This window comes from Symphalangus syndactylus, chromosome 16 (assembly GCF_028878055.3).
Source record: "Symphalangus syndactylus isolate Jambi chromosome 16, NHGRI_mSymSyn1-v2.1_pri, whole genome shotgun sequence".
Lineage (NCBI taxonomy): Eukaryota > Metazoa > Chordata > Mammalia > Primates > Hylobatidae > Symphalangus > Symphalangus syndactylus.
The window spans coordinates 9,401,100-9,532,324 of record NC_072438.2 but is presented as its reverse complement, the minus strand read 5'-3'; the positions used below and the strand labels follow the sequence as shown (position 1 = coordinate 9,532,324).

Sequence of the window (131,225 nt, the reverse complement as noted above, 5' to 3'; positions counted from 1 at the left end):
GTGATGACAAGCTCATTGTGGAAGGAAATTAGATAAACTTCTGAGATGATCTGGTGTTAGGTAGTAAATAAGGGTAACAGCAGAGAAGCATCACCCAGAACAATGGAAATTTTAGGGGTGAGGTAAGCCAGAGTGCATGTTCCAGTCCAATTTGCAGAGGCAGAGATGAGCCTGCATTTTCCATAGGAAGTAAAGTTCTGCACTCAATATACAAGAATGAATGCAGAAAGAGGTGAGGACAGCCCCAAACATTGACGAGCATCCATTTTGGCTGCCCAGTATCTGATATTCTGCCACTAAAGTTGCTGCTGCCTATAGAGTTAGACATGGGTGATTAGTCTGAATAAGAGAATGAGTCCTATTTTTCTGCAAAATTATGTGTCTAGTAGTATCTGGGAGAAGGGTTTTCTGAAAGGAATAAAAGACTTGAAACCTACTGCATAATCCATACTGGCTTGGTTGATACAATGGGTTGGATTGACTGCAAGAAGAGTGACTAAGGTAGAATTCAGTGGCATTATTTTGGATACATGGTCCAGGAGTTAAAATATTGGGGGTGATAAGTAGAGAATCTCATTTGGTATTGGGAATATTTAGTGAAAGTTAAAAAAAGCTTGTGGGGGTATTAATAGTGGTGCTGGATGTGCTGCATTGTGCTGGGTCAAGAGCACCCACTCACAAGAGTTCTGGAATTGATGGTAGCATAGATGCACAGGGATGCCTGGCCAATGAGGGTTACAGGGGAGAAGAAGGGGCTTAAAACAATGGGGTTGGGCTTAAGAAAATCTTCAAAGGCCTCTTTAGCTTGGGTTAGAAATAGTATGTTAGCAGGGGGAAGGTTTTGTATGAAGAGGTCCCAATGGTAAGTGAAACTAAGTTGGGCTTGAGTAGTTGCCCATTCTTGTATTGTGGCCAAGTAGGCCATTTTTACCCTGAATGGAATTCATGCACAGCTGAGTTGAGACATAGGAGGAATTGGCAGACATTAGTAGTTGTGGAGCTGCCTGCAGAGTTCTAAAACGTTGTTGGCAGTTAGAGCTTATAAGGGTGATTTTAGCCAGAAGTGTGAGTAATGATCATAGAGCATTAGGCTGCATAGTTCCAAGGCAAGTAGATTAGGGCCAAATTGATATGCTTGTTGATTAAGAAGACTGTTAATCCAAACAGCATTAGAGATAGAGACCATTATTCAGATTATGGCTTTGAGGTTTAAATTGAGGAGGGTCATAGTTAACTCTTCCCTGGAGGGGGTGTTGGTTTACAGTGACAAAGCCATATTAGTAAATCTGCAGAGTATTATGACTTGTAATACAAACATCAAAATACTACTAACATTGCTGATGCACTAAAGCAATCAAAAGTAAAATAAATCATTAGGCTAAAAAATGCATATTAAACAAGCTCTTATTGGAACTCCTGGTGCTGCACAAGATAGGGTGAAAGTAAGAATAAATAGTGCCCCTGCAAATAAGATTGCCAATATTGGGATTACCCTACTTTAAGGTAAAAAGAGGGACAGCATTACTTATCTTCTCATTCAAAGAGAAATTTTAAGTCCTCCAGTGGCTCACAAGAGTAGCTGAGTTCTGGTTTCACCTTTAGTTCCTTAAAGTCTTTCCAGGGTTTTATTCAGAAGTGATTTATCCAACTAGAGATGCCAGAAACTTTGATAGCGATTGGAGTAGAAAGTGTGACAGCAAAGGGGTTCTTTTGTAAAGAGGTTAGTTGAGATCCAAAAGACCCATCTCTCCGGATTTTAATGAGGACTACTGATTCTGTGGGGTAAAAGGGTTGTTGGTTGTTGCAAGTGTCACTTAGGCAGGCAAACTCCCGAAGGCCTCTTGAAATTGAGTCAGGGATTTTCTGTACTGGGTTAATTTGGTAACCCGTTGGTGTAATGTTAAGTTTGCATGTAGAAAGGATCTCTCATATAGGATTTCAATAAAACTAAGGCACAGATGTAATTTAGGGGCTGTTCTGATCTGCAAATTGCCACGGGCAGAAGTTCTAGCCATGGTAAAAAGCTTTTCCTGGCATCATTTGCTCAGGGTGCTTTTAATAGCTCGATTAGTTCTTTCTACATCCCCAGAAGATCGTGGTCTTCAGGAGGACTGTAAAAAGTATTTTATCCCTAGGGCTTTTGCCACTAATTGGGTAGTGTGTAAAATAAAATATGAACCTTTGTTACTTTGTGAAGACCGTGGAAGCCCAAATCAAGAGATAATTTGAGAAGGGCCTTGGTAACTACTTTAATTTTTTCTATTCTACTATGAGATGTTTCAACCCAACCAGTAAAGGTGTCCCCAAAGACCAGAAGTAGTTATAGCCTTGACAGGCTGACAAGTGAAGTCTATCTGCCAGTCTTCCTGCTAGGTAGGCTTCTTGTTGCTGTTACTTTCTGTTGGAAGGCCTGGGGAAGATAGAGAACCGCTCCCAATTTGTACAATCTTTCATGTTCTAGGGTACATTCACATTTGATAACCCATTTCTTTTTCTTGTGAGCATATTGCAGGATGGGGAGGTTGTTAGACAAAGTTGGAATAAGGGCCACAAAATATTCCCAGAGAGGGTGGTTGAAGGTTGGTCAGGGTGGTGAAAAAAGTTATAGGGAAAGACGCAAACCTTCTTGGAAGGCCGGAGGTCTTGCAAAGCTTCAGGGAAGAATGAGCTGAAGGCAGCTGTCCTTACTCTAAGGCAAAGGGTGAGAAGTAGGTACAAAGGAACGCAGAGGAGTTTATCTAAATAGCTTGTTTATTCATGTTGTCCTAAAACTGAACTTTGATCATTCACGTGCAGGACTGCTCTCTACTCTGCGGCCAACGATGTTTATTACCCACAAATTATGTCTGCTCCAAGCCTTTGTCATTAAATCTGTAGTACACAAATGTGAGCATCACTGGCTTATCACAGCTGCATTCTCGTTGAGGGTGCTAAGTGGTGCAGTCCCCTAGATGCACTGTTAGGTAAAATACCTGTGTCTGCATACTTCTTTCATCCATTGCTCAGCCAAATCCTGTGGGATGGACTCTGCAGGTGGTGGCCCCAGCTGCTTGGTCAGCCCTCCTGTTTCTCTGGGTAATTTTATCTTGGTCCTTCTGGTAGCCCCACCAACCAATAAACTACAGCTACTTTTGTGGTAGGTGGACAGCCTGGGATAGGGTGAAAACCTGTATTTAAGAGAAGTATCCTTTGCTGTCAAAAATTCCTTTTTCTTTTCAGATGGCTGCATAAGTGTGGAAAACTAAAAGGGCACATTTGAACTCTGTATAAATAGTAACTGTTGGTTTCTTTCCTAGTTTTAGGGCTCTTGTCAGGACTATGAGCTCTGACTGCTGAGCTGAGGTTCCCAAAGATTAAAACTTTAAAGTTTTATAAACAAATAGAAAACTATTTTGGTGGAAATAATTATAAGTAGTAGTATTTCAGCAAAGCTGAGAAATGGGCACAATGGAAACTAAACTTGAGTGAAATAGCTCAATAAATAAATTTGTATTAACAAAGGTAATCATAGTATACTGCTTGTGTTTGTAGTAAATAATATTTAATTACATTACAGCATTTGCTGACTACAGGTTTAGTTTATTTTTTTATTTTTTTAATTTATATTTTTTTGAGACGGAGTCTCGCTCTGTCGCCCAGGCTGGAGTGCAGTGGCGCAATCTCGGCTCACTGCAAGCTCCGCCTCCCGGGTTCACGCCATTCTCCTGCCTCAGCCTCTCCGAGTAGCTGGGACTACAGGCGCCCGCCACCACGCCCGGCTAATTTTTTTTGTATTTTTTGTAGAGACGGGGTTTCACCGTGGTCTCGATCTCCTGACCTCGTGATCCGCCCGCCTCGGCCTCCCAAAGTGCTGGGATTACAAGCGTGAGCCACCGCGCCCGGCCTAGGTTTAGTTTAAAATTATGCTATAAGTACTGAGTTGCTGGAGGGGTGGGGAAGGGCAGTTGAAAAAAAAAAGATGTTCCCAAGTACATGTCAGTACCAAAGGGCAATTTCTAGAGTTAATATGGTATAAATACAGGAAGTATTTCTCCTTTATGTATCATATTTATTTATTTATTTTTATTTTATTTATTTTTTTAAGACGGAGTCTCACTCTATCATCAGGTTGCAGTGCAGTGGCACAATCTTGGCTCACTGCAATATACGCCTCCCAGGTGCAAGAGATTCTCCTGCCTCAGCCTCCTGAGTAGCTGGGACTACAGGTGCACCCCACCACGGCCATCTAATTTTTGTATTTTTAGTAGAGACAGAGTTTCACCATGTTGGCCAGGATGGTCTCAATCTCTTGACCTTGTGATCCACCCATCTCGGCCTCCCAACATGCTGGGATTACAGGCGAGAGTCACCACACCTGGCATGTATCATGTTTTATACATTTACACACACGTATAACAAAAAAATATATCAGTTGTTTCCATTTTTGTTAAATTTTTACTAAGAATGATTGTTAATCATTTATTTTGTTTGAAGGTGTTTAATAGATAAGAGTTATTTCTGAAGTCAAAGTTGCTTGTGTTTTAATACTGGTTTTGCAATATGAGCAAGTCATTTTTCTCTGTGGCTCTGTATCTTTCTCTGTAAAATAAGCACCTATGTTATTGAGTTACTGTGAGAATTAAATTTATTAACACAGAGTTTTGATTAGTGTTTGGTACAAATTAGCTATGATTAATAAAATTTTACATGCTGAATTACATTAATACATGCTTTAACACAAATGTATTTTCATTACATGAGTTTTTCAACCAATAGATGACTATATATTTAAATTTTTAAAAATGTGTGGCCGGGCGCTGTGGCTCACACCTGTAATCCCAGCACTTTGGGAGGCCGAGGCAGGTGGATCACCTGAGGTTGGAAGATCGAGACCAGCCTGGCCAACACGGAGAAACCCCATCTCTACTAAAAAATACAAAATTAGCTGGGCGTGGTAGTGCATGTCTGTAATCCCAGCTACTCAGGAGGCTGAGGCAGGAGTATTACTTGAACCCAGGAGGTGGAGGTTGTGGTGAGCCAAGATTGTGCCATTGTACTCCAGCTTGGGCAACAAGAGCAAAACTCTATCTCAAAAAAAAAAAAAAAAAAAAAAAGTGTTACACACAGTGAAATACTCCTTGGCAATAAAAGAGAAAAAATCTTGTCATTTGAAACAATATGGATAAATTTAGAGGACATTATGCTAAGTGAAATAAGCCAGACAGCAAAATGCTGGTTACTGGATGCTCGTTTATTTAGAAAAAAAGAGGCATTTGGAGAGATCTGTGTAAAATAATACATAATTACAGTTGACTAAGTTCAGAAAATTTATTGTACAGCATGGTGACTAGTCACCATGTACAGTATGTGCTTTACAATAAATATATAGACTATTCTGCATGAAAAAATAAGTTTTGCTATAAGTATGTCATAGAAAATTAATGTAAAATATCTCAAGAGGTGGAGCCAAGATGGCCGAATAGTAACAGCTCCAGTCTACAGCTCCCAGCATGAGCAATGCAGAAGACAGGTGATTTCTGCATTTCCAACTTAGGTACCGGGTTCATCTCACTGGGGAGTGTTGGAAAGTGGGTGCAAGACAGTGGGTGCAGCGCACTAAGCGTGAGCCAAAGCAGGGCGAGGCATTGCCTCACCCAGGAAATGCAAGGGGTCAGGGAATTCCCTTTCCTAGTCAAAGAAAGGGATGACAGATGGCACCTGGAAAATCGGGTCACTCCCACCCTAATACTGCGCTTTTCCAATGGTCTTAGCAAATGGCACACCAGGCGATTATATCCCATGCCTGGCTCAGAGGGTCCTACACCCACAAAGCCTCACTCATTGCTAGCACAGCAGTCTGAGATCAAACTGCAAGGCGGCAGTGAGGCTGGGGGAGGGGAGCCCTCCATTGCCCAGGCTTGAGTAGGTAAACAAAGTGGCCTGGAAACTCGAACTGGGTGGAGCCCACTGCAGCTCAAGGAGTCCTGCCTGCCTCTGTAGACTCCACCTCTGGGGGCGGGGCACAGCCAAAGAAAAGGCAGCAGAATCCTCTGCAGACTTAAACGTCCCTGTCTGACAGCCTTGAAGAGAGCAGTGGTTCTCCCAGCATGCACCTGGACATCTGCGAACAGAGTGCCTCCTCAAGTGGGTCCCTGACCCCCGAGTAGCCTAACTGGGAGGCACCCCCCAGTAGGGGCAGACTGACACTTCACACGGCCAGGTACTCCTCTGAGACAAAAATTCCAGAGGAACGATCAGGCAGCAACATCTGCTGTTCACCAATATCCTCCGTTCTGCAGCCTCTGCTGCTGATACCCAGGCAAACAGCGTCTGGAGTGGACCTCCAGCAAACTCCAACAGACCTGCAGCTGAGGGTCCTGACTGTTAGAAGGAAAACTAACAAACAGAAAGGACATCCACACCAAAACCCCATCTGTACATCACCATCATCAAAGACCAAAGGTACATAAAACCACAAAGATGGGGAATAAACAGAGCAGAAAAACTGGAAACTCTAAAATTCAGAGTGCCTCTTCTCCTCCAAAGGAACGCAGCTCCTCACCAGCAATAGAACAAAGCTGGACGGAGAATGACTTTGATGAGTTGAGAGAAGAAGGCTTCAGACGATCAAACTACTCCAAACTAACGGAGGAAGTTCAAATCCATGGCAAAGAAGTTAAAAACTGTGAAAAAAATTAGATGAATGGCTAACTAGAATAACCAATGCAGAGAAGTCCTTAAAGGACCTGATGGAGCTGAAAACCAAGGCACGAGAACTACGTGATGAATGCACAAACCTCAGTAGCCGATTCCATCAACTGGAAGAAAGAGTATCAGTGATGGAAGATGAAATGAATGAAATGAAGTAAGAAGAGAAGTTTAGAGAAAAAAGAATAAAAAGAAATGAACAAAGCCTCCAAGAAATATGGGACTATCTGAAAAGACCAAATCTATGTCCGATTGGTGTACCTGAAAGTGACAGGGAGAATGGAACCAAGTTGGAAAACACTCTGCAGGATATTATCCAGGAGAACCTCCCCAATATAGCAAGGCAGGCCAACATTCAAATTCAGGAAATACAGAGAATGCCACAAAGATACTCCTCAAGAAGAGCAACTCCAAGACACATAATTGTCAGATTCACCAAAGTTGAAATGAATGAAAAAATGTTAAGGGCAGCCAGAGAGAAAGGTCGGGTTACCCACAAAGGGAAGCCCATCAGACTAACAGCAGATTTCTCGGCAGAAACTCTACAAGCCAGAAGAGAGTGGGGGCCAATATTCAACATTCTTAAAGAAAAGAATTTTCAAACCAGAATTTCATATCCAGCCAAACTAAGCTTCATAAGTGAAGGAGAAATAAAATCCTTTACACACAAGCAAATGCTGAGAGATTCTGTCACCACCAGGCCTGCCCTAAAAGAGCTCCTGAAGGAAGCACTAAAAATGGAAAGGAACAACCGGTACCAGCCACAGCAAAAACATGCCAAATTGTAAAGACCACCGAGGCTAGGAAGAAACTGCACCAACTAACAAGCAAAATAACCAGCTAACATCATAATGGCAGGATGAAATTCACACATAACAATATTAACTTTAAATGTAAATGGGCTAAATTCTCCAATTAAAAGACACAGACTGGCAAATTGGATAAAGAGTCAAGACCCATCAATACCCATGCTGTATTCAGGAAACCCATCTCACATGCAGAGACACACACAGACTCAAAATAAAGGGATGGAGGAAGATCTACCAAGCAAATGGAAAACAAAAAAAGGCAGGGGTTGCAATCTTAGTCTCTGATAAAACAGACTTTAAACTGACAAAGATCAAAAGAGACAAAGAAGGCCATTGCATAATGGTAAAGGGATCAATTCAACAAGAAGAGCTAACTGTCCTAAATATATATGTACCCAATACAGGAGCACCCAGCTTCATAAAGCAAGTCCTTAGAGACCTACAAAGAGACTTAGACTTCCACACAATAATAATGGGAGACTTTAACACCCCACTGTCAACATTAGACAGATCAACAAGACAGAAAGTTAACAAGGATATCCAGGAATTGAACTCAGCCCTGCACCAAGCGGACCTAATAGACATCTACAAAACTCTACACCCCAAATCAACAGAATATACATTCTTCTCAGCACCACACCGCATTTATTCCAAAATCGAGCACTTACTTGGAAGTAAAGCACTCCTAAGCAAATGTAAAAGAACAGAAATTATAACAAACTGTCTCTCAGACCACAGTGCAATCAAACTAGAACTCAGGGTTAAGAAACTCACTCAAAACCGCTCAACTACATGGAAACTGAACAACCTGCTCCCGAATGACTACTGGGTACATAATGAAATGAAGGCAGAAATAAAGATGTTCTTTGAACCAACAAGAACAAAGACACAACATACCAGAATCTCTGGGACACATTCAAAGCAGTGTGTAGAGGGAAATTTATAGCATTAAATGCCCACAAGAGAAAGCAGGAAAGATCTAAAATTACACCCTAACATCACAATGAAAAGAACTAGAGAAGCAAGAGCAAACACATTCAAAAGCTAGCAGAAAGCAAGAAATAACTAAGATCAGAGCAGAACTGAAGGAGATAGAGACACAAAAAACCTTTCAAAAAAATCAATGAATCCAGGAGCTGGTTTTTTTGAAAAGATCCACAAAACTGATAGACCGCTAACAAGATTAATAAAGAAGAAAAGAGAGAAGAATCAAATAGACGCAATAAAAAATGATAAAGGGGATATCACCACTGATCCCACAGAAATACAAACTACCATCAGAGAATACTATAAACACCTCTATGCAAATAAACTAGAAAATCTAGAAGAAATGGATAAATTCCTCAACACATACATGCTCCCAAGACTAAACCAGGAAGAAGTTGAATCTCTGAATAGACCAATAACAGGCTCTGAAATTGAGGCAATAATTAATAGCTTACCAACCAAAAAAAGTCCAGGACCAGATGGGTTCACAGCCGAATTCTACCAGAGGTACAAGGAGGATCTGGTACCATTCCTTCTGAAACTATTCCAATCAACAGAAAAAGAGGGAATCCTCCCTAACTAATTTTATGAGGCCAGCAAAATCCTGATACCAGAGCCTGGCAGACACACAACAAAAAAAGAGAATTTTAGACCAATATGCCTGATGAACATCGATGTGAAAATCCTCAATAAAATACTGGCAAACCAAATCCAGCAGCAGATCAAAAAGCTTATCCAGCATGACCAAGTGGGCTTCATCCCTGGGATGCAAGGCAGATTCAACATATGCAAATCAATAAACGTAATCCAGCATATAAACAGAACCAATGACAAAAACCATACGATTCTCTCAATAGATGCAGAAAAGGCCTTTGACAAAATTCAACAACACTTCATGCTAAAAACTCTTAATAAATTAGGTATTGATGGAACGTATCTCAAAATAATAGCTATTTATGACAAACCCACAGCCAATATCATACTGAATGGGCAAAAACGGAAAGCATTCCCTTTGAAAACTGGCACAAGACAGGGATGCCCTCTCTCACCACTCCTATTCAACATAGTATTGGAAGTTCTGGCCAGGGCAATCAGGCAGGAGAAGGAAATAAAGGGTATTCAATTAGGAAAAGAAAAAGTCAAATTGTCCCTGTTTGCAGATGACATGATTGTATATCTAGAAAACCCCATCATCTCATGCCCAAAATCTCCTTAAGCTGATAGGCAACTTCAGCAAAGTCTCATAATACAAAATCAATGTGAAAAATCACAAGCATTCCTATACACCAATCACAGACAGAGTCAAATCATGAGTGAATTCCCATTCACAATTGCTTCAAAGAGAATAAAATATCTAGGAATCCAACTTACAAGGGATGTGAAGGACATCTTCAAGGAGAACTACAAACCACTGCTCAATGAAATAAAAGAGGATACAAACAAATTGAAGAACATTCCATGCTCATGGGTAGGAAGAATCAATATTGTGAAAATGGCCATACTGCCCAAGGTAATTTATAGATCCAATGCTATCCCCATAAAGCTACCAATGACTTTTTTCAAAGAATTGGAAAAAACTACTTTAAAGTTCATATGGAAACAAAAAAGAGCACACGTTGTGAAGTCAATCCTAAGCCAAAAGAACAAAGCTGGAGGCATCACGCTACCTGATTTCAAACTATACTACAAGGCTACAGTAACCAAAACAGCATGGTACTGATACCAAAACAGAGATATAGACCAATGGAACAGAACAGAGCCCTCAGAAATAATGCCGCATATCTACAACCATCTGATCTTTCACAAACCTGACAAAAACAAGCAATGGGGAAAGGATTCCCTATTTAATAAATGGTGCTGGGAAACCTGGCTAGACATCTGTAGAAAGCTGAAACTGGATCCCTTCCTTACACCTTATAGAAAAATTAATTCAAGATGGAGTAAAGACTTAAATGTTAGACCTAAAACCATAAAAACTCTAGAAGAAAACCTAGGCAATACCATTCAGGACGCAGGCATGGGCAAGGACTTCATGTCTAAAACACCAAAAGCAATGGCAACAAAAGCCAAAATTGACAAATGGGATCTAATTTAACTAAAGAGGTTCTGCACAGAAAAAGAAACTACCATCAGAGCGAACAGGCAACCTACAGAATTGGAGAAAATTTTTGCAATCTACTCATCTGACAAAGGGCTAATATCCAGAATCTACAATGAACTCAAACAAATTTACAAGAAAAAAACAAATAGCCCCATCAAAAAGTGGGCAAAGGATATGAGCAGACACTTCTCAAAAGAAGACATTTATGCAGCCAAAAGACACAAGAAAAAATGCTCATCATCACTGGCCATCAGAGAAATGCAAATCAAAACCACAATGAGATACCATCTCACACCAGTTAGAATGGCAATCATTAAAAAGTCAGGAAACAACAGGTGCTGGAGAAGATGTGGAGAAATAGGAACACTTTTACACTGTTGTTGGGACTGTAAACTAGTTCAACCATTGTGGAAGTCAGTGTGGTGATTCCTCAGGGATCTTGAACTAGAAATGCCATTTGACCCAGCCATCCCATTACTGGGTATATACCCAAAGGATTATAAATCATGCTGCTATAAAGACACATGCACATGTATGTTTATTATGGCACTATTCACAATAGCAAAGACTTGGAACCAACCCAAATGTCCAACAATGATAGACTGGATTAAGAAAATGTGGCACATATACACCATGGAATACTATGCAGCCATAAAAAATGATGAGTTCATGTCCTTTGTAGGGACATGGATGAAGTTGGAAACCATCATTCTCAGCAAACTATTGCAAGGACAAAAAACCAAACACCGCGTGTTCTTACTCATAGGTGGGAATTGAACAGTGGAACTCATGGACACAGGAAGGGGAACATCACACACTGGGGCCTGCTGTGGGGTTGAGGGAGTGGGTAGGGATAGGATTAGGAGATATACCTAATGTTAAATGACGAGTTAATGGGTGCAGCACACCAACACGGCACATGTGCACATGTATACATATGTAACTAACCTGCACATTGTATACATGTACCCTAAAACTTAAAGTATAATAAAAAAAGAATGTAAAATATCTCACCTATCACTAAGTCTCCAAGAAATTTCCTTCTTTTGACACTGAGTCTCGCTCTGTCACCCAGGCTGGAGTGCAATGGCATCATCTCAGCTCACTGCAACCTCCACCTTCCGGGTTCAAGCAATTCTCCAGCCTCAGCCTCCCAAGTAGCTTGGATTACAGGCACCCGCCATTGCAACTGGCTAATTTTTGTATTTTTAGTAGAAACGGGGTTTTGCCATGTTGGCTAGGCTGGTCTCGAACTCCTGACCACAGGTGATCCACCCACCTCAGCTTCCCAAAGTGCTGGGATTACAGGTGTGAGCCACTGTACCTGGCCTAGAAATTTATTTCTAACACATTTTCTTCTAAGAGATTTCAAAATTTGGATGCATTTCTTCATATGATGCTTACAACATGCAACCCACCCATATTAACGCTTTACCCATTCTAGCTTATGTTTCATTTAACACACTTTGTTTAGAATTAAATAAAATTTTCCTTTTACAGAGAAAAACAATGCTGACTGACTTAATCCTTTTACATGTGAACAGTAAATGACAAGTAATCTAAATGTTGCATTGATAAACTATAAATACCCACAAACACCCCACTTAAAAACAATAATTTACCACATTAAAAAAAATCCAAACTTTTCATGAGAACCTAGAAAATCCATTTGAAATTACATGGCAAGAAGAGAACAGTGAAAAAACTGTAGCCATAACACAAATCAGGAGAAGGGCTGTGAGGTACACACAGCTGAGAATGAACACATAAAGACATTAAAAAACTGAGGATAATTAGAATATAAACACCAAAATCTTCTTTAAATTCAGAATGAGCCACTTTTACAGCCTGGTAACAGATGTCCTCTTAACATACAGAATTAATACCATTTCTTCACCACAGATATTTTCAATCTCTTACTTGGATCTACAAATAAACTCCAGAAAAATATTTATACCTAATTATGGAGCATCTATTACAACCCATCACTTTCTTATGTCTGTTCACTTCATTTACATATCAAAACATCCTCATAAGTTATAAAGTGTTCCCAGTATTTACTTGAATTGGCCCAATAAATAAACTCAATTATGTTGATTATAAAAAGTGAAAGGAACAATACCTAAACAGCTTATATATGGTTCCCTAATTGAACAAAATGTTCTAACTAAATATTACTTAATACACACATTGTGAACATCTTAAATTTATTTTGTGTGCTCTACTAAATTTTATAAAAACCATTCTTATAATTTCTGACCAGCTCACACAACAAATATGTAATAATGTTAAAACAAAAAACTATGAGAAACAAGTGAATTATATCACTAGCATGAGTATCAGACAAAACAGATAATTTGCACAAGATTCTCAACAATGACTCATTGGATTTTACAGTAATTAATTAAATGCAAAGAATATAGTATAGATTTGATTCCAGAATATTTTAGGTTTTTATATTTCTAGTAAGTTACATATATTATTAAAAGAATATTTTTTGTCCCAATGTTGCTATTTTCTTTGGAAAATAGGTACAAATTTCCAAACACAATTGCTTGCTCTATAATTTTTTACACCTAAGGTTTATCTTAGAGCAGCCAGGCGTGGTGGCTCACACCTGTAATCCCAGCAGTTTGGGAGGCTGAGGCAGGCGGATCACAAGGCCAGGAGATCAAGACCATCCTGGCCAACACGGTGAAACCCCGTCTCTACTAAAAATACAAAAAATCAGCTAGGTGTGGTGGTGGGCACCTGTAGTCCCAGCTACTCGGGAGGCTGAGGCAGGGGAATGGTGTGAACCCAGGGGGGCGGAGCTTGCAGTGAGCCGAGATTGTGTCACTGCACTCCAGCCTGGGAGATAGAGCAAGCCTCCGCCTCAAAAAAAAAAAAAGGTTTATCTTACAGCAACACGTTTATATATTTATCTCTACATAAATCAAAACTAAGAGTCTGTATGTGTTTGCCAGAAGAGATGCCAAATGTCCAAAGAAAAATATGGAACATTTAAAAACATATTTATTCAGGATACAGAAATGTCTAAAGTATAATTATATTCTGATATAATACTAAATACAATCATAAAATTACCTGTAATAAAAAATAATATAATTGTACATTTAAAACTAAAGTGTATAAATGGATTGTTTGTAATACAAAGGATAAATGCTTGAGGTGATGAATAGCTTTTACTCTGATGTGATTACATGTTGCATGCCTGTGTCAAAGTAACCCATATATGCCATGAATATATACACATACCATGTACCCACATAAATTTTTAAAAATAAACTTAAATAGGAAAAATAATAAAAATGTAACATGAGAACAATATTCTTCAATTTATTTGCTGTTTAAAGCCACTGGAAAAGGAAATTACTAGAAATGTCATTAAACTACGTTACTAAAAGTACACTGTTACCATTTTTTACCTACACTCTTGAGTAAGGTGGGATAGGTGAAAGTTGTGGAATAATAACACTTCATTCCAGACACAGTAATTTCAACACATTAACAATTTTGTTGAATTAAAAAATCAAGTTCACACACAATCTTAAAAGAGAATTTTAAAATTTACTGTATTTTATTACATAAATGTACAACTGGTAAAAACAATTTATTACTAAAATTCAGATTTTTCTCTCACTATAATGCAGAAGATTATTACTCTGAACATGTACCCCATGCATCATGCAATGATATAAGTCAACCACAAAGATGCATGCATCATCTCTTGCATCTTTCAATGTCCTTACCCATTCATGTAAAAGTTCATGAATGATGCCCACCTAAAAAGAATCACTCATACCTCTGATGCAACAACAATTCATCACATGCTTTCATATAAATAATAAGCTGAATCAGTATGAAGTAATTTTAGAGTTGAATTTGCTTTTCAAAAAATCTGTAACTTTTTCAAGTAAAAAAACTATAATTTCAATGGAATAACTTCAAAAAGCTACTCCTTTTCAACTTATATACAAAGAAATTATCTGTTTCAGCTTTGGAATTTTTTTATACTTAACACTGATTTACTGTAATGTTTCAAGTGCTAATGCCTTTTTCTTTCTACTGTAAATATTCTGACATTTAGTCTTAATTTTAGACTGAATATCTTTTCATATTTACTGCATCTACAAAATATCTTCTAGTATAAACTCTGTTTTTTTTAAGCTATAGTTTTTGAACAAATGCTTTCCCAAATTTATTACATTTGTAAAATTTCTTTCCAACATAAATTCTCTAATGTTGAAGAAAGTTTGGGCAACTGCTTCAGGGTTTTCTTCTAATATGAAATATGCACAATAAGACCCATGATGCAAGTACAGGTACTACAACCCTCTATTTGTATTGTCTATCTTCAGAATACTCTTCTTCACTTTTAAGACCTGTATTTTCTAATAGGTCTTTCAACAACTATTACATTTATAATGCTTTTATGAAGTACAAACTCTCTGATATTTAGTAACATGTGAGTAGGCATTAATGGCTTCTCTACATTTTCTATATTTGCACAATTTTTCTCAAGTATAAATGCTATCATTGCAAAGAGATATGAGCATTGGTTAAAGGTTTTACCACACTTTTAATATTCCTAGGGGTTTTCTTCAGTAAGAATTATGTACAGTAAGATGTGACAAGCATTTGAAGGCTTTTCCATATTTTTCATATTTTTATGGCTTCTCACCAATACCATTTCTCTTATGTTTAGAACAGATTGAGTTGGGATTAAAAGCTTTGTCAATTTTTTCACATGTGTAGAATTTCTCTCCAGTATGAATTATGATTAGAAAAGATTGAGGAAGACATAAAGGCTCCCATTCTTCACATTCCTAAAATTTTCCTCCAGTATGAGTTCTCTTATGTTGAGGAAGGTTGGAGTACTGCTTAAAAGCTTTCCTGCATTCTTTACATTTGTAGGGTTTATATACAGTGTGAATTTTCTTATGTTTATTCAGGTGTGAGGACTGTTTAAAGGCTTTGCCACATTGTTTACATATGTAGGGTTTCTCTCCAGTATGAATTTTCGTGTGATTATGCAGGTTTGCAAACACTTTAAAGGCTTTGCCACAATCTTCACATTTGTAGGGATTTTTTCCAGAGTGAATTCTCTTGTGTACATTAAGGGTTGAGGACCAATTAAAGGCTTTACCACATTCTTCACATGTGTAGGGTTTCTCTCCAGTATGGATTCTCTTATGTGTCGTAAGAGTTGTGGACCTATTAAAGGATTTGCCACATTCTTCACATCTGTAGGGTTTCTCTCCTGTATGAATTCTCTTATGTTTAGCAAAGTCTGAGGATGTGGTAAAGACACTGCCACATTCTTCGCATGAGAAGGGTTTCTCTCCAGCATGAATTCTCTTATGTTCATTAAGGGATGAGGACCACTTAAAGGCTTTACCACATTCTTCACATTTGTAGTATTTTTGTCCAGAATGAATTCTCTTATGTAAATTAAGGGTTGAGGATTGGTTAAAAGCTTTACCACATTCTTCACATATGTAGGGTTTCTCTCCAGTATGAATTCTCTTATGTTTAGTAAGGTGTGAGGACCGAGTAAAGCCTTTACCACATTCTTCACACTTGTAGAATTTCTCTCTGGCATGAATTCTCTTATGTTTAGTAAGAACTGAGGACTGATTAAATGCTTTGCCACATTCTTCACATGTGTAGGGGTTCTCTCCAGTATGAATTCTTTTGTGTTGAGTTAGGCATGAGAGCACGTGAAATGATTTGCCACATTCTTTACATTTAAAGGTTTTATCTCCAGTATATCTTATCTTACGTTTGATTGAATTTGAAAATTTATGAAAAACTTTGACACATATATTAGATTGAATTATTTTGCTCTGGGTAGTTAATAAGCATTGGTTAATTCCATTATAACCACCTTTCTGCACCTTACACTCATTCACACTTTTACAAGTTTTTCTTAAATTCTCATGTCCACGTTTCTCATGTCCTTTTGGTATAAGTTCTTGGAATGAATCTTCTATGCCCTGCACTGTCCAAAGGTTTTGGGTGAAATGTGAACACACAGCTGAAAGAAATAAAAATAACAAATTATCCCACTTACTAGATTCATATAAATATACTTTACAGGCCAGGCACTATGGCTCAAGCCTGTAATTCCAGCAGTTTCTGAGGCCAGGGTGGGCAAATAATGAGGTCAGGAGTTTGTGACCAGTCTGGCCAACATGGTGAAACCCTGTCTGTACTAAAAATACAAAAAAAAAAATGTGCTGGGAATGATGGTGCATGCCTATAATCCCAGCTACTTGGGAGGGTGAGGCAGGAGAATCCTTGAACCTGGGATGTAGAGGTTTCCATCAGCCAAGATCACACCACTGCACTCCAGACAGGGTGACAGTGTGAGATCCCGTCTCAATAAATAAATAAACAAATAAGTAAGTAAATATACTCTACAAATCTAATATATAAAATTATACAAAGTACCTCAGTAAGATGCTCAGTAAATACCACAGGCCATAATTTCTTTACAGACATATATGACAAAAATATACTGACCAAAATGCCTTTGTGTGAAATCTACAAATGAGTTGTGTGCAATGCCTCAGGTAAGCACAATTCCAAGAGCCACATAAAACACGAAGAAAAGTGTGTTACATTTACCCACTACAGCTCTTCCTCCCCACAAATATAGCATTGTGCTTTAGGAGTAAACTGCCAACACCTGGCTTCTTAGAGGAAAAATAGTGACACATAGGCCGGGCGCGGTGGCTCAAGCCTGTAATCCCAGCACTTTGGGAGGCCGAGGCAGGCGGATCACGAGGTCAGGAGATTGAGACCATCCTGGCTAACATGGTGAAACCCCGTCTCTACTAAAAATACAAAAAATTAGCCAGGCGTGTTGGTGGGCGCCTGTAATCCCAGCTACTCGGGAGGCTGAGGCAGGAGAATGGCGTGAACCCGGGAGGCAGAGCTTGCGGTGAGCCGAGATCGCGCCACTGCACTCCAGCCTGGGGGACAGAGAAAGACTCCATCTCAAAAAAAAAAAAAGAAAGAAAAACAGTGACACATGTATTCCTACTTCTGGCTTTGGAAATTATTACAAAAACTGGTTTCTCTCTCCAATAACACAGGGTGCTGAAAGAAATGGTGGTGAGTCTGCTGAGACCAAAGGTAAATGTTTCATGAGCAGACATCAGTGCTAAATACAGGGAACACGTAGAGCAAGTGATTAGAGACCATAAGAAGAAACATGAACAAACTCTTTTAACTGAAGAATAAACACAAAATTCTACACAAGACACATCCTTACAACATGTATGAGAGGCTCCCATAATCTCTACCAAAGACAATTGGTTTCAGACTATGTCAGGACAAGGCAACATTGTAAAGATTGTGACAAACAGCTTTTAGTTAATGTTCAAATAACAGTATTACAATGTAGGCAAAATATTAGGGCAACATGGCCCGATTAAAAAATTTGAAAATTTTCAGAAAATAACTATAAATAATGAAGATATTCAAATTTTAAAAATTTAACCTGAATAATCCTCAATGAGTGAAATAGAAACACATACGATTTATAAAATCAGAAAAATAAGAATATCAATGAAAACATTAAAAATATAAAAAACAAGTCATGAAGGTGAAAAATACAACAATAATGACTGAGACATTTTCAAAAATAAAAAAAGGATGTAAAAACTGAAGATGCTCCACAAGCTTCAACTAGGATACACACATAGAGATTTATAACAAGACACATACAAGCAAAGTTTCAAAAGTCAAAGACAAGAAGAGAATCTTAGGAGTTACAAGGTAAAAGTGATGTGTCATTTATAAATAGGTGTGGTCTTATAAGATAACCAGTGAATCTGTCAAAAAAAAAAATTTCAGATGTCAGGAAATTGTAATATAAAGTGGTGAAAGAAAAATAGCTTCGGCCAGGCACGGTGGCTCATACCTGTAATTCCAGCACTTTGGGAGGCCGAGGCAGGCAGATCATGAGGTCAGGAGTTTGAGACCATCCTTGCCAACATGGTGAAACCCTGTCTCTGCTAAAAAGTACAAAAAAATTAGCCGGGTGTGGTGGCATGTGCCTGTAGTCCCAGCTACTCAGGAAGCTGAGGAAGAAGAATCACTTGAACCCAGGAGGTAGAGGCTGCAGTGAGCCGAGATCACGCCACTGCACTCTAGCCTGGGCGACAAAACAAGACTCCATTTCAAAAAAAAAAAGGAAAAGAAAAAAAGAAAAATAGCTTCTAAGTGGGAATAATATAATCAGCAAAACTGTCCTAAAAATGAAGACAAAGTAAAGACCTTGCAAGATAACCAAATGCTGAAAAAGTATATTAGCACTACATCTGCCTTGCAAAAAAAAAAAAAAAAAGCTAAAGAAAGTATCTTTCACTGAAAATAACATAATGCAAGAAAACAAAACATAATCATATGAAAACATAATTTTGTAGGAAAGATATGCACATACAAAAATATAAAGTTCTATACCTTTATCATGATAGCATAGAAAACATTTTAATTATTCTCCAAAATGTGAAAGATAAAAGCAAAACAAAAAACCTTAATCATAAACTGTTAATATGCAAAATAAAAATATGATTAGTGACATCAATAATAAAGTTGAGGGCAGATGTAATGAGGAAAATTTCAACATGCAACTAAAGTTAAGTTTTTACCAGTTTAAAATATATTACATTTAAGAAATGTTAGATAATTCCCAAGATATCAAATAAAAAAGGATCTGTAGAGATACTCAAAAAACAAGAAGGGCCTATCAATACAAAAATCAAAAAGACACAAACGAAGACAGAAAATAAAGGACAAAGATAAAATTATCAAGTAAAACAATAAAATAACATTAGTAAGCCTTTCTATCAGCAAATTATTTAAATATTTATGAAGTAAACTTTCCATTCAAAATACATGCACCGAATAAAAAAATGTTAACAGTTAAAAAAAGAAGATCCAACCTGCTTTTCTACAAGTCACTTAAAATCTAATGATTAAAGGAGACAAGGCAAGATGAAAAAAGACGTTTCATGCAAATAACCAAATAAGAGGTCAAAATTATATTACACAAAGTGCATCTTAAGTGAAAAACTGTTCTATTTTATAAAATATGCCTTAACTAAAAGCTTGTAAGAGACAAAGGACATTAAACAATAATGAAAATGTTCATTTACTGGAAACCCATGACAAATGTGTGTATATATATATATTAATGTGTGTGTGTGTATCTCACATTAGAGTTTCAAATATATAAAGCAAATACTGACAGAAGTAAAGCAAGATATACAAAGCAATATAATTATACTAGGATATTTTGATACCCCAATTTCTGTAATGAATAAAACAAAAAGACAATATTCATAAGGCAACAGAAGACTTGAAAGCATAATAAAAAATTATGCCTAATGGAATTGTAGAAAACACTGCTCAACAACAGCAGAATACACACCCTTCTCAATAGCTCATACAAAAGTCTTCTTGATAAACCACCAGTTAGGCCACAAAAAGACCCTTAACAAATTTTTTTAAATTAAAATTTTACAGATTACTTTTTATGACCAAACTGGAATGAGAGTAGAATAAAAAAACTGAAAATCTTACATAATTACAGAAAGCAAACAGTATACTCTTTAGCATGCTCTTGTTCAACGTTTGAAATATTTAATATATGAAGTTGTCTGGACTGTTGAATGTAATATTCAGATTAAATGCAATCCTTGTCAAATTTCTAATTGAGTTTTTCCAGAAATAGAAACAGCAACCTTAAAATTAGGTAAAATTTCAAGAGACGATGTAGCATCAAGCAATCTTCAATAAAAAAAACAACAAGGCCAGGTGCAGTGGCTCACACCTGTAATACCAGCACTTTGAGAGGCAGAGGCGGGTGGATCACCTGAGGTTGGGAGTTAAAGACCAGCCTGACCAACATGGAGAAATCCCATCTTTACTAAAAAAAAATACAAAATTAGCTAGGCGTGGTGGCACATGCCTGTAATCCCAGCTACTCAGGAGGCTGAAGCAGGAGGATCACTTGAACCTGGGAGGCAGAGGTTGCAGTGAGCTGAGATTGCACCATTGCACTCCAGCATGGGCAACAAGCGTGGAACTGTCTCAAAGAAAAAAAGACAGAAAAAGAAAAAAAGAAAAACAACAATGTTGGAGGCATCACATCTCCTGATTTCAAAACACATACAAAGCTAAACATTGAAACAATTTAGTATGAGTATAAGCTGAACAGCTAGATGGATAAGATTAAATTCAGCACAAATATAAACTCTCATATACATGGTCACATGAAGAGTAATTTGTACACTCATAATTATTGCAGCATTGTTACTGAAGAAAACAAATGAAAATAAGGCAAATGTCTCTCATCAGATGGATAAATATAATTTGAAATATTAATATTAGGTTTTTTTTTTTTTTTTTTTTGAGATGGAGTCTCGCTCTGTCACCCAGGCTGGAGTGCAGTGGCGCAATCTCGGCTCACTGCAAGCTCCGCCTCCCGGGTTCACGCCATTCTCCTGCCTCAGCCTCTCCGAGTAGCTGGGACTACAGGCGCCCGCCACCACGCCCGGCTAATTTTTTTTGTATTTTTAGTAGAGACGGGGTTTCACCGTGGTCTCGATCTCCTGACCTCGTGATCCGCCCGCCTCGGCCTCCCAAAGTGCTGGGATTACAAGCGTGAGCCACCACGCCCGGCCCAATATTAGGTTTTTTAGAAGCAAAAAATAATCTAATGAAATAAAAATAAATGTTAATGAAATTGTGCAACATGAAATAAGTCAGCCACAGAGACAGAAACTGTATGAATCAACTTACATAAGCTATCTAAAACAGTCTGATTCTGAAATAGAAAGCAATTGTTTTTGTAAAGCACCAGAAAACAGAAATACATAGTTGTTTAATGTGTAGAGTTTTAGCTTTGCAAGACACATTCTAGAGATACAGTGCATAACAATGTCAATATAATATGACTGAGTATTAAAAATATTTAAGATTATAGTTTGTTTTTTGACAATTAAAAATAGTAATATCTAAAAGAGATACAGAGGTATGATAGCTTTTGAAATTATCTTCCAATCACAAAAGTGCTTCTCCCACACATAAAAATACAGATTCACAAAAAGAGGGTAAAATTAGAAGTATTTCAATGACAACTCACCTAGACAGGGTAAAACGACCATTGTATACACACAAACAGAACAAGTATACAACTTATAAACAATGCAGGAACAATACAAATACAGATAAACACAGAGACTTATATTGGAAATAGACATATCACTGATGCACATTTGACTTGCGCTCCACACTGTCTGTTATTAGTCCATTTTCATACTGCTGATAAACATACCCAAAGACTGGGTAATTTATAAGAAAGAAAGGTTTAATGGACTCACAGTTACATGTGGCTGGGGTGGGCTCAAAATCATTGTGGGAGGTAGAAAGTGAAAGGCACATCTTACATGGTGGTAGACAAAAGAGAATAAGAACCAAACAAATGGGGAAACCCCTTATAAAAACCATCAGGTCTCATGAGAGTCATTCACTACTGTAAAAATGGTATGGGAAAAACCACCAACATGATTCAATTATCTCCCACTGAGTCCCTCCCACAACACATGGGAATTACGGGAGCTACAATTCAAAATGAGATTTGGGTGAAGACACAGCCAAACCCTATCATTCCACCCCGGCTGTTCCCAAATCTCAAGTCCTCACATTTCAAAACAAATTATGCCTTCCCAACAGTCCCCCAAAGTCTTAACTCATTTCAGGTTAAACTCACAAGTCCACAGTCCAGTCTCATTTGAGAGAAAGGAAGTCCCTTCCACCTATGAACTTGTAAAATCAGAAGCAAGTTAGTTATTTCCTAGACACAATGGGGGTGCAGGCATTGGTTAAATACACCTGTACCAAATAAGAGAAACTGGCCAAAACAAGGAAGCTAGAGGCCCCATGCAAGGCCAAAATTCAGCATGGCAGTCAAATCTTAAAGCTCCAAAATGATCTCCTTTGACTCCATGTCTCACATCCAGGTCACAATGATGCAAGAAATAGGTTCCCATGATCTTGAGCAGCTCCACCCCTGTGGCTTTGCAGGGTATGGTCAGCCTCCTGCCTGCTTTCATGGGCTGGTGTTGAGTGTCTGTGGATTTTACAGGTACACAGTGCAAGCTGTCAGTGGATCTACCATTCTGGGGTCTGGAGGACAGTGGCCCACTTCTCACAGCTCCACTAGGAAGTGCCCCAGTGGGGACTCTGTGTGGGGGCTCCAACGCCACATTTCCCTTCTGCACTGCCCTAGCAGAGGTTTTCCATGAGGGCCCCACCCCTGCAGCAAACTTCTGCCTGGACAGTCAGGCATTTCCATACACATTCTGAAAGGTAGGCAGAGGTTTCCAAACCTCGATTTTTGACTTCTGTGTACCTGCAGGCTCAAGACCTCATGGAACCTGCCAAGGCTTGGGGCTTGGACCCTCTGAAACCAAGGCCTAAGCTGTACCTTGACCCTTTTTAGCTATGGGTAGAGTAGTTGGGACACAGGGAACCAATGCCCTAGGAAGAGGGGGCCTAGGCCCACCCCATAAAATTATTTCCCTCTTATGCCTCTGGGCCGGTGATGGGAAAAGCTATCACAAAGTTTTCTGAAATGCCCTAGAGATATTTTTCCCAGTGTCTTAGTGATTAACATTTGGCTCCTCATTACTTATGTGAATTTCTGCAGTGAGCTTGAATTTCCCTTCAGAAAATAGGTTTTTCTTGTCTATCACATCATCAGGATGTAAAATTTCTGAACTTTTATGCTCTGTTTCCCTTTTAAAACTGAATGCTTTTAACAGCACCCAAGTCACCTTGTGAATGCTTTATGGGTTAGGAATTTCTTCTACCAGATACCCTAAGTCATCTCCCTCAAGTTCACAGTTACACAGATCTCTAGTGCAGGGGCAAAATTCCACCAGTCTTTCTGCTAACACATAGCAAGAGACACCTTTACTGCATTTCCCAAATTCCTCATCTCCACCTGAGAGCACCTTGGACTGGATTTCATTGTCCATATCATTATTAGCACTTTGGTCAAAACCATACAACACATCTCCAGGAAGTTCCAAACTTTCCCACATTTTCCTGTCTCCTTCTCAGCCCTCCAAACTGTTCCAACATCTGCCTGTTACCCAGTTCCAGAGTCACTTCCACATTTTCAGGTGCAGTTCCTAACTCTACTGGTACCAATTTACTGCAGAAGTCCATTTTCACACTGCTGATAAAGACATACCTGAGATTGGGTAATCTATAAAGAAAAAGAGGTTTAATGGACTCACAGTTCCATGTGGCTGGGGAGGCCTCAAAATCATGGCAGAAGGCAAAAGTCATGTTATATATGGCAGGAGGCAAGACAGAATGAGAGCCAAACAAAAGGGGAAACCTTATAAAATTATCAGATCTCCTGAGACTTATTCACCACCATGAGAACAGTATGGGGGAAAATGCCCCCATGACTTATCTCCCACAACACATGGGAATTATGAAAACTATAATTCAAGATGAGATTTGGGTGGGGACACAATCAAACCATATCACTGTCTTACAGTGTACACAGTTGAATATTGTCATACACAATTATAATATCAAATAACATCCTTGTCTTGTCCCAAATTTCAAATAACACATTTTCTGCTTTTTTTGTTCTGTTCAGTATATAGATTTGTCAGTATATAGATTTCTGTTCAGTATAGATTTGTTCAGCTATAGATTTGTCAAATGTGGCCTTTATTTTGTTGAGCTACATATCATCTATACCTAATGTGTTGAGTTTCTTAAATCACAAATGCATGTTGAATTTTGCCAGATGCTGCTTCTGCATCCTCAATAAAAAAGAGATGTCTGGCAGCAAATTTCATAAAAAAGCTGAACATTACACTGAAAATTATAAATCATTGATAAAAATCTGAAAAAGACATGAAAAACTGAAAGATTTTTATGCTCATGAATTGAAAAATTATTATGAAAGTCACTATACTACCCAAGGTGATCTACAAATTCAATGCAATCTCTATCAAAATACCAATGACTTTTTTCACAGAAATGGAAAAAACAAGCTTAAACTTTATAGGGAACCACCAAAGTCCCCCAAATAGCCAAAGAAATCCTGAGCAAAAAGAATAAAGCTGGAGACATCACACTAACTGACTCCACAATATAATATAAAGCTACAATAAGCAAAGGAGCATGATTCTGGCATAAAAATAGACAGATGACAGTATCCAGTGAGCCCAGTAATAAATCCATGAACCTAGAGCCAAGGGATTTTAAACAAAGATGTCCAGAACACACATTGGAGAAAGAGAGTCTTTTCAATAACAGTGCAAGGAAAACTGAGTATCTATACGATAATCAAAGTAAAAAACCTAGGCCCCTATCTCATTTTTTTTTTTTTTTTTTGGAGACGGAGTCTCGCTCTTTCACCCAGGCTGGAGTGCAGTGGCGCGATCTCAGCTCACTGCAGGCTCCGCCCCCCGGGGTTCACGCCATTCTTCTGCCTCAGCCTCCCGGGTAGCTGGGACTACAGGCGCCTGCCACCTCGCCCGGCTAATTTTTTGTATTTTTAGTAGAGACGGGGTTTCACCGTGTTAGCCAGGATGGTCTCGATCTCCTGACCTTGTGATCCACCCGCGTCGGCCTCCCAAAGTGCTGGGATTACAGGCGTGAGCCACCGTGCCCGGCCTAGGCCCCTATCTCTTATGATATAAAAAACTCAATCACATATAAAGCTATTTGAGGTAAACACAGAGAAATGTTTTACAACATATTACAGAGAAAAAAATTTTTAAGACCTCAAAGTACATGTAAAAATATGCAAATGTGATTACAAAAAACTAAAACGTTTTGCATAGCAAAAAAATCCCAACAGAGTGAAGAGATAATCTACAGAATGAAAGAAAATATTTGCAAAGTATATTTATGACAAAAGATAAACTTACAGAATATATAACAAACTTAAAACAAAAATAACAATTTAAAAACAAGCAAGAGACCTTAACAGACATTTTTCAAAAGAAGAAATACAAATGGCCAAAAAGTACATGCAAATGTGCTCAATATCACTAATTATCAGAGAAGTGAAACTCAAAACCACAATAAAATACCACATCACAGCCAGGCATGGTGGCTTATGCCTGTAATCCCAGCACTTTGGGAGGTTGAGGTGGGTGGATTACCTGAGGTTAGGAGTTCAAGACCAGCCTGGCCAACACGGTGAAACCTCATCTCTACTAAAAAGGCAAAATGAGCACGGCGTGGTGGTGGGCGCCTGTTGTCCCAGCTACTTGGGAGGCTGAAGCAGGAGAATCACTTGAACCTGGGAGGCGGACGTTGCCGTGAGCCAAGATCATGCCACTGAACTCCAGCCTGGGCAATTAGAGCAAAACTCTGTCTCAAAAAAAAAAAAAAAAAAAAAAAAAAAAGAAAAGAAAAAAAAAAACCAAAAACATTAGTCCAGTAAGAATGACTGTTATTGAAAAGACTGTAATTGAAAAGACTGGCTGGGCGTGGTGGCTCACGCCTGTAATCCTAGCACTTTGGGAGGCGAAACTGGGCAGACTGCCTGAGCTCAGGAGTTCCAGACCAGCCTGGGCAACACGGTGAAACCCCGTCTCTACTAAAATACAAAACAAAATTAGCCAGGCATGGCAGTATGCACCTGTAGTCCCAGCTACTTGGGAGGCTGAGGCAGGAGAACTGCCTGAACCTGGGAGGCAGGGGTTGCAGGAAGCCGAGATCACACCACTGCACTCCAGCCTGGGCGAGAGAGTAAGACTCCATCTCAAAAATAAATAAATAAATTAATTAAAAAAAAAGACTAACAATTGTTAGTGAGAATGTATAGAAAAGGAAACAAATACAGTTGCAAAACTGTAAGTTAGTAGAGCCATTACAGGAAAAAAAGTATCACAGGATAACATATATAAACAAGCAATATATGGTAATTTAGACTGTTTCTTTGACTCATCACCTAGACAATAAAACGTTGATGACTACACACACACACACAGACACACATACACACATACACACACGACACAAAATTCAAATTGTTGGGTCATATGTTAGTTCTATTTTTTATTTTTTAATTAAACAGGACTGCTGAAGCATGTTAGTTCTATTTTTAATTTTTAAATTAAACACGATTGCTGGAGCATATAAACGTTCTATTTTCTTTGTAGCTAAAAAAACAAAATCAGTATGTCAAAGAGACATCTACACTCTTATGTTTATTACAGTACTATTTACAATAGACAAGATATGGAATCAATCCAATTATTGAAAACCAGATGATAAAGAAAATCTAGTATAGATACATAACAAAATACTATTCAGCTATAAAAGCAATAAAAATCTGATATCTGCAAGGACACGGATGAACCTGGAGGCCATTACATTAAGTGAAATAAACCAGATCCACCAAGACAAGTACCACATGATCTTCCACATATATGAAATCTAACAATATGTGATAAAGGCTTCACGCACTGGTCTTGGCAATCATTTTTGGATATAACACCTAAGGTTCAGGAAACAAAAACACGAAAATACACATGGTACTACATCATCGTATCCAAAATATCCCAAGAATATTCAAAGCAGGACTTTAAGTAGATATTTAAACATGCATGTTTATTTATTATTATTACAATTCCTGGAAACAATACAAATGTCCCTTTACAGATCAGTATCGGATTTTTAAAACGTGACATATATAAGGCCGGGCGCGGTGGCTCACGCTTGCAATCCCAGCATTTTGGGAGGCCGAGGCGGGTGGATCACGAGGTCAGGAGATTGAGACCACGGTGAAACCCCGTCTCTACTAAAAATACAAAAAATTAGCCGGGCGTGGTGGCGGGCACATGTAGTCCCAGCTACTCGGAGAGGCTGAGGCGGGAGAATGGCGTGAACCCGGGAGGCGGAGCTTGCAGTGAGCCGACATTGTGCCACTGCACTCCAGCCTGGGCGACAGAGCCAGACTCCGACTCAAAAAAAAAAAAAGTGACATATATATACAATATTATTTCATTTTAAAACAGATATTCTGACATATCTTACAAAAACAAAGCCTGAGAATATTGCATTAAGTAAAATAAGATAGTCAAACAGAAACATTCATTAAATAATGACACTAATAAGAATATAAAAATTAGTCAAAATTATAAAAACAGTAAGTCAAATGGTGTTCTTCAGGAGCTGAAGAAAAAAGGGGGGGCAGTTTATTTTTTATGGGGTATTATATTTTACAAGATAAAATAAATCTAGACACCCATTGCAATATAATATAAATATACTTAACATCACTTGACAGTACGCTTGAAAATGTTTAAGAAGTCAATTTTATTTTTTTCATAACTATTTTTTACACCTACTTAAAAAGGTTACATTTCTCAGAAATTACCTGCAAATTGCAAAAGTGTTTCTCTCACATAATAATATGTAATAAGACAATAAATAGATGGTAACTTTACACTGTTTTTTGACTACTCACCTACACAAGAAAACACTGATGATCATCAAAGAAAATAAATAATTTATAATCAAAGCAGGGGCAGTATTTATACAGGCAAATACCACCTAACTTTTATAGGCAATAAAAATGTCTGATTTATAAATGTATTTTAATTTGCCTCAAGTGAAACCCAATTATTTTTATTTCAATTAAACACCACTTGATCATAAAAGGTATAGAGTTGAAAATTACCAAATATGAAGAAGTGAAAAAAATTAAATAATCGAGGAGTATCTACATGAAAAAAGATTCCCTAGTAAAATGGAGTTGAATATAATAAAAATTCTAACTCACAAAATATTAAATATATACAGCTGTATCATAAAAACAATCCTTTAAATAACTATAGTTTTTAACTGTGACTATATACTTATTGAAGGGCCAGGATTTTGAATCTTTGGCATGAAATGTAAAGCAGTAAAAGAAAATGCATCTCAATAATTAATAAAATGCTCTAATGAAAATGAGCCATGTCAATACATGTACTTATTACACAATGTGTAAACTTGAGCATTTTATTTCAGAAATTTTGAATTTGAAATCAGATAATTTTGGCACAGAACATATGAAAGTGTGAATAAAGCATTTGGGACCCATGCTATATAATACACCATAAAAAGGTACATATTTTAGGAGGTTCAAAAGAGAGAAAACTTTTTTTACTTGTTTAAAGATATAATGTGTTAAAATTTTCCCAATCTTGGAAGAAATACAGTTTTATGAGGCTCAAAATATCAGTAGCAAGAAGAACCTAATAAAAAACTTGCCCAGGACACATTATAATTAAACTGCCAAAAATTCAAAGACAATGGGAGATTCTTAAAAGAAGCAAGAAAAAGATTCTTCTCATACAAGGGAACATCTATAAGGTTATCAGTAAATTGCTCAGCAGAAACCATGCAAGCCACATAGAAGTGAGACCATATATTTAAAGTGCAAATGAACAGAGAAAAAGAAAAAACTTTGAGATATAAGGAGACTATACCTGACATAGCTGTCCTTTACAAAAAAAGTATCAATCAAGATATTCTCAGATTAAAAGATTAGTTGAGGGAATTTATAATCACTAGACCTGTCTTACAAAAAAAGTTAATGAGAATTTTTCAGTTATAAGGATGGAATCCTAACTTACAGCAAAAAAACATACAAAAGTATAAATCTTACTGGAAAACATATATACACAGAAGGCTGAATCACTAATTATGGTGCATAAATCACTTTTAACTCTGATATAAAAGTTACAAAAAAAGCATTAAAACACATATAGCTTCAGTGTATTTGTTAACAAGTACACAATATAAAAAAAAGTAAAGGGTGACATAAATAGTGTGTTAAAGGAAGTAAAATTGTTTAATTTTTCTATACATAGAAGGTAACTTTTGCTTGAGGCCTGGAGTTCAAAACCAGCCTGGTCAGTATAGCAGGACTCTGTCTCCAAAATAAATACACGAATAAAATAAAGATCTCACAAAGCTGTTTAGTTTTTTTTTTTAAAAAAAGAAGCACTGGGCATGATGTCTCATGCATGTAATCCTAGCACTTTGAGAGGCCAAGGCAGGTGGAGTGCTTGAGCCCAGGAGTTTAAGACCAGCCTGAGCAACACGGCAAAACCCTGTCTCTATATAAAGTACCCAAAAAAGTAGCCGGACTTGTGCTTGTAGTCCCACCTACTCAGGAGGGTAAGATGGGAAGATTGCTTGAGCCTGGGGAGGTCGAGGCTGCACTGAGCTATGAATGTACTGCACTGCAGCCTGAGTAACAAAGGAAGACCCTATCTGTACAAAAAAATAAGTTACATTGTTATCTCAAGCTAGACTTTTATAACTATGAGATGTTTTATCTAAGTCTCTTGGAAATTAAAATAAAAACGGTAGTAGATACACACACAAGGAAAAGAATCAAAGCATATAATAAAAACAAACAAAAATTCAAGAAAATGCAAGGGAAGAAAGCATGAAAGAATTAAAACACAGAAACTACTAAATGGTCAGAAAACAATGAACAAAATGGCAGTAATAAATTCTTATCAATAATTCCTTTAAATAGAAAAACATTTACTTATCCAATAAAAACACATTGCTATTGTTTGAGTGTCCCTCCAAAATTTATGTTAGTATTTAACTGCCACTGTGAGAAAATGAAATGAGCCCCTTAAGAAGCTATTAGGTTATGAGAGCTCTACTCTCATGAAAGGATTAGTGTCATTATTCCCACATTGGGAATTAGTGGTTCAAAGATGAAAAAGAATATTCCATGCCAATAACTAAAAAAGTGTAGGAGTGGCTATATCAAACAAAAGAGACATATACAAAAATAAAATCTGTCATAAAAAAACTTTGCATATGATGTGGTCTTATATTTGAAAAAACCTACTTCACTAAAACACCATTAGAACTCATACATTTAGTCAAGATACAGGATTAAAAAATTAGTGTTTCTACATGCCAACAGTGAACAATGTGAAAATCAAACCAAGAGAGTAATCCCATTTACAATAGCCACAAATTAAAATTAAATACCAGGAATGAACTTAACCAAAGAAGTGAAAGATCTCTACGATGAATACTATAAAATATCGATGCAAGAAATTAAGCAAGAGAAGAAAAAGGAAAGATATTTTATGTTCATGAATAGGAAGGATCAGTATTATTAAAATTTTCATACTACCCAAAACGATCTACAGATTTAATGCAATTCCTATCAAAGCATCAATGACATTCTTCACAGAAACAGGAAAAACAATCTTATAATGTAGACAGAACCATAAAAGACTCAAAATAGCCAAAGCCATTGTATGAAAAAAGAAACTGGAGGAATCATAGTATTTGAATTTAAATGATACAACAGAGCTACCGTAATTAAAATGGCATAAAACTGATCAGTAAAACAGTAGAGAGAATGCAGAGATAAATCCATACTACAGCAAACTTCTTTTTGACAAAGCTGTCGGGAATATATTGTTACCGATAGAAAGTGTCCAGGTTCTTGGCATCTTGAACAAAGAATTGGACAAAATGTACAAAGCAAGGAAGGAATAAAAGGATTTACTAAAAATGAAAGCACACTCCACAGTGCGGGCCCGAGCATAGGGGCTCAAAGGCCCCGTTACAGAATTTTTGGGAGCTTAAATATCACCTAGAGGATTCCATTGGTTACCTTGGGTATGCCCAATGTAAACGGAGAGGGTGAAGTAAAGTTAGTTATTTACAGCGCACACCCTGTGGAGAGGATATTTCCTGTTATAGCTAAAGTGTGAATTGGCCTTATGTATGGTCCCTGCCTCCAGACCGTTTTCCTGCCTTATCTCCCCCGAGAGATGTGATCCCCCTACATTCTTATAGAAAACAGGGGGATCGACGGTCTTTTTCTTTCTGTAACTGCTTTATGCTGGCTTGGGGCATAGTCCCTGTCTATTGGGGATCACAGTACTCTTGCCCTGTTCCGTCTAGTGGAGGCAGGGTAGTTTCTTGATGGCCAGGGGTGTGTTTTCACCTGGAACTGGCTGGAGATTACATTGCATGATCATCTGAAACTTGATGGTCTCTAGGCAAGAGCAAATGTGTTTGGTTAAAAGATATAATGGGGGTGGATACCTATGCTGTTAGGAATGTTTGTTACAGAGATTTTAAGGAGAAAAAAAAACCTGATTTGTTCTACAATTTATGTGTTTCCTTAAAGTCTTGGCACAAGCAACTCCATTTTGTTTTGGTCTGTTGGTGCCTAGTGTATGAGCTTAGTCCAAAACGATGGCATCCCAGAATTTTGTTTAAAAACTTCCCCCTTGGCCATGCACGGTGGCTCATGCCTGTAATCCCAGCACTTTGGGAGGCTGAGGCAGGTGGATCACGAGGTCAGGAGTTCAAGATCAGCCTGGGTAAAATGGTGAAACTCAGTCTCTAGTAAAAACAGAAAAATTAGCCAGGCGTCGTGGCAGGCGCTACTCCCAGCTACTTGGGAGGCTAAGGCAAAGAACTGCTTGAACCTGGAAGGCAGAGGTTACAGTCAGCCAAGATCACACCACTGCACTCCAGTCTGGGTGATAGAGTGAGACTCTGTCTCAAACAGAACAAAACAAAATTCCCCCTTTTTGGTTAGGTTCTCACTTAGATTACAGTGTGTCCAAAATTTAGGGCCTTAGAGCCACTCTCAGTTACCATCATTTTGGATTTCTGGTCTCAGCACATTATTTATAGGTTACGGTGTTCTCATGGTTGCACATTTCTTTTGGCTCCTGTTATTCTAGTTGAAGAGAGACCATATGACATCCTAGAGATGGCTGCATGCAAGTATTAAAACCTTTGAGAGAACACAGCACACAAGGGAGACTATTATGACTATTGGGAGGAAAATACCAAGAGTTCACAGTATGCTCCTTACTCAAGATTTCCATAAACCAAACCTTGTAAAATTAAATGGATCAAAGAATGAGCCAGATAGAGTTTACTTACTTAACTAAGCAATTTGTTAATCCCCTACCACTGAATTTCTATAATCTTCATTTGATGTACTTCTCCATAGCCACAAGTGCCAGCAGATGCACAGGTACTTCTTTGTTTAGTCAATTCTATTATAACTTTCACAAAAGAATTTAAAGTCTATTGTGTAACTGTAGCTTTTACAGTAGAATTTGCTATAGAGCCTATCATGAGGGATGCCTTTTTAATCACTGCTTCTTTTACTTTAAACCATGGAAAAGGACCTAACAAATGATGCCCCTCTAGAAGAGTGAAGGCCTCCTGGCAATATTCTCTTTAACCCATGGTGTGGATTAACAGGAGTGAACCAATGTTTTGTTTTTGGACTGATTATGAGGCAATGTATGTAGCATTAAAGTTTCTTACTTACACTGACCGGGCTTTCATCTTTTATTTATCAAAGTATAAGCTTATCCACGTATAAGGCTGGCTGCAAACTCCTTCACAAATAGAAGTATACTCCATAAACGCACTTAACAGACCCCTTTTCTACTTTTAATGTTTATAGAGGCATAAGAAAAAAAATTCAAAGGTAAGAGTTTTATGATAGAAGTTTTAATTGTGAACTTGGGAAAAGCTGTTTACATCTAGGATGCCATCTTCTTAGGAGAAATCTCCCTGGTTAGCTTCACCTCAAGGGTTCCAATGGCTGCACAGTTCCAAAAATGTGTAGGGGCCCTTCTCAAAACTCATTAACCTAAAGCCCAAAGTCCTGACATTTTGTTGTAGTGTGAGTGGCAAGGACAGTTTTTCTCCAATGTTCTCAGAAGATTTAAACCATAAAAAGTTTTTTTACCTGGTGGAAATATACTGTAGCATAATAATCTCAGCCTCCTTGCATATAAAAGCTTTTATACAACCAGAAAACATGCATTGAAAATAACAACTGAATGAAATCCCTTTATAAAATGTTTAAATGGCCCACTAGGTGACCAAACATACATGAAGCTTTAATTGTATTGTCTTTTTTTGGCATTTAATATTTGTTTTACTTGGGTTAGTAGGTTAGTAGCTTTATACAAGGAAATTTGATTATTTCTGCAGTTTATAATAACATAATAACCATAATTATAATTGACAGCATATACTATTTTAGAAATCTCATACAATTTTGGAACATATATTAGTATTATTCACAAAAATATAACCTAAAGAAGATTGAACATCATTTTAGCAATCACATGTACCCAAACATGTCAAATAATCCCATTTACCTCCTTTCTGAATGTTTTCAGCGGCCCTCTGATCTACCCAAAAAGCCAGGCATTAGGAAACAAGCATGTACATGAAACTTGGCTTTACATTATGTCCAGCTTCATGCTTAACTATATTTAAAAAAATAATTGCCAAACTGCTGATGCGTTTTTACAATACTTTTTATTTTACTTTAATCAAAACTAACAGCTTTATGAAAATGTTTAGCCAAATGTCTCCAATTCTTTATCAGGTTTTAAAAAATATTTTATTATTTAAACTTTTTCCACATTTTTTGCCTAATGATTCCTTACTACATTGTTTCATGAATAACCTTTTTAAATCTGTAATTTGAACCAACTTTTAGACAACTATTGAATTAGACAAAATTATTCTCTTTTTTTTCACGAATAACATAATTTTTTCTGGTACGTTTGGTATACAGAATTACATGTTAAATAGAAACCTAAAACTTTAGTGAAACACTAAAAAACAAAAAATCCTGAACTATTGGATATGGACAATTCCACAGTTTTGGAAACATATTTCCTACATCACAGCCCTTTTCTTAACTGGAAATGACCCAGATATTAAATGAGCATTAAAAATAACTTTATGGTTTTAATTTACACAAAAAGTTTACCTAAAACAATTATCTTATTCACAGTTCTTAATTTTTTACTTTTAACAAGGCAGAAATGAGGCATTAATTGACATATATAAAATGAACACTGGTTTGGTCCAGAAAGGCAGGACAACTCAACGTGAGGAGGAGGCTTGGGGGCTTTCAGATTACAGGTAGGTGGGAGGCAAACAGTTGCATTCTTTTGAGTTTCTGATTAGCCTTTCCAAAGGAAGCAATCAGATACGCATTTATCTCAGTGTGACTTGGGATAGAATGGAAGGCAGGCTCACCTTAAGCAGCTCCCAGCTTGAATTAACACTGACATTGAAAAATATTTAGCAAAGACAAACATAAAATTCAGATAAAATGTATGCTGACAACTATGAAGGCATTTCTATTTTTATTCCACCAATAATGTTAAAGCTAGCTTGTTTAGTAAAGTTATACTTTAAGTCACATGAACTTGAAAATTGCTTAGACTTAATGTATGAGCGCTCTTTTACTTATAAGCCAATTTGGTAGATGTAACATATAACAGCAAGTGTACATGCAAATAAAGACATCTAGACATGTATACACACACATAAATGAAGACTCAACAGCTTGGAACCTTAGCCATGAGATAGCAATAGAAACTTGCTGGTTTTACTTTGCAATCCAATGAAGGCTGTGAATCAAAATTTTGGGTAAAGCAGTCTCCATGGCAGTTTGATTTTTAAAGGCCAAACCTCCCCAGAATCCAAAGAGCACTGGGGCCAAACTATACCAAAGGAGCACATCACACATTAACCAGGCCCCCTGCTTGGAACCACAGCACAAAAGCCTGCACACATACAATGCCATTCTACTTTTCCATTCAACAGTAAACTCCAGATTCCAAACAATCTTGGGGCCAAACAGCATTGCAACTATGATAGAAAATTCCAAGGAGGGTTTAGTACCAGACCTCGGAACCTCTGCCAAGAACGTCCCCTTTGGGAAGGTTGAGGTCCACAGGATCCACAGAGTATCCTCCTGTGGATCCGATCTTAGTGTCAGATGTCTCTGACCTTAGGTGGGCACCTCCAGAGCATACTATAAGCTTTATAAAAATAGCCATGAACTGTAATGAGAACTGGATGCCGGCTGGGCCTTTTTGTTCCTTAGCCAGTTGAGTATGATAAGGGACGAATTTAGCATAAGAAGGTTTAAGTCCCTTGAAACATGTGCGAGTTTGCTCTGAACTGCGCCACACATAGGGATCAGGGACCACGTGCAGAAAGAGAAAAGAAAAACATTCCCCACTCTGGGCAGGACAATTATAAACAGCCACTTAAAGACTGAGAAAGAAATAAAGGAAAAAAAAAATGAAAGAGACCCAGGTTCCTTAAGTGAACCAGGAGGTGGCAGTCAGGCTTCTCCGCAAGGAAACCCATTAGTTTCATAGGCCACAGCCAGAAACCTGCAGTTGCCTCCATGTTTAGGTGCTACCCACCAAGGGTTCCAAGTTGGAAAGGAAAACAGAAAGCCCCTGTATGGGGCAGAAAGGAAAGGGAGAAAAACGAATCCCAAACTTTGGGCCTACTTCTTCCTCCTGGCTGGCTCACCAAAATATACATTACCAGTTGTATGTGGTCCAGGTCTTTGATGTCTTTAACAAAGAATTGGACAAAACGCACAAAGCAAGGAAGGCAAGAAGGGATTTATTGAAAATGAAAGTACACTCCACAGTGTGGGAAAAAGCCTAAGCGTAGGGGCTCAAAGGCTCCATTACAGAAGTTTTGGGAGCTTAAATACCCACTAGTATGCCCTATGTAAATGGAGAGCATTAAATAAAGTTACAAAGTTATTCATTGCCTATGCCCTATGGAAAGGATATTTCCTGTTAGAGGTGAAGTGTGAATTGGTCTTATGTTTTCTGCCTCCAGACCCTATTTTCCTGCCTCAATATAATGGGGGAGGGAGTCTCTTCAACAAATTGTGTTACAAAAACTGAATATCCATATTCAGAGGAATGAAACTGGACCCCTATCTCCTGCCATCCAAAAAAAATTAAATCAAAACGGATTAGAGACAAATCTAAGACATCAAACTATGAAACTACTACAAAAAAAATTGGTGAAACTCTCTAGGAAATTAAACTGGACAAAGATGTCTTGAATAATACCCCACAAGCACAGGCAGCCAACACAAAAATGAACAAATGGAATCACATCAGTTAAAGAGCTTCTAAACAGCAAATGAAACAATCAACAAAGTGAAGAGACAACACACAAAAATGGGAGAAAATATCTGGAAACTGCCATAAGGAATTAATAACAAGAATACATAAGGCACACAAACAGCTCTATAGGATAAAATCTGATGATAAATAAGCAAAAAATTTGAATACACATTTCTCAAAAGAGAGCCTACAAATAACAAAAAGCCATAAGACCGGGTGCTCAGCATCATTTATCATCAGAGAAATGCAAATCAAAACGACAATGAGATATTATCTCACTCCAGTTACAATGGCTTTTATCTAAAAGTCAGGTGATTAATAAATGCTGGTGAAGATGTGGAGAAAAGTGAAAGTGAACTCTAGTACTCTCTTGGTGGGAATGTAAATTAGTACAATGACTATGGAGAACAGTTTAGAAGTTCCTCAAAAAATGAAAAATAAAGCTACTATATTATCCAGCAATCCCATTGCTAGGTATGTACATAAAAGAAAGGAAATCAGGACATCGAAGAGATATTTGCACCTCCATTTTTACTGCAAGAGTGTTCACATTAGCCAAAATTTAGATGCAACTTAAATGTCCCTTACATGAATGGACAAAGTAAATGTGGTACACATACATAACAGAGTACTTTTCAATCATAAAAAAGAACAAGATCCCATCATCTTCAACAACATGGATGGAACTAGAGGTAATTATGTTAAGAAAAATAAGCCAGGCACATGAAGGCAAATGTTGCACGTTCTCACACATTTGCTGGAGCTAAAATTCAACTAATTCATAGAGATAGAGAGCAGAAGGATTGTTACCAGAGGCTGGAAAGTGTAGTGGGGGATTGGGGGAAGTGGGGAAGATTAATGGGTAGAAAAATAATTAGAAAGAATAAGATTTAGTAGTTGCTAGTACACAGAATGACTATAGTCAAAAGCAATTTAATTGTACATTTTTAAATAACTAAAAGAATGTAGTTAGGTTGTCTGTAAAACAAAGAATAAACACTTGAGGTAATGAATACCCATTTACTCTGATAAGATTTTTATGCATTTCATGCCTACATCAAAATATTTCATGTAACCCATAGATACAAAAAGCTACTGTGTACTCATAAAAATTTAAAATCCTGAACCATATACAAAAACTATCTTGAATAAATTAAATATTTAAATGTAAGAAGCATAACTCTACAATTTTTGGAAGAAAATACAGGAAGAAAGATTATGACATTGGTCTTGGCAATGTTTTCTTGCATATAACATCAACTACATGAGTAAGAAATTTAAAAACACAGAAAAATGGGACTACACTAAATTTATCTCTGCACATCAAAATAAACATTTAGAGTCCCAACTAACAAAAAAAAACTAAAAAGTATACATTTGACAGAAGTTAGCACCCAGAATAAACTCCAAAAAATCAACAAAGAGTAAGTAACATGATTAACAAATGAACAGGAGATGAAAATGTTTCTCCAAAGAATAAATACACATAGCTAACAATTATTGAAAAAATTTTTAATCTTTAGAAAAATGTAAAGCAAAACCACAATGAGGTATTATCGTGTATTAATTGGAATGGCCAATATCAAGCGAACAATAAATAACAATTATCAAGAATGTAGATGAATTGAAACCCTTGTGCACTGTTGGTGGAAAGAAAGTGATGCAGCCCCCTAAAAAGTGTATAGGGATTCCTCCAAAAAAAAAAAAAAGAAGTTATTCTATGACCCACTAATCCTACTTCTGAGCATCTTATTCAAAATATGCAAAGTATATCTGACAGAAATATTTGCACATTCATGTTTACTGCAGCAATATTCACTGTATTAGTTTATTCTTGCATTGCTATAAATACCTGAGAGTAGGTAATTTTTTTTTTTTTAGAAAAAGGTTTAATTGGCTCATGGTTCTGCAGGCTGTACAGGAAACGTAGCAGCTTCTGTTTCTAGGGAGGTCTCAAAAAGCTTCCAATTATGGGAGAAAGCAAACAAAGAGTCACCTCACATAGTGGGAGCAGGAGTAAGAGACAGTGAACGGAGAGGTGCCATATGCTTTTAAAAAATGAGGTCTCAGGAGAACAAACTCACTATGCCAAAGACAGTACCAAAGGGGGTTGGTGCTAAACCATTCATGAGAAGTCAACCCTATCATCCCACCACCTCCCACCAGGCCCCACCTCCAACATTAGGGATTGCAATTTGACATGAGATTTGAATGAGGACACAGATCCAAACCATATCATTTACAAAAGTCAAAAAGTAAAAAAAAACTGAAATGTCCCTTAACAGATAAATGATTTAAAAAGATGCAGCTTATACATACAATGAAATATTCCTTAGCTTCAAATGAAAATATCTTGTCAGATGCTACAATAAGGATAAATCTTAAAGCCATTACTTCAAGTGAAATAAGACACTAACAAAGTGACAGTGTATGATTCCACTTAGGTAACATATCTTAAGTAGTAAACTCACAGAAAACATAAGTAGAAAGGTGCTTGCCTTTGGTTAGGTTGTGAAACCTCAGTGGAGCCAAAGATCAAGTAGGGATATTTGGAAAAAGCAGGCCCTCACCCAGGGGGCCAACTCAAGAGCCCATAGACATGGCTGCAGATAAAACATGGCACACTAAGCTTGGTTTTACTAAGGATGCTGAAGCAGTTCTGCAACCTGTCTCAAACTCCTCTCAGCTACAATACACAAGTGGTCCTTCCTATCAAGAGACTTGCAAGGAGACACACCTAGCCATGGACCCAGAGGCAGGCCTACAGATCTTGGCCTCAGCTATGGTCCCTGAAGCAGCCCTGTGACTCAGTTCTAGCCCTCACAGCCACAGTACATAGCCAGTTGTACACACTCAGGGACTCAGAGAGACCTGTGAAAACTGTTCCCCCGTAGTCAGTAGAAGCCAAACCCATTCATACACCTGGTACTTGGCCTATCATATGCAGACAAACTTCAAAACCCTACCCTACTGCATGCCATACAGATTAATGTCCTCAAGGAAATTTCATCTTTCCAGGGCCCAGAAAGAATCCATGACTGTCCAAATCTCTGGTAACACAACCATCAAAAGCAGAGGTAATCTCATCAGCAGTAGGACAGAACAAAAGGAGTTCTTTACCTGCCAAATTGTAATAACAATGATTACAATTGTAATCATTGTTAGATCCTTCAAATGTGCAGACACAGGGCTGCTTCAAAGACCACAGCTGAGGCCAAGATCTGCAGGCCTGCCTCCAGGGCCACAGCTTCTATCTTAACACATTACTAAAAATTTGTGTGAGAACAATTAGGCAAGGAAAAGGAGAATGAAACTCTCCAGCTTTGGGAAAGAAATAAAAACATTACTGTCTGTAGATTATATAATCATGCATATATATATATATGTATACATATAACTAGAGTAAATCAACAAAAACTCAATAAATGCATTCACTAAAGCATCAGGATACATAATCTTGTGAAAGGAAAATAAATCTTGGAACTCTTGGGGCCCCCAAAATCTCTAAGCTAAACAGTCAAGCTGGGAACTGCCTAAGGGCAAACCTGCCTCCCATTCTATTCAAAGTCATCCCTCTGCTCACTGAGATAAACGGACATCTGATTGCCTCCTTTGGACAGGCAAATCAGAAACTCAAAAGAATGCAGCAGTTTGTCTCTCATGTACCTGTGATCTAGAAACCCCATCCCTGCTTGAGCTGTCCTGCCTTTCAGGATGGAACCAATGTACATCTTACATATATTAAGTCTCATGTCTCCTTAAAATGCGTAAAACCAAGCTGTGCCCAAACCACCTTGGGCACATGTTATCAAGACTTCCTAAGGCTGTGTCAGGGGCACGTGTCCTCAACCTTGACAAAATAAACTTTTTTATTTTTTTATTTTTTTTAAGACAAGAGTCTCGCTCTGTCTCCAGGCTGGAGTAGTGGTGCAATCTCAGCTCACTATAATTTCCGCCTCCTGGGTTCAAGCGATTCTCCTGCCTCAGCCTCCCAAGTAGCTGGGACTACAGGCGCGTGCCACCACGCCCAGCTAATTTTTGTATTTTTAGTAGAGATGGGGTTTCACCATGTTGGCCAGGATGGTCTCTATCTCTTGACCTCATGATCCACCCACCTTAGCCTCCCAAAGTACTGGGATTATGGTCGTGAGCCACCATGCCTGGCCGGCAAAATAAACTTTCTACATTAACTGAGACCTGTCTCAGATTTTCAGAGTTAATACTGTGTTGCCCAGGTTCATCTTAAACTCCTATGCTCAAGTGATCCATCAGTCTTGGCCTCTGAAAGTGCTGGGATAACACAAATGAGTCACTGGACCTGGCCCAACATAAAAATATTTGTTGCATTTCCTAATAGTAACAACAAACTTTCCAAAAGAAAAAAAAAAAAGAAGAAACAATTTTCATTTGCAATAATTTAAAAATATAAAATTTAATCAAAGTAAATTCAACCAATGAGATTAAATATATATGCACTAAATACAATAAGATATTAATGACAGAAATTGCAGTAGACACAAATAAATGGAAACATATTCCATTAGAATAATATTGTCAAAGTACCGTATTATCATAAGTGATCTATATATTCAGTGTGAAAATTTTAGTGTCATTTTTCACAGTAATAGAAAACACAATTGTGAAACTTAAGTGTAACCTTAAACAACTTTAACACTGATTGGCCAGGCACGGTGGCTCACGCCTGTAATCCCAGCACTTTGGAAGGCCGAGGCGGGCGGATCACGAGGTCAGATAGAGACCATCCTGGCTAACACGGTGAAACCCTATCTCTACTAAAAATAGAAAAAATTAGCCGGGCATGGTGGCGGGTGCCTGTAGTCCCAGCTACTTGGGAGGCTGAAGGGGGAGAATGGCGTGAACCCGGAAGGCAGACCTTGCAGTGAGTAGATATGGTGCCACTGCACTCCAGCCTGGGTGACAGTGAGACTCCATCTCAATAACAAAATAAAACAAGCAAAACAAAACAAAAAAACTTTAACATTGATTGATGGTGATTGTTAGTGCCTGAGGGTGGAAAATAAGGAGATGTTGTTCAAAGAGTACACATTTTTAGTTGTAAGTTGAATAACTGAAAAATCTAAAGTACATTCAGCATTAGATCAGCAAAATAGCATTGTTCATAGTTAGTAATACTGTAATGTACGCTTACAATTTGCTACGACAGTAGACCTTAAGTGTTCTTACTACAAAAAAAACTGGTTATCTACCTGAGGTAACAGATTGTTCATCAACTTGACTATATTTTATTTTACAACTTATATACATATCAAATCATTACACTGTACACATTAAATAGTTATATAATTTTTATTTATCAGAAAAATCCAGATCACACATATATGTACAGTAAGTCCTCACTTTATGTCCAAAATAGGTTCATGAAAACTGCATCTTTAAATGAACAATATTGCTATATGTCATGCAAACATAACTCTTGTATTAATTAAACTCTGGTAAAATTAGTTTTCTTAATATGTTGCTTCACTTACTGTTTCCAAGAACCTATCAGGAAAGTTAAGTAAAAATTTATTATGTACATATATAACTTATATGGGTATGTGTATGTGTGTGAGACACACATTTTTATATATAGATAAATCTCAATAACAGAATTGCAGTAGGCTTCCTACTAAAAAAGACAAAATTAAAAGATAATAGTTATTAAGAAATAAGGTAACAATTGAGAGCTTCCTATACACTTAGCAATGTTCTAAGCTGGTTAATGACATAGCGCATTTAAGAAATCCAGAAGGTGAGTAGATACTTTAAATCAGTGGTGGCCAACCCTTTGAATGTGAGGACATTTTTACTTATCTGTGGTGGTGGATATCACAAAAATTATTCACAAACCTTTTTTTTTTTAAAACCCATCAGCTATTATTAGTGTCACCATATATATATATATATTTTTAAGACGGAGTCTTGCTCTGTTGCCCACGCTTGTGTGCCTGTGGCACGATCTCGGCTCACTGCAAACTCCACCTCCCAGGGTCAAGAAGTTCTCCTACCTCAGCCTCCCAAGTAGCTGGGATTACAGGTGCGCACCATCATGCGCGGCTAATTTTTGTATTTTTAGTAGAGATGGGGTTTCACCATGCTTGCCAGGCTGGTCTGTAACTCATGACCTCATGATCTGCCCCCCTTGCTCTCCCAAAGTGCTGGGATTACAGGCGTGAGCCACCGCGCCCGGCCATGTTACTGTGTTTTATGTGTGGCCAAGACAATTTTTCTTCCAATGTGGTCCAAGGAATCCAAAAGGTTGGAAACCCATGCTTTAAATAATTTGAAAACTTGCAAAAATAGAGTTTAAATTACAAATCTCAGTTTATATTAAAACAATAACATTTTGAAGTAAAATAAAATTACATTTTTTCATATTTAGGAAAATGCTTATTGTTCTGATAAAATTGCTGAGTAAGAATTTTTGTAGAATTACATTTGCAACCTCTATAGGATTAAAAATCACTAAGCAGAAAAGATGCAACATCTGCAACATCTGTCCCTGGTGTTCCTGGGATCTCTGAACCAAATCCCAATATGTCCACCAGTCACCTTACACATTTTAGACATGATGCAAAAACAATATTTGAAAAAAAGAAAAACTTTAACATAGAGCTCCTCAATAATACAAATATTCCCAGGTCTCCAAAAGCAATGAACAGCAGTCAGATCATGTAGCCCTTTGTAAGTGATAAAGTGGACACTGGCACTCCCTGTAAACATGAAGGGAGATCACTAAAGGAAAAACAGAATTTTTAGATTTAAGAGCATGGGACAGAAGATGACCCTATGAGAAAAAATGCAGCCTTTTCAGAAGTTATTTTCTTTGTCACAGAGCCTCCCAAACTACATTTATTTATTTATTAGAGAAGGAGTCTAGCTCTATATCGCCCAGGCTGGAGTGCAGTGGCACGATCTCAGCTGAGTGCAACCTCTGCCTCCTGGGTTTTTTTTTTTTTTTTTTTTTGAGACTGAGTCTCGCTCTGTTGCCCAGGCTGGAGTGCAGTGGCACGATCTCAGCCGACCACAACCTCTGCCTCCTGGGGTTTTTTGTTTTTTTTTTTGAGACGGAGTCTCGCTGTCGCTCAGGCTGGAGTGCAGTGGCACGATCTCGGCTCACTGCAAGCTCTAACTCCTGGGTTCATGCCATTCTCCTGCCTCAGCCTCCCGAGTAGCTGGGATTACAGGCGCCTGCCACCATGCCTGGCTAACTTTTTGTATTTTTAGTAGAGACGGAGTTTCACCATGTTAGATAGGATGGTCTTGATCTCCTGACCTCATGATCTGCCTGCCTCGGCTGCCTTCTGGGTTTTTAAGCAATTCTCTCTGCCTCAGCCTCCCAAGTAGCTGGGATTACAGGCGCCTGCCACCACACTGGCTAATTTTTGTATTTTTAGTAGAGACGGGGTTTCACTATGTTGGCTAGGCTGGTCTTGAACTCCTGATCTCAGGTGATCCACTTGCCTCGGCCTCCCAAAGTGCTGGAATTACAGGTGTGAGCCACAGTACTCAGCCTCCCAAACTATATTTTAAGGCCTGACTTCCTTCTTGACTTTTGGCCTCCTTGCCTGTGTCCTCTCCTCCATTCACTCTCACCTACCTGGGGGTCTGGCTGCTGTCTCATGTATCTTCAAATTGTAGGGCTCTTTTCTTTGCTCCAGACAGGTGACCAGGTCTGGGTTAGAGATAGTAACACCTGTTTTATTAAAAAAAAATTAACATGACTATTGCTGGGGATACTCCAATTACCAACCTAGTACTATGCTAAGTAGAATAGAGAAATTAGGGAATATTCTAGAAAATTAATCCAAAAATTGTTTTCTGACAGAATTTTTAGAATATTTAAGTATTTTAAATCTGTGGGCTTTAAGTTCCACTACTGAGTACTGAATCAAAAATAAGTGGTGCAAATTGCATGTTAAGATGTGAAAGACAATTATTTTATATCATTAATTTCTAGAATTACCACTAGCCTAGAGCAAAGGAAACAAATTAGCTCAAAAGAAGGTTTACGTAAAGATGAAATATCCTAAAGATTTTATTTTTTATACCACCAAACTCCCAACTTTTTCGTGAAGGAACTGAAATTAATTTATGCAAAGCAGAAGCTCTCAAGAGACATTCTACAAAGGAAGAAAATGAAATTCTGAAAAAGTATTAGGAATTATGTGTTAAAGTTATCCTCACCCAGGGAGACCAGGTTTCTGTAGTTCTCCAACATCACATCTCTATATAAATTCTGCTGGGCAGGATCCAGACATTTCCACTCTTCTGGAGAGAATTCTATGGCCACATCCCTGAATGTTAAGAGTTCCTGAAAATACATATTTATCAAGTGACAGAGTTCTTTTGTTTTTTTTTTTTAATATGGAGTCTCACTCTGTTGCCCAGGCTGGAGTGAAGTGGCACGGTCTCAGCTCACTGCAAACTTCGCCTCCCAGGCTCAAGTGATTCTCCTGCCTCAGCCTCCTGAATAGCTGGGATTACAGGCACCTGCCACCATGCCCGGCTAATTTTTGTTTATTAGAGACAGGGTTTCACCATGTTGGCCAGGATGGTCTCCAACTTCTGACCTTGTGATCCGCCTGCCTTGGCCTCCCAAAGTGCTGGGATTACAGGTGTGAGCCACTGCGCCCAGCTGTAAGTTCTTAATTTGACTACAGGTGAAATGAGTTGAGAACTAGTTCTGACTTACAAGACTGAATGGAGTTATCTGACAAAATAACTTTCAACACAGTAATGTTCTCTAAATTATTCTGTAACTCTGAGGAAAAAGGAGGGCATGCCAGCAATTTCTGTTGCTGCAATGGAAGCATAGGCTGCACTGACCTGCCCCTACCAAAACCAAGCACAGCAGGCCCTGTGACCTCCTGGAACAAAGGGTGAACTCACTTCTCATTAAAGTATCTGGAAACCCTCATGCTTGACCCTGGCCTTGTGGTAGAATCACGTGAGGAATTCAATTTAAAAAAACAGGATTTTTTTTTTTTTTTTTTTTTGAGATGGAGTCTTGCTCTGTCACCAGGCTGGAGTGCAGTGGTGCGATCTCGGCTCACTGCAAGCTCCGCCTCCCGGGTTCACGCCATTCTCCTGCCTCAGCCTCCTGAGTAGCTGGGACCACAGGCGCCCACCACCACGCCTGGCTAATTATTTTTTTTTTGTATTTTTAGTAGAGACGGGGTTTCACTGTGTTAGACAGGGTGGTCTTGATCTCCTGACCTCGTGGTCCGCCTGCCTCGGCCTCCCAGTGTTGGGATTACAGGCGTGAGCCACCGCGCCTAACCAAAAACAGGAATTTTTCCACCCAGAAAAACAGACAGGATCTGTGGGGAAGGCACACGTTATGGTTTCTCTTCAGACTGTCCATGTGATTCTACTGCAAGACTGGGCTAAGAGTCACTCAGCCAAGCATTGCCTCTAAGGTTCAAAATGCATATAAATTATTTGGTATTCAAAGCCTCATTGTAAGTAACAACATGCTGCAGGTTTGAAAACGGCCCATGAATTAGCTTCTTATTGCAAGTCTCCTGTTATTGCAAGTCTTCTTATTGCTGACACTCCTCCCCCTAGACCCATTATACCACTCAGCTAGAAAAAGCAGTCACAGCACGAGTCCCTCACTGCAACACCCTTATCACAACACAAATACTTTACATCCGAAGACAAGACCACCAATCATCATCTTGAAATACGGCATTCTCTGCAAGCCCTTTAATGTTTACGGAGGCGGAAGATGGTGGCAAGTCTGAGTAAGTCTGCATTTGAAAAACGTGTACATGCATTAATGCAATCTTTATAGAGCATGTACTATGTGCTCAGAAGTATGCCACGGAGCAGTGTGCTGGGAAGTTCACATTATGTGTGTTAATACTATAACATCCTGAAAAGTAGTCCCATACTTCCCAGGATTTAAATGCAGGGCCCCAGCATTTCTATTTGTTCTTCTGTTTTCTTATCATTGTTTTTTTTTTTAATGCATAGAATAATAGCTCAATATAGATAGATGGGACAGATACAGAAAGGAAGTGTTAAGTGCAATTCAGAGGAATTTTTTATTTTTGTGTTTGTAGTTATTTTGAGACTTGTGAAAAAACCACTGAAACTGCAGAGATGGGGAACAGGTTGCTGGATAGGATGTCTCTAGAAACACTGATTTTAATTTTATAAAAAAGAATTTAAGGCACAAAAGTATATTGCTTTTCCCCATTTATCTGCTTTTGAGTTTCAGGAAATTGTGAATACCAGCTCTGGAGAGGCAGTAGGGGTAGCCACCCCAAACTCTGATCTCCTCTAAGCAGTTCTGTGAGAGATTTCAGTGTGGGGTCAGACCTGGACAAGGTTCAGCAGAGGGTGGATCTGGGCAGAGTTGGGACAGAAGGTGGGCCCTAGGCATCTGCTCTCTATGCTCGTAAGTATTTTCAGTTTTGTCTTTTCCAAGCCTGCCCAAGAGAAATTTGATTCCCAGAGTTTCTGTATCTTAATCTATTTTAGCTAATTCCCTATTTTATAACACACAGTAACAAGGAATTTAACCAAAACCCTTATGTTTTTCTAGACCAATTATATTAGAAGCTAATTATTTATTCTTAGCAAGGTAAAAACAATACAAATAATAACAACAATTTCTCTTCTGTCAATGAACAGCTGATCAGATGCTGGCACCAAAACTAACAAAACAATAAAAGGGAAGTAACACAAATTAAGCTTAAGTCTCCATACAGTTTCCATCTTTGTACTGAACACATGATGCCGAATTCAATCATTTATTCATGTGCTCTAGACTGCAAGTTCCTTGATGGTAGGGATCATGACTGCTTTATGTCTTTTTCTAATGACCACATGAAATAGAAGCAATTAGCTTATTGATCAGTTTGAGCCTCCAGATTCCTCATTTTTCACCAAAGAACCAGAGAACTGGAGCAATTCTTATCTTGGTACAAACCAAGGAGATTCTGTGAAGGGAGGAACAAACCCTGGATGAGTCACTTATCTTCCTCTGAAATGGGAGCAGAATTAGACCTTGTCAGACTGACCCCAGTCTGCACATGACATCCTCAAATGTCTCATTACTCAAAGATGCTGGTGAGAGTGTCCCCAGTGACCTTTGGTTGATGCCACCATAGTGATCCACGGAGGAGACACTCAGGCTGACTTTGTGGGGTGCAAGTAGAAAATGGAGCTGTCCTGGTGGACCTGCACATCTTGGCTCCAGATGTGATATCCCCTGTCCCTAATCGGCTAACTCTGAGGTAAGAAGGACAAAAGTACTCTACTCCCATAACACAGTATACAGGAGGAAGGCACACTTGTGATTATGGTTGTCATTAAGGCTCTGGATATTTTGTGGCCTTACCTCCCACTGCTAAGTTGCTTGTTTACACTTAAAAGATTCTGCCACAGGATTCTGTTCCCATCAGAAGCCTCTCACACAGCTGTAGCAGGTCACTGAATAAGATCTGGAAAACTCAAAGGGCTCCACTCTAAAAATGGGGCTTAAGATGTCTATATTGACCTCTCATGATGCAGAAAATGTCTTCTGTGAGTTTTTCGTATGTCTTAAACCCAAAGTCTGGTCCAGTGTTGGGAATCGCAGGCAGAGGCCCACTTTTATATTCAGATTCTAGGTGGGATCAATGTGCCTCTACATTCTTAGGGGTTAGAGTAAGCAGAGTAAAACCAGAAGAGAGATCACCTCACAGAGGCTCCTTCAACACATTCTTAAGAATATTTTGACCTAAAAGGAAATACTGGGATAAGCATAATATAAGTAGAGAGTTTTTTGGGGCCAAAGCTTGAAGATTGCAATCCTGGAGTAAAAAGCTACCCTGAATATACACTCCAATTACAAGTATATTTGTAAAGGCAAAAAGGAAGGCAGGATAGAAAGTTGTCAGGAATTCTTATTTACAGAAGTAACATTGGTTAGTGATTGGTTATATACATTGTTAAGCTATTGGGTGTGGATTATAGTGTCCAGTGTGGCATTATTAGGTTAATTTATAGCCACTTGTGCCAATAGCAAGCAATTTCAAAAGACAAATAGTTCAAAGATGGGAACAGTACATCACTGTGGTCTCATTTTAACCAGTCTCTGGGTCTGATCATTAAAATAACATGTATTTCTCAAATAAAAGTTCTTTTCTTCTCTCAAATCCCAGAAAATAAATTCAGAATTTGGAATTGCACATTTAGGTCTTGGAGGGCTGGTGAGCTATGCACATTTGTGGGCATTTGGGCAAAGGGAGGAGGGAGAGAATTGAAGTTCTCGAGTTTAATCAACGCACATGTATGATCCTGGTTGGGTTTATGGGCCCCATGATCTCTGAATCTGTGTCAGATCTGAAGATGACAGGAGCACTGAAGGAGGTGAAATAACTGATTGTTGTCCTTAAAAGTTATTTTGGTAGAAATCTAGTCTAACTGCTCTAGAAGGGACTGTAGATCCCAAATAGAGAGACTATTTTGTTGGCAGATTTGGGGAGCACCTTGCTGCACTTTGTCGTACAATTGTGGGTTGTGGCTGGAATCCTGAGAATGAAGGTTTTTCTCTCAAGTGAAGCCTAGTGGGACCTTTTTATATAACATCTGGTACTTCTAAACAGTGTGTGGAAAATATGACTAAAAGAAAAATTTTCAGCCAGGCGTGGTGGCTCACGCCTGTAATCCCAGCACTTTGGGAGGCTGAGGTGGGTGGATCATGAGGTCAGAAGATGGAGACCATCCTGGCCAACATGGTGAAACCCTGTCTCTATTAAAAATACAAAAAAATTAGCTGAGTGTGGTGGCGCGCCTGTAATCCCAGCTACTCGGGAGGCTGAGGCAGGAGAATCGCTTGAACCTGGGAGGTGGTGATTGCAGTGAGCCGAGATTGCATCACTGCACTCCAGCCTGGCGACAGAGCAAGACTCCATCTTAAAAAAAAAAAAAAAAAGAAAAAAAAAGAAAAAAGAAAAATTATCTCCAATCCTAAAAAAATTTTCCACCATAATAGAACAGCAAGAAAATGTTTTGTTATATAATTAAATCAAAATGTGATGTGCATCACAGGCAATTTACTAAGAGACTGCAAACACAGAAAAAAAGTCACCATTATTAGTTCTTAAGTAGAAGACTTGAAAGCACCATGTACACAGTTCATTATTTCACCTAGTAATTTGGGAGGTAATCTGGGTTTTCTAATTGGTAATATTCAAAGGAAAAATAAACTTCCCACATCTTCATGACAGGACGTAGACTCGCAATGTGGAGCCAGGTACCTGCTGAAGGCAGCCTCCCACCCTCCTACAGAAACTGGGATATATTCTTGCTATTCACATTTCAAAGCAATAGTTCCCAAATCCTAGATAAAGACAAGTCTGAGTCAAAAGAGACAAATGACCTATTTAACTGATAAAAATGATTTACATATATTTCAAAAACCAGTGAAAATAATTATAAAAATTTTCCACCTAAATTCTTTAAGAAAAGGAAGAAGAGCAAAAATTCTTCCCTCATTCTAAAGAGAAATCATTAAGCCTCTTCTTTCTAATTTGTATTTGCTCCTACAACAGCCAGGTCTAAGGCATGGTCTTGAATTCCCTAACGTCTGAATTCTTCTAGGCACGTAAGGGATGAACTTGGGCACACTGTGTGCACAGGAAAGAGGATTTGTGGGGAAGGAAAAAGCAGAAGACAGCAAGGAGCTATCAAGAGCCCTGGGGTAGGGGCAGGGCACAACTGATGAAAGGACTCGTTTGTGCTACAGGTACAGGCCCAGGAAGGGCTGCGCTCTGATTCCTGAGTCCACAAAGGCAGAGAAGATTAAGATCAGGTGGTCCAGAAGCCTGGGTTAGAGAAGGAAATGGGCTCCTGCTAAACAGATCTGGGGTTGAGATGAGCCAGGAGTCTTCTGGGCACTGCGTGTGTTTTTGGCAGAAAACTGTAGGAGCAAAGCTGCCATGGGCACAATTCCTGAGGGTAGAACCCTGTCCTAGGCTGGGTGTGGCCGTGCGAATGCCCAGTGGGCGTGCTTAGGAGTGGGTTAGCATTGGGTGGGGGCTGGCAGCAGGATGTGGGGAAGGGATGTTTCTTAGAACTTCTTTCCTCTAAGTTCCCAGTCCCCTTTCTCCAGAGGAGACCTGGAGGAACAGGACAGTGCCCAGCGGGACAGCACATGTGCAGAACCCGGCCGCGCCTCCCGCAGACACCGGCATCTCCCTCCAGCCCAGGCTCAGCCATGTCTTTCTTCTGACAGAAAACGTGCGGAGTTTCCTCAATACCAGTCAATGCTCCAACCCCAACTGGGTGTCCAGCAACTCACTTCCCACACCACCCAGAGTCAGCGCAGATCCCACAAGCTCAGAGCTCTTCCTGCAGCTGCCCTCCTGCAGATGCCAGTCCCTGCCTCTGGACACCGGTCTTCGTTTCTGAACGCCTGCCTACAAACCAGGGGCGCCCACACCCTGCTCAAGTTCAATATTGTGGCAGAACTACTCACAGAACTAAGAGAAGCGCCGTGCGCACCCACACTAGCCTATTCTAAAAGATGCGAACCGACACCAGCCTATTCTGGAACAGCCACGCGGAGGAGGCGCACAGGGCAAGGGGACTGGTGGGCAAGTTGGAGCGGGCTGGTGATTTGCTTCGCTTCCTCACACACCTCACAAAAGCCTTTCTTTCAAGACCCGCTGGCAGACCCCAAACCACGAGCCACGGCGGAGCTAGCTGTCCCATTAATAAGTCCTGTTTGCTCACACGAACTCCATGTTTTCATGGGGCCTCGATCTCATTCTGAACAGGGTAAAGTAGGCACGGGATCCCGGACCACAGCTCCTCCCACGCGGGCACCGAGCAGGCCGCCGCCGGCGTCTTCCAGATGAGCTCCTCCTCACCCCACAGCCTGTGGAAAGTGCAGGGCCAGTGGCGCAGAGCTGCACAAGGAGGGCTGCACGCTGGGCCAGAGCCGCTGTGCGGGGACTGACAGGAGCGCGGGTCCCTCACCGGAGGGGACTGAGGACAGAGGGCTGAGCGGCGACTCCATTCACAGACTTGTCCCACCGCCGCCATTTCCCGCCGGTTCTGATGAGGCCTCCCCAGCCTCCGGACGCCCTGCCCCGCAGACTCACCATTTCCCGACTTCAGGAGTGTCCCAGAGTTTTAGATACGAATCATCCAATACTGGCAGGTCACAGAGCGACAGAGGCTGAGGCTGTGGCAGAATCACCGAGGCCTCTCTAAGGAGCCCGAGTAGGGCGATGAGGCCCTATCCGAGCTCTGGCTGGAGCTACAGGCAAAGGCCGCGCCAGATCCCGGATGCCGCACCCTCTCTCTCTGCTGCGCGCCTGATTTGGGAGTTGTCAATCCAGCGCCCTAATTGGATAGAGCTGTAAGTCTCCCGCCCTCAGGCCTTGAGTGACAGAAGTTGCAACCATACACTGCACTGAATGAGGCGAGAGTGACAGGCTCTGGCCTCCAGGCACTTTGAGGCAGGTTTTTGTGTTTGTTTTTTTGAGACAGAGTCTGGCTCTTCTCGCCCAGTCTGGAGTGCAGTGGCGTGAACTCGGCTCTCTGCAACTTCTGCCTCCCGGGTTTAAGAGATTGTCCTGCCTCAGCCTCCCAAGTAGCTGGGATTACAGGTGCCCGCCACCACACCCGGCCAATTTCCGTATTTTTAGCAGAGACAGGGTTTCACCATGTTGGCCAGGCTGGTCTTGAACGCCTGACCTCAGGTTATCTGTTCGCCTGGGTCTCCCAAAATGCTACGATTGAAGGCGTGAGCCACCACGCCAGGGCCAGGCTGGGTTTTATCTCTGTGCTTGGCTTGGTACAGCACAGTTATCATTTTTTAAACTTGTGGTGTGTAAGGTTAAGTCCATTGATAATATAAGTTGTACACACACGTACATGCACACACACACACAGGTGCACATGCAGGCACTCACACACCTGTTCACAAACGGAAACAATATAATGACAATTATTTTAATGTTTTATAAACTTTCTGGCCTCTGGTCTTTTGAGTAGGACACCTGAGATTTTAAGAAGGAAGTAATCCTCTAAAAAATAAAATATTAGCTATTAGTGAATTGTCAATTTTTTATTAGCCACATCAAAAATAATAAGAAACAAGTGAAACTGTGATAATTTTAGCCTACTATATCCAAAATATTATTGTTTTAATATGTGATCAATACATAATTGAGACGTGAAGCCAGCTGGACTTCCTGGGTAAAATGGGGACTTGGAGAACTTTCCTGTCTTACAAGAGGATTGTAAAATGCACCAATCAGCACTCTGTAAAAACGCACCAATCAGTGCTCTGTAGCTAGCAAGGGGTTGTAAAATGCACCAATCAGCACTCTGTAAAATGCACCTATCAGCAGGATCATAAAAGTAGCCAATTGCAGGGAGGATTGAAAAAAGGGCACTCCGATAGGACAAAAACGGAACATGGGAGGTGGGATAAAAGCTGGCCACCCCAGCCAGCAGTGGCAACCCACTGGGGTCCCCTTCTATGCTGTGGAAGCTTTGTTCTTTCCCTCTTCACAATAAACCTTGCTACTGCTCACTCTTTGGGTCCGTGCTATCTTTAAAAGCTGTAACAGTCACCACTAAGGTCCGTGGCTTCATTCTTGGTCAGCGAGACTACGAACCCACCGGAAGGAACCAATTCTGGACACATAATTAGAAATAAAGTATATTTTGCAGGGCGTGGTGGCTCACACCTGTAATCCCAGCACTTTGAGAGGCTGAGGTGGGCAGATCACGAGGTCAGGAGATCGAGACCATCCTGGCTAACATGGTGAAAGCCCGTCTCTATTAAAAATACAAAGTCCAGGCGCAGTGGCTCATGCTTGTAATCCCAGCACTTTGGGAGGCCGAGGCGGGTGGATCACGAGGTCAGGAGATTGAGACCACGGTGAAACCCCGTCTCTACTAAAAATACAAAAAAATTTAGCCGGGCGTGGTGGCGGACGCCTGTAGTCCCAGCTACTCGGAGAGGCTGAGGCAGGAGAATGGCGTGAACCCGGGAGGCGGAGCTTGCAGTGAGCCGAGATTGCGCCACTGCACTCCAGCCTGGGCGACAGAGCAAGACTCCGTCTCAAAAAAAATAAAAAATAAAAATAAAAATACAAAAAAATTAGCCAGGCATGGTGGCAGGCACCTGTAATCCCAGCTACTCGGGAGGCTGAGGCAGGATAATGGCGTGAACCCGGGACGCAGAGCTTGCAGTGAGCCGAGATTGCACCACTGCACTCCAGCCTGAGCGACAGAGCAAGATTCCATCTCAAAATAATAATAATAAAAAAAGTAAAATATATTTCTGGTATAATTCTAAACTCACTGTGCATTTTTTGTTTGCAGCACATTTTACTTCAAACCATCCACATTCCAGGTACACAGTAGCTACATATAGCAGGTGGCTGCCACATTGAATGCAGCCATGAGGGCTCTGACCTCAGGGAAGTGAGGGCCTGAACACGTATTTTCTGCTGGAAGTGAGGCAACAGCCTCTCTACCAACTTTTCTCCTCAGGCTCAAGTGTGGGTGGGACAGTACTCCTAGAGAGAGCAGGGGCTGCCAGCTGAGAGTGTCCACATGAAGACCACGGTCTCACAGTTGCTGTTTTGTAGAGATGTGGTGGTCTCCTCAGTTCAGCCAGGTCTAGGCTCTCGTCCACGACCAAGAAGAATGAAGCATGGCAATACCAGAGAGTGAGTATGGCAGAGTAGGATTTATTAAGCGAAAGGAAAGCTCTAAGCAGCAAAAGGAGACCTGAAAGCAGGTTGCCTGAAATGGGCCTAATTTCCTTTTTTTTTTTTTGGAGACGGAGTATTGCTCTGTTGCCCGGGCTGGAGTGCAGTGGCTTGATCTCAGCTCATTGGAACCTCTGTCTCCCCGGTTCAAGTGATTCTCCCGCCTCAGCCTCCCGAGCAGCTGGGATTACAGGCACCCACCATCATGCCCAGCTAATTTTTTGTATTTTTGTAGAGATGGGGTTTCACCATGTTGTTGGCCAGGCTGGTCTTGAATTCCTGACCTCAGATGATCCATCTGCCTCTGCCACCCAAAGTGTTGGGATTACAGGCATGAGCCACCTCACCCATCTGAGTTCTGGGTCTTTCATGGGGCAAGAAAAAGGAAGTCTTCTGTGGGTTCTGCCTAAATGGGAGGGGTAAATTCCCCACTAAGGGTGTTGCATCTGTGCATGCCTGGGGTTGGCCACAGTGACTCCATCTTAGTTATTACCCATGAGTGCCTAAGCAAAACCTCAGAGAAAGGGGGGAAGGGGTGTGCTAAAACAACAATGCTAATGTCGTGTGTATGATATTCTAATAAGCTGGGTCAAGTTTAGGACATTTAGGTTGATTTATTGCGCCTGCACCTAAGTTGAAAAAAATCCCTTCTGAGCAAAATCCTGGCATAAGGAAGTTCTTAACCACGTTTCTTCCTGCTAACTACAGGGGCAGTGCTGGTGCGGTCCTGTGGGTGTTTTTTCTCTCCCAAAACCCTCCCTCTCTATCTGCCTAATCAGCCTCTGACTCCCTCCTCTCTCAGAGGTTTGTTTTCCTTTTAAATATCAGACAGTAAACAAAGAATGATGGGGCTCCAGTAGGAGAGAACACGATGTCTTCAGATCTCTTTGCAGCCTTGACCTCCAAAGTTTAGATGTAGAGGGAATGGATTAAAGGCAAACTTCTTGTTTTCCTATTTATCTTTGGACCTAATTGTCAGGCTGTAACTGTGTGTTTTTCTCCTGTGGTGTGGGGCACTCTGAGTTTAAGCACTAATCACTTGCATCCACATCTACCTGCACTTCCGTTCCAGAAGGAAGGCCGTAAGTGTGAGTTGTCCAGATCCTTGGCATTTTGAACAAAGAATTGAACAAAACACAGAAAGTAACAGAGGAACAAAACACCGGAGGAAGCAGCAAAAGTAGAAATTTATTAAAGTGAGAAAGCATTCCACAGGGTGGGCGTGGGCTCAAGCAAATGGCTCAAGGACCTGGTTACAAAGTTTTCTGGGTTTGAAGTACAGCTTTTGGGGTCCTTATTGGCTAACCCTTATCTGGATGAAGGATTTGGTCTGTGGCTAATTAAAAACCGAGAGGAATTGACATCCTATGCAGATGAAGGGGTGGCCTATGCTTAGCCTGTGGCCACTCCAAGGCACTCTCCTTTTCCATCTGAGGAGTGGTGGAATGGGGTGGGTTGTAGGGAGAGTAGCCTTTGATCCTTTGCCACTCTGGTGTGGGGGGACGGGTTCTTTTTCTTTTGGTTTAGCTGTTGGAAGTTGGTGTTAACTGGTCTTAGGTTCCCTTTCCCCAGACCTTGGTGTTTTTTCTTTTAGGAAGTCAGCACAAATTGGCCTTAAGTTCCCTGCCTCCACACCCTATTCTCCTGCCTCACTTCTGTGTAACTCAACACCATCTTACAACAAATCTATTAAATAAAGGGAAAAGAAAATCAATACTTACAGGGTGCCGAGCATTTGCAGGTTATTTGTAATCAATCTGTCCTGGCATCCTGTATTTAATGGATATATACATTAGTAAGCTATAACTGCATAACAAACAATCTCAAAACATACTAGCTCATGATTGAGGTGGTTAGAAATTTAGGCTGGGCTCAGCAAGGCTGTTCTGGGCTCAGCTTGGCTCCTTCAGGCATGAGTGCTCAGCTGCTGGTGAATTAGGTGGCTCTGCTTCTGGGAATGAGCTGTCTATAAACTGAGGCACTTTGGCTTTTCTCAGCATGCTATTTTATCCTCCAGAAAGCTAAAATGGGCTTGTTGTAATAGAGGTGAAAGGGTTCTGAAAAAGAAAACAGAAGCATCTAAAACTGTTTGAACCTAGGTACCAAAGGGACACACTGTCATATGCACAGCTTTGGCCTGTGCAAATAAGGCAAGAAAGAGTCAAGGTTTGGGAAGCAGAATCTGTCTCTTGATGGGAACCACTATAAAAGCCATTGCCAAGGGCATGAATACAAGAAGAAATTTTAAAATATTTATCTTTTTTATTTTTGAGATGCAGTTTTGCTCTTGTCACCAAGGCTGGAGTGCAATGGCATGACCTGAGCTCACTGCAACCTCTGCCTTCTGGGTTCAAGCAATTCTCCTGCTTCAGCCTCCAGAGTAGCTGGGATTACAGGCACATACCACCATGCCTGGCTAATTTTTTCTATTTTTAGTAGAGATGTATTTCCCCATGTTGGCCAGGCTGGTCTGGAACTCCTGACCTTAGGTGATCCACCCACTTTGGCCTCCCAAAGTGCTGGGATTACAGGTGTGAGCCACCACACCCGGCCAAAAAAAATTCGTCATTTATGCAATCAATTTTATTATGCCTTTTCTTGCAGATGAGGTTTATATAACTGCCCCAAAGCTACTAAGCAGTTGGCTGGGACTCAGGATCAACTTTGCCTGAAAGCAAGAAACATCACTCTGTCTAACTTCCAATATATTATAAGGCTATAGTAACCAAAATAGCATGGTACTGGTACAAAAACAGACACACAGACCAATAGAACAGAATACAACACTCAGAAATAAACCTGCACACCTACAGTCATCTAATTTTTAACTAAGCTGGTGAAATAAGCAATGGAGAAAGCACTCTCTATTCAATAAATGGTGCTGGGATAACCAGCTACTCATATGCAGAAGAGTAAAACCAGATCTATACATTTGGCCATATACAAAAATTAACATGGGATCAATTAAGGATTTAAATTTAAGACCTCAAATTATAAGAATTCTACAACGCCACCTAGGAAATAGATTTCTTGACATTAGCCTCAGGAAAGAATTTTTGGCTAAGTCTCCAAAAGCAATTTCTGGAAAAACAAACATTAACAAGTGGGACTTAATTAAACTAAAAAGCTTCTGCTCAGCAAAAGAAACTATCAACAGAGTAAACGGAAAATCTATAGAATGAAAGAAAATATTTGCAAGCTATGGATCTGATAAAGGGCTAATTTCTGGAATCTGTAAGAAACACAAACAATTAAACAAGCAGAAAACAAATAAGCCTGTTTAAAAATGTGCAAAAACATGAACAGATACTTATCCAAAGAGAACTTACAAGCACCAACAAATGTGAAAATATGATCCACATCACTAATCATCAGAGCAATGCGAATCAAAACCACAGTGAGCTATCATCTCACACCAGTCAGAATGCATATTGTTAAAAAGTCAACAAAAGACATATGTTGGTGAAACTGTGGGAAAAACAGAAAACTTATACACTCCTGGTAGGAATGTAAATCAGTTCAGCCACTGTGGAAAGCAGTTTGGAGATTTCTCAAAGAACTTAGAACTACCATTTTACCCTGCAATCCCATTACTGGGTATTTATCTTTAAAAAAATTATTCTACCAAAAAGACACATGCACTCACTTGTTTATTGCAGCACTATGTACAATAGCAAAGACATGAAATCAGCGTAGTAACCTATGAGTGTAAGGTTGGATTTTAGAAATGTGGCACATATACACCATGGAATACTGTGCAGCCATAAAAAGAATAAAATTATGTTTTTATTTGCTGCAACATGGAAGTAGCTGGAGGCTATTATTCTAAAGAAATTTATTCAGAAACAGAAAATCAAATACTGAATTTTCTCAGATATAAGTGGGAGCTAAATGTTGGGTACTCATGAACATAAAAATGGCAACAATAGACACTGGGAACTAGTAGATGTAGGAAGGAGGGAAAGCAAGTGTTGAAAAACTGTTGAGTACTATGTTCAGTACCTGGGTGACAAGATCACTCATACCCAAAACAGCAACATCACACAATATGCACATCAAACAAACCTGCATATGTACCCCCTTAATCTAAAATAAAGTTGAAAAAAAGTTTACAGTACCAACCATGTGCCATAAAACTTATACTTCCACAAAAAATATATATAAAGCATCTTGGTTTAAAAATCTATAAACGTATACAGTTGGAAGCTAAAAAATAAACAGTTGGAAGACCTAATGCATATTCTATCTTTTACATAAAATGGTAAACATTAATTTCCACAAAGCAAATGGCTACAACAAAATCCAAGCACCCTTTTCCTCTGAGTCATGGCTCCTGGAAAATGAGGCTGTGCATAAAGATGGGGCTGTGCATCTTCTCTCCTGAGTCCTAAGACAGATCCATCAATACAGCTACCTTCAGCTCCCCAAGGGGTACCCCAAGAATCACATTCTGTTGCTATTACACTGCCACAAGTGAGGAGCCCACTGCATAGTCAGCCCCAGGACTAAGGCAGAGTCAGCGAGCCCTGAGGGACAGAGGCAAGAGGCAGGCAGCAGCTGGAGGGAGAGAGAAGAGATACAAAGACCCATAACAAGCCTTCAGCTTGATTTTGGTACAAAGCCTGCTGAAGTCACCCTCTTCTCCTTTACATCCAAAAACTACTTCAGATAAGAGTCTTCACTGTCTTTATAATTGAGCTCCTTCTCTGAGAGCTAAACTGAGTATATGGGAAATGTAGGGAGGGTGTTTTAAAAGAAAAAGTCCCACACAACTCTTGGGGTCGCAAATGGCTGTTAGAGAAGAGGATTTGAAGGTTCAAATATCCTCAGTGAAATAAGCGTTGCTGGTACGAAATAATTACCAATGTGTGTACCACCCTCTCGCTGCCTCATTGACTCAGGCTGGTTATATGAATATTTTCCTTGACTCAATTCTTTACACAGGATGCTTCTTGAATAATCCATTTGGAGACTCCAGAGAAATAAAAACAGGGCTGCTCTTTCTCTGTAGGCCACTCTGCATCTAGGCCACTCTTTCCAGTGTTCTATTTTCTCTCCACCACTCTGTGTAAAAGGGTCTCACCCTGCACTTCCCATTTTGCTTTTACTATGGGGAAGTTCCCTCTCAATCTTTGTTTTCCACAAAAAGCCCATGTCTCATATTCCATTTTCTGAACCCTCGGCTTAGTCAAGCCCACTTGAATTTTTAGAAAGAATGTCTTAGTGTTATAAAGAAATATCTTTAAAACGTGAAAGTCATCTGACATGAGTGTGGCAGAACTCCACTCCAAACAAAGTGGATTTTCTTCCTCTAGCCGGGCCTGCAGCCTCTTTCCTCAAGACCTTTACAATGCTAGGATTCCCTTGGAAATCCTAAGACTCTTACTTGTTTCCTCCAATGAAGGAAATTACTGTTTTTCATTTGGCATGGAGAGAGAAAAGAGGCAGAGAGAAAGGTCATGGGAAGTGAAGACAGGGTAAAGTAAAGGCATCTATGCACAAGCACAGTGATCATGTTCTCACCATGGGCAACACACATGTTCAAAAAACCAGCAGAAGGTGGGAAGGCCTAACACATCAAGATGCAGAAACCTCAAATGACTTCATTTTCTGAAAATTAGAAATTGCAGAAGAAAAGATTAGTGTACAACAAAAACTATTCAAAATGAAACACAGAGAGAGAACAAAGAGAATTTTTAAAATCCAGAGTGCATCAGTGAGCTAGTAGTACAACTTGAAGCTGCCTAACATATATATATATATATATATATATGTTAGCAGTCCCCAAAGGAGAGGAGAAAGAGGAGAGGATCAAAAATATATTTGAAGAAGTATCCAAAAAATCAAAAAATTAGCAAATTTGGTAAATTATGAAAAGTTCAAAGTGCAAGAATTGTGAAGAAAATTATGACACATCACAATAAAATTGCCCCAAACCCATGATAAAAAGTCAACATGCTGTAAATAATCCATGGGTCAAAGCAGACATCAGAAGGAAAATCAGAAAATATTTTGAACTGAATGAAAATAAAAACACTAAAGTTTGTGAGCTTCCTCTAAAAATGAGCTTGGGGTAAATTTATATCATTTGTAATCATATTAGGGGAAAAAAGGTCTAAATCAATGACCTCAGCTTTAAACTGAAAAATTTAGAAAAAGTAAAATTAAACCCAAAGAGAAAAGAGAAAATAACAAAGACCAAAACAGAAATCAATGAAATAGAAAACAACACACACACACACACACACACACACACACACACACACACAGAGAAAGGTCAATAGAATCAAAGCTAGTTTTTTTTAAAAAAATTAATAAAATTGATTATCCTGTATCTAGACTGGTCAGGGGAGAAAAGAGAACAGACACAAAATGACAATATCGAGACTAAAAGATATGACATAGCTACAGATGTTCACAGATGTAAAAAGGATAAGGAAATAGTCTGAACAGCTTTATGTCAAAAATTTTAGAACTTAAAATATGTTTGAGACACAAACTACAAAAACTGATCCAAGAAAAAAAAATCTAGGCCGGGCGCGGTGGCTCACGCTTGTAATCCCAGCACTTTGGGAGGCCGAGGCAGGCGGATCACGAGGTCAGGAGATCGAGACCACGGTGAAACCCCGTCTCTACTAAAAATACAAAAAAAATTAGCCGGGCGTGGTGGCGGGCGCCTGTAGTCCCAGCTACTCGGAGAGGCTGAGGCAGGAGAATGGCGTGAACCCGGGAGGCAGAGCTTGCAGTGAGCCGAGATCGAGCCACTGCACTCCAGCCTGGGTGACAGAGCGAGACTCCGTCTCAAAAAAAAAAAAAAAAAAAAAAAAAAATCTAAATGGCATGTATTTATTTTAAAAATTAAATTTCTAGGCTGGGCGCTGTGGCTCACGCCTGTAATCACAGCACTTTGGGAGGCCGAGGCGGGTGGATCACGAGGTCAGGAAATCGAGACCATCCTGGCTAACACGGTGAAATCCCGTCTCTACTAAAAATACAAAAAATTAGCCGGGCCTGGTGGTGGGTGCCTGTAGTCCCAGCTACTCAGGAGGCTGAGGCAGGAGGATGGCGTGAACCTGGGAGGTGGAGCTTGCAGTGAGCCAAGATTATGCCACTGCACTCCAGCCTGGGCAACAGAGCAAGACTCTGTCTGAAAAAAATAAACTACTTAAAAACTTAAGGGTGAGGTAAAACAAGTTCTCTAATTTTATGTATGCATGAAAACAAAGTTTATTTTCAAATGATGCTCGTTCAACTTTGCCTAATCTCTCCGTAATTACATACACACAAACATATCATGATACATATGTGTGGCATGCAAATATATAACCAAAAAAAAAAAAAAGAAAAAAGGATGTCTTATGACATACCCAGATAACTAGTGACTATAATTATGCTTGCTAAGATTTGGGTTGGCATCCTATTTATTCCTATCACCTGACAGGATTTGCATAATAATTGCCCAGAACTAGAATGTTGATCCAGGTTCTTACATTTCCCATCCCCTTTGTTCCTTCTGAGCTGTAGCCAGAAGTTGATGGTTGGTTTATAGGAATAAGGAGGGTTAATCTAAAATGTAGGCAAAAACTTAAAGACAACCAATGAGTCTAGAATTTAATGATGATAAGTATTGAAACTGAATTTCTCTCTCTTGGGAGGCCAAGGTGGGCAGATCACGAGGTCAGGAGATCCAGACCATCCTGGCTAACATGGTGAAACCCTGTCTCTACTAAAAATATAAAAAATTAGCTGGGTGTAGTGGTGGGCAGCTGTAGTCCCAGCTACTTGGGAGGCTGAGGCAGGTAAGAATGGCGTGAACCTGGGAGGCCGAGCTTGCAGTGAGCCAAGATCACGCCACTGTACTCCAGTCTGGGTGACAGAGCGAGACTCTGTCTCAAAAAAAAAAAAAATTTTTTTTTTCTCTCTCTCTCATTTGTATTAAAAAACAAACTATGGGCCAGGTGTGGTGGCTCACACCTGTAATCCCAGCGCTTTGGGAGGCCGAGACGGGTGGATCATGAGGTCAGGAGTTCGAGATCAGCCTGACCAACGTGGTGAAACCCCATCTCTATTAAAAAAAAAAAAAAAAAGAAAAATAGCCGGGCATGGTGGTGCGTGCTTGTAATCGCAGCTACTCAGGAGGCTGAGGCAGGAGAATCACTTGAACCTGGCAGGCGGAGGTTGTAGTGAGCCGAGATCATGCCACTGCACTCCAGCCTGAGTGACACAGTGAGACTCCATCTAAAACAAAACAAAACAAAACAAAACAAAACAAAAAAACAAAAAAACCATGATAGGACTGTGTTGTTTGTAAAATAGATTTCAGTCTTATTCTTGGCCTGATTATTTGCATAAAGTACAGCAAGAATAATTATTTCTATATAGGCCTTTTAGACTGGCTTTGATGGAACTCTGTACCACAAAGAATCTCAGATAGGACTTTCCAAAGCTAAGTCCAACCATGGGTGTATATTCTCAAATACCTGTGAGTTGGGTAAACTCCTCTGTTCTTGAGGTCCCAAGAGCATGTGGTTCCTGGGCCTGTTGGAAAGTGACATTCTTTACTCACTGCAGGTTAGGAACCTGTGTAACAAGGTATAAGGCCAGTTTTTCCAAGAGGCTTTTATCAGCTCTGCAAGTCAAGCTTAACTCCTTAAAGGGAAATGTACCCTTCTAGTCAAAGACTTGGCAAAACAACCAGTTTCTCCAGTTGCATCCTGTTGAAAAAGAAAAATGAATTCTTATTGCATTGATGCAAACAACTATATTGTCATAAGTTAAGAACACTCACAACTAGTTTTGAAATTCTAGAGAAGCCAGGCAGAGAGAGAGAGACAAATGTGCTCCAAATTTTGTTCACAAATTTTGTTAATATTATTACTCAATTATTAAACATTATAAATAGCTCAAAATAAGTTTCCTTGACTCTGAAAAACAAAACAAGGATGAGCAATGGTCCAAGCATAAGTAAAAAAAAATTATTTCAGTTTTCTATTAGTTCAGTCCATTTAGTTAACTCTTGTTCTGCTTGATATTTGTGAACATTTTAGCTCTTCATGAGTCCTGTATGTTTTACTTTATTTCAATGTCATGATCTCCAAAGTTATTTGGAAACCTGCATTTGAGAGCACCTGTCACAGTTTTGTAGCTTCTTATAAACCATCTCTTGAAAAGGATCTAAACAAGACAACAATTGTCTTTGAATAACAAAATGTCCAGGGTAGTTACAGTCAGAAACACAATTGACAAAGAAGTTTGATAATCTCTGTGGTTTACAATAACTTAACATAAAAACCTTAATTTTGATAGCATATACTCAGACATTAGAATATTAGAAATCTCATACAATTTTGGAACATATATTAGTATCATTTATCAAAATATAACCTACAGAATATTTATCAAAATATAACCTGTGTAAGCTAAAGAAAATTGGCAATCCCATGTAACTAAATATGTCAAATAATCCGGTTTACCTCTCTTTTGGATACTCCAGGGGCCCTCTGTAGCATTCCTCAGGCATGAGGAAAGACAATTTTGAAACTGAAGTTTGATTTTGGGAAGAAACGTTAGAGGTTTAAAACACTTGATGTTATGAAATAGAATTCCAAATTATCATGTTATATATTTTGCCACAATTGTTTCAAAAAATTTACAAAAGTAAAACCCTTTTATAACACTTTACAAATTTTGCTAAAGAGCAGATTAGTGCCTTAAGAGTACCTTGTTGTGCTATTATTTAAATGCTTAATTTACCAAAAAAAATATAATACCCTTTGTAATTTAATGTTCATAGACAAAATTTATTTGGCAAGATGAATTTTATAGAAACTTTTTATAACTTGTTTAAACTTTTAGCTTTATCTTATCTAATTCAGAACAATCCTTTAACCCTAAACAAAAATGTATATTTTGACATCTGCTTTTGACCAATAATTGCTGTCTGTTTTTATTTCTCAATGATTAAAGTCATGTGAACTTCAATGTACCACAGCTTTTACCTTCCCTTCAAAAAACATTTGATCCAAGAACTCGTTTTTCTCTAGGTCAATTAGAGCTTTATAAAAATAGACATTACACAGATACAGCACATATAACTACACAGAAAGGCAAAAAAGAATCCCGTAGGTATAAGATGTTTTGTTTCCCATTTTCCTAATTAGATTATTGGCCTCTCATGCATGTATTGAGTGGAAAAACAAAATGGAGAAAAAGAATTCAGTCAACTGATAAGAATCATTTTTTTCAGCAAAACAAGGTCCAATAAAAAAAAAAGGGCCTTTAAATATACCTATAACTTGGGCCAGGCATGGTGGCTCATGCCTGTAATCCCAGCACTTTGGGAGGCTGAGGCAGGTGGAACACGAGGTCAAGAGATTGAGACCATCCTGGCCAACATGGTGAAACCCTGTCTCTACTAAAAATACAAAAATTAGCTGGGTGTGGTGGTGTGTACCTCTAGTACCAGCTACTCAGGAGGGTGAGGCAGGAGAGTCACTCAGACCCAGGAAGGAGAGGTTGCAGTGAGCTGAGATCACACCACTGCACTCCAGCTTGGCTACAGAGCAAGACTCAGTCTTAACAACAACAAAAAAAGATATATATATATATATATGTGTGTGTGTGTGTGTGTGTAACATTTGGATATGCACTTTTAATTAAGCTGAATGTACTTTAAGAAAATTCTTTTAAATTCCTCATTACCTGCTTTAGCTGTGCCAAGCAGCCAATATTTCTGGCTTTCAGACTTTCCTAAAAGTAACTGTACAGGTGAAACCAACAAGCACTAATTAAGGTTATGATTTAACCGTGAGTTTCAAAGAGGTAAGCAGTTCTTACAAAATCTATTTTATTATTATTTTTTCGAGATGGAGTCTTGCTCTGTTGCCCAGGCTACAGTGCAGCAATCTTGGCTCACTGCAACCTCTGCCTCCTGAGTTCAAGCAATTCTCCTGCCTCAGCCTCTGAGTAAATGGGATTACAGATGCCCACCACCACGCCTGGCTAATTTTTGTATATTTAGTACAGATGGGGTTTCACCATCTTGGCCAGGCTAGTCTCAAACTCCTGAACTCATGATCCACCTGCCTCCATCTCCCAAAGTGCTGGAATTACAGATGTGAGCCATCACGCCTGGCCACAAAATCTAAAACCCAGAAAAAGGAGGGTTTAAGATAAAACTCAAGAGTTGTTCATGAAGGGAAGATAATCACCAAATGGCAAAAGTCACACAGATATCAACCCAAAAGTACTCATTCCTTTACCCAGGATTGAACCCAGACTGCAGAGGCTAAAGCAAAATATTGCCATGTGGTTACAGGTCATGCCCCCAAGGACATAAAACAAAATGGAGGCCTGCAGCAAAGATCCCTACTGACCAAACAGGAAGACCTGCAAAGCACACCAGATTGTCTACAGCTTAAGACCAACTTCACAATTTTTTTTTTATAATTAAAACTTTTACAGAGAATATAAACAGTGAGGCCTAGTAAAATGTTCTCTAAAAGTGGGGGTGTGGGGGGACCTTCTCACTTAAAACTTAACTGCTGACAGGGTGGAGAAAATGAATAAAAAATACTTAAGTGTAGGAGAGGGAAGAAACTTTATTCTTATGCAAATGGGTTATTTTCTCCAGGGCTTGGACAGAGCTGGAGTCCTTGGTCAGAGGAGGGGGAGAAACTGTGGATAAGTGGCAGATAACTCACTGCCCAAGCCATGCACTCTGGCCCCAACCCAGAGGGTGCAGGGGAGTGACCATTCACTGGTCCATCTCATGTGCACCTGCAACTTTTGGGGTGGGGTGGCGTGCAGTTTCCTCTATTCTCAGAAGTACAACGATGAAAAGGCTTAGAAGCAAAAGGGAAAAAGTTTCTTGGTTTGCATCTTACCCTTCCTCAAGGCCCATGTCTGGGCACCAAAAGTTTTTAGAATTTTCTCCTTAGCTCAGCTAAAACTGAGTTCTTATCACACCAAGTAAAGATTAGGCTTGCAGACACCCTGAAGGGTGAAGAGCAGAATTTATTGGGTAAAAAGGGAAAGAAGAAAAAAAAAAAACCTGACAGCAAAGTGAGAGGGAATCTTGAACACCAGGCCACCACAGAGGAACCAAAGAGATCATATTCCTCCCCCCTGCACAAAGTGTGAACTTTCCATTGGCTCCATCCCATTCCCCCAGTGCACTGGTGGGTCCCCAGTTCACTGTGGGCTTGTGCAGACAAGACCGTGGGCAGGTTCCCTCATCTGCCTCCTGCATCTATCAACAGCACAGATGCTCTACCAAAACACAGCCAGACTTTTTCTTCCAAACCAGGGTCTCCAGCCACCTCCTACAGATGCATTCAGGCAGGGAACAGGTCAGTATCCCCCTAGGATGGAGATCCCAGAAGAAAGGGCAGGTTGCTATCTTTGCTGGTTTTCAGCCTTCCCTGGTGATAATTCCAGGTACTGGAAAATCCAAGGTGACTAGGTCTGGAGTGGAGCCCCAGCAAACCACAGTCGCCCTACAAAATGGTGGCCAGATTGTTAAAAAAACAAACAAACAAAAAAACACACAAAAAACCACCACAACCCCATCCAAAGGTCAGCAAAATATTGAAGGTAGATAGGTCTTGGATTGAATTCCCCAAAGTTGGGCTTTTTGTCCACACAGCCAGCCAGAATTCTTTCTGGTGAGAGTAAAATTGCTTGTGATTTTCACTGAACCTGCCCAAGAGTTCTTCTTATATATGGAACCCCTGGCTCCTTTCTAGAGAATTTCTCTTCTTGGCCAGGATCCCTGTTCAGAATGCTAATACATGATTCCTGTCCCAACTTCATATAACAATTGATCAATCTGCCCAGACTACTTTAGAAATAAAGCAACCACGACTAGAAAATACTTTTATTTTTATTATTTGGACCTGGATTATAATAACAAAGTAAAATATTGTTAGAGATCTGATGATATGGTCTGGCTCTGTGTCCCCAGCCAAATCTCATTTTCAGTTTTAATTCAAATTGTAATCCCTACATTTTCGGGGAGGGATATCATAGGTGATTAGATCATGTTGTTAATTCCCTTATGCTATTCTCATGATAGTGAGTTCCCACGAGATCTGATGGTTTATAAAAAGCTTTTCTTCCCTTTGCATGACACTTCTCTCTCCTGCCACCATGTAAAGTAGGATGTGTTTGGTTCCCCTTCCACCATGATTGTAAGATTCCTGATGTCTTAGCAGCCATGCAGAACTGTGAGTCAATTAAACCTTTTTTCTTCCAAATTAGTCTCAGGTATTTCTTCAGAGCAGCATGAAAACAAACTGATCAGTAAATTGTACTGACACAGTGGGGCACTGCTGTAAGGATACTCAATGTGGAAGTGACTTTGGAACTAGCTGGAAGTTTGGAGGGCTCAGAAGGAAAGATGTGGGAAAGTTTGGACTCCCTAGAAACTTGTTGAGTCACTTTGACCAAAATGCTGGTAGTGATGGACAATGAAGTCCAGGCTGAGATGGTCTCACATGGAGGTGAGGAACTTATTGGGAACTGGAATAAAGGTGACCCTTGCTATGCTTTAGCAAAGAGACTGGTGGCATTTTGCTCCTGTCCTAGAGATCTGTGAAAGGTTGAACTTGAGAGATATATTTATGGTATCTGGCAAAAGAAATTAAGCAGCAAAACATCCAAAAGTTGACAAAGCAGAAAAGTTTAGACAATTCGCAGCCTAATGATGTGGTAGAAAAGAAAGACCCATTTTCTCAGAAAAAATTGGCTGCAGAATTGAGGAGCAAATGTTCATCACCAAGACAATGGGGAAAACGCCTTCAGGGTATGTTACAGACCTTTGTGGCATCCCCTCCTCTCACAGGCCTGGAGGCCTAAGAGGCAAAAAATATTTCATGGGCTGGGCCTAGGAAACCCTGCTGTGTGCAGTCTCAGGACTTGGTTCCCTGGATTCCAGTCACTCCAGCCATGGCTAAAAGGGGCCAAGGTACAGCTGGAGCCATTGCTTCAGATGTAAGATCCAAGCCTTAGCATTTTCCTCATGGTTTTGGTCCTGTAGGCACACAGAAGAATTGAAGTTTAGAAGCCTCTGTTTAGATTTCAGAGGATGTGTGGAAATGCCTGGATATCCAAGCAGAAGTTTGCTGCAGGGGCAGAGCCTTCATGGAGAATCTCTGCTAGGCCAGTGCAGAAAAAAATGTGGAGCTGAGGCCTACACACAGTCCCCACTGGGGCCCTGCCTACTGAAGCTGTGAGAAGAGGGCAAAGTCCTCCAGACCCCAGAATGGTAGATCCACTGTCAGCTTGCATTGTGTGCCTAGAAAAGCCACAGACACTCAATACCAGACTGTGAAGCAGCTGGGAGACTACCCTGCAAAGCCACAGAGGTGAAGCTGCCCAAGGCTGTGAAAGCTCACTTTTTTGCATCAGTGTGAGTTAAATATGAGACATGGAGTCAAAGGAGATCACTTTAAGGTTTAATGACTACCCTATTGAATTTTGGACTTCAGTGGGGCCTGCAGCCGCTTTGTTTTGGCCAATTTCTCCCATTTGAAATGGGTGTATTTACCCAATACCTATACTCCCATTATATCTTGGAAGTAGCTAACTTGCTTTTTGATTTTTTTTTTTTTTTTTTTGAGACGCAGTCTCGCTCTGTCACCCAGGCTGGAGTGCAGTGGCGCGATCTCGGCTCACTGCAAGCTCCGCCTCCTGGGTTCACGCCATTCTCCTGCCTCAGCCTCTCCGAGTAGCTGGGACTACAGGCACCCGCCACCACGTCCAGCTAATTTTTTTTGTATTTTTAGTAGAGACAGGGTTTCACCGTGGTCTCGATCTCCTGACCTCGTGATCTGCCCGCCTCGGCCTCCCAAATCGCTGGGATTACAAGCATGAGCCACCGCGCCCAGCCCTGCTTTTTGATTTCACAGGCTCATATGAGGAAGGGACTTGCCTTATCTCAGATGAGACTATGGACTTAGACTTTTTGGGTTAATGCTGAAATGAGTTGACTTTGGGGATCTGTTGGGAAGGCATAGTTGTGTTTTGGAATGTGAGAAACACGTGTTTTGGGAGTGATCAAAGGTGGAATAATATGGTCTGGCTTTGTGTATCCACCCAAATTTCATCTTGAATTGTAATCCCCATGTTTGGGGAGGGAACTCATGGGTGCTTATTAGATCATGAAGGCAGTTCCCCCATGCTGTTCTGGAGATATTGGCTCACTGCAACCTCCTCCTCCTGGATCCAAGTGATTCTCCTGCCTCAGCCTCCTGAGTAGCTGGGATCACAGGCGCCAGCCACCATACCCGGCTAATTTTTGTATTTTTAGTAGAGATGGGGTTTCACCATGTTGGCCAGGCTGGTCTCGAACTCCTGACCTTGTGACTCACCCACCTCGGCCTCCCAAAATGTTGGGATTACAGGCGTGAGCCACCGTACCTAGCCACCTCTTTCCTTTATAAATTATCCATTCTCATCTACTTCTCTATAGCAGTGTAAATACAAACTAACATATCTGGGTTTAATTTCAGCTGACAAAACAAAGTGAGGTAACTTAGGGAAAGAATACAGTAAAAATAGAAAAATTTCAGGAGTTATTTGCAGTCTGATATCTCTGTTTCAGGAGGACCTGTTGGTTTGTGCCTTGTACAACAAAATGGTGATTACACTGCCCAGATGCTTTCTTAGTTCTCATTTCTAGCACTTTTAAAATTGCATTTTTTCTCTTTTTTGCTTCCTTTTTCCTCTCTTTACATTCTTTCCTGTGTTCTTTTTATCTCTTTTGTTCTCTTTCCGTTTTGTATGGATATGCAAATATAGGCAAGGATAAAACATGTATGGTGTCTTGTTCTGATTAAATGACACAATGCCAAAAAATTAGAAAATAAAAAAACAATTCAATAAAACAAATTAACCTACAAATCTACCATGGAGAATTTATCTTCCTTAACTTCCAACTTTCTGGGTTTTCGGGTGTGAGACTGGGCCAAAAGTGGACAACTGTGTTCAATTGTGAAAGGAATTTTTATTGTCCTACCAACTTGACAATGATACACCTAAGAAGATAAACCAGTTGAGGATCAAGTGGTTAGCCTACGTTCCATAAGTTAAGAGTTGTGCAGGAGACCAGAGACAGGCCAAGGAAACACTTTGAACTCTTTGTCTTGCATCTCAGCACTATCTCTGATGCCAACCCACACACTCACAAACACACAAACACAGACACAAATGCATGTTTCTCAGCCAGGAGATGTAATATTGTTAAACTGTCAATATTTCTGGGTATTGCACAAATTCAGTGTCATCCTTATTAAAATTCCAGTGTTACTTGGCAGAGATATTTAATATAATTCTAAAATTCATGTGTAATCTCAAGGGACCATGAATAGCCAACAGCTTTAGAAAAGAACAAAGAAGTACCACACCTCATGATGTCAAAACAGAGTCCAAAGCTACAAAAATAAAACCAATGTGGTAATGGCATAAAGAGAAAAAATACGTAACAGTAAAAAGAACCCAGAAATAAACCTGTGCAAATATTACCAAATAATCTTTTACCAGGTTACCATGACCAAACAGTGAAGAAAAGGTCAGACTCCCCAACCAACGGTATGAGAAAACTCAACATCTAAATGAAAGATAATGAACTTGGACCTTTCTCTTCAATGCAAACAAGATATTTTACATACACTAAACATAAAACTTAAAAGACATATAACTCTTGAACACTTAGAAGAAAATATAGGGAGAAGCCTAGTAACATTGGTTTTGGCAGGTTTTTTGAATATTACATTAAAAGCAGAAGCAACAAGAGAATTAGAAAAGGTACTATATCAAACTTTCAAAACCTTCTGCACATCCACACATCAAGGGAAACACTAAGTGGAGTACAAATGCCATCAACCATTTGACTTCTGAAACATAACCATCACCAAGGGTGAATAACTCCATTTTTTTAACGGACCAGTGTCCTCAAAGACATTTCCTAAAAGAAGCTACGCAAATAACCAAGAGGAATTAGAAAACACAATCAAAATCACTTATGAGAAGAATGCAAAGCAAAATCTCAATGAACTCTTAACTCTCACCCACTAGCATGGCCACTATTCAACAAATGAAAAGTAATCAATGTTGTCAAGTATGTAGGATCCGGAACCTCCATGCACTGTTGGTGGAAAAGAATAATGCAGCCCTCAATAAAAGTAGGATGCAGGTTTTCCAAAATATTAAAAATGAACTGTGGCTCATGCCTGTGATTTCAACACTTGAGGAGGCTAAAGTGGGAGAATTACTAAGGCTCAGAAGTTTGAGTTCAGCCTGGGCAACACAGTGAGACCCCATCTCTTCAAAAAATACAAAAATTAGCCAGGTATGCTGGCATGTGCCTGAAGTCTCAGCTAGTTTGGTGACTGAGGTTGAAGGATCATTTGAGCCTGGGATGTAAAGGCTGCAGTGAGCCATTACTGCACCACTGCACTCTAGCCTGGGTGACAAAGTGAAACCCAATCTCAAAAAAAAAAAAAAAAAAAAAAGAAGAGAAAGAGAAAGAAAAGAGAAATTATACAACCCAGGAATCCTACTTCTGGGAATCTATGTATGCAAAGCAGGACCTGGAATAGACATTTGCACAAATATATATATATATATATATATTTTTTTTTTTTTTTGAGGAGTCTCACTCTTTCACCCAGGCTGGAGCGCAGTGGCGCGATCTCGGCTCACTGCAGGCTCCGCCCCCCGGGGTTCACGCCATTCTCCTGCCTCAGCCTCCCGCGTAGCTGGGACTACAGGCGCCTGCCACCTCGCCTGGCTAATTTTTTGTATTTTTAGTAGAGACGGGGTTTCACTGTGTTAGCCAGGATGGTCTCGATCTCCTGACCTCGTGATCCGCCCGCCTCGGCCTCCTAAAGTGCTGGGATTACAGGAGTGAGCCACCGTGCCTGGCCTGCACAAATATATTTTTAAGAGCATTCCCCAACCCCCTACACACAAAAAGGTGAGAGCACTTAAGTTTCTTGATAAATGGATAACATATAGCTTATGTTGGCAATGGAATATGGCTGTACCTTCAGATAGCAAATTATGCACATGCTACAATAAGCATAAAACTTTAAGACATATTTAGTGAAATACACCAGAAACATAGTGACAAAGAGTATATAATCCCATTTATATGAGCTATCTTAAGTAAAATGATTTTTAGAAGACATTCAGAATTATAAAGTACTCCTGCACAGATGGAATAAAAAGGTGTGAATGCTGGGAGCAAAGTCATCTGCCACCTGGAGAACAGCCACCACCAGGGGATTGCAAGCACAGATGACAACAATGACAGCAGCAAGGGCCCTGATCAGAGTAGCCGTGGCCTGAGGAGTACTTTTTGGCATGAACCAGTGTGCCAGAGGCTGGGGCCCATACTGGGGACTGGAGTTGCCCTCTATAACTCCAGAACCAGGTCCTGGTGTTTCACTTCATGTCCCACCAATGCCCCTGAGGACAGTGAATGACTTATCTCAATTAAGTGATCTAAACATTGCATTGATAAACTATAAATAACCTGAAACACTCCAGTTAAAAATTTACCACATTAAAAAATTTCAAACTTCCAATCAGAATGTAGAAAGTCTGTATGAAATTACATGGCAAAGAGAACAGTGAGAAGACTGTAGCCATAACACAAAGAAGAAGGGCTGTGAGGCATACATAGCTGGGAATAAACACATAAAGATATCCCAAAACTAAAGATAATTAGAAAATAAAATCAGAGATTCTCTTTAAATTCAGAATGAGTCAGTTTTGCAGCCTGGGAACAGATGTTCTTTCCTCATGCAGACTGCCATTTCTTCACTATAGACATTTTCATTCTCTTACTTGGAGCTACAAACTCACTCCAGAAAGAAAATATTTATGGCTAATTATGGAGCATCTACTACCCAGTACTTTCTTATGTTTACTATAATTATATATCAAAACATCCCATGAGTTATAAAGTTTTCCCAGTACTTACCTGAAAAAATTGGCAAAATAAACTCATTTATGTCAATTATAAAAAGTGAAAGGAATAACTAAACAGCTCATATAGGGTTATCCAATTAAAGCAATAAAATGAAATTGTCCTAACTAAAATATAACTTAATACACAAATTGTGAACTTGCATCTAAAAATTTTGTGTGCACTACTAAGTTTTATAAAATTATCATTTTTTTTTTTTTTTTTTTTGTAAAGCGCTGATCCTGTTTATTTGGCAGGAAAACGAGACAAACCAGCAGCCCAGGAGGGACAAGTGGGCTTAATCCTCCTCCTCGTAGTCTCCAGCCCCAGCCCCACCCTGGCCCTTCTTGGTGTTCTTCCTCTTCACGCGGCCCGGGCGGCCACCCCCATAGGGAGAGCAGAGAGAGAAGTCGATGTGCTTCTGGGAATCCAGGTGGACAATGAAGGACGGGATGTTCACCACCTGCTTGTGGACCCTGATATGGCGCTGGCAGATCAGCACGCGAGCGTGGTGGATGGACTTGGCCAAGCCCAGCTTGAAGACCTGGGTCTGTAGGTGTCTGTCTAAGAAATCCTCTATCTTCAGGCCCAGGATGTAATCCAGCTTCATCTTGCCCTCATCCAGCACCCCAATGCGGACCAGCCGCCGAAGCAGGGCATTGCCTTCGAACAGACACCGTGGGTCCTTCTCATCAAGCATCAGCAGTTCCCGGGCGGCCTTGCGGATCTTGGCCAAGGTAAATTTGACCCTCCAGACCTCACGTTTATTCTGGAGCCCATACTCGCCGATCAGCTTCAGCTCTTGGTCGAGACGAGATTTCTCGAAAGGTCTCCGCAGGGTCACATAAGTTTTGCGACAAACCCAGCTCCGGGCCACTGGCATATTGGCTCCGCTTCCCCGTCTGCGCCTGAGCGAAAGACCCGGTCACTGAGAAAGAGGTATAAAATTATAATTTCTGACCAGCTTACATAATACTTACTAAAGTAAAAATAAAAAAAATAAGAAAGAAGTGAATTATAGCTCTAGCATGAGTAACAGACAAATAAAAACAGAATTTGCATGGGGAGAGTCTCAACGATGATCCATTAAATTTTACAGTAATAGAAGAAAATATAGATTTGATTTCAGAATGTTTTAGGTTTCTAGATTTCTAGTAAATTATCCACCTTATTAAAATAATCTTTGTTCCAATATTGCTATTTTCTTTGGAAAATAGATACAAACTCTCACACAAACACAACTGCTTGCCCCATAATTTTCTTACACATAAATTTTATCTTTAGAGCAATACATTTACATATCTAACTCCATGTAAATCAAAACCAAAGTCTGCATTTATTTGCAGAGAGATGCTACATGTTCAAAATATGGAACTTTTTTAAAAGCATTCATGACTTAGAAATGTGAACTATAATTATATTCACATACTTATAATCATAAAATAACCTGTAGTAAAAAAATAATTGTACATTTAAAAATAATTAAAGTGGCCAGGTGCGATGGCTCACACCTGTAATCCCAGCACTTTGGGAGGCCGAGGTGGGCGGATCATGAGGTCAGGAGTTCAAGAACAGCCTGGCCAGCATTGTGAAACCCTGTCTCTACTGAACATACAAAAAATTAGCTGGGCATGGTGGCACGTGCCTGTAGTCACAGCTATTCATGAGGCTGAGGCAGAAGAATTGCTTGAACCTGGCAGGCGGAGGTTGCAGTGAGCCAATATTGTGCCATTACACTCTAGACTGGGCGACAGAGTGAGATGCTGTCTCAAAAAAAAAAAAAAAAAAAAATTAAAGTGTATAACTGGACTGTGTGTAATACAAAGAAGAAATGCTTGAGAAGAATAACTCATTTACTCTGATGTGATAATTACATGTCATATGCCTGTATCAAAATAACCCAAATAAGCCATAAATACACATACTATGTAGATACAGAAATTTTAAAAAATTTAAAATAAGAAAAATAATACAAGTTTATATGGGAACAGTATTCTTCCATTTATTTGCTGTTTGAAGACACTGGAATTAGAGGTTTCTAGAAATGTCATTCAACTATGTTCCTTGCCAGTATGAATTCGCTTGTGTACAGTAAGGGTTGAGGGCCGATTAAAAGCTTTGCCACATTCTTCACATTTGTAGGATTTCTCTCCAATATGAATTATCTTATGTTTAGTAAGGGATGAGGACCAATTGAAGGCTTTGCCACATTCTTCACATGTGAAGGGTTTCTCTCCAGTATGAATTCTCTTATGTTTAGTAAGGGTTGAGGATAAGTTATAAGATTTGCCACATTCTTTACATTTGTAGGGTTTCTCTCCAGAATGAATTTTCTTATGTTCATTCAGGGCTGTGGACCGAGTAAAGGCTTTGCCGCATTCTTCGCATTTGTAAAGTTTTTGTTCAGAATGAATGCTCCTGTGTATAATAAGGCCTGAGGACTGGTTAAAAGCTTTGCCACATTCTTTACATTTGTAGGGTTTCTCTCCAGTATGAATATTTTTATGTTCATTCAGGCTTGCAGACCATATGAAAGCTTTGCCACATTCTTCACATTTGTAGGGTTTCTCACCAGTATGAATTTTCTTATGTTCATTCAGTGTTGTGGACCGTGTAAAGGCTTTGCCACATTCTTCACATTTGTAAGGTTTTTGCCCAGAATGAATTCTCTTGTGTAATATAAGAGTTGAGGATTGGTTAAAAGCTTTGCCGCATTCTTCACATGTGTAGGGTTTCTCTCCAGTATGAATTCTCTTATGTTTAGCAAGGTGTGAGGACCTATAAAAGGCTTTGCCACATTCTTCACATGTGTAAGGTTTCTCTCCAGTATGAATTCTCTTATGTTTATTAAGGGATGAGGACCAAGTAAAGGCTTTGCCACATTCTTCACATTTGTAAAGTTTATGTTCAGAATGAATGCTCCTGTGTATAATAAGACTTGAGGATTGGTTAAAAGCTTTGCCACATTTTTCACATGTGTAGGGTTTTTCTCCAGTATGAATGTTTTTATGTTCATTCAGGCTCCTGGACTGTCTGAAGGCTTTGCCACATTCTTTACATTTGTAGGGTTTCTCTCCAGTATGAATATTCTTATGTTCATTCAGGCTTGTGGACCACCTAAAGGCTTTGCCACATTCTTTACATTTGTAGGGTTTCTCTCCAGTATGAATTTTCTTGTGTTCATTCAGTGTTGTGGACCTTGTAAAGGCTTTGCCACATTCTTCACATTTGTAGGGTTTCTCTCCAGTATGAATTTTCTTATGTTCATTCAGAACTGTGGACCTTCTAAAGGCTTTGCCACATTCTTCACATGTGTAGGGTTTCTCTCCAGTATGAATTCTCTTATGTTTACTAAGTGATGTGGACCTATTAAAGGCTTTGCCACATTTTTCACATTTGTAGGGTTTCTCTTCAGCATGAAGTCTCGTATGTTGAGTTAGGTGTGACATGTAAAATGATCTGCCACATTCTGTACATTTAAAGGGTTTCTCTCCAGTATGTCTTATTTTATGTTTGTTTGAATTTGAAAATTTACTAAAAACTTTAACACATGTATTACATTGAAATATTTTGCTCTGGGTAGTTGACAAGCATTGGTAAACTCCATTATTAACTCCTTTCTGCACCTTACACTCATTCGCACGTTTACAGCCTTTTCTTAATTGTAAATTCTCATGTCCACATTTCTCGTATCTTCTCAGTATTAGTCTGTGGAATGAATCTTCTATCCCCTGCACTGGTGAAAGGTCTTGGCTGAAAGGAGAACATATAGCTGAAAGAAATAAAAATAACAAATTATCCCAGTTACTAGATTCATAGGAATATAATGTAGAAAATGTATACAAACTACATTAGTAAGATAGCATAACAAAATATCAAAGGCCATAATTTCTTCACAGACATGTAACAAAAATATACTAACCAAAATGCCTTTGTGCAAAATCTGTAAATGAGTTAACTGTATGCAGTGCCTCGGGTAAGCACAATACTAAGAACCACATGGAACAGGAAGGAAGGTTTGTAATATTTACCCACCACAGCTTTCCTCCTCCCCAATATAGCATTGTGCCTATAGGAGTAAACTGTCAACCCCTGGGTTCTTTCTTAGAAGAAAAATACTGATACACATATCCTTACTTCTGGCTTTCTGGGGTCTTTACAAAATCTGGTTTCTGTCTCCAACACAGAGCTGAGAGAAATGGTGCTACACTTTGAAAGAACAGCTTGGGTCTGCTAAGACCAAATGTAAATGTTTCAGGAGCAGGCTGCAGTGTTAAATACAGGGAATAGGTAGAAGAGTGATTAGAGACCATAAGAAGAAACATGAACAAACAGATGTTACAATATATACAAAATATTAGGGCAACATGGCCCAATTAAAAAATTTAAAACTTCAGAAAACAACCATAAAAAATGAAGATGTAGAAATTTAAAAAATTTAACCTGAATAATCGTCAGTGAGCTAAAGGGGAACACATACAACTAAATATAATAAGACAAATGAGAATATTGATGAAAACGTTACAATATAAAAAACAAACTGTGGAGGTAAAAAATACAAAAGTAATGAGTGAGAAATTTCCAAAAGTAAAAGAAGGATGTAAAAAATGAAGAAGCACAACAAACTTCAACTAGGATACATACAGAGATTTATAAAAAGGTACATACATAAGCAAAGTTTCAAAAGTCAAAGACAGAGAATCTTAGGAGCTGCAAGATAAAAGTGATGTGTCATTTATAAGTGTGGTCTTAACCAGTGAATCTGTCAACAAAATTTTTTTAGACAAGAAGGAATTGTGATATAGTTAAAATGCTGAAAGAAAAATAGCTTGTTAAGTAGGAATACTATAGCATCCAAAACTGTCCTAAAAATGAAGAAAAAGTAAAGCTCTTTCAAGATAACCAAATGTTGAAAAAGTATATTAGCATAATACCTGCCTTACAAAAGAAATGCTGAAGAAAGTATCTTTCACTGAAAATAATATGATGCAAGAAAACAAAACATAATCATATGAAAATAAATAACTTTTTGGGAAAGACATGAACATACACAAATGTAAAGTTCTGTACCATTATCATGATACTGCAGAAAACATTTTAATTATTCTCTAATATTTTAAAGAGCATAAAAATGATCAAAAACTTCATCATAATCTGTTAATAAATATGTAACATAAAAATATAATTAGTGACATTAATAACAAAGTCGAGGGCAGATGTAATGAGGAAGAATTTTCAAATGCAACTGAAATAACCATTTTAAAATGTACTATTTTAACTTTAAGAAATTTTATGTAATTTACAAGATACCACAAAGTAGGTATCTGTATGGATACATGAAAAAATAAGAAGTAAAAATCTATCAATACAAAAGTCAAAAGGAAGACAGAAAAGAAAATAAGGGACAAAAATACAATAATCAAGTAAAACAATTAATAAAATAACATGAAGAAAATAAGAAGTAAAATTCTATCCATACAAAAGTCAAAAGGAAGACAGAAAAGGGACAAAAACACAATAATCAAGTAAAACAATTAATAAAATAATATGAATAAGCCTTTCCATTTCAGCAAATTATTTAAATATTTATGAAGTAAACTTTCCATTGGAAACACATGCACCAAATAAATTTAAGAAATCAAAAAACAAGATACAACTTGCTTTTCTTTCTTTTTTTTTTTTTTTGAGACAAAGTCTCACTCTGTCACCCAGACTGGAGTGCAGTGGCGTGATCTCAACTCACTGCAAGCTCCGCCTCCTGGGTTCATGCCATTCTCCCGCCTCGGCCTCCCGAGTAGCTGGGACTACAGGCATCTACCACCATGCCTGCTAATTTTGTTTTCGTATTTTTAGTAGAGACGGGGTTTCACCGTGTTAGCCAGGATGGTCTCCATCTCCTGACCTCGTGATCCGCCTGCCTCGGCCTCCCAAAGTGCTGGAATTACAGGTGTGAGCCACTGTGCCTGACAACTTGCTTTTCTACAAGTCACTTGAGATCTAATGATTAAAGGAGACTGAAAAAGGCAAGATGAAAGAAAAAACTTTATGCAAAGAACCAAACAGAAGAGGTCAAAATAATATTACCCGAAGTACATCTAAAGGAAAAAACTCCTATTTCATAAAACTTATTTTAACTAAAAGCTCCTAAGAGACAAAGAAGAACACAAACTGTATTAAAAATGTTCATTTACTAGGAACCCCTGAAAAATGTGTGTATGTACATATATTTGTGTGTGTGTATGTGTGTCTTACATTAGGGTTCCAAATATATAAAGCAAATACTGACAGAAGTAAAGCAAGACATAGAGAGCAATATAATTATAGTAAGATATTTCAATACCTCAATTTCTGTAATGAATAATCAGAAAAGAATACTCATAAGGAAATAGACTTCAAAACAGTATAAAACAATTATGTCTAATAGGATTGTAGAGAACACTCTTAAACAAAAGCAGAATACATACCCTTCTGAATAGCTCATAAAATATTCTCCTTGATAGACCACCTGTTAGGCTACAAAAAAGTCTTAACAAATTTTTAAAAATAGGAACTTTACAGATTACTTTTAATAACCAAACTGGAATAAGAGTAGAAATTAATTAAAAAAAGAAAACTGGCTGGGTGCGGTGGCTCATGCCTGTAATCCAAGCACTTTGGGAGGCCAAGGCAAGCAGATTATTTGAGGTCAGGAGTTCAAGACTAGCCTGACCAACATGGAGAAACCCCCATCTCTACCAAAAATACAAAATTAGCTAGGTGTGGTGGCACATGCCTGTAATCCCAGCTACTTGGGAGGCTGAGGCAGGAGAATCACTTGAACCCTGGAGGCAGAGGTTGTGGTGAGCTGAGATCATGCCGTTGCACTGCAGCCTGGGCAACAAGAGTGAAACTCCATCTCAAAAAAAAAAAAAAAAAAAAAACCAAAAAAATGGACATTTATAGAAATTAAACAACACAAACTTTAGCATGCTCTTGTTCAATGTTTCAAATAATATGAAGATATCTAGACTGTTTGATGTAATCTACAGATTAAATGAAATCTCTGTCAAATTTTTAATTGAATTTTTGCAGAAACAGAAATAGCAACCCCCAAATTATAGGGAATTTCAAAGGACAATGAAGCACCCCACAATCTTCAAAAAGAGAAACAATGTTGGAGGCACCACATCTCATGATATCAAAACATATACAAAGCTAAAGAACTTAAAAAATTTGATATGGGTATACAGGTGAACAGCTAGATCAATAAAATAAAATCCAGCAAAAATACACACGCTCACACATATGGTCACATGAAGAGTAATTTCTACACTCACAATTATTGTAGCATTGTTACTGAAAGCAAATAAATGAAAGCAATGTAAATTTCTCACCAAATAAATGAATTAAAAATATTAAAACATTACTCCAGCTTGTAAAAAGCAAAAAATATCACAACAATTATAATAAAGATAAATCTTGATGACATTGTGCAACATGAAGTAAGTCAACCATGAAGAGCAACTGTATGAATCAACTCACATGAGATATCTAAAGCAGTTGGACTCTAAAACAGAAAACAGAATTGTTTTTATAAAGGGCCAGAAAACAGAAAAGGTAGTTAGTTGTTTAATGTGTACTGAGTGTTAGCTTTGCAAGATAAACATATGCTAGAGATAGTGAGTAACAATGTCAATATAATTAATATGACTAAGATAAGTATTTAAAAATATTTAAGATTGTAAAGTTTATGTGTTGACAATCAAAAATAGTATCTAAAACAGATACAGTGGTAAGACGGTTTTTGAAATTATCTTCAAATCACAGAAGTGTTTCTCCCACACATAGAAAAACAGATTTATAAATAAATGGAGGGTAAAATTAGAAGAATTTCAATGACTACTCACCTAGGCAGGGTAAAATCATTGTATACAAACAGAACAAGTATACAACTCATAAACAATAAGGAACAATATGCATACAGATAAACAGAGACTCTTATATTGGAAATAGACCTATCACTGACCTGTATTTGATTTGTGCTCCACACTTAGTGTACACAGTGAAATATTGTCATTATGTTTACATTATAATGTAAAATGAAAACATCCTAAGTTTTCTGTTCTTGCAGACATAAAAAGGAATGAGTTCACATCTTTTGCAGGGACATGCATGAAGCTCGAAACCATCATTCTCAGCAAACAAACACAGGAACAGAAAACCAAACACCACATGTTCTCACTCATAAGTGGGAGCTGAACAATGAGAACACATGGACACAGGGAGGGAACATCACACACTGGGGCCTGTCGGGGGGCGGGTGGGGGGCAATAGGAGGGAGAGCATTAGGACAAATACCTAATGAGTGTGGGGCTTAAAACCTAGATGATGGGTTGATAGGTGCAGCAAACCACCATGTCACATGTATACTTATGTAACAAACCTGCACATTCTGCACACGTATCCCAGAACTTAAAGTAAAATTGTCAGGCCTCTGAGTCCAAGCCTGCACGTGTACATCCAGATGGCCTGAGGTAACTAAAGAATCACAAAAGAAGTGAAAAAGGCTGGTTCCTGCCTTAAGTGATGACATTACCTTGTGAAATTCCTTCTCTTGGCTCAGAAGCTCCCCCACTGAGCACCTTGTGACCCCTGTCCCTGCCTGCCAGAGAACAACCCCTTTGACTGTAATTTTCCATTACCTACCCAAATCCTATAAAACTGCCCCACCCCTATCTCCCTTTGCTGACTCTCTTTTCGGACCCAGCTCGCCTGCACCCAGGTGATTAAAAAGCTTTATTGCTCACACAAAGCCTGTTTGGTGGTCTTTTCACATGGATGAGCATGACAAAAATAAAAAAATGAAAAATAAAATTTTCCCTTTCCTGTCCAGTATGATATCAGCCATTGACTTGTCATATATGGCCTTTATTGTGTTGAGGTATATACCATCTATATCTAATTTGTTGAGTTTTTTAAGTCACAAAGACATGCTCAAGCAGGGCACGGTGGCTCACGCCTGTAATCCCAACACTTTGGGAGGCAGAGGCGGGCGTATCACCTGAGGTCAGGAGTTCGAGACCAGCCTCAACACGGAGAAACCCCATTTCTACTAAAAATACAAAATTAGCTGGGCATGGTGGTGCATGCCTGTAATCCCAGCTACTTGGGAGGCTGAGGCAGAAGAATTGCTTGAACCTGGGAGGCGGAGGTTGCGGTGAGCTGAGATCGCACCATTGCACTCCAGCCTGGGCAACAAGAGCGAAACTTCATCTCAAAAAAAAAAAAAAAGACATGTTCAGTTTTGCCCAATGCTGCTTCTGCATCCACGTCATTCACGCTAAAAAATAAAGATGTCTAGCAGCAAACTTAATTAAAAAGGTGAACACTCTAAACTGAAAATTATAAAACATTGGTAAGAAACTACAGACATGAAAATCTGAAAAATATTTTTTTGCTCATTAACTGAAATAATATTTAAAAGTGGCTATACTACCCAAGGTGATCTACAGGATCAATGAAATCTCTATCAAAATACCAATGACTTTTTTCAAATAAATGGAAAAAAAAAACTAGCTTAAAATTTATAGGAAACAACCAAAGACCCCCAAATAGCCAAAGGAATCCTGAGCAAAAAAAAAAAAAAAACAACAACAAAGCTGGAGATATTGCACTACCTGATTCCAAAATATACTATAAAGCTATAATAAGCAAAACAGCAAAATACTGGCATAAAAACAGACAGAGAGATCAAAGTATCCAGTAAACCCAGTAACAAATTCATGAACCTATAGCCAAGTGATTTTTAACAAAGATGTCCAGAACACACAGCTGGAAAAAGACAGTTTTTTCAACAAATGGTGCTAGAAATATTAGTTATCTACATGATAAAGCATGACTTTAAATAGCTATGTACACATGCATGTTCATTCATTGTTATTTACAAAAGACAATTCCTGGAAATAATACAAATGTCCCTTTAGAGATCAGTATCAGACTTCTAAAATGTGACATATACTTACAATTAAATATTATTTCATTTTAAAACAGAAAGATATTCTGACACTTCTTACAAAACAAAGCCTGAGAACATTATCTTAAATAAAATGAGTCAAACAGAAACAGACATTATATAATTACACTGAGAAGAATTATAAAATTACAGAAAGAGTAAGTAAAATGGTGTTCTTCAGGAGCTGAAGAGAAAAAAACGGGCAGCTTATTGTTTATAAGGTATTAAATTTTACTTTTGTAAGGTAAAATTAACCTAGAGATCCACTGTGAAATAAAGTAAATGTACTTAACACCACTAGACCGTATTCTTGAAAATATTGGCCGGGGGCGGTAGCTCATGCCTGTAATCCCGGCACTTTGGGAGGCTGAGGCAAGTGGATCACCTGAGGCTGGGAGTTCAAGAACAGCCTGACCAACATGGAGAAACCCTGTCTCTACTAAAAATACAAAATTAGCTGGGCATGGTGGTGCATGCCTGTAATCCCAGCTACTTAGGAGGCTGAGGCAGGAGGTTGCGGCAAGCTGAAATTGCGCCACTGCACTCCAGCTTGGGCAACAAGAGCAAAACTGTCTCCAAAAAAAAAAAAAAAAAAAAAAAAAAAAGAAAAGAAAGAAAGAAAGAAAATGTTTAAGTTAGCAATTTAAAATTTTTAATCACAATTAGATATTTACATCTACCTAAAAAGGTTACATTTTTCAAAAATCATCTTCAAATAATAAAACTGTTTCTCTCACAGAACATATAATCAAATAGGTGGTAATTTTACAGTTTCTTTGACTACTCACGTACACAAGAAAACACTGATGAACACCCAAGTGAATAAATAATTTACAAACAAAGTAGGGACAATATTTACACATACAAATACCACACAGATAACTTTTATAAGCAATAGAAATGTCTGATTTGTATGTACATTTTAATTTGCTCAAAGTGAAACCCAATGATTTTTATTTGAATTAAATACCACAGGGTCATAAAAGGTACAGTTTAAAATTACCAGGCAAACATAAAGATTAAAACAAAAGGCCGGGCACGGTGGCTCACGCCTGTAATCCCAGCACTTTAGGAGGCCGAGGTGGGTGGATCACAAGGCCAGGAGATCGAGACCATCCTGACTAACATGGTGAAACCCCGTCTCTACCAGAAATACAAAAAATTAGCTGGGCATGGTGGTGGGCGCCTGTAGTCCCAGCTACTCGGGGAGCTGAGGCAGGAGAATGGTGTGAACTCAGGAGGCAGAGCGTGCAGTGAGCCAAGATCACACCACTGCACTTCAGCCTGGGTGACAGAGTGAGACTCTGCCTCAAAAATAAACAAACAAAACAAAAATCAAATAATTGAGGAGAACCTACATGAAAAAAGCTCCCCAGTAAAATGGAGTTGAAAAAAATTGAAAATTTTTACCTATAAAATATTGAATGTAATATAGATGTATCATAAAAACAGAAGAACCCAAGACTGAGGAAGGCTGTATTGAGAAGGCATGCCCTTGAGTGGCATGGGTATGCTTGCCCATCACAGTCCCAGCTACAGAATTAAAAAATATGTTCAATTCTCATTGTAGAATTAGCTGTAGAACATTTGGTTTTGTTTCTGCCACCAGCACCATCTGCCAAGACACCTAGAAGAATTCATAATGTCCTGTGTCTCAGGTGAAAAGCCTGTTGCTTCTGTCTGTGATCTCTGAATTAGCCTAAAATCCACCCCTTGCACAAGTCAGTCATGGTGTGGAAGAAATCCCAAACACACAGGGACCCACAGAGAGAAACGTCCATCTGTGCCCTTGGATGTAGGCTTGCCAGTATTTATTTGGTGGTGGATCTTGATGTGGCACTATAACCTGGCTCCAAGTCCATGCAACCAAAGTCCAGGAGAAGTTTTTCCTAACCTGGGACCTGCCAAAAAACGCACCTGTATGTGCCACTGTAGGCATGCTGGCTGAATTTATTCCCACTGTGAATCAGGCAACAGCCCTATAACCTAGCTCCAGTCACTGTCACCTAGAGTCTGGGAGAAGTCCTGCCCACCCAGGAATCTGGAGGGGAGAAATGCCAAGAACCCAGAAACAAACCTGAAGACTTGGCCAGGTGCGGTGGCTCACGCCTGTAATCTGAGGACTTTGGGAGGCCAAGGCGGGTGGATCATGAGGTCAGGAGTGTGCAACAATATGCTGCAACAATACACTGCACACAAGAGACTTAGGGTTAAGGACACACACACGTTAATGGTTCAAGGATGAAAAAGAATATTCCATGTAAATAATAACTAAAAGAGTGTAGCAGTGGCCATATCAGACAAAAGAGATTTCTAGGAAAAAAAAAATGTTATGAAAAAAAGAACTTCACTATATGGTAATAAAAGGCTAATTTGTCAAAATAACATAACAATTAAAAATATATACATACCCAATATAGGAGCACATAAATATATTGTAAAAGGAAAATAAATTTTAGGGCCTCCAAATCACTAAGCTAAAGGGAAAAGTCAAGCTGGGAATTGCTTAGTGCCAACCTGCCTCCCATTCTATTCAGTCACCCCTCCGCCACTGACACGGATGTGAATCTGATTGCCTCCTTTGGAGAGGTTAATCAGAAATTCAAAAGAATGCAATCATTTGTCTCTTATCTACCTATGACCTGGAAGCCCCCTCCTCACTTCAAGTCTTCCCACCTTTGCTTCACATTGTCCCACCTTTCCAGACCGAATCAATGTACTTCTTACATATATTGATTGCTGTCTTATGTCTCCTTAAAATGTATAAAATTAAGTTGTTCCCCGACCACCTGGGGCACATGTCGCCAGGACATCCTGTCACAGGTGTGTGTCCTCGACCTTGACAAAATAAACTTTCTAAATTAACTGAGACCTGTCTCAAAAATATGAACATATATTAACAGATGTAGAAAAACAGACAAATATGATAATACTAGGGGACTTTATTGCCCTACTTAACACAGCACATCATTCAGACAGAAAACAATGTACTTGCATAGCACTAAAAAACTACACCTAAAAGACATATACAGATAACATTTCAACCAACAGTGTAACTTATATTCTTCTCAAACACACATGGAACATTCTCCAGGATACATCATAAATCTGGAGAGCCTCAACATCCCAGCCTTCAAGTGATACTCCTGCCTCAGCCCCAGCTGGGACTACAGGTATGCACCACCTTGCCAAGCTAATTTTTTTTTTTTATTTTTGGTAGACATAAGATTTCACCATATTGCCCAGGCTGGTGTCGAATCCCTGAGCTCAAGCGATCTGCCCTCTGTGGCCTCCCAAAGTATTAGGACTACAGGCGTGAGCCACCGCACCTGGTCTGATATCTTTATTCTAACACCAAATATATGGAGTTTGCTGAACACCAACCAAACTTCTATCACCAACTGGGTGTCCAACAACTCAATTCTGACAACACCAGGGTCAGTACAGACCCCACCGGCTCAGGGCTCAGTCCCACAATATTGCTTCCACTCCATGTGCCAGTCACAAGCCCCAGGGACCCACCTATACTTCAGAGCAACTGTCTATAAATCATGGGCTTCCATAACTCCCTCCCTCAAGTTAAAGGATCTGATAAAACTACTCACAGAACTTAACAAAAACATTTTACCTATGTTTACCAGATTATTAATATTGGATATAATTCAGTAAAAGCCAAAAGGAAAAAATATATAGGACAAAAGAAAGTGAGGGAAAAGAGGAGGTGGGTTAGTGAATCTTGGTAGTTTTAACTATGGTCTCTCCAATCCTTTGTGCCCTATTAAAAAAAGCTTATTGCTAATAAATCACCTTTTCATTGACTTTGATGATGTTCCCTCTTTAGATATCTCAAATTCACAGACTCCAGATTCTCATTTTTCCCTCATAAACAAATAATTTTGTCTTCAGTGTTCTGAACAGAATACCTGTTAACCAAAGTTTGCTTAAGTTTCTCTCCTTTACCCAAGCCCCTGGACTCTGCTCCACCTTCAGTCTGAGATAGCACGCAACCCCTCTTCATGTCCCTCCCAAGAACAGGTTGACGTCAGGGTGAAACATTCTCCAATCCTGAATCTGATCCATTCTGCCCTCTCCCTCACACCTTCTTTCTAATCTTGCTTGCTCCTCCGTATGACAAACAGCCCTTTTCTGCCTCATTTTGGAGATGCTTGCAGGTCTTATGCTTGGTGCTTTCCCCAATGCAATATTCCTTAGAATAAAGTCACTTCTTACCTCATCGGAATTTATTTGACAATATCTAGGAAGAGCCCCAAGACAATAACAATTACACCCTCTCAGAGGACATCACAAGAAACCTCCCATCCCAACTCTCACTGCGTCTGCCTGTGGATCCTCAGCTTTCCAGGGTTCTGTAGCTTCTCAATATAAAGGCTCCTTCCATGTCTAATTTGAGCCAGGCTGGGACACCTGCAGGAAAGGTTCCCCAGTAAGTAACAACTGGGCTATTGATTACATCCTTTGAAAGTGTCAAGATTGGCCTTACCCTGCAGTTAATGGGCTTAGGTCTGATTCCCAGTCAAGGTTATTCCCTTCGTTTTATACAAAAGGAACTCAGTGTTTGAAGAATCCAGCAGAATTCATCAAACTCAGTGCTTATGTTCACAGGAGAAATGGAAATTAGAAGGCACTTACATTTCATACTTCAACAAGAAAAGCCAAAATATCCATTTCAGACAGCAAACATCATTTAGGTATTATTTCCATAATAACAAATAATTAAGCAATCATTTATGAGCACTTCCAGGAATGTCAAGTCCTAGTCCATAGAATTTAACATTAAACTCAAACATGCAGATAACAGGATACAGAGTAGACTTATCCACTATCGCAAATTCTCCACTAAGCAGAAAAAAGAAACTGTTGTTTTGGCAAATCTCTATAAATCACCAATTTCTCTACCACAATTTATTGTGGAAATGTATTCACTTTTCTGCAGCCATAAAAGAAGACAATTTTTCCTACTTCTTTTCACCCAGTAATATTTTTATAACTAAGCACTGAGATTCTGTGTGAAATAACTCCCAAAATGTACAGATTTCAGAAACTTACTACCCTTGCTCAGGGAAAAAAGAAAAGAAAATAAGAATTTTTAACAAATAAAATATATCACGAGATTTTTTTAAAACTCACATTTTTATGCCTCTTTGAGAATATTTTCGTATTTTTCAAGCTCTACCAATAGAATGCACTGTGCAGTTAATAAAAATGAAAGCTGAAATAAGTAAACAATCTTTTCAAGATGACAAACCCAGGAAATGGCAGTACTGGCTGGAATGGTATGTCTGACTCAAGTGGCAAGTCAGGCCATCCTATGATATAGATCCTCCCACCCCCATCCTACTCATTGAAATACTCAATGACCACCGTCCCAAGGGCCTCTGCACTGTGTGCCTCTGTGTGCCTGGAGTACATTTTTTTTTTTTTTTTTTTTTTTGCAGGTCCTTGTATCACCTTGCTAGAATGAACATTCAGCGTTGTTGGGGATACTTTTTCCCCTTTCACAATTCTGAAAAAATCCAGATGGTAGGAATTATTTCTGCCTTTCCCATCAATATCAGCATTCCATTGGCTGACCAGCAATGTCTCTAAAACATGTCTCTAACACATGGAAACTGGATTTGGAGAAAGAAAATCTTAATGCCACAAGGATTTGGGTTTTTGGATGAAAAGTAAACAAGAAGAGTGCTCTTAGCATTAGGGCACTCAGCTGCTCCCCTGAGGCTCCACCCTAAACCTCAGGCTGTCCGCCATGAGGAAATGATGCAGTAGCTGTTATTCCCTAGATACTCCAAGAGACACGGCAGCCGTAGGCATCTGTGGTCTTCCCAGACAGTTCTGAAACCTAGGACCAGGAAAAGACAATAGGATGGATGAGGAAGAATCACCTTGTAAAACTGGGAACCTAAACCCAGGGACATTCTGATAAGGTGTCTGCACCTGAAGAAGACAAAAGAAGAGGCACAAAAGATGCATACTTTCACCACTGTTATTCAACATAGTACTGGAAGTGCCAGCCACAGCAATTTGACAAGAAAAAAAAATAAAGGGCATCCAAATTGGAAAGAAAGAAGTCAAATTATATCTTTGTTTGCAGATGATGTAGTTTTATATTTGAAAAAATCTAATTAACTAGAACACTATTAGAACTAATAAATTTAGTCAAAATATAGGATTTAAAAATTAGTAGTGCTTCCATATGCCAACAGTGAACAATGTGAAAAGGAAATCAAGAGAGTAATCCCATTTACAATAGCCACAAATTAAATACCTAGGAATTAAGTAAAGAAATGAAAGAGCTCTACAATGAATACTATGAAATACTGATGCAAGAAATTTAAAAAGACAAAAAAAGGAAAGATATTTTATGTTCATGAATAAAAAGAATCAATACTTTCTAAATGTCAATACTACCTGAAGCAATCTACAGATTTAATGCAATCCCTATCAAAATATCAATGACATTCTTCATAGAAATAGGAAAAACAATTCTACAATGTGGACAGATCCACAAAAGACTCAGAATAGCCAAAGTCACTGTAAGAAAAAAGAAACTGGAGGAATCATACTATTTAACTATAAATGATTCTACAGACCTACAGTAATTAGAACAGCATGGGACTGATCAGTAAAACAGTAGAGAGAACACAGATATAAATCCATACATCTACAGCAAACTTATTTTTGACAAATGTGTCAAGAATATTTATTGGGAGGCTGAGCATGCTGACTCATGCCTAATCCCAGAACTCTGAAAGGCTGAGACAGGTGGATCACTTGAGATCAGGAGTTTGAGACCAGAGTGGCCAACATGGTGAAACTCTGTCTCTACTAAATTAGTCAGATGTGGGGGCACACACCTGTAGTCCCACCTACTCCAGAGGCTGAGGTGGGAGAATTGCTTGAACCCGGGAGGCAGAGGTTGCAGTGAGCCAAGACTGTGCCACTGAACTCCAGCCTGGGTGACAGAGCAAGTCTCTGTCTTAAAAAAAAAAAAAAAAAGGATATTTATTGGGAAAAGTGCTACAAAAACTCAATATTCATATTCAAAAGAATGAAACTAGATCCCTATCTCTGGCCCTATAAAAACTTAAATCAAAATTGATTAGAGACTCAAATCTAAGACCTCAAACTGTAGGGATTCAATCAAGCTGGTGGGGAAAATATTAAAGATAGTTATCTACCGTGGGTGCTTAATTGCTTTCTACTTGGGAAGTCCACAATGTCAATTACTCTCTAGTAGTGTTGACTCAAGCCTTTGTCAATTAATCTTTACTAAATAAATGCAAATCTAACTGGCTAGTCAGGGTCACAACTCTTTACAGAACTCTCTGGGGAGTCTGTAAGCAGCCTGGACACCCAGCTGGACTGGCAAAACAGAATATCTGTGTATCAGGGTACTTTATTCATCCATCATTTGGGTCAGGGTCTGCAGGCAGACCCCCGCATCAAACTACAAAACTACTACAAGAAAACATTGGTGAAACTCTCCAGGAAATTAAAATGGGCAAAAATGTCTTGAATAATACCACCACAAGCACAGGGAGCCAAAGCAAAGATGAACCAATGGAATCACATCAAGTTAAAGAGCTTCTAAACAGCGAAGAATCACCACAAAGAGCTTCTAAACAGCAAATGAAACAACCAACAAAGTGAAGAGACAACACACAAAATGAGAGAAAACATGTGCAAACCGCCCATCAAAAAAGGAATAACCAGAATACGTAAGGCACATAAACAGCTCTATAGGATAAGATCAAATAATCTGATTATGAATGTGCAAAGAATGTTTATAGACATTTCTCAAAAGAGGGCATACAAATAACAAAAAGGTATATGATAAGGTGCTCCACATCATTTATCATCAGAGAAATGCAAATCAAAACGACAATGAGATATTATCTCACCCCAGTTACAATGGCTCTTATCCAAAAGTCAGTCAATAACAAATGCTGGTAAGGATGTGGAGAAAACTCTAGTATTCTCTTGGTGTGAATGTAAATTAGTCCAACCACTATGGAGGACAGCTTAGAGGTTCCTCAAAAAATGAAAAATAGAGCTACTATATTATCCAACAATCACATTCCTAGGTATGTACATAAATCAGGACATCAAAGAGATATTTGCACCTCCATTTTATTGCAGCAGTGCTCACCTTAGCCAAGATTTAGAAGCAATCTAAGTGTCTATCAACAGATGAATGGATAAAGCAAATGTGGTACAAATACACAACGGAGTACTTTTCAATCATAAAAAAGAGTAAGATCCTGTCATTTGCAACAACATGGATAGAACTAGAGGTCGTTATGTTAAGAGAAATAAGCCAGGCACATGATGGCAAACTTTGCATGTTCTCACACATTTGCTGGACTTAAAAACTAAATTGATTTAATTCATGGAGATAGAGAGCAGAAGGATTGTTACCAGAGGCTGGAATGTATAGTGAGGGGTTGGAGAGAAGTGGGGAAGGTTAATGGATACAAAAATAATTAGAATGGGTAAGATTTAGTAGTTGCTAGTACAACAGAGTGACTATAGTCAAAAGCAATTTAATTGTACATTTTTAAGTAACTAAAAGAATGTTATTAGATTGTTCATAAAACAAAGAACAAAAACTTGAGGCAATGAATAACCATTTATGCTGATGTTATTTTTGTGCATTTCATGCCTTCATCAAAATAACTCATGTAACCCATAGATACATATAGGTACTATGTACTCACAAAAATTAAAATAATAAATAAAATACAAATTTGAAATGAAAACCGTAAAAACAAACACCACTGGTCCCCATTTCTTCATACATATATGAACTTAAAACCACGCTGATCACATTGCCTTTGTGAGAATTTCTGAACATAGTTAAGAATTTGTACTACTTCAGTTGAGCACAACACCAAAAACACGTAAAAGAAAAATTTTATTACACATGCCCAGCACAGCCTGACCTCCTCCCAATACAGCATGCTGCAATCCAGGAGAAACTCCCAACTCTATGATTCTTTCTCAGGAGAGAAAGAGAAATGTGGAATATATGTCCACATTCCTGTCTTTTGGGGGACTGTCCAAAGAGGAATTTTGTCTCCCCTGACGTGTCTCCTCTGATGTAGAATGCTGATGGAAATGGTGGTATACTTCGGATGACAGCTATGCATATTTTGCAGTAACATAAGAAGCAATCCTGGCCGGGTGCAGTGGCTCACACCTGTAATCCCAGCACTTTGGGAGGCTGAGATGGGCAGATCATGAGGTCAGGAGATCGAGACCATCCTGGCTAACTCGGTGAAACCCCGTCTATACTAAAAATACAAAAATTAGCCGGGAGTGGTGACGGGTGCCTGTAGTCCCAGCTACTCGGGAGGCTGAGACAGGAGAATGGTGTGAACCCGGGAGGCGGAGCTTGCAATGAGCCGAGATGGCTCCACTGCACTCCAGCCTGGGCGACAGAGTGAGACTCCGTCTCAAAAAGAAAAAAAGAAGCAATCCTAAAAGCATATCAGAACTAAAGAGACCAGAAGTGCTGAACAACTGTCAAAAAGAGAAACAACATCAGAAGCACCATACATCCTGATTTTAAAAACCTATTATAAAGTTATAGTAATTGAACTTTATAACTCAATTTTAAAATACCAGTGAAACAGAATAAAGCACACAAATAGTCCCTTGTATATATTATCAAATGAAGAGTAATTTACACATCCATATTCACGGTAGCATTATCTACAAAAGCAAGTAAGTGAAAATAACTTTTCTTAATAAATGAATAAAGACAATTTCAAATATATAAATAATTATTATTCAGCTTCTTAAAAGCAGAAAATTTTGCTAAATCCACAATAAGGATACATTTTTAAGGCTTTATTTATGTGGAAGAAGCCCAGGTACAAAAGTATGGAAACAATATAATTCCACTTATGTAAGATACCTAGAGTAGTTGAACTCATAGAAGCAGAAAGAAGATTAAACTGTGTCACGGTTAAGTGGAGAAGAAAATGAGTAGCTGTTGTTTCATGGACAGCCTGTTAGAATGCAAAACAACCCCTTTTTTTTAACTTTATTTTAAGATCAGAGTATATGTGCAGGTTTCTTATACCAGTAAACTGTCATGGAGGTTTGTTGTACAGATTATTTGGTCATCAAAGTATTTAGCGTAGTTCTCATTATAAAACACTGAATTATATAACACATCCTTTCATATCACCTGTAATAAAACTAGAAATCAAAAGCAGAAGCAAAATTGCCAAATCCAAAAATATGTGAAACTTAATACACTCTTGAACATATTCTTATCTGTGTCAGTTGATTTAATATTGTCAAATGACCATACTATACAGTGATATTCAAATTCAATGTAATCCTAATGAAAATAAAAATGATACTTTGTGAAGAAGTATTTTTTACAATTCTTACTTTTATATGGAATTTCAAAGGACCACTGATAGCCCGAACATTCTTAGAAAACAAGAACAAAGTTACAGGCACAACGTTTCTTGTTTTTAAAACAGGTAACAAAGCTAAATAAATGAAAACAGTGTGGTACTTGCAAGAAGACAAATAGATGATGGAACAGAACCCAGAACTCAAAAATAAACCATTGTGTATATGTTCAAAGGATCTTCAACAAGGTTGCTATAACCACAGAATAAGAAAAAGACAGTCTCTTCAATAGATGGTGTTCGAAAACTCTATATCCATATGAAAAAACTGAAGTTGGATCCTTCCCCTGAACCATACACAAAAACTGTCTTGAATGAGTTAAATATTTAGATGTAAGAATTATAACTGTAAAATCTTTAGAAGAAAATATAGGAAGAAAGATTATGACATTGATCTCAGCAATGTTTTCTTGCATGTAACATCAAAGACATGAGCAAAAAATTCAAAATCACAGAAAAGTGGGACTACATTAAATTTATCTCTCCACATTAAAGATTTAGTAAGAGTCCCACCTAAGCAGCAGAAAAGCCAAAATATACATATATTTGACAGAAGATAACATCCAGAACAACTCCAAAAAAAAAAAAAACAAAAAGTTACATGACTAATAGACAAGAGATGAAAATGTTTCTCCAAAGATGAAATACACAAACAATTATTGAAAAAAAATTCTAATCTTTAGAAAAATGTAAAGAAAAACCACAATGAGGTATTACTATGCATTAATTAAGACGGCCAATATCAAGCAAACAAAAAATAATATATATTGTCAACAATGTAGAGAAATTGAAACCCTTGTACACTGTTGGTGGAAAAAATGTGATGCAGCCACCTGAAAAAAGTATGGAGGTTCCCCCAAAAATTAAAAATAAAGTTATTGTATGACCCAGTAATTCCACTTCTGAGCATCTATTTAAAGTATGCAATGTATACTTTAATACTGAAAGAAGTATTTGCACATCCATATTCACTGTATTAGTTTATTCTTGCATTGCTATAAAAAAAATTCCTGAGACTTGGTAATGTATTTTTAAAAAGAAGTTTAGTTGGCTTATGGTTCTGCACGCTGTACAGCAAGCACAGCAGCTTCTGCTTTAGGGGAGGCCTTGAAAAGCTTCCAGTCATGGCAGAAAGAAAAGGGACAGAGAGTCATCTCACATGGTGGCAGCAGGAGCAAGAGAGCACGAGAGGGAAGGTGCCAGATGCTTTTGAAAAATGAGATCTCAAGAGAAGTCACTCACTATGGCAAAGACAGTACCAAAGGGGCTGGTGCTAAACTATTCATGAGAAGCCAACCCTATGATCCAATTACCTCCCACCAGGCCCACCTCCAACAGTAGGGACTGCAATTTGACTTGAGATTTGAATGGGGACCCAGATCCAAACTATATCACTTACAAAAGCCAAAAACTGAAAAAACTCAAACGCCCTTCAATAGATGAATGATTGAAAAAGATGTGGCTTACACATACAATGAAATATTCTTTAGCCTCAAATGAAAATATCTCGTCAGATGCTACGATAAGGATAAATCTTAAAGCCATTATTTTAAGTGAAATAAGACACCAACAAAGTGACAGTGTATGATTCCACGTATATAAGATATTTTAAATATTAAACTCCTGGAAAATGGAAGTAGAAAGGTGCTTGCCTATGGTTAGGGTTGTGAAACCTCAGTGGTGCCAAAGATCAAAAAGGATTATTTGGGAAAAGCAGGCCCTCACCGAGGTGGCCAACTCAAGGGCCCACAGACATGGCTACAGACAAGGAAATGGGGCACCGAGCTTGGTCTTACTGAAGATTATGAAGCAGTTCTGCAACCTCTCTCAAACTCCTTCAGCTATAATCCAAAAGTGGTCCTTCCCATCAAGTGACCTGCAGGGAAACACACCCAGCCATGGCCCTGGAAGCAGGCCTGCAGATCTTGGCCTCATCTGTGGTCCCTGAAGCAGCCCTGTGACTCAGTTCTAGCTCTCACAGCCACAGTCCATGGCCAGTTGTACACACTAAGGGACCCACAGACAGAACTGTGAAAACTGTTCCCAGGTAGTTAGTAGAAGCCAATCCCACTCATACACATGGTATTTGGGTCATCATATGCAGACAAACTTCAAAACCCTACCCTACTGCCTGCCATATAGATTAATGTCCTTAAGGATGTTTAATCTTTCCATGGCCCAGAAAGAATTCATGACTGTCCAAATCTCTGGTAATACAACCATCAAAGGCAGACCCCATATCACTCAAACACAGATGTATGGTAAGTCCTCACTTAATGTTCAAAATAGGTTCTTGAAAACTGCATCTTTAAATGAAACAATGCTGCTATATGCCATTTAAACAACAGACCCAGCAGCACCCTTGTGACCCAGCTATGACCTTTCTTCTCAGCAAGCCCAGAGGTAATCTTATCAGCCAGGAGACCCAATAAAAGGAGATCTTTACTTGCCAAAGATAGTTTATAGAAACTGTTAAGAGTTGTTAGATCCTTCAAATGTACAGACATGGGGCTGTTTCGAGGACCAAAGCTGAGGCCAAGATCCACAAGCATGCCTCCAGGGCCACAGCTTTTACCTTAACATATTACTGAAAGTTTGTATCAGAACAATTAGACAAGGAAAATAACAAAGCTTTCCAGCTTGGAATAAAAGTAAAAATGTTACTGTTTGTAGATAATATGATTATGTATATATACAAAACCCTAGAGTAAAACAACAAAAACTGAACTAACAAATGCATTCGTTAAGGTATCAGGATACATAATCAACATAAGAATACTTGTGGGGTTTTTTTGTTTGTTTGAGATAGGGTCTCACTCTGTTGCCCAGGCTCATCTCAAACTCCTGTGCTCAAGTGATCCACCTTCCTTGGCCTCTAGCCTCTGAAAGTGTGCAGGACTACAGAAATGAGGCACTGCACCTGACCCTACATACAAATATTTGTTGCATTTCCATAAACAAACTTTCCAGAAAAAGAGAGAAAGTTTTCAATTGCGATAGTATAAAAATAAGGAACTTAATCAAAATAAATGTAAAGTGGCCCAGCATAGTGGCTCACGCCTGTAATGCCAGCACATTGGGATGCCAAGGTGGGGAGATCACTTGAGGCCAGGATTTCCAGACCAGCCTGGCCAACATGGCAAAACCCCATCTCCACTAAAAATACAAAAAAATTAGCCGGACGTGGTGGTGTGTGCCTGTAATCCCAGCTACTTGGGAGGCTGAGGCTGGAGAATCGCTTGAACCTGGGAGGTGGGGTTTGCAGTGAGCTGAGATTGTGCCACTGCACTCCAGCCTAGGCAAAAGAGCGAGACTCCGTCTCAAAAAATAAGTACATAAATAAAATAAATTTAAAAATGTAAAGGATGAGATAAAGATGTATACACTAATACAGTTAAGATATTGATGACAGAAATTGAAGTAGGTACAAATAAATGAAAACATATTCCATTAGGATAACTAATATTGTCAAGGAATATTATCCAAAGTGATCTGTAGATTCAATGTGATCCCTATCAGAATTTTAGTGGCATTTTTCACAGTAATAGAAAACACAATTGTAAAATGTAAGTGTAATCTTAAATAACTTAAAATAACCTGAGCAATCTTGAGAAAGAACAAAGCTGGGGGCATCATACTTTCTAATTTCAAACTTTACTTAAAGGTCATAGTAATCAAGAGTATGGTATGTGCATAAAAACAGATACAAAAACCAGTGCAACCAAATAGGGCGCCCAGAAACAAATCCATGCATACAAGGTCAACTAATCTTTGACAAGGCCACCAAGAATACACAATGCAGAAAGTATAGTCTTGTCAATACATGGTACCAGAAAAACTGGATATCCACAAGCAAAAGAATAAAATTAGACTATACCATAAATAAAATTTTCTTATACCATACCCCAAAAGTAACTCAAAATAAAAGACTTAAATGTAAGACATAAAAGCTTAAAACTCCTGAATAAAACATATGGAAAAACCTTGTCGATATTGGTCTTGGCAATTTGGTATGTCATCAAAAGCACAGCAACAGAAGAAAATACAAAAGAGTGGGACTGCATCGAAGTGAACAGCTTCTGTACAGTAAAGGAAAAAACCAAAATTTAAAAAAATCCTACAAGAAATAGAAAAATATTTGCAAGTCATATATCTGATAGTTAATATCCAAAATTGTAAGAAACTTCTGCAATTCAAAGCAAAACAATAATGATGATAACCTATTCAAAAATAGGCAAAAGGTTAGTTTTGTTTTGTTTTTCCCACAAAGAAGACATACATACAAGGGAAATCCTGTATGCCATTAGTGAGATATAAATTGATAAAGTCATCATAAAAAATAAAAATGGAAGTATCACATAATTCAGCAATACCGCCTCTGGGGATACCACCAAAGGAAATAAAATTAGTACCTCAAAGAAATATCTTCAGCCCCATGTTCATTTTAGTTTTGTTTAAAATAGCCAAAAAAATTTATATATATACACACACAGTAGAATACTATTCAGCCATAAAAGAGAAGGAAATCTAGCCATTTACAACACTGATAGACCTTGAAGACATTACGCTAAGTGAAATAAGCCAAACACAAAGAAACTGCATATTCTCAGATGAGGAATCTAAAAATGTAAACTCGTAGGAACAGAGAGTAGAATGGTGGTTGTTAGTGCCTGAGGGTGGGAATATGAGGAAATGTTGTTCAAAGAGCAAAAATTTTTAGTTGTAAGTTGAGTAAGTCTGAGAAAGCTAACGTACATTAGCATTAGATTAGCAAAATAGCATTGTCTTTATAGTAACACTGTAAAGTATGCTTACAATTTGCTACAACAGTAGACCTCAAGTGTTCTTATGACAAAAAAAAATGGTTATCTATGTGAGGTAATAGATGTGTTCATCAACTTGACAACATTTTGTTTCAAAATGTATATGCATATCAAATAATTACACTGTACAAATTAAATAGTTACACAATTTTATCAGAAAAATCCGTATCACACAAACACAGACGTATGCGAAGTCCTCATTTAATGTTCAAAATAGATTCTTGAAAACTGCATCTTTAAATGTAACAATGTTGCTATATGCCATTCAAACATAACTTGTTTTTATCGATTAAACTCTGGTAAAATTTGTTTTCTTAAACAATATGTTGCTTTACTTACGGTTTCCAAGAACCTATCAACAATGTTAAGTGAGAATTTCCTGTACACATATATGACTCATATAGGTATGTGTATGTGTGTGTGACACACAGTTCTACATATAGATGGTTTATAGCTCAATGACAGAATCCCAGTAGGCTTCCTACTAAATATATTTAGACAAAATTATAAGATAATAGTTTATCAAGAAATAAGGTAACAACTGAGAGCTTAATATACTCTTAAGAATGTTCTAAGCTGGTTAATGACAGTGCACTTAAGAAATCTAGAAGGTGGGCCAGGCGCGGTGGCTCACGCCCGTAATTCTAGCACTTTGGAAGGCCGAGGTGGGCAGATCACTTGAGGTCAGGAGTTCAAACCCAGCCTGGCCAACATGGTGAAACCCCGTGGCGAGCACCTGCAATCCCAGCTACTCAGGAGGCTGAGGCAGAAGAATTGTTTGAACCCGGGAGGGGGAGGTTGCAGGGCAGCAGAGGTTGCAGCGAGCCGAGGTCACGCCACTGCACTCCAGCCTTGGTGACAGAGCAAGACTCCGTCTCAAAAAAAAAAAAAAAGAAAGAAAGAAATCTAGAAGGTGAGTAGATACTTTAAACCAGTGGTATCCAATCCTTTGAGTGTGAGGACGTTTTTGCTTATCTGTGGTGATGGGTATCACAAAGATTATTTACAAACCTATTTCTTGTTTCTTAGCTCATCAGCTATCATTATTGTTTGTGTATTTTATAATTTTAAGTGTGGCCCAAGACAAATCTTCTTCCAATGTGGCCCAGGGAAGCCAAGAGTTTGAAAACCTGTGCTTTAAACTATATTATAATTTGAAAATTTGAATATATAGAGTTTAAATTACAAATTTCAGTTTATACAAAATAACATTTTGAAGTAAAGTAACATATTTTTTCATATTTGGAAAAATGCTTATTGTTCTGATAAAATTGCTGAGTAAGAGTTTTTGTAGAATTACATTTGCAACCTCTATAGGATTAAAAATAACTAAGCAGAAAAAATGCAGCATCTGTCCTTGGTGTTCCTAGGATTTCTAAACCAAATCCCATTATGTCTACTACTCACCTTATGTATTTTAGGCATGATGCAAAAATAGTATCTGAAAAAATACTTTAACATAGAGGTCCTCAATAATACAAATACTCCTATGTCTCTAAAAGCAATGGAACAGCAGTCAGATTATGCAGCCCGTTATAAGCGATAAAGTAGACATTGGCTCTCCCCGTAAATTTGAATGGCGATCACTGAAGAAAAAAAGGAAATTCTTAGAAGATTTAAGAGCATGGGACAGAAGATGACCCTATTTGTGAATAAGAGAAAAAATCCATCCTTTTCAGAAATTACTTTCATTGGTGCAGTTTCCCAAACTACATTTGAAGGCCTGGCTTCCTTCCTGACCTCTGGCCTCCTTGCCTGTGTCCTCTCCTTCATTCAGTCTCACCTACCTGGGGGTTTGGCTGCTGTCTCATGTATCTTCAAATTGCAGGGCTCTTTTATTTGCTCCAGACAGGTGACCAGGTCCGGGTTAGAGATCACAAAACCTGTTTTATTAAAAAAAAAATTAACATGACTACTGCTGGGGATACTCCAATGACCAATCTATTACTATGCTAAGTAGAATAAAGAAATTATGGAAGACTCTAGAAAATTAACCCAAAAATTGTTTCCTGACAGAATCTTTAGAATACTGAAATATTTTAAATCTGTGGGTTCTAAGTTCTACTACCCAGTACTACTGAATCAAAAATAAGTGGTGCAAATTGGATTTTAAGATGTGGAAAACAATATTTTACATCACTGAATTTCTAGAATCACTACTATCCTAGAGTGAAGGACACAAATTAGCTCAACAAAAGAGATGGTTTATGCAATGATGAAACATCCTGAAGATTTTCTTTTTACACCAGTAAATTCCCAACTTTTTCTTGTAGAAATGAACTGAAATTAATTAATGCAAAGCAGAAGCTCCCAAGAGACATTCTACAAAGAAAGAAAATGAAACTCAGAGGGAGTATTAGGAATTATGTATTAAAGTTATCCTCACCCAGGGAGACCAGGTTTCTGTAGTTCTCCAACATCACATCTCTATATAAATTCTGCTGGGCAGGATCCAGACATTTCCACTCTTCGGGGGAGAATTCTATGGCCACATCCCTGAATGTTAAGAGTTCCTGAAAACACATATTTATCATGTGACAGAGTTCTTAATTTGACTATAATGAAATAAGAGAACTAGTTGTGACTTATGTGACTGACTGGAATTATCGGATAAAATAACTTCTAACACAGTAATGTTATCTAAAGTATTCTATAACTCTGAAGAAAAAGGAGGGCATGCCAGCAATTTTTGTTGCTGCAATGGAAGTATGGGCTACACTGACCTGCCCCTACCAAAACCAAGCACAGCAGGCCCTGTGCCCTCCTGGAACAAAGGTTGAACTCATGTCTCATTAAAGTATCTGGAAGCCCTCATGCTTGATCCTGGCCTCACTGTAATGTCACGCAAGAAACGTAACAGGATCTGTGGGGAGGGAACAGGTGACTGTTTCTCTTCAAACTGCCATGTGATCCTCCTGGAAGACTGGGCTGAGAGTCACTTAGCTAAGCACTGCCTCTCAAGCTTCAATGTGCATATAAATTTGGTATTCTAGGCCTCACTGTAAGTGACAAAATTCTGCAGGTTTGAAAAGTGTCCATGAATTAGCTTTTTACAGCAAGTCTCCTGTTAATGCTGATGCTCCTCCTAGACCCGTTACAGTACCACTCAGCTAGAGAAAGCAGACACAGCACACAGAGTCCCTTACCCCAACACCCTCATCACAACACAAATACTTTTCATCTGAAGCCAAGAACAGCAATCATCATCCTGAAACATGGCATTCTCTGCAAGCCCTTTAAAGGTTATAGAGGCTGCAGATGGTGGCAATGTCTGAGTAAGTCTGCGTTTGAAAAACAGCACATCCACATGCATTAATGTGATATTTATGGAGCATGTACTATGTGCTCAGGAGTATGTCACAGAGCACTGTGCTGGGAAGCTCACATTATGTGTGTTAATTCTCACAGCATCCTGGGAGGTGGGTACAAAGTGTGTGATACTTCCCAGGATTTAAATGCAGGGCCTAGCATTTCTATTTTTTCTTCTGTTTTCCTATCATTGATTTTTTAAAAATATATAGAATAATAGCTCAATGTAGATAAATGGGAGAGACACAGAAGAAGGTTTCAAGTACAATTCAGGAATTTTTTATTTTTTTGTTTATAGTTATTTTGAGACTTGTGAAAAATCCACTGAAACTGCAAAGATGGAGAACATGTTTCTGGATGGGATGTCTCTAGAAATACTGGTTTTAATTTTATATAAAATAATTTAAGGCCTCAAAGTACATTGCTTTTCCCCATTTATCAGCTTTTGTGTTTCAGGAAATTGGGAGCACCAGATCTGGACAGGCAGCGGGAATAGCTACTCCAAACTCTGATCTCCTCTAAGCACCCAAATCCACCCTCTAAGCAGTTCTGTGAGGTATTTCAGTGTGGGGACAGACCTGGACAAGGTTCAGTAGAGGGTGGATTTGGGCAAAGTTGGGACAGAAAATGGGCCCTAGGCTTCTGCTCTCTAGGCCACTAAGTAGTTTCAGTTTTGTCTTTTCTAAGCCTGCCCAAGAGAAATTTGATTCCCAGAGTTTGTGTAATTTTTGTCTATTTTGCCACCTCCCCATCTAGAACATACAATAACAAGGAATTTAACCAAAACCCTTTTGTTTTTCCAGACCAATTATATTTGAAGCTAAATATTTATTCTTAGCAAGGCAAGAACAATACAAATAATGACTTCTCTTCTGTCCATAAACAGCCCTGCAGGTGGTGGCATCAAAATTCACAAGACAATAAAAGGGAAGTAATCCAAATGAAGCTTAAGTCTCCTGCACAGTTTTCATCTTTGTACTGAATACATGACGCTGAATTCAATCATTTATTCATGTGCTCTAGAATGCAAGTTCCTTGATGGTAGGGAGCACAACTATTTCATCTCTTTTTCTAATGACCATATGAAACACTGACCCCAGTCTGCACATGACACCCTCAAATGTCTCAAACACTCACTGATGCTGCTGAGAGTATCCTCAGTGACCCTGGGCTGATGCCTCCATAGTGATCCAGGCAGGAGACTCAGGCTGACTTTGTGTGGTGCAAACAGAAAATGGAACTGCCCTGATGGAGCTGCAGATCCTGGATCCGGATATGATATCCCCTGTCCCTGATCGGCTAACTCTGAGGTAAGGAGAACAAAAGTACTCTACTCCAGTAACACAGGGAGGCATAGTTGGCATTATGGCTCTGGATATTTAGTGGCCTTGACTTCCCACTGCTAAGGTGCTTGTTTACACTTACAGATTCTGCCACAGGACTGTGTTCACACTAGAAGCCTCTCACACAGCTGTAGCAGGTCACTGGATAAGATCTGGAAAACTCAAAGGGCTCCACTCTGAAAGTGGGGCTTAAGATGTCTATGTTGACCTCTCATGATGCAGAAAATACCTTCTGTGACTTTTCTGTATCTCTTCAACCCAAAGTCTGGCCCTGTCTTGTGAATCCTAGGCAGAGGCCAGCTTTTATGTGCAGATTCTAGGTGAGATCAATGTGTGCTGCATTCTTGAGTTACAGGAAGAAGAGTAAAATCAGAGGAAAGACCTTCTCATGAAGCCTCCTTCAACATATTCTAAAGAATATTTTGAGCTAAAGGGAAAAAGCTGGGGTAAACAGAAGTAGAGAGTTTATTTGAGCCAAAGCTTGAAGACTGCAATCCCGGAGTATAAAGTTGCCCTGAATATACGCTCCAATTAGAAGCAGTTACAAGCATATTTTTAAAGGCAAAAAGGAAGTCAGAGAGGAGATTGATAGAAAGGTGTCAGAAATTCTTACTGGTTTACAGAAGTAACATTGGTTAGTGATTGGCCATATACATAGTTAAGCTATAGGGTATGGGTTACAGTGTCCAGTGTGGCATTATTAGGGTAATTTACAGCCACTTGTGGCAATAGCAAGCAATTTCAAAAGACAAATAGTTCAAGGAGGAGAACAGTATGTGAGTGTGGTCTCATTTTAACACATCTCTGGGTCTGATAAATTTAAAAACTTGTATTTCTCAGATAAAAGTTCTTTTATCAAATCCCAGGACATAAATTCAGAATTCGGAACTGCACATTTAGGTCTTGGAGGCTGGTGAGCTATGCACATTTGTGGGCATGTGGGCAAGGGGAGGTGGGACGGAGCAGAATTTCTCAGGTTTAATCAATGCGTATGTGTGATTCTGGTTAAGTTTATGGGCCCCAAATCTCCGAAATCAGTGTCAGAACGGAAGATGCCAGGAGCACTGAAGGCGGTGAAATAACTGACTGCTGTCCTGAAAAGTTATTTTTGTAGAAATTTAACTGCTCTAGAAAGGACTGTAGATCTCAAGAGAGAGACCATTCTGTTTGCAGATTTGGGAAGCACTTTGCCGCACAATTGTAGGTTGTGACTGGAATCCTGAGAAAGAATGTTTTCTCAAGTGAAGTTGGCTGGACATTTTGTGTATAAATAACATCTGGTAATTCTGGACAGTGTGTGGAAAATATAACTAAAAGCAAAATCATCTGCAATCCTAAAAAAAGTCTCCACAATAACAGAACTGCGAGAAAATGTTTTGTTGTATAGTTAAACCAAAATGTGATGCGCATCACAAGCAATCTAAGAAAATGCAAACACAGAAAGTCACCATAATCAGTTCTCAAGTAGAAGCCTTGAAAGCACCATTTGTCATACACAATTTATTATAATTTCACCTTGTAATTTGAGAGGTCATCTGGGTTTTCTAATTTTTTCCGATCATTAAAGAAAAAATAAACATCCACATCTTCATGACAGGATGTAGATTTGCAATGTGGAGCTAGGTACCTGCTGAAGGCAGCCTCCTAGTCTCCTACAGAAACTGTGAAATAGGGTGTATATTCTTGCTATTCACATTTCAAAGCACTAGTTCCCAGGTCCCAGATGAAGACAATTTTGAGCCAAAAAAGACAAATGACCTATTTTACTGAAAAAATGATTTACATATATTTCAAAGAAGCAGAGATAAATACAAAAGTTCTCAAACTAAATGCTTTAAGAAAAGGGAGAAGAGCAAAAATTCTTCCCTCATTCTAAAGAGAAAGCATTAAGCCTCTTCTAATTTGTGTCTGCTCCTACAACAGCCAGGCCTAAAGGCCTGGTCTTGAACTCACTAACGTCTGAATTCTTATAGGCACCTGAGGGATGGACTTGGGCACACCGTGTGCACAGAAAAGAGAATTTGTGGGGAAGGAAAAAGCAGAAGAGAGAAAGCAGCTATCAAGAGCCATGGGTGGGAGGCCGGGGGCAGTGGCTCACGCCTGTAATCCCAGCACTCTGGGAGGCCGAGGCGGGCGGATCACGAGGTCAGGAGATTGAGACCATCCTGGCTAACACGGTGAAATCCCCTCTCTACTAAAAATACAAAAAAAAAATTAGCCGAGCATGGTGGCGGGCGCCTGTAATCCCAGCTACTCAGGAGGCTGAGTCAGGAGAATGGCGTGAACCTGGGAGGCGGAGCTTGCAGTAAGCCGAGATCACACCACTGCACTCCAGCCTGGGCGACAGAGCAAGACTCCATCTCCAAAAAAAAAAAAAGAGCCATGAGTGGGAGCAGGGCAGGACTGACTAAAGCACTGGTTTGTGCTACAGGTACAGGCCAAGGCAGGGCTACACTCTGATTCCATGTCAACAAAGACAGAAGAGATTAGGATCAGGTGGTCTAGAAGTCTGGGTGGGTGAAGGAAGCAGGTTCCTGCTATAGATCCAGTGTCTGCGGTTGAGATGAGCCAGGAGACTTCTGGGCACTGCGTGTGTTTTTGGCAGAAAACGCTAGGCGCAAAGCTGCCATGGGCACAATTCCTGAGGTGGAATCTTTCCCATACTGGGAAGAGTGGGGCAATGCGAATGCCCGGTGGGCATGCTCAGGAGTGGGTTAGCATTGGGTGGGGACTGGCAGCAGGGTGCGGGGAAGGGATGTTTCTCAGAACTCCTTTCCTCTGAGTTCTCGGTCCCGTCTCTCCCCAGAAGGAGACCTGGAGGAACAGGACAGTGCCCAGCGGGACAGCACAGGTGCAGAACCCGGCCGCGCCTACTGCAGACACCAGGCATCTCCCTCCAGCCCAGGCTCAGCCATGTTTTTCTTCTGACAGAAAACGTGCGGAGTTTCCTCAACACCAGTCAATGCTCCAGCCCCAGCGAGCTGTCCAGTGACTCACTAACGACAACGCCCAGAGTCAGCGCAGACCCTACAAGCTCAGCGCTCTTCCCGCAGCTGCCTCCTTGCAGACGCCAGTCCCTGCCTCTGCACACCCGTATTCATTTCTGAACGTCTGCCAACAAACCAGGGGCCCACACCCTCCTCAAGTTCAATAATGTGGCAGAACTACTCACAGAAATAATGTGGCAGAACTCCTCACAGAAATAATGTGGCAGAACTACTCACAGAACGCTGTGCGCACCGACACCAGCGTATTCTAAAAGATGCCACTCAGGAACAGCCACGCGGAGGTGGCGCACAGGGCAAGGGGACTGGTGGGAAAGTTGGAGCGGGCGGGTGATTTGCTTCGCTTCCTCACACACCTCACAAAAGCCTTTCCTTCAAGACCCGCCGGCAGCCCCCAAACCAAGAGCCGCGACCAGCGCTGTCCCATTAATGAGTCGTTTGCTCACATGAACTCCGTTTTGATGGGGCCTTGATCTCATTCCGAACAGGGTAAAGTAGGGACTGGACCCCCGGACCACAGCTCCTCCCACGCGGGCACCTCGCACGCGGGCGCCAGCGTCTTCCAGATGAGCTCCTCCTCACCCCACAGCCCAGGGAAGGTGCGGGGCTGCCGGCGCAGAACTGCACAAGGAGGGCTGCAGGCGGGCCAGAGCCGCCGTGCGGGGACCGACAGGAGCCCGGTCCCTCACCCGAAGGGACTGAAGGCTGAGCGGCGGCAGCGGGGACTCAGTTCGCAGACTCGGTCCCGCCGCCGCCATTTCCCGCCGGTTGCGGTGAGGCCTCCCCAGCTTCGGGATGCCCTGCCCCGCACACTCACCATTTCTCGACTTCAGGGGATCCGGGAGTCTTAGCTACAAATCATCCAATACCCTCAGGTCACAGAGCGAGGGGAGGCAGAAGCTGTGGCTGAATCGCCGAGGCCTCTCGGAGCCGAGGACGCAGAGAGCTGAAGCTCTAACCCAAGCCCCCGCAGGAGCCAGAGGAAAAGGCCGCGCCAGATCCCGGAAGCCAACCCCTCCTCTCTGGCTGCGGGCCTGATTGGGCAGTTCTCACTCCGACACTCTGATTGGATAGTACTCCAATCCCCGCCCTCGGACCTTGAGTAACAGAATTTGCAACCATACACTCCACTGATGAGGCAAGAGTGACAGGCTGGGGCCTCCAGGCCCTTTCAGGCAGGGCTTTCTCTCGGGCTTGGCCAGACGCAGCCCAGGGGTCTTTTTTTAACCTTGTTGTGTGTAAGATTATGTCCACTTATAAAATACACGCACTCACGCACACACAGACGTACACACACACGCGCGCACACAAACACGCACACACACACATGCATGCACACATGCATGCACAGGCACACACTTTTTCACAAATGGAAGCAATATGACAATTATTTTAATATTTTAGATTTCATAACCCTTCTGGCAGCTAGTCTTTTGAGTAGGACATCTGAGATTTTAAGAGGGAAGCAATCCTCTAAAAAATAAAATGTTAATTTGTGAATTTTCCGTTTTTTATTAGCCACGTCAAAAATAATATTTAAAGAGTGAAGTTGTTTGTAATAATTTTTAACCCATTGTATCAAAATATTGTTTTACTATGTGATCGATATATAATTAGAAATATAGTATATTTCTGATCTAATTCTTCTAAACTCTCTGTGTATTTTATGTTTGCAGCACATTTTACTTCAAACCAGTTACATTCCAGTTATCCAGTAGCTACATATGGCAGGTGGCTGCCACATTGAGCGCAGCCATGAGGGCTGTCTTCCCTCAGGGAAGTGAGGGCCTGAACACTTCTTTTCTGCTGGAAGTAAGGGACCAGCCTCTCTACCAACTTTTGTCCTCATGCTCAAGGGTGGGTGGGACAGTGCCCCTAGAGAGAGCAGGGGCTGCAAGCTGAGAGTATCCACGTGAAGACCACGTTTCCCAGTTGCTGTTTGGTGGAGGTGTGGTGGTCTCTTCGGTTCAGCCAGGTCGGGACTCTTGTGCCACGACCAAAAAGAATTAAGCACACGGATACCAGAGAGTGAGTAATGCTGAGCAGGATTTATTAAGCGAAAGGAAAGCTCTCAGAAGCAAGAGGGGACCTGAAAGTAGGTTGAGAGAAATGAGGCTGAGGTCTGGGTCTTTTTTGTGGCAAGAAAAAGTATGTCTTCTGTGGGTTCTGCCCAAATGGGAGGGGTAAGGTTCCTCACTAAGGGTGTTGCATCTGCACATGCCTGGGATTGGCCACAGTGACTCCATTTTGGTTAGTAACCATGAGTGCCTAAGCGAAACTTACACGAGGGGAGCTAAAACCTCAATGCTAATGTCATGTTAATGACCTTATAATGAGCTGGGTCAAGTTAAGAACATTTAGGTTGATTTATTGCGCCTGTGCCTAAGTTGGGACAGTCCCTTTGGAGCAACATCCTGGCATAAGAGGAAGTTCTTAACCACATTTCTTCCCACTAGCTACAGGGGTGGTGCAGGTGCGGTCCCACAGGTGTTTTTCCTCTCCCCAGACCCTCTCTCTCTATCTGCTTAACTAGCGTCCGACTGCCTCCTCTAGCAAAGGTTCCTCTTCCTTTCAAATATCAGACAGTAAACAAAGAATGTTGGGGCCACACGAGCAGAGAACACCATGTCTTCAGATCTCTTCACAGCCTTGTCCTCCAGAGTTTAGAAGTGGAGGGAAAAGATTAAAGGCAATCTTCTTGTTTTGCTATTTGTCTTTGGACCTAATCTAGACCTAATTTGGACACACAGGCTGTAACTATGTGTTTTTCTCCTTTGGTGTGGGGCACTGTGTGAGCTTAAGTGCCAATCACATGCATCCACATCTACCTGCATTTCTGTTCCCAGAAGGAAGACCGTGAGTGTGAGTTGTCCAGGTCCTTGGTAACTTGAACAAAGAATTGAACAAAATGTGCAAAGTAACAAAGGAAAAAAACGGAGGAAGGAAGCATCAAAAGCGGAAATTTATTAAGGTAAGAAATAGGGTGGGTGTGGGCCTGAGCAAGTGGCTCAAGGATCCAGTTACAAAGTTTTCTGGGTTTTAAGTACTCCTTTTGAGGTCCCTATCAGCTACCACTGATCTGGATGAAGGATTTGGCCCGTGGCTAATTAAAGGCTTAGGAGAATTGGCACCCTATGCAGATGAAGGAATGGCCAGTGCTTGGCCTACAGACACTCCAAGGCACTTTCCCTTTCCACCTGAGAAGTGGTAGAAAGGAGAGGGTTGTGGGGACAGTAGCCTTTGATCCTTTGTTACTCAGGTGTGGGGAGATGGGATTTTTTCTTTTGGTTTAGCTGTTGGAAGTTTGCCTTAACTGGCCTTAGGTTCCCTGCCTCCAGACCTTGGTGTTTTTTTCTTTTAGGAAGTCAGCACAAATTGGCCTTAAGTTCTCTGCCTCCAGACCCCATTCTCCTGCCTCCCTTCTGTACAAACCATTTGTTATATATAGTTCATCCTAAACTCACGTGGTAATTGGGGAGGCCTTCTGTGTATGCTGGTTGGTTATATGCAAAGAAAAAATAAACTTCCAACATCATGATAGGAGGCAGTTTTGCAAGGTGCCTTGCAGGTAAGCCTACCTTACCTTCAGCTCTAAGTGGCTCTGAGTCACTCTCAATCTCACACAGAAACAGTGAGATAGGGTACTATAATCTTGGCTATTTATATTTCTTTTTTTGTTTTCTTTTTTTGAGACGGAGTCTTGCTCTGTCGCCCAGGCTGGAGTGCAGTGGTGTGATCTCGGCTTACTGCAAGCTCTGCCTCCAGGGTTCACGCCATTCTCCTGCCTCAGCCTCCCTAGTAGCTGGGACTACAGGTGCCTGCCACCACACCTGGCTAATTTTTTTGTATTTGTAGTACAGACGGGGTTTCACTTTGTTAGCCAGAATGGTCTTGATCTCCTGACCTCATGATCCGCCCACCTCGGCCTCCCAAAGTGCCGGGATTACAGGCATGAGCCACCGCGCCTGGCCAGCTATTTATATTTCAAAGCAGTGGATCCCTACTCCCTAAGCCCTGGGCTGCAGCAATTCTGCTTGCCCTCTCCTAGTGGCCTGTGTGCTCGCCCAAACCCTGCCATCTACCACTGAGGCACAGCCCACAGCTGGCAGCTCACATTTTACATTACAGAGTGGGGTCCCCACATTTTACATTATAGAGCAGGGTCCCTGAGCTGCAGGAGGAGAGCCTGCAGGGCTCCTGGGTAGAATTGCACTTTTGCAATAAGGGGAACAGGAGAAATGTTTCAGCCTCACTTTCTATTTATAATAGTGACACAAAAAGAATATTTCTGGATACATAGCATGGATCTAGATAGAGTAGCTCCAGGAGTTCTCACTGTGACAGCCCCCTTCACTCACAGACACCATGTGATACTAATAGGGCTCAGACACAGATACCCAAAGCACTGAAGAGAAAGACAGCTCTCAGTCTGAGTAAAACTGTATTGAGAGAAGAAAAGAGGTTGAAAGAATCTTAAAGACAAATTCAGATTACATATAACATTAGTCAAATTGACCAGAAAATATTCTCCTAAAGAAGTTCTTCTCTAAACACCAGAAAGGCACAGCTACTCTCAGCATGAGAAACACAAGTATTATGAAGAAAGAGGGCTTATTCTGAGCAGAATTGCCATCTCTGCTGCTCTCCCATCTCCCGGCTGTTGGATTGGGAATCTATACTGGAACACACCTGACAACCTCCAGCAGCACTTTTTGATGAAGAATTGGAATTCACTCTATTCACATAGTAGAATTATATCAGAGATTGCAAGATAGCTAACTGAAGAGCTACTATGATTCTTGGGTGGCCACATCACCTGCATTTATTTGTCTGGGAATAGTGGCATTCCTAATTTAGTAAAATAAAAGAATAGACTGTAAAATTATGTTGACCTATAATTATACCTATGGGATCAATTAATAAGCACGTCAGGTTAATATCTACTGTAGCAATGTGGTAGTAAATTTTCTTTGGGTATTAAATATAAATGTCTACATATAAATAATTTAAATATACTAGTCATAGTGTATATATTTTTTAAATTATCTGTAAGCTTAATTACAATATTTTATAATACTTTATATTTCAAACAAATTAATACTTATATTAAAGGTATATAAACTTAATTCAAACAAATTAATACTTATAATAAAGTTATATAAACTTAAATAAAGTTATAATACTTTATATTTCAAACAAATTAATAACATTAATATTAAAATTACTATTTAAGAGGTTTATTCAAAATAAATATTGTGGACTTATATTCACACAATTGTAGAAAATACTGTTTAATTTACATGGATGCATGTTGTCTACTAAAGACTACACAAAACTATGCTAATTTTTCTTAAGTAATAAGTAGACACCAAGGCACAGCTAAAAATTCCACTGCTCAGTTTATACAGTAACTGTTCTTGCTTTTGCAGGACAGGCTCCAGATATTATCACCTTTGATATAATCGCCTTAGATGATGAGTTTTCTGTTAGAGAAACTTAGTATCTTTTACTCTGCATTACTCTGTACTGCTGAATTGAATCCTATCCTTTGTGCTCAACTTTCGTGTGATCTTAAAATGAGCTTTATTATTCTAAAGAAATCTGTCTACTTTAAAAGATTGAAAATGAAAAAAAAAAAACCTTTGCCAAATCAAAAGCAAAAACAAAATAATGGTTCTCAGGTCCTAGATAAAGAGAATCCTGAGTCAAAAAAAAAAAGGTAAGCTTTATTTAGCGTTAAAATAATTTATATATATATGTATATTTCAAAAGAAGCAAAGAAAAATGTACATGTAGGCTAAATGCTTTTTTCTTCTTCTTCTCCTTCTTCTTTTTCTTCTTCTTTCTTCCTCTTCCTCTTCCTCCTTCTCCTCCTCTTCCTCCTTTTCCTTTTCCTCTTCTTTCTTTTCTTCTTCTTCTTCTTCTTCTTCTTCTTCTTCTTCTTCTTCTTCTTCTTCTTCTTCTTCTTCTTCTTCTTCATCTTCTTCTTTCTTTTCTTCCTTCTTCTTCTTTCTTTTCTTCCTTCTTCTTCCTCTTCTTTCTTTCTCCTTTTTTTTTTCGAGATGGAATCTCACTCTGTTGCTTAGGATGGAGTACAGTGGCACAATCTCGGCTCACTGCAACCTCTGCCTCCTGGGTTCAAGTGATTCTCCTGCCTCAGCCTCCTGAGTAGCTGGGACTACAGGCAACCACCAACATGCCCAGCTAATTTTTGTATTTTTAGTAAAGATGGGGTTTCACCATGTTGGTCATGCTGGTCTCAAACTCCTGACCTCGTGGTCTGCCCACCTCAGCCTCCCAAAGTGTTGGGATTACAGGCATGAGCCACCGCGCCTGGCCGATGTCTTTCTTCTAACACTATATGTGTAGAGTTTGAGGAATACAAAGCAATTCCCCAACACCAACTAGTTGTTTAACCTTTTAAATCTCACACCACCAAAGTCAGCACAGGCCCTAGAGTCCAGAGCTTAGTCCTACAACACTGCTGTTACTGCAGATGCCAGTCACAAACCACAGGTACCCATACGTACTTCTGAGCTACTAAGAAGTGAGGACTCCCATAACCCCTTTCTCAAGTTTAAGAATTTGATTAAAATGCTCACAGAACTCAGCCAAACACTGTACTTCTGTTTAACAGTTTATTATAAAATATATAACACAGGAACAGTTGGAAATGGAAGAGGTGTATAGAAGCTACAGAGCCCAGGCGGGCTGGGGACCCATAAGCAGATGCAGCTGGGGATAGGATGAAAGGGGATTGGGACAAACTTTCTGAGGAAAAAATTTTAATGTCCTGGGGTTGTTTATAGACTTTGTCAAATAAAGCAAATTCAGATTTAGGTAAGATTTAGATGCACATATAACCTTAATATTATACACCTATTTTTGTAATACTCTATAGTTTATAATGTGTTTTACTGGCAATCTAAGTTGAAATCTAGTTTACCTTTAGCTACAAATACCCTCCAGGAAGGCAAGTTTTATAACTACATATCTTTGTTAAGTTGTATGTGGTCCTATAAGGCACAACATGCCTCTACTTCGAAAAGAACAGCCACCAAGTCCTGAATGGAAATGCAAGAATTGTGAAAGAATTCAGTCACCTAATTTGTTGATTAGAGAGGATTTCATTTTTTTGTTTTTTGAGACAGAGTTTCACACTTGTTGCCCGGGCTGGAGTGCAATGGCACAATCTCAGCTCACTGCAACCTCTCCCTTCCAGGTTCAAGTGATTCTCCTGTCTCAGCCTCCTGAGTAGCTGGGATTACAGGCGTCCGCCACTACACCCAGAGAATTTTTGGTATTTTTAGTAGAGATGGGGTTTCACCATGTTGGCCATGCTAGTCTTGAACTCCTTACCTCAGGTGATCCACCTGCCTCGGCCTCCCAAAGTGTTGGGATTACAGGCGTGAGCCACCACGCCCAGCCGAGTATTTCATTTCTGTAGGTACCATCAGTTTTCTCACTTCTCCCTATCTATTGAACATGTTCCACATTTTTTCCTGCAGCCCTTTCACCAAATCATAACCCAGGAGAATGGTGAAGGCACAGAGAGTGATAAGCTGCTTCATGACAATCTTCACTTCAGAACTAAAAGCAGCAACTGCACTATTTAGGTATCTGTGACTTGTGAACGTTCTGTCTATGAGTTACAACTGTCTATTTTAACTTAGAAGACTCAAACTTCAAAATTAATAATTACTTTTTAGATGTATACAAAAGTAAAATATTCCAGCATTTTAGGAGGCCGAGTGTGGGGGTTGGATCACTTGAGTTCAGGAGTTCAAGACCAGCCTGACCAACATGGTGAAACACTGTTTCTACTAAAGAAATACAAAATTAGCCGGGCCTGGTGGTGTACCCTGGTAATCCCAGTTACTTGGGAGGCTGAGGCAGGAGAATTGCTTAAACCTGGGAGGCAGAGGTTGCAGTGAGCTGAGGTCATGCCATTGCATTCCAGCCTGGGCAACAAGAGCAATACTTTGTCTCAAAAAAAAAAAAAGGTAAAATATTGTCCTTAATTTTTATCTTATAAAACTATATTATATTCTATAAACAGTCACATAAATTAATTGTTCTTCAGCCATGTTAAAATGCACTATTGTTTTCACATCTTAAGAAAGAATAAGTATGGACACAAGAGCTTGTTTTCCTTTTCCAGACTTAAAATTTGTGATATAAAAGTTAACTGAATTGAGAGCGTTTCTACTGTGTTTCCACATCATTTTCCACAGTGGAATCACATGAGGCATAGAATTCAGTGCACCTACACATAGCTTTGAAATATAGTCCTCTGACTATGTCTGGAGAATATGCCAAGCATTCCAACAGCAAGCAAGACTGAGGCATCAGCATAGAGATTAGGCCTGGCTGAAGAGCTCTTGAAATACATGTGCCTTATACAAAACACCTGGCAATGTCAGACACCATGGTATAAAAATCACCAAAGTAATTAGGCCAGTGACTGTGTCATTGATTGTAACTACCAGTCAATGTCTACCTAACATTTAACTAGTGGCAGCAATGAATATAACATTCAATGGTAGATGGAGAGGGTAGAAAGTCTGCTCTCCAAAGAATGTCATCCTTTTCTCAATTGAGAAAAGTCCCTCAATTTCAATGTTCTCAGCTGCTTATACATAATTCAAATCTACTCTCTCATATGTCCTATGTCACAAACAGTAACAAGTGCAGTTATAGTCAAGTTTAAAGGAAACTTGGAGTTGGAAGATCTGGGTTCAAATTCCACCTCTGCCACTTATATGTAGCCTTGATGGGGTTCAGTTCCTTCTTCTGTAAGAAAGGTTAATACCTACCTCATAGAATTGATGTGTTTTATATATAGTTAAGCATTCACATAAAGAGGTTTTTGAAATTTTCTTCACTTTTCCATAAGTTACAGCCAACTCATCTTTTTGTTTGAGTTTCTCCCTCATGATATTTGATATATATGGCTTCCAGTGGTGACTGCTTTAAATGATGGTGTACATTCAAATGCATGTACATGTTCTTGTGTTAAATTTTTAAAAACCAAACTCCTATCCAAGCGCAGTGACTCACACCTGTAATCCCAGCATTTTGGGAGGCTGAGGCAGGCGGGTCACCTGAGGTCGGGCGTTCGAGACCAGCCTGACCAACGTGGAGAAACCCTGTCTCTACTAACAATACAAAATTAGGTGGGCGTGGTGGCACATGCCTGTAATCCCAGCTACTTGGGAGGCTGAAGCAGGAGACTCGCTTGAACCCAGGAGGCGGAGGTTGCAATGAGCTGAGATGGCGCCACTGCACTCCAGCCTGGGCAACAAGAGCGAAACTCCATCTCAAAAACAAAACAAAACAAAAAAACTAAACTCCTTTTGTTGCTTTACACCTTTTCTCACATGGTATGATATACTGATAACACCTACACTTTTTTTGGAAGTGTTTTCATATACCTCCTTTTGACCAATAAAAATGAACCTTGTGAGATATGGAGGATATGGGCTATTACCCCAATTTTAAAGGAAAAAAAAGTTCAATCAGAAGTTGAAGGTCCCATGAGGAGTAACAGAAGTCATTCCTGATTAATCTAATTTAATCTTTATAATTCAAGGATCCTCCCAGCCAAAACAATCTCAGGCATCTGATTTTATGCAATTCATTTTGTGAGTAACACCACAGAAGGATTGAGTAGGATACTGGTTTAACCATGGGCATAACATTTTTTTTTCAGTATTGAAGAATAAAGCTAAAGTTTGTTCACTAAGATGTTTAATTCAAGCCCCAGTAACAGAGATACACACTGCCAAAGTCAGCTCTTGGGGGTGTTCTACCAGGAGGTGGTATAAACAGATCTGGACCCAGAGAATTAGAAAGAAAAGGCAGAATGAAGTTCACAACAGCAGCTGCTACATTTAAAAATGTTAGAGCTGTTTTACAATTATTTTCACTTCCCTAGCTTTCTGAGACTGTAAGTCTCTCTTCCCTATTTCAACATTCATCCTAAAGAGTTTTCAATTAGTATGTGAAACCAAAAGGTCAGAGTGTTTTAGTCTGATACAAATCATCCCTAACTAAAATGATTCTAGTATGTGCTTCCATTTCATTAAAACTGTTCTGTGAAAATTTGGATATCCTCAAGAATGCATTATTCCAGAATAATTTAAAGCATTAGCTATGCTTTATCGGCATGCTACTATATTTTAGAATCTCATTTTTAGGAATTACTATATAAATTGATTGCATATTCTTTTGAAGAACCTCAGTAATAGGAAATCTATGGCCTCTGAGAGTGGATTTGCTTTTTGATAACAGTCAAATCCTATGACTATTGAGTAAAGGTGAGGGACCAAGCTAGGCAATTCTGCTTGGGGTTAAAATAATAATAAATATACCTAAAACTAAGGAGGTTGACTTCTTATACAGCATCTACACACCAGCTCCTCAAACACATCTACCTCAGGACCTTTGAGCTTAATGCTCTTGCTTCCTGGAATCTTTTTATAGCATGTTCTTTTTCACTGATATGAGTTACAGGTCACTTAAAAGAGGGCTTTCCTGAACACCCTAATGCAGAGTGGTCCACAATCACTCTCAACAACCACATTTGTCTAAATCAATGTCACGCTTGCTGTTTTTATCAACAGTTATCACCATTTATAAATTTTTTGTTATTTTTCATCTCTTCTTCTGATCCGTGCTGTCCAACACAGTAGCCAGTAGATTAAAATTCCAATTAATTATAATTCAGAAACTTAAAGAAAAAAACTGGAGAAATTGTATCTCACCAAAAACAATTTCATTCTTTGAAGGAAGCATTTAAAAGAGTAAAAAATGGTTTTCTGGTTCCAAAATGGCCGAATAGGAACAGCTCTAGTCTACAGCTCCCAGCATGAGTGACGCAGAATACGGGTGATTTCTGCATTTCCAACTAAGGTACCGGGTTCATCTCACTGGGGCTTGTCGGACAGTAGGTGCAGCCCATGGAGTGTGAGCCGAAGCAGGGTGGGGCATTGCTTCACCTGGGAAGCACAAGGGGCTTGGGAATTCCCTTTCCTAGCCAAGGGAAGCTGTGACAGATGGTACCTGGAAAATCGGGACACTCCCACCCTAATACTGTGTTTTTCCAATGGTCTTAGCAAATGGCACACCAGGAGATTATATCCTGTGCCTGGCTCAGAGGGTCCCATGCCCATGGAGCCTCACTCACTGCTAGCACAGCAGTCTGAGATTGAACTGCAAGGCGGCAGCAAGGCTGGGGGAGTAGTGTCTGTCATTGCTGAGGCTTGAGTAGGTAAACAAAGCGGCTGGGAAGCTCAAACTGTGTGGAGCCCACCACAGCTCAAGGAGGACTGCCTGCCTCTGTAGACTCCACCTCTGGGGAAAGGACATAGCTGAACAAAAGGCAGCAGAAACTTCTGCAAACTTAAACGTCCCCGTCTGACAGCTTTGAAGGGAGTAGTGGTTCTCCCAGCACAGAGTTTGAGATCTGAGAGTGGACAGACTGCCTCCTCAAGTGGGTCCCTGACCCACTTGAGAAGAAATGGATAAATTCCTGGACACATACACCCTCCCAAGACTAAACCAGGAAGAAGTTGAATCCCTGAATAGACCAATAACAGACTCTGAAATTGAGGCAATAATTAATAGCCTACCAACCAAAAAAAGTACAGGACCAGATGGATTGACAGCTGAATTCTATCAGAGGTACAAAGAGGAGCTGATACCATTCCTTCTGAAACTATTCCAATCAATAGAAAAAGAGGGAATCCTCCCTAACTCATTTTATGAGGCCAGCATCATCCTGATACCAAAGCCTGGCAGAGACACAACAAAAAAAAGAGAATTTCACACCAATATCCCTGGTGAACATTGATGCAAAAACCCTCAATAAAATACTGGCAAACCAAATCCAGCAGCACATCAAAAAGCTTATCTACCATGATCAAGTTGGCTTCATCCCTGGGATGCAAGGCTAGTTCAACATATGCAAATCAATAAACATAATCCACCATTCAAACAGAACCAAAGACAAAAACCACATGATTATCTCAATAGATGCAGAAAAGGCCTTCAACAAAATTCAACAGCCCTTCATGCTAAAAACTCTCAATAAACTAGGCATTGATGGGACGTATCTCAAAATAAGAGCTATTTATGAAAAACCCACAGCCAATATCATGCTGAATGGGCAAAAACTGGAAGCATTCCCTTTGAAAACTGGCACAAGACAGGGATGCCCTCTCTCACCACTCTTATTCAACATAGTGTTGGAAGTTCTGGCCAGGGCAACCAGGCAGGAGAAAGAAATAAAGGGTATTCAATCAGGAAAAGAGAAAGTCAAATTGCCCTTCTTTGCAGGTGACATGATTGTGTATGTAGGAAACCCCATCGTCTCAGCCTAAAACCTCCTTAAGCTGATAAGCAACTTCAGCAAAGTCTCAGGATACAAAATCAATGTGCAAAAATCACAAGCATTTTTATACACCAATAACAGACAAACAGAGAGCCAAATCATGAGTGAACTCCCATTCACAATTGCTTCAAAGAGAATCAAATACCTAGAAATCCAACTTACAAGGGATGTGAAGGACATCTTCAAGGAGAACTACAAACCACTGCTCAATGAAATAAAAGAGGACACAAACAAACGGAACAATATTCCATGCTCATAGATAGGAAGAATCAATATCATAAAAATGTCCATACTGCCCAAGGTAATTTATAGATTCAATGCCATTCCCATCAAGCTACTAATGACTTTCTTCAGAGAATTGGAAAAAAAACTAAACTTCATATGGAACCAAAAAAGGGCCCGCATTGCCAAGACAATCCTAAGCCAAAAGAACAAAACTGGAGACATCACACTACCTTACTTCAAACTATATTACAAGGCTAAAGTAACCAAAACAGCATGGTACTGATACCAAAACAGAGATATAGACCAATGGAACAGAACAGAGCCATCAGAAATAATACCACACATCTACAAGCATCTGATCTTTGACAAACCTGACAAAAACAATAAATGGGGAAAGGATTCCCTGTTTAATAATTGGTGCTGGGAAAACTGGCTAGCTGTATGTAGAAAGCTGAAACTGGATCCCTTCCTTATATCTTATACAAAAGTTAACTCAAGATGGATTAAAGACTTAAATATTGACCTAAAACCATAAAAACCCTAGAAGAAAACCTAGGCAATACCATTCAGGACAGAGGCATGGGCAAGTACTTCATGACTAAAACACCAAAAGCAATGGCAACAAAAGCCAAAATTGACAAATGGAATCTAATTAAACTAAAGAGCTCTGCACAGCAAAAGAAACTACCATCAGAGTGAACAGGCAACCTACAGAATGGGAGAAAATTTTTGCAATCTACCCATCTGACAAAGGGCCAATATCCAGAATCAACAAATAACTTAAACAAATTTACAAGAAGAAATCAAACAACCCCATCAAAAAGTGGGTGAAGGATATGAACAGACACTTCTCAAAAGACGATATTTATGCAGCCAATAGACACAGGAAAAAATGCTTGTCATCACTGGCCATCAGAGAAATGCAAATCAAAACCACAATGAGATACCATCTCACACCAGTTAGAATGGTGATCATTAAAAAATCAGGAAACAACAGATTCTAGAGAGGATGTGGAGAAATAGGAACACTTTTACACTGTTGGTGGGACTGTAAACTAGTTCAACCATTGTGGAATGGAAGACAGTGTGGAAGAAAAGTGGTGAAGACAGAGGCCTGGATCTGTTCTGACTTGGGGTTGCCCAAACCTGCAGGCTAAGTAGCCTCTGATTTGTACCCTCTGGTGGGTGAGGTAAATGTGCTCCTGCAAGTCTTATACTCATTGCATTATCTCCATGTAGCATCACATATGTCTTTAAAGCATATGTGTCTCTGAAGCCAAGCCACATATGTCTTTAAAGCCAAGCTGGGCGTGGTGGCTCATGCCTGTAATCCCAGCACTTTGGTAGGCCGAGGCGGGTGGATCACCAGGTCATGAGATCAAGACCATCCTGGCTAACACGGTGAAACCCCGTCTCTACTAAAAAATACAAAAAATTAGCCGTGCATGGTGGTAGGCACCTGTAGAGGCAGGAGAATTGCGTGAACCCAGGAGGCGGAGCTTGCAGAGAGCCGAGATCGTGCCACTGCGCTCCAGCCTGGGCGACAGAGCAAGACTCCGTCTCAAAAAAAAAAAAAAAAATTCTGAGTACATTTTAAAACATAAGGCTTCCGGTGGAATTTTTAAAACCCTTATGTGGATAATTTTAAACATATATGTAAATAAACAATGAATGTAACAAACCCCTGTATGTCTATAACCCTTCAGAATAACCAGAAACACATGGCCAATTCTGTTCTGTCTATATTCCCAAATAAAATTCATACACTGTGATTAGCTGATGTGTTTCTAAGTCTACATAATTTATACATTTCCCCTATATCTCCTATATATTATTTTCTTGTAATTTATTTGTGAAGAAGCTGCATTGATTTTCCTGATTCATCTTCAGAGTTTAAAATAGAATTTCACAAAAAGAAAAAAATAAAAGCAGACTGAGGAATAAAAATGTCAGAAAAGAAATCAATGGGATTTAAATGGTACAGCTGCTTTGGAAAACAGTCTGGCCGTTCCTCAAAAATTAAGACATAGAATTACTCTTTGACCCATCAATTCTACTGAAGTCTTCATATTGAAGAGAATTAAAAACATGTCCACACAAAAACTTGGACACAGATGTCCATAGCAGCATTATCCATAATAGCCAAATGTAGAAACAACCAAAACATCCACCAACTGATGAGTGGATAAATAATATGAAGTATATCCACACAATGGACTATTAGCCTCAAAAAGGAATGGTTGCCAGAGGTTGGAGGAGGAAAAAATGGAAAATACAATATTTCTTTCTTGGGTGCTGAAAATATGTTAGAATTAAATAGTGGTGAAGTCTGTGCTACTTCCAGAAAGTGCTAAATTGTACACTTTAAATGAGTAAAATGTAGTATGTGAATTTTATCTCAACTTAAAAATAAAGAACATTTTCCAGAAATAAAGTTTAAGAATTTTCAGATTTAAAAGATCTATTGAGTTCCCTCCAAAATGAATTTCAAAGTTCTTCTACACTAAAGCACATTATTGTGAAATTTGATAACATCAGAGATAAAGATCTGAAAAGCTTCAGAGAAGTGAAAGAAAAAGATCACCTGCAAAGAATCAAGAACCAAAACGGCACTGAAGTTTTTCATAGAAATTTTAGATATAATAAGAAAATGAAATTTGGCCTTCACATTCTGAGAGAAATACATATATTTTAAACTCAACTAAACCGCCAACCTAGTGTGAGAATAGTGCTCAGGCATTTGGGGACAAGCACAGCATCAAAGCTTTGCCTTTGATCAGGAAGCTACAGTAAAGTGGCAACCTAAGAAATGGGAGAATTAATTCCAGGAACAGGTGATCCATGCAGGAGAGAGGAGCATCATTGCCAAGAGCCAGGGGTGAAGCAATTCAAGCTGGAGACACTGAGACAAACACAGGGGAGCCTGGCATTCTCTGAGAGGCAGTACAGTGGTTCTCACAACTCAGTAAATGTGGTAATTATCTCTTATCTGGTTACAATGCATCTTCCCAGGTCTGCCAGCAGGGATTCTAAATCCTGATGCAAATGATGTGGCATCACTTGTGGTTATAGACATGAGTGTTTGAATCACAGATCCAGGTCCAAACCCAAATCCCCTCAGTAATTAACTGTATACTGTCATTCAATTACTTAATCTCTCCAGCACGCCACTTCCTCAGGCCAATTCATATGGGAATATAAATGCATAGGAGTGTTACAAAGGGTAGTTTACACAATGAGCTCGTGACTATGAAATGCTTAGCATGGCATCCAAAAAGTCCTCAATAAGTGGTGGAAAAATACCTTTTTATTACAGAAAACACACCCAACCTAGAAAACAGTGTTCATAGGGGATTAAGAGAAGTAAGTACAGTTGGTGAGCAGAGCAAGCCAGCATGGTGAGGGCCTTTCCTAGGTGGGGCATCCACCACATTTGAAAGTGGGATGCAGGGCAAGAGCTCAACATGAACCAGGATGGGCAGGAATGAAGTAAACAGCTCACACCTGTTCCTTCATAGGTCCGTTCCTTTCATTTTCACTTTTGACTCTGATGCAAAATTAGAACTCTTCTCTGCTCAAATGTCACTATTCTTAGTAAAGTAAAGTAAATAAGTAGGATCCAAAAACTTCAATTGTGTAAAATACATGCTCTTGTTATTACAAGGCAAATGGGAAATATTTTGCAGTTGGTCATCGCCATCACAATAACACAAATTCTAAAACTTACACTGTTTACAACTGAACCACACCCTCAAATAATCAAAAGATGGTCCCTCCCTAACCTCTCTCCCCAGGAAGAGAAGGTCTTTGGCTGCCCCAACCTGAGCAAGAGAGCAGGTGGAGAGTGGGAGCCCACAGCTGCAGTGGCAAGAAGCCTGAGGGCTGATGGCTTTGACCAAATAATAGGGAATTGGGTTGAGTTGTTTGAATCATTTTCCAATAACTGATTTATAAAACAGATCAGACTCATTGAAGTACCTAGAGAATGGGAGCCCACCCCTTGGTGTCCAGCCTACCCAAACTATGTTTCCCCAGAGTAACCTTGAGCCTCTCCTAGCATGGATTAAAACTCATGGCTCTTCCAGATCTAAAATCTGAGGCTCTACAATTTAAGTCATAGTTAGGCACTTCCATACCTGTGATGGTAACATGCTTACATACTCAGTCTATCACTGTTTAATATTGAATGAAAGACACACATTTTGTTTACTTATTATGCAGCAGCTAGTCTTTGTTCACCTGTGTTGTCTCAAGGTCAGCTCTTTATTTCCAAGAATCCTGTCCCATTTCCTGGAGCCTATTGATGAAGGGAAAGATATGGTCAAAAGTTAAAGATATGTTGGGCAAAGCCTGAGAAACAGCTTTTCTGACAAACAAGCAATGGGGAAAAGACTCCGTTCAATAAATGGTGCTGGGATAACTGGCTAGCCATGTGCTGAAGATTGAGCTGGGCCCCTTTCTTACACCATACACAAAAATGAACTCAGGATGGATTAAAGACTTAAGTGTAAAACCCAAAAATATAAAAACCCTGGAAGACAACCTAGGCAATATCATCCTGGACATAACAGGCAAAGATTTTGAGACAAAGACAACAAAAGCAACAGCAACGAAAGCAAAAATTGACAAGTGGGATCTAATTAAACTAAAGAGCTTCTACACAGCAAAAGAAACTATCAACAAAGTAAACAGGCAACTTGCAGATTGGGAGAAAGTATTTACAAACTATGCATCTGACAAAGGTCTAATATCCAGCATCTGTAAGGAACTTAAATTTACAAGAGAAAAACAACCTCATTAAAAAGTTTTATATAGTTTTTAATTGAAGATATTCCTTTTTCCATAATAGGCTTATTAGCGCTCCGAATGTCCACTTACAGTTTCTACAGAAAGAGTGTTTCAGAACTGCTCAATCAAAGGTAGTGTTCAACTCTGTTAGTTGAATGCACAGAACAAAATGAAGATTCACAGAATTCTTCTGTGTAGTTTTTATTTGAAGATATTCCTTTTTCCACTATAGGCCTCTTAGCGCTCCGAATGTCCACTTGCAGTTTCTACAGAAAGAGTGTTTCAGAACTGCTCAACCAAAAGTAAGGTTCAACTCTGTTAGTTGAATGCACGGAACTGAAAGAAGTTTCAGAGAATGATTCTGTGTAGTTTATATTTGAAGATATTCCTTTTTCCACTATTACCCTCTTAGCGCTCCGAATGTCCACTTGCATTTTCTACAGATAGAGTGTTTCAGAACTGCTCAATCAAAGGTAAGATTAAACTCTGTTAGCTGAATGCACAGAACAAAATGATGTTTCACAGAATGCTTCGGTGTAGCTTTTATTTGAAGATATTCCTTTTTCCACTATAGGCTTCTGAGCCCTCCAAACGTCCACTTGCAGTTTCTACAGAAAGAGTGTTTCAGAACTGCTCAATCAAAAGTAAGGTTCAACTCTGTTAGTTGAATACACAGAACAGAAAGGAGTTTCACAGAATGCTTCTGTGTAGATTTTATTTGAAGATACTCGTTTTTGCACTATAGGCCCCTTAGCGTTCCGAGTGTCCACTTGCAGTTTCTACAGAAAGAGTGTCTCTTAACTGCTCAATCAAAAGCAAGGTTCAACTCTGTTAGTTGAATGCCCAGAACAGAAAGAAGTTTCACAGAATGCTTCTGTCTAGTTTATATTTGAGGATATTACTTTTTCCACTATTACCCTTTTAGCGCTCGAATGTCCACTTGCATTTTCTACAGAAACAGTGTTTCGGAATAACTCAATCAAAAGTATGGTTTAACTCTGTTAGTTGAATGCACAGAACAGAAAGCAGTTTCACAGAATGCCTCTGTGTAGTTTTTAATTGAAGGTATTCCTTTTTCCATTATAGGCCTCTTAGCGCTCCGAATGTCCAATTGCAGTTTCTACAGAAAGAGTGTTTCAGAACTGCTCAATCAAAAGTAAGGCTCAACTCTGTTAGTTGAATGCAGAGAACAGAAAGAAGTTTCAGAGAATGCTTCTGTGTAGTTTTTATTTGTAGATATTCCTTTTTCCACTGTAGGCCGCTTAGCGCTCCGAATGTCCACTTGCAGTTTCTACAGAAAGAGTGTTTCTGAACTGCTCAATCAAAAGTAAGGTTCAACTCTGTTAGTTGAATGCACAGAACAGGAAGAAGTTTCACAGAATGCTTTTGTGTAGTTTTTATTTGAAGATATTCCTTTTTCCACTATAGGCCTCTTAGCACTCTGAATGTCCGCTTGCAATATCTACAGAAAGAGTGTTTCAGAACTGCTCAATCAAAAGTAAGGTTCAACTCTGTTAGTTGAATACACAGAACAGAAAGAAGTTTCACAGAATGCTTCTGTGTAGATTTTATTTGAAGATATTCGTTTTTCCACTAATACCCTCTTAGCGCTCCAAATGTTCACTTGCATTTTCTACAGAAAGAGTGTATCAGAACTGCTCAATCAAAAGTATGGTTTAACTTTGTTAGTTGAATGCACGGAACAGGAAGAAGTTTCACAGAATGCCTCTGTGTAGTTTTATATGAAGATATTTGTGTTTCCACTATACGCATCTTAGCGCTCCGAATGTCCACTTGCAGTCTCTACAGAAAGAGTGTTTCGGAACTGCTCAATCAAAAGTAAGGCTCAACTCTGTTAGTTGAATGCAGAGAACAGAAAGAAGTTTCAGAGAATGCTTCTGTTTAGTTTTTATTTGGAGATATTTCTTTTTCCACTATAGGCCGTTTAGCGCTCCGAATGTCCACTTGCAGTTTCTACAGAAAGAGTTTTTCAGAACTGCTCAATCAAAAGTAAGGCTCAACTCTGTTTGTTGAATGCAGAGAACAGAAAGAAGTTTCAGAGAATACTTCTGTGTAGTTTTTATTTGGAGATATTCCTTTTTCCACTACAGGCCTTTTAGCGCTCCGAATGTCCACTTGCAGTTTCTACAGAAAGAGTGTTTCAGAACTCCTCAATCAAAAGTAAGGTTCAACTCTGTTAGGTGAATGCTCGGAACAGAAAGAAGTATCAGAGAATGCTTCTGTGTAGTTTATATTTGAAGATATTCCTTTTTCCACTATTACCCTCTTAGTGCTCCGAATGTCCACTTGCATTTTCTACAGAAAGAGTGTTTCAGAACTGCTCAATCAAAAGTAAGTTTCAACTCTGTTAGTTGAATGCACAGAACAGAAAGAAGTTTCACATAATGTTTCTGTGCAGTTTTATTTGAAGATATTGGTTTTTCCACTATACGCCTCTTAGCATTCCGAATGTCCACTAGCAGTTTCTACAGAAAAAGTGTTTCAGAACTGCTCAATCAAAAGTAAGGCTCAACTCTGTTAGTTGAATACACAGAACAGAAAGAAGTTTCACAAAATGCTTCTGTGTAGTTTTTGTTTGAAAATATTACCTTTTCCACTCTAGGCCTCATAGCGCTCCGAATATCCACTTGCAGTTTCTACAGATAGAGTGTTTCAGAACTGCTCAATCTAAAGTAAAGTGCAACTCTGTTAGTTGAATGCATAGAAGAGAAAGAAGTTCCACAGAATTCTTCTGTGTAGTTTTTATTTGAAGATATTCCTTTTTCCACTATAGGCCTCCTATCTCTCTGAATGTCCACTTGCAGTTCCTACAGAAAGAGTGTTTCAGAACTGCTCAATCAAAAGTAAGGTTTAAATCTGTTAATTGAATGTACAGATCAGATAGAAGTTTCACAGAATGCTTCTGTGTAGTTTTTATTTTAAGATATTCTTTTTTCCACTATAGGCCTCTTAGCGGTCCGAATGTCCACTTGCAGTTTCTAGAGAAAGAGTGTTTCAGAACTGCTCAATCAAAAGTAGGGTTCAACTCTGTTAGTTGAATGCACAGATCAGAAAGATGTTTCACAGAATGCTTCTGTGTAGTTTTTATTTGAACATATTCCTTTTTCTACTTTAGGCCTCTTAGCGCTCCAAATGTCCACTTGCAGTTTCCACAGAAAGTGTTTCAGAACTGCTCAATCAAAAGTAAGGTTCATCCTTGTTAGTTGAATGCACAGAACAGAAAGAAGTTTCACAGAATGCTTCTATGTAGTTTTTATTTGAAGATATTTCTTTTTCCACAATAGGCCTCTTAAGGCTCCGAATCTCCACTTGCAGTTTCTACAGAAAGAGTGTTTCAGAACTGCTCAATCAAACTAAGGTCCAAATCTGTTAGTTGAGTGGACAGAACAGAAAATAGTTTCACAGAAATCTTCTGTGTACTTTTTATTTGAAGATATTCCTTTTTCCACTATAGGACTCTTAGCCCTCCGAATGTCCACTTGTAGTTTCTACAGAAGGAGTGTTTCAGAACTGCTCAATCAAAAGTAAGGATCAACGATGTTATTTGAATGCACAGATCACAAAGATGTTTCACAGAATGCTTCTGTGTAGTTTTTATTTTAAGATATTACTTTTCCAACTATTGGCCTCTTAGCGCTCCGAATGTCCACTTGCAGTTTCTACAGAAAGAGTGTTTCAGAACTGCTCAATCAAAAGTAAGGTTCAACTCTGTTAGTTGAATGCACAGATCAGAAAGAAGTTTCACAGAATGCTTCTGTGTAGTTTTTATTTGAAGATATTCCTTTTTCTACTATAGGCCTCTTAGCGCTCCAAATGTCCAGTTGAAGTTTCTACAGAAAGAGTGTTTCAGAACTGCTCAATCAAAAGTATGGTTTATCTCTGTTAGTTGAATGCACAGATCAGAAAGAAGTTTCACAGAATGCTTCTGTGTAGTTTTTATTTGAATATATTCCTTTTTCCAATATAGGCCTCTTAGCGCTCAGAATGTCCAATAGCAGTTTCTACAGAAAGAGTGTTTCAGAACTGCTCAATCAAGAGTAAGGTTCAACTCTGTTAGTTGAATGCACAGAACAGAAAGCAGTTTCACGGAATGCTTCTGTGTAGTTTTTATTTGAAGGTATTCAACCGGTACCAGCCACTGCGAAAACATGCCAAATTGTAAAGACCATTGAGGCTAGGAAGAAACTGCATCAACTAATGAGCAAAATAACCAGCTAATATCATAATGACAGGATCAAATTCACACATAACAATATTAACTTTAAATGTAAATGGGCTAGATGCTCCAATTAAAAGACACAGACTGTCAAACTGGAGAAGGAGTCAAGACCCATCAGTGTGCTGTATTCAGGAAACCCATCTGACGTGCAGAGACACACATAATCTCAATATAAAGGGATGGATGGAGATCTATCAAGCAAATCGAAAACAAAATTGCAGGGGTTGCAATCCTAGTCTCTGATAAAATTGACTTTTAACCAACAAAGATCAAAAGAGACAAAGAAGGCCATTCCATAATGGTAAAGGGATCAATTCAACAAGAAGAGCTAACTATCCTAAATATATATGCACCCAATACAGGAGCACCCAGATTGATAAACAAGTCTTGAGTGCCCTACAAAGAGACTTAGACTCCCACACAATAATAATGGGAGATTTTAACACTCCCCTGTCAACATGAGACAGATCAATGAGACAGAAATTAACAAAGATACCCAGGAATTGAACTCAGCTCTGCACCAAGTAGACCTAATGGACATCTACAGAACTCTCTACCCCAAATCTACAGAATATAAATTTTTTCAGCACCACAACACACGTATTCCAAAATTGAATACGTAGTTGGAAGCAAAGCACTCCTCAGCCAATGTAGAAGAACAGAAATTATAACAAACTGTCTCTCAGACCACAGTGCAATCAAACTAGAACTTAGGATTAAGAAACTCACTCAAAACCGCTCAACTACATGGAAACTGAGCAACCTGCTCCTGAATGACTACTGGGTACATAATGAAATGAAGGCAGAATTAAAGATGTTCTTTGAAACCAATGAGAACAAAGACACAACATACCAGAATCTCTGGGACACATTCAAAGCAGCATGTAGAGGGAAATTTATAGCACTAAACGCCCACAAGAGAAAGCAGGAAAATATCCAAAATCGACACCCTAACATCACAATTAGAAGAACTAGAAAACCAAGAGCAAACACATTTAAAAGCTAGCAGAAGGCCAACTAAAATCAGAGCAGAACTGAAGGAAATAGAGACACAAAAAACGCTTCAAAAAATTAATGAATCCAGGAGCTGGTTTTTTGAAAAGATCAAAAAAATTGACAAACTGCTAGCAAGAATAATAAAGAAGAAAAGAGAGAAGAATCAAATAGACACAATAAATATGAAAAAGGGGATATCACCACCGATCCCACAGAAATACAATCTACCATCAGAGAATACTACAAACGCCTCTATGCAAATAAATTAGAAAATCTAGAAGAAGTGGATAAATCCCTCGACAAATACACCCTCCCAAGACTAAAACAGGAAGAAGTTGAATCTCTGAATAGACCAATGACAGGCTGTGAAATTGGAGCAATAATCAATAGCTTACCAACCAAAAAGAGTCCAGGACCTGATGGATTCACAGCCGAATTCTACCAGAGGTACAAGGAGGAACTGGTACCATTCCTTCTGAAAATATTCCAATCAATAGAAGAAGAGGGAATCCTCCCTAACTCATTTTATGAGGCCAGCATCATCCTGATACCAAAGTCTGGCAGAGACACAACCAAAAAAGAGAATTTCAGACCAATATCCCTGATGAACATTGATGCAAAAATCCTCAATAAAATACTGGCAAACCAAATCCAGCAGCATATCAAAAAGCTTATCCACCATGACCAAGTGGGCTTCATTCCTGGGATGCAAGGCTGGTTCAACATATGCAAATCAATAAATGTAATCCAGCATAAACAGAACCAATGACAAAAACCACTCGATTATCTCAATAGATGCAGGAAAGGCCTTTGACAAAATTCAACAACACTTCATGCTAAAAACTCTCAATAAATTAGGTATTGATGGGATGTATCTCAAAATCATAAGAGCTATCTATGACAAACCCACAGCCAATATCATACTGAATGGGCAAAAACTGGAAGCATTCCCTTTGAAAACTGGCACAAGACAGGGATGACCTCTCTCCCCACTCCTATTCAACATAGTGTTGGAAGTTCTGGCCAGGGCAATCAGGCAGGAGAAGGAAACAAAGAGCATTCAATTAGGAAAAGAGGAAGTCAAATTGTCCCTGTTTGCAGATGACATGATTGTATATCTAGAAAACCCCATTGTCTCAGCCCAAAATCTCCTTAAGCTAATAAGCAACTTCAGCAAAGTCTCAGGATACAAAATCAATGTACAAAAATCACAAGCATTCTTGTACACCAATCACAGACAGAGAGCCAAATCATGAGTGAACTCCCATTCACAATTGCTTCAAAGAGAATCCAATACCTAGGAATCCAACTTACAAGGGATGTGAAGGACCTCTTCAAGGAGAACTACAAACCACTGCTCAATGAAATAAAAGAGGATACAAACAATTGGAAGAACACTCCATGTTCATGGGTTGGAAGAGTCAATAACGTTAAAATGGCCATACTGCCCAAGGTAATTTATAGATTCAGTGCCATCCCCATCAAGCTACCAATGACTTTCTTCACAGAATTGGAAAAAACTACTTTAAAGTTCATGTGGAACCAAAAAAGAGCCCGCATTGCCAAGTCAATCCTAAGCAAAAAGAACAAAGCTGGAGGCATCATGCTACCTGACTTCAAACTATACTACAAGGCTACAGTAACCAAAACAACATGGTGCTGGTACCACAACAGAGACATAGATCAATGGATCAGAACAGAGCCCTCAGAAATAATGCCACATATCTACAACTATCTGATCTTTGACAAACCTGACAAAAACAAGCAATGGGGAAAGGATTCCCTATTTAATAAATGGTGCTGGGAAAACTGGCTAGCCATATGTAGAAAGCTGAAACTGGACCCCTTCCTTACACCTTATACAAAAATTAATTCAAGATGGATTAAAGACTTACATGTTAGACCTAAAACCATAAAAACCCTAGAAGAAAATCTAGGCAATACCATTCAGTACATAGGCACAGACAAGGAATTCATGTCTAAAACACCAAAAGCAATGGCAACGAAAGCCAAAGATGACAAATGAGATCTAATTAAACTAAAGAGCTTTTGCACAGCAAAAGAAACTACCATCACAGTGAACAGGCAACCTACAGAATGGGAGAAAATTTTCACAACCTACTCATCTGACAAAAGGCTAACATCCAGAATCTACAATGAACTCAAACAAATTTACAAGAAAAAGAAAAACAACCCCATCAAAAAGTGGGCAAAGGATATGAACAGACACTTCTCAAAAGAAGACATTTATGCAGCCAAAAAACACATGAAAAAATGTTCATCATCACTGGCCATC

At 39.4% G+C, this 131,225-nt stretch overlaps 3 protein-coding genes and 1 pseudogene across 9 annotated transcripts; 1 reads left to right on the top strand and 3 right to left on the bottom strand.

The window, feature by feature from the left end:
- Positions 1-14,134: 14,134 nt before the first annotated feature.
- Positions 14,135-51,983, bottom strand: ZNF718 (zinc finger protein 718). Of its 3 annotated transcripts, none has more exons than XM_055246489.2 (4): positions 51,761-51,983; positions 44,844-44,970; positions 44,257-44,352; positions 14,135-16,624 (listed from the first exon to the last, which is right to left on the bottom strand). In XM_055246489.2, exons 1-4 carry the CDS (start codon positions 51,761-51,763, stop codon positions 15,414-15,416), a joined length of 1,437 nt encoding a protein of 478 aa, XP_055102464.1. In that variant the 5' UTR covers positions 51,764-51,983; the 3' UTR covers positions 14,135-15,413. The 3 variants fall into 3 exon arrangements, with proteins under 3 accessions (XP_055102464.1, XP_063475715.1, XP_063475714.1); XM_063619645.1 differs by lacking the exon at positions 51,761-51,983 and adding an exon at positions 25,803-26,013 and having other exon boundaries at positions 44,844-44,868; XM_063619644.1 differs by lacking the exons at positions 44,257-44,352; positions 44,844-44,970 and adding an exon at positions 25,803-26,013 and having other exon boundaries at positions 51,761-51,948.
- Positions 51,984-55,559: 3,576 nt separating this feature from the next.
- LOC129464949 (small ribosomal subunit protein uS4-like) lies at positions 55,560-75,208 on the bottom strand. The gene is made up of 2 exons (XM_063619652.1): positions 62,872-75,208; positions 55,560-60,001 (listed from the first exon to the last, which is right to left on the bottom strand). Exon 1 carries the CDS (start codon positions 74,245-74,247, stop codon positions 73,663-73,665), a length of 585 nt encoding a protein of 194 aa, XP_063475722.1. The 5' UTR covers positions 74,248-75,208; the 3' UTR covers positions 55,560-60,001; positions 62,872-73,662.
- Positions 75,209-75,340: 132 nt separating this feature from the next.
- On the bottom strand, positions 75,341-107,313 carry LOC129464945 (zinc finger protein 595). Of its 5 annotated transcripts, XM_055246486.2 has the most exons (4): positions 107,104-107,313; positions 101,016-101,142; positions 100,417-100,512; positions 75,341-77,136 (listed from the first exon to the last, which is right to left on the bottom strand). In XM_055246486.2, exons 1-4 carry the CDS (start codon positions 107,104-107,106, stop codon positions 75,416-75,418), a joined length of 1,947 nt encoding a protein of 648 aa, XP_055102461.1. In that variant the 5' UTR covers positions 107,107-107,313; the 3' UTR covers positions 75,341-75,415. The 5 variants fall into 5 exon arrangements, with proteins under 5 accessions (XP_055102461.1, XP_063475705.1, XP_063475706.1 ...); XM_063619635.1 differs by lacking the exon at positions 100,417-100,512 and having other exon boundaries at positions 107,104-107,282; XM_063619636.1 differs by lacking the exon at positions 101,016-101,142 and having other exon boundaries at positions 107,104-107,281.
- Positions 107,314-108,041: 728 nt separating this feature from the next.
- LOC129465069 (BCL2/adenovirus E1B 19 kDa protein-interacting protein 3-like) lies at positions 108,042-111,002 on the top strand (annotated as a pseudogene).
- Positions 111,003-131,225: the final 20,223 nt, after the last annotated feature.

Bases quoted from the DNA above. Each gene is read 5' to 3' on its own strand.
- LOC129464949 (XM_063619652.1), bottom strand. From the start codon at position 74,247: ATGCCAGTGGCCCGGAGCTGGGTTTGTCGCAAAACTTATGTGACCCTG.
- LOC129464945 (XM_055246486.2), bottom strand. The intron at 100,513-101,015 runs GTGAGGATAACT...TTAATAAAACAG, and splicing joins CAGAAACCTGGTCTCCCTGG to GTTTTGTGATCTCTAACCCG. The intron at 77,137-100,416 runs GTAGGTGAGACT...TATTTCTTTCAG, and splicing joins GACAGCAGCCAAACCCCCAG to CTATATGTTCTCCTTTCAGC.
- ZNF718 (XM_055246489.2), bottom strand. The intron at 44,353-44,843 runs GTGAGGATAACT...TTAATAAAACAG, and splicing joins CAGAAACCTGGTCTCCCTGG to GTGTTACTATCTCTAACCCA. The intron at 16,625-44,256 runs GTAGGTGAGAGT...TATTTCTTTCAG, and splicing joins GACAGCAGCCAGACCCCCAG to CTGTGTGTTCACATTTCACC.